General features: G+C 35.5%; 8 protein-coding genes and 2 long non-coding RNA genes across 41 annotated transcripts; 7 read left to right on the top strand and 3 right to left on the bottom strand.

The window, feature by feature from the left end:
• The first annotated feature begins 7,564 nt into the window (after window positions 1–7,564).
• On the top strand, window positions 7,565–18,040 carry LOC130986167 (uncharacterized). Of its 2 annotated transcripts, none has more exons than XM_057909478.1 (10): window positions 7,565–7,883; window positions 8,377–10,604; window positions 11,375–11,959; window positions 12,860–14,222; window positions 14,921–15,264; window positions 15,349–15,525; window positions 15,644–15,801; window positions 16,734–16,825; window positions 16,903–17,024; window positions 17,588–18,040. In XM_057909478.1, exons 1-9 carry the CDS (start codon window positions 7,694–7,696, stop codon window positions 16,944–16,946), a joined length of 5,181 nt encoding a protein of 1,726 aa, XP_057765461.1. In that variant the 5' UTR covers window positions 7,565–7,693; the 3' UTR covers window positions 16,947–17,024; window positions 17,588–18,040. The 2 variants fall into 2 exon arrangements, with proteins under 2 accessions (XP_057765461.1, XP_057765462.1); XM_057909479.1 differs by having other exon boundaries at window positions 7,571–7,883; window positions 12,869–14,222.
• Window positions 18,041–25,899: 7,859 nt separating this feature from the next.
• Window positions 25,900–26,789, top strand: LOC130986166 (early nodulin-like protein 5). The gene is made up of 2 exons (XM_057909477.1): window positions 25,900–26,241; window positions 26,306–26,789. The coding sequence occupies exons 1-2, from the start codon at window positions 26,064–26,066 to the stop codon at window positions 26,653–26,655; spliced, it is 528 nt and encodes a 175-aa protein (XP_057765460.1). The 5' UTR covers window positions 25,900–26,063; the 3' UTR covers window positions 26,656–26,789.
• A 47-nt stretch (window positions 26,790–26,836) lies between these two features.
• Window positions 26,837–33,703, bottom strand: LOC130986163 (uncharacterized). Of its 4 annotated transcripts, none has more exons than XM_057909462.1 (19): window positions 33,508–33,703; window positions 33,378–33,413; window positions 33,246–33,290; window positions 32,663–32,817; window positions 32,462–32,575; window positions 32,283–32,348; window positions 31,521–31,604; window positions 31,340–31,426; window positions 30,765–30,856; window positions 30,620–30,680; window positions 30,178–30,237; window positions 29,822–29,882; window positions 29,502–29,609; window positions 29,040–29,155; window positions 28,889–28,960; window positions 28,455–28,540; window positions 27,883–27,979; window positions 27,420–27,559; window positions 26,837–27,332 (listed from the first exon to the last, which is right to left on the bottom strand). In XM_057909462.1, exons 1-18 carry the CDS (start codon window positions 33,701–33,703, stop codon window positions 27,428–27,430), a joined length of 1,668 nt encoding a protein of 555 aa, XP_057765445.1. In that variant the 3' UTR covers window positions 26,837–27,332; window positions 27,420–27,427. The 4 variants fall into 4 exon arrangements, with proteins under 4 accessions (XP_057765445.1, XP_057765449.1, XP_057765448.1 ...); XM_057909466.1 differs by having other exon boundaries at window positions 32,663–33,071; window positions 33,246–33,307; window positions 33,508–33,612; XM_057909465.1 differs by having other exon boundaries at window positions 33,246–33,307; window positions 33,508–33,612.
• A 69-nt stretch (window positions 33,704–33,772) lies between these two features.
• On the top strand, window positions 33,773–36,448 carry LOC130986164 (uncharacterized). Of its 16 annotated transcripts, none has more exons than XM_057909475.1 (5): window positions 33,893–34,019; window positions 34,545–34,605; window positions 35,243–35,310; window positions 35,408–35,457; window positions 35,535–36,448. In XM_057909475.1, exons 1-5 carry the CDS (start codon window positions 33,917–33,919, stop codon window positions 35,541–35,543), a joined length of 291 nt encoding a protein of 96 aa, XP_057765458.1. In that variant the 5' UTR covers window positions 33,893–33,916; the 3' UTR covers window positions 35,544–36,448. The 16 variants fall into 16 exon arrangements, 10 of the variants coding, with proteins under 10 accessions (XP_057765459.1, XP_057765453.1, XP_057765450.1 ...); XM_057909472.1 differs by having other exon boundaries at window positions 35,403–35,457; XM_057909473.1 differs by having other exon boundaries at window positions 35,243–35,312; window positions 35,429–35,457.
• Window positions 36,449–41,385: 4,937 nt separating this feature from the next.
• On the top strand, window positions 41,386–46,269 carry LOC130986160 (uncharacterized). 2 transcript variants are annotated; one of them, XM_057909461.1, is made up of 12 exons: window positions 41,386–42,690; window positions 43,313–43,583; window positions 43,664–43,748; window positions 43,832–43,956; window positions 44,030–44,114; window positions 44,196–44,322; window positions 44,412–44,569; window positions 44,677–45,082; window positions 45,166–45,276; window positions 45,359–45,430; window positions 45,517–45,750; window positions 45,836–46,269. In XM_057909461.1, the coding sequence occupies exons 1-12, from the start codon at window positions 42,541–42,543 to the stop codon at window positions 46,022–46,024; spliced, it is 2,013 nt and encodes a 670-aa protein (XP_057765444.1). In that variant the 5' UTR covers window positions 41,386–42,540; the 3' UTR covers window positions 46,025–46,269. The 2 variants fall into 2 exon arrangements, with proteins under 2 accessions (XP_057765444.1, XP_057765443.1); XM_057909460.1 differs by having other exon boundaries at window positions 44,388–44,569.
• On the bottom strand, window positions 42,886–50,110 carry LOC130986162 (uncharacterized). Its single transcript, XR_009089187.1, has 4 exons — window positions 49,470–50,110; window positions 49,286–49,381; window positions 47,538–49,200; window positions 42,886–43,275 (listed from the first exon to the last, which is right to left on the bottom strand). It is a non-coding gene; the product is annotated as an uncharacterized LOC130986162 (long non-coding RNA).
• LOC130986159 (uncharacterized) lies at window positions 48,538–57,398 on the top strand. Of its 8 annotated transcripts, none has more exons than XM_057909453.1 (7): window positions 48,538–48,668; window positions 48,809–48,882; window positions 50,916–51,104; window positions 51,848–52,286; window positions 52,373–53,298; window positions 53,379–54,602; window positions 55,695–57,398. In XM_057909453.1, the coding sequence occupies exons 2-7, from the start codon at window positions 48,819–48,821 to the stop codon at window positions 57,350–57,352; spliced, it is 4,500 nt and encodes a 1,499-aa protein (XP_057765436.1). In that variant the 5' UTR covers window positions 48,538–48,668; window positions 48,809–48,818; the 3' UTR covers window positions 57,353–57,398. The 8 variants fall into 8 exon arrangements, with proteins under 8 accessions (XP_057765436.1, XP_057765441.1, XP_057765437.1 ...); XM_057909454.1 differs by having other exon boundaries at window positions 48,562–48,673; XM_057909455.1 differs by having other exon boundaries at window positions 48,586–48,712.
• Window positions 57,399–58,649: 1,251 nt separating this feature from the next.
• Window positions 58,650–75,713, top strand: LOC130986158 (E3 ubiquitin-protein ligase UPL1-like). 3 transcript variants are annotated; one of them, XR_009089186.1, is made up of 18 exons: window positions 58,650–59,032; window positions 60,209–60,304; window positions 60,377–60,583; window positions 62,556–69,249; window positions 69,364–69,626; window positions 69,717–70,484; window positions 70,567–70,881; window positions 71,104–71,305; window positions 71,393–71,682; window positions 71,772–72,046; window positions 72,261–73,416; window positions 73,509–73,655; window positions 73,743–73,823; window positions 73,975–74,200; window positions 74,289–74,428; window positions 74,896–75,002; window positions 75,098–75,255; window positions 75,347–75,713. XR_009089186.1 is itself a non-coding variant. In XM_057909451.1 (16 exons), the coding sequence occupies exons 1-16, from the start codon at window positions 59,000–59,002 to the stop codon at window positions 75,198–75,200; spliced, it is 11,217 nt and encodes a 3,738-aa protein (XP_057765434.1). In that variant the 5' UTR covers window positions 58,650–58,999; the 3' UTR covers window positions 75,201–75,713. The 3 variants fall into 3 exon arrangements, 1 of the variants encoding a protein (XP_057765434.1); XR_009089185.1 differs by having other exon boundaries at window positions 62,556–69,626; XM_057909451.1 differs by having other exon boundaries at window positions 62,556–69,626; window positions 75,098–75,713.
• Window positions 75,714–78,940: 3,227 nt separating this feature from the next.
• LOC130986157 (protein NOI4) lies at window positions 78,941–81,512 on the top strand. The gene is made up of 3 exons (XM_057909450.1): window positions 78,941–79,121; window positions 80,748–80,933; window positions 81,182–81,512. The coding sequence occupies exons 1-3, from the start codon at window positions 79,116–79,118 to the stop codon at window positions 81,224–81,226; spliced, it is 237 nt and encodes a 78-aa protein (XP_057765433.1). The 5' UTR covers window positions 78,941–79,115; the 3' UTR covers window positions 81,227–81,512.
• A 3,897-nt stretch (window positions 81,513–85,409) lies between these two features.
• Window positions 85,410–88,196, bottom strand: LOC130986156 (uncharacterized). 3 transcript variants are annotated; one of them, XR_009089184.1, is made up of 6 exons: window positions 87,317–88,196; window positions 86,939–87,069; window positions 86,651–86,719; window positions 86,459–86,512; window positions 86,025–86,105; window positions 85,410–85,682 (listed from the first exon to the last, which is right to left on the bottom strand). It is a non-coding gene; the product is annotated as an uncharacterized LOC130986156 (long non-coding RNA). The 3 variants fall into 3 exon arrangements; XR_009089183.1 differs by having other exon boundaries at window positions 86,035–86,105; XR_009089182.1 differs by lacking the exons at window positions 86,459–86,512; window positions 86,651–86,719; window positions 86,939–87,069; window positions 87,317–88,196 and adding an exon at window positions 86,254–86,452 and having other exon boundaries at window positions 86,035–86,105.
• Between the last annotated feature and the right edge of the window lie 15,307 nt (window positions 88,197–103,503).

Genomic DNA, 103,503 nt, shown 5'->3' with positions numbered 1-103,503 from the left:
CGATATGAATAATTCTGATACGACCCAAGATGTGCTTGGGCTATCATGGCGGTAAACCGTTTCAGCATGACCATGTTCAATGAGGATAACCCAGAGGGATGGATACACACGCATAACTATTTTTTTTATGCTTCACGGTATCCCTGAATCGAGCAAGAGGGATGTGTCATTGATAGTTGTGGAAGAAAATGTTCTTTGTTGGTATCAATTAACTAGGAGAAATTTTCCAAGTTTGACATGTGGTTAGATGAAGTTGGTACTGCTTCGTATGTATGAGAAAGACCCGAAGACAAATTCATTTGAAGCTCTGATGTATACCTATCAGTCGGGCACTGTAAATGACTATGTTAAACTTTTAAGTTCACGACTTATCCATGTCCCTGGACTTATAGAGAGTTACTGCTTGGGAATAGTTGTTCATGGTCTAACAGAGAGTCAATTGAAGATTTGGTTCGTGAGGCGACAGATTTAATTAAAACCATCCACCTAAGTACAGAAGTGCAACGAGAATTGTTGAGGTTGTGAGGGTATGAAAGTGTGGTGACTTCCAGCACCAAATTAAATCATAGTGAGTGCAACCAACTTCTATACAATGGAATTATCAAAAAAATCGTAAGATACATAAATTTTTTTCTAGTTATTCGAGTGGCAGTGTCAAATTCGAAAATGAAAATTCATCTAGCTATTGAGCTCATAACTCGAATAGCACCAGTTTGAACCAGACATGTATACGATCAAATCGACAATTTAAGCACAAAGAGTGCTTGGCTAGGCAAGTAGTATATGCGATGAAAATATTTTTCGGGGCTTCACTGTTTAGACAAGTTTGCGCATATGAAAATTTTGGCAGAACATGGAGACAATGCGCCTATTGAGGTATCACATGATGACCAAGTTAATGAAGCGAACCAATACAAGGAAACCCTAATCCAAATGATGAAATTGTCGCAAATGATTAGATGGGGATTTGACGGACCGCAAACGGTGGAATTACAGGGCCACATGCATAAAGAAGAATTGTGGATTATGGTGGACAATGGAGCTAGTCATTGTTTCTTATCATGTGGGAAAACAGAATGTTTAAGAGTGGAAGAGATTTCAGTAACTCCGAACTCGACAGTCTACCTAGGTGATAATCGCACCTCATCAATCTTGGGCATTTGCCCAAATCTTTCTCTTATACTAGGAGGTGCCGAGTTTGATATTAAGTTTATGTGTTCGATTTAGAAAATATTGGATCTTATCTTAGGGGTTTCATGGTTAGCCACACTTAGAGAAGTTCGTGCTAATTGGAATGAAATGACTATACTAATGGCCAAACAATCATGATTACAAACGAATCCGGTCTTATGTGATGAGCCGCTTCCATGTCTAGGATCACAAAAATAAGTAATGTTGAGATATGTTGGTTGGTATGGGTGAGAACTCGGGCAAATAAAGTGGAGTCATCTATATTGGAGTTAAAAATAAATAGTCATGTCCTTTCAACTAGTGATAAATTGAGGTCTCAAATGAAGAAGGAGTTCCCCAAGCTTATGCGACCACCAGTCAACCTTCCACCGCATAGAGTCCTAGACCAACATATTCCACTTAAACTGGGCATCGTATCAATGATTGCGCGGTCTATCATTACAGTCACGTGCACCAAGGATGAGATAGAGATATTAGCACAAGAAATGTTAGAGGCAAGTATTATCCAACCTAGTTTGAGCCCCTATTCGAGTTTGGTTCTCCTGGTTCATAAGAAATATGGTAATTGGAGGTTTTGCATGGACTATAAAGAACTTAAAAGTGGATTGTTCTAGATAAGTACTTGAAATCTGTGATTCAGGATATGTTGGATGAATTACATGGAGTGCATTGGTTCATCAAGTTGGACCTGCGTTCGGGGTACCATCATATACGAATTGCTCCAGATGATATTGCTAAAACTATAATCCAGATGCACTCAGGTCATTATGAGTTTTTGGTTATGCCTTTCGGTTTGACTAATGCTCAGACAACCTTTTAGTCTGTTATGAACGACTTACTCCGACCATATTTGCATAAATTTGTTCTTGTATTTTTTGATGATATTTTAGTTTATAGTTGTGATTGGCAGGAACAAATACTCCAATCGCGCATAGTGATAGTTATGTTGAAGAAAAAGTCTTATGTGGTTAACCTTACAAAAATATGTGTGGGGTCAAGAAGAGGTGGGGTATTTGGGTTATTTAATGTTTGCCTAGGGAGTTAAAATGGATCCAGAAAAGGTATCTGCTATTTTATGTTGGTCAATTTCCAAATATGTAAAAGATGTTTGCGGTTTCTAGGATTAATCGGATATTATCGTCGTTTCATTAAGGGGGTACGACTAATTAGCACTTTATCTTACAGAGCTATTAAAAAAATCCACACTCCAAGTTTGAGTGGGACTTAAAGGCACAAATGGTTTTTATGAACTTGCAAAAAGCAGTTACCTCGACTCTAGTGCTAGCCACGCCAAACTTTGGACAACCATTTGTTGTAGAGTGTGATATCTTTGGGCGAGTGGAAACTTGTAAAAATTCGTCTCACCGCTTAGTTCAGTAAGGAGCTAACTGATCGTTCCTTAGCTAAATTCGTGTATGAGGTGGATGGTGAGTTCATAAAACGTAAATTTTCACAAACCTTATAAAAATAACGAGTTAATTAAAAACCTGGTGTGGATATAGCATGAACTATCAAATGAATGAGGTACAAGCTCTTTTAAATTCCCTTTGATGATACTACCAATGACATGCTCTGGTGAATCAACGAACACGACAGCGATTAAAGGATTATTTTGATGAAGATAGAAGATATTGAATTAGATGAAGTGCAATGTAAAGAAGGCTCTAAAAAACTCGAAAACTGTATTGCTTTAGTGATGAGAATGATATATGAACGTTACAATGAATCTTGGTCTCCTATTTATCTATTTTACATGAAAATGGTAATTTCGTCCTTCTAAAGATTCACGTACACAACATGCATTAAGGAGGTTACAACTAAAATCTAGATAAATTATTTTTACACGTAAATTGTTATACCACTACTTCTCCTTTGTTAGCAGGGCTGTGAAAAAACAGTATTGCAAGGAGATATGACACAACAACAAGAATAATAACAAGTGATGATTAATAGGCTCCATTTGTTTTAACAATGATACACATTTACTCACAGTGTTTGGGCCGATGGGGCTCTCATATTTACTTTTCATCAGTAGAGTTCATTTAACATTTGTGGCCATATTGTGTAAGCCAAAACTTTATTGTTTAGACTTACCAGTGCAACCTTCATATCTTGCTTCAACAATCAGTGCCAACTCTGATACAACATTTCTAGGTAGCTAAGTTCTTGGGTTACGAATTTGAGATTGAATACAATCCTAGAGTCACCAATAAAGCGGTTGATTCATTATCTCGCAGCTATGATAAGTAGTTTTTAGCAACAATATCCATGCCTACTTGGTTAGGGTGGCGAGTCAATTCTGCGGAGGTTTGGTCAATTTCGAAGTTATCTAATACTTGGAAGGGATTAAACGTTGGATTAGCAACTTCGCTGGTGTATTCATTGGTTAATGGTGTTTGTATTATCGATGACGTCTAGTCCTCACTAAGACATCATGTTTTATTCCTCGCCTATTGGAGGATTACATTCACCATGCATAAGGAGGGCATGCAAGGGAATAGCCTTTCACACTTATCTTCGTTTAGTAGCGAATATTTATCGGCAATGAATTATGGCTAATATGACTTCTTTTGTCCATAAGTGTTCGATTTGTCAAAAATAGAAGTATGAGGCGAGAGCACTAGTTGGATTACTGCAACCTCTACCGGTACCAACACGAGTTTGGGAATATATATGTATGGACTTTATTGAGGGTTTGCCACGTTCAAGATCCTTTGATTGATAACTAGCTGTTATGGACATACTATCCAAATATGGAGATTTTTTGGTTCTCCATCATCCCTTCTCGGCACGTGATATGACTGAAGTCTTTATGCGTGAGTTGGTGCGCTTACATGATGTTTCTTCTTCGACAATCGAATCATGATAAAGTTTCCCTGAGTAGGTTTTGGACCCAACTATTTAAATCCATAGGAACTTATGCATATCACCCTGAGAAATATGGGTAGACAAAGGTGGTGAATCGAGAAGTGAAAACGTATCTGAGTTATTTTTCTTCAGAGAGTCCTAAGCAATGGAGTCGTTGGCTAGCTTGGGCAGAATTATGTTATAACACGAGTTTCCATTCAACAGTCGGTACGACACCCTTTGAGGTAGTTTATGGTAGGCCACCACCTAAGCTTAACATGTTTTTGCCCGTTGAAGTACAAGTAAAAGTTGTCACCTATGAATTAGTGGCTCGAGATAACGTCATACGCTACCTGCACGCCCATCTTAGCTGATGTAGGACCGTATGGTTCGTCGAGTTAATCGACATTGCTGAAATGTCGAGTTCTACTTAGGAAACATGTGTTTCTCAAGCTTTGTCCTTACCGCCAATATTCACTATTTCGACATGTGTTTCTCAAGCTTTGTTCCTCTTATGTGGGGAATATTTATGATCTTTGTTCTCTTTTACTCTAACATACTTATAGTCAATCAACATTCTTACATTTGCCTAAAACACATTAATTGTCTATTCTTCAACATCCATATGATTAACATGATAAAATGAAGTATTTTTAGATAACCGTTGTTGAAAATATTTCACAAGACAACCGAGTTCACCATATACCATGCTTCTTTTCTTTTGGACCGTATACAATTTTTAGCATCCAACACGGTGTAACCAAGGACATTTCTTCCTCTCCCCGCCTATCTAATCACAGAGCCGACCTTTCAAGTAGGTCCAAGGGCTCCAAAATAAAAAAAAAATCCATCAATATTAGTGTTATAAAAAAATTATTTTTGCTAATTATGATGTAATGCAGACGCAATAACTTCTGATGACACTCTCTCTCTCTCACAATTTTTTTTCATTATTTTCGTCTCATTCTCTCAATTCTCGAACGCAATTATCTCTCAACTTCTCTTTCTTACCGCCTTGATTCTCTTCATCTGACTGTTATGTCAGCTCTTTCCCTCTTGCGTTCTTGCTCTGCTCTCTCTGGTTTCTCCATTATATTTTTTGCTCTCTTGCTATATGAAATTAAAGGGTCAAGGATTGCAATTTTTGCTCTTGCATTGTTGTTGATGTGAGCTATTTCAACATTCTTCTCGTGAAATTAGTGCATCAACTAAAATATACAATAAATAAAACAAGGTTATGAAACTCATAAATAATAGTATAATTTTTTACTTTAAAAAAATCTTTCAACAATGATGAGAGGTGATTAAAATTGGACTTGAAAGGGGCGTTCCTTTTGCATGATTCATTATATACATAATTGAGTATTTTTATCCCCAAGAATATGATTTTTCCAATCTCATATTTTCAGTGAAATATGAATAAAGAAAAACTAGCTTAAATGATATAAATAATAAAAAATCTTGAAATATCTCAAAATTATAATTTATCAAAGTAAACAAGGAATTAATCTTACGATGTTTATCTATCAAGACTAATCCTTCAAAGTAAATGCTCCAAAAGGTCACTATGGAACTCACAAATGAGGACTTGCTTAATGATATTATGGAGAGAATGAAAAAGATGATGTTTTTATTTAGGGTAAATTTGATTTAAAACCATAATAAATGTCCAAATTTTTGTTTTTCCCACAAAATTTCGTTCTTGTTTCAAAATACATAATAAATCACTTTTTTTGGAATATCCCATAGTGTGACTTTCCAGCGAATTTTTTAAATGACGTGGCGTCGAACTTGAATGATGTGGCATATTTAAGGGTTAAGTACCACTTTCCCTCTCAACGTTGACACCCCTATCGCCTTTAACATCCTAACGTCAGGGTTAGCGCTGTTTACTACCTCAACGTTTCAAAACTGAAGCAAAACGCCCCCACGTTTTAACGGCCGCCCCAAGCGCAGCTCTAACGGGATGAAGCATAGTTAAAACGCAATGGGCAATTAGATTGTCATGTCACATAATTTTCATGTAATTACATTGTATTGACACATTATTTAAATTTTTTATTGAAATCTGTCATCGTGGAAAATTCTAAAAAAAATAATTTATTATGAATTTTGAAACAAAAATGAAAGATTGTGGGAAAAACTAAAATTTAAATATTTATTATGGTTTTACACCAAATTTACCCTTTTATTTATTGAATTTGAGAGAAAAGAAAAGAAGGGTGAAAAAAGCATTGTTTAGAAGCAAAATTGTGTTATTGAATTTGTTGCAAGTTGCAACGATATTGTTTCGTTTACTGTTAATAATTTTTTCGGTGGAAAATTTACTGACTGAAGAATCACGCTATGGTATTGCATTGCACAAATAGTTTCAGGTATGTTTCCCCACCCCCATCACAGGATTCGCACTCGACGTTCATCCATATATTGATTGCTTCCATTTGTTTAAAAATTCAAAAACCCCAAAAATATACTACAAATAATTTTGGTGCACTGCACCATGGGGTTTGATACCGTGGGCCTTTGTAGAGACTAGAGAGAGATACGACCCATTAAATCCGGATTGGATTGGATCAGATCCGACCCGCACCATTAATGATGTTTGAACGTTAGTAGCGCCACGAATCGGCCAATTTTTTTTGAAAATTTCCCATCCGCGTTCAACTAGATGTGATTAGGGATGTCAATCGGGCCAGCCCACCGGGTTTTCGGGCTAGCCCTATCGGGTTCCGGGTTAGTCGGGTGCGGGCTAATCGGGTTGGAGATTTTTTCGGGTTGTAAATCTTCAACCCTAACCCTAAACTTTCGGGTTTCGGGCTAGCCCATCGGGCTAATAAGGTTAAAGGCATAAAAATAAAATTATCATTTGTATTTTATTATTCCTAATGATCTAATGTATAATGTATAAAATATACATAGATATTAAAGATATAAATTATATAGCAAAGCATGAAATGCAAAAATATAAGATATTCAAGATTACATAAACAAAATTATATTAAAATGAGATAGTAAAATTTAACATGTATCAATGCACTAGAATCAATCAGGATTATTACAGAATAATTAGTGGATTTGCCATGCACGTCTCATTGACAGAAAAAAAAAATTGTATCACTTTAAAATGAGATACTAATAATTAATTTCTAACTAATGAGATACTAATAATCAATTTCTACAAAAAATCCGTAATTAATTTCATTTTTTTTAATGAGATTACACACACACACATATATTCTAACTAATTAATTTCACTTTTTTTAATGAGGCTACATATATATATATTTAAGCAAATACCATAGATCTAAACATAGCAGAAGTTGTAACTGGATGCATCAGTCACAATTACGTCAGCCCACCGGGCCAGCCCATCGGGTTTTCGGGCTAGCCCTATCGGGTTCCGGGTTAGTCGGGTGCGGGCTAATCGGGTTGGAGGTTTTTTCGGGTTGCAAGTTTTCAACCCTAACCCTCTAATTTTGTCGGGTTATTCGGGTCGGCCCACGGGTTTCGGGCTGCATTGACATCCCTAGATGTGATCCTCATCGTTCACTCAACGATCACACATACTCTGACGAACGATCTCAAATCGCAGCTTCAGGTTGGTTTTTACCATCGATGAATTATCTATAAACGCACAGCGTTGTGGCGGAAGAAGATGTCGACGGCGGAGAAGATGAAGGCGGCGGAGAAGCTGTTGTCGCTACTCTCCGAGCGGAAGAAATCGATAATCGAACACGTGAAGCAACAAACGGAGTCGTACAGCCAGCACCTCGCTTCCAAACTCCTCATTGAAGGAATTGACCCTCCCTCTTGGCTTCGGGACCCTAGTAACTCGGCCTCGAAAGGTACTGTTGGAAAGTGTTTCGCCTATTTTTTGTTCAAGGGCTTCGTTAGATTTATAACTTCGAGTTAAGTGTACAATTGAGTAATCCTAAGGTTTGAGCCTTGAAAAAACAGACAAATTTTTGGTCCGATTTGCTGGAATTTTTTCAAATTTCTGGTTACTTGCAAATCTGGATAGCGCCAATTTGCTTACATTGGGTACTACCGATCTTTTCTGTCAAATGATTTGGGCTAACTGGTAAAGATGAAGCTTTGGGCACAAATTATTGTAGGGCTTAATCTTTATATTCACCATTGTTGCGACTATTGATTATTCCGTCAAACTGTACATCTTTCTAGGTTAAATAACCTAGGAAAATTGAGTTTTTGCAGTTTCTTTAGGTAACTTGCATTTTGATTACACACAATTTATTCTGTGAGATAAGTATTACGTTTAGTTTTCTTCATTTGAGGACTGGCATATCATTGTTTGTTGTTATTACGTTGTCGTTGCAGAGCTAAATGAAGAAGACCTTATCTCCAGACTTCTAAGTCAGTATCCCCAACCATCAGCCCGTTGCTCTATTGCATGCTACCCAGGACATAAGAACTTAATGATTACTGGAGCTCATGAAAAATTTAGTGATGGAGATGTAGAACTTCCAGCTGCTAATGAAGATCTTGATCGAAAAAATGACCCAGCAGCACCTGGATTTAGCGGTGAGGATCATGGTGAGTGTGCGCTCAAACTAGATGCTAGTGCTGCATCACGTGAGGATCAGACAGATGAAAGGATCTTAAATAACCACGCTGTAGATCATGAAAAGTTTAGTCATGGAGATGTTGTGGAAATTCCAGCTGCTAATGAAGATCTTGATCAAAAAAATGATCCATCAGCACCTGGATTTAACAGTGAGGATCATGGTGAGTGTGTGCTCAAACTAGATGCTAGTGCTGCATCACCTGAGGATCAGACAGATGAAAGAATCTTAAATAATTACACTGGAATCCAGAGGTCCAAGTCCAGACAAAAAGCTCTCGAGCTCCGCAGCAGTGCAAAAGCACCAGCGAAGAGTGGTGTAAGACATAGCAGTATCAATGATGTTGTTTCTAGCCAGATTAGGTTTTCTCTCTCTAGCACAAACCAGCCTTGCCAAAATGATGAGGTGTCCCAATTGGGAGAACCCTGTATAATTGATAGTCAAAGTAGTGAGAACAGGAATGTGGTCGAAGCTCATTGCTTAAGTAGAGAAGTGGGACTGGCTGCACACTCTGAGAGTAGGTCTGAAACTTATGCAGAAGCCCCAATTTCTGTTGTAGGTTCTTTTCCATTGGGTTGCTCATCTAAGGACTACAACGAAAATGCCGCATCTCAAGACGCTAGAGTAAAGAGAAAAGAATCCATCCCTATCTCTGACACTGAGCATGCTGATAATCATGTTAGGTCTCCAAAATCAGCTGGGCCATCTGCTATCTGTAGTCAAAGCTTTAGAGACAGGGCAGAAGAAAATGCAGATTTTCTGTGCGAGGATGAAGAAAAAAATGTTTGTTCTGGTGAAATCATTAGGTCGGAAATTTCTAGCAGAAGGCAAAGTTGTGGTTGTGACTCACCCGAGGCTGGTAGTTCTTTTGATGATTATCAGGGAATAGATATTACTATGAAGGATGCTGGGGATGATCTACCCCCAGATTGTGTTGATGGATCTTTAATGAAGATTAATTTTTTTAACCTTCATAATGAAGGTTGTGATGCCCAAGAATCAGTTCTAGAAGATTTTCCATCTCTGAGTTCTATTCAATGCAATGCCTGTATAGTTAAGATTTCTGATTTGAAAGTACCCTCTGCATCTGCTAAGGTGTATGGAGGCATTCTTGCTTCATCAAGTGCAGGATCAGCAAGACGAGTTAATGATTTGCTAGAGCTATCGGGGTTAGTTAAACCATCTGATGAATGTTATAGGGTGACAAGGTCGCAAACTCATTCTTATGGCAAAGAAACCTATCGACCTGTAACTTATAATGAGGGTATAGAATCCACCATCTCAGACTGTGAAGGAAAGTCTGCTGAACAACTCCAGAATTCAAGTGGTCAATATATTCCTCCCTATCTTGGTACCCATACGGCGCTTCATGATGATGAAAATGGCAAGCTTGTTATGGCCAGTGAGCTTTGTTTGCCTGATCATGTTGATAAGTCTTGTCTTTCCAGTTCTAACTATTCTAAGCAGAGAAGAGGGTTGGAGTCTGAAGTTGCACTTACTCCATCAGATTCTTTTGCATCTGTGGAACCAAAACAGTTTGAGTTGAAAGAAATGGAAGAGTACTACTTGAAAGCCTTCACTTCTACATCTGGAAAGAAGTTGAGTTGTTCCTTGCATGATCCTGATGTATCACTAGATAAAGGAATTTGTGGTGGAAATAATCAGCCATCTTCAAGTAAGGAGTTACCAGGGATGTCATCAGATATCTCAAGTAAAGGACAGAGAGCCCATAGGGATTCCTTTCAACCTGATGTTCAGGAGAGTCCAGACACCCAAATTGGGAACTTTGGACCAGTTATAGGCAGTGAGAAATTAAATGCTTCCAAAGATAGTTCAGAAGCTGAGCTAAATTGTAGAAGTTCTGAAGTTCAGCATGAGAATCTGCTATCTAAAATGGTCGACATAACTGATATTCAAATTCCTCCAATGAAGTTACAAGTTAAACATGGGCTTGAGTCCTCTCCTGTACACTGCATGGAACAGGTATTTTCTTATGAATATGCTTCCCCATATGATCCAGTTTCTTGTGTTTCTATCCTCACTTTCCATAATACAATGCACATTTTCTTTCATAGTGGGAATTCTGTATATAAGTATTTAGCTTTATCAAAAATCACTGAAGATGCTCCCACTATGTTTACTATTGCAATCATACAGCTCCTTTTTGAGGAGCAATGTTGGCGCTCAAAATCTGACATTCTTAAAAGCCTCTGCTCTTCTGATAATCCTGAGCTACTCTTAGAAAGTGACACCATGGATGTGATATTTATCAGTGCAGCGAGACCTTTTTTGCAAATGCCATTAAATTTTTCCCATCTTATTTTAGACTATTTCTCTGAGGAATGAAGAGAGAGAGAAACTGAAGTGTCTGGATAGCTGGAGCACCTTTTTGAATTTTGAAATAGATTCTATGACCAATCTTTTCCTCTATGAATTCTGTAATGGCCTAGTTAATTTTTATTTTAGGTTGTGAGTGACCACACTGTAGTAGAAAATGGTATCATTCTCTTGATCATTTGAGACTATTCTTTGTCTGACAACTGTTTGCAAAAATGTATCGAACTATCACTGTTCTAGTCTACTAAAATTCATTAGTACACACGACTCCACTGTCTTAAAGGAGCATGTTCCTAAATATCCTGTGTACAGAGATGCATAGCCTTCAGTACCATTCAGTCATTGTCTGTTAATCCAGTAGCCTTTCCTCTTTTGAGGTTAACTTTTCTTCGTCTCTGTTCTGCCTGGTTTGACAGGGGAATTTAAATGATGAAGCAAGTAATAAGGGTGAATTGGTCTCAAGTGCTCCAGAAAGCAAAAACTCAAGGCTTTCATATGCCCAGCACTCAGCCAAAGACCCAGCAGCGAAGTCCGATGATTGCTCAATTAAGAAAGCAAGGACAAATTCAATTGCAGTTAAAGAGATAAAGCAATATCCTGCTCAGCAATCTCAAATATTGTCATGGCCTGAGAGTGAAGTTTGTAGCAATCATGGAGATTCATCACTGGGGAAAACTTCATTGGGAAAATCTAGTATGATCAGGTTAGATGATAAAAATTCATCACTCGAGAGAAGACTCAGACATGCGAAAATTGAATCATGGCCGCAGGTCAAAAGAAGGAAAGTTGAACACCAGCAAGCTCATGGCTTTGCAACTTCCAAGTGCTTTCGGGTGACAAAGCCTCGTGCCTTTCAAAGGGATCAGGAAACCATGGAAATTGATATAGACAGTGGTCTTGTGGTACATGTAGAAAAGAGCACGAATGATGGAATATGCTCAGAGGTGCACACTAATCTGATGGAAGAAATTCAATCTGCTATATCATCTCAACATGGAGAGGTATAATCTTCTTCTTGACTTAAATTCCAATCATTTAGGTAGATATTATGAAACCTGACTTTTTGTGAATGTCCAACCTGATGTTTTTCTTCTTCATGTTGAATTATGTCCAATTGTTTCATTTATTTTCTTAAAAGAATTTACTGCACGAATGATCCGAAATCAGATAATCCTGTTCATATGATTATCAAGTCACTGTGTCGGTACCATATTTGCTGAGTATTCATTAGTTACCGACTTTTGTTCAAATTTGGCTTCTTTCTTCCCTCCCGGTGTTTATTAGTTTCAAGGGGTTGGGGTTGGATGAGGGAGACTTTTATGATTTTTATCAAAAGAATCTTGGACAGTTGGCTTTTTAAGATCAATGTAACCTATGCGGAAATGAGGAAAATTTACTGCAGCTATTCTATTTGCTCCACTTCAATGTAATGATAGCGATGTCAAATACTAATTGATAGTAGATCAGACCTGCAATCGAGAATGTTGCTTGACCTGAAGATGCACGATAAGGCGAGTATGTCGATGATGCTAAATCATTTTCGTCGTTAATATCTACAACTAGAAGTTAATATGGGTACCTTGGAAATTAATTCTTCATCTTAAAAGGAAATTGTGGAGTATAAGTATAATTAACTGCAGAATTTGCATGTTTTGATTCATAGGTTGAGTTGTAAATTTAGAGTATGTTACAGATTGACTAGAGTCACTAAACATACATGGAATCAGCAATGATGATTTTCTGAGGCATAAAACCTTTGAAATATCATGTAGGTCGTAACACCAACCTTTTATCTGTCATGTAAACAGAAGCTCGTTTCCAGTTTTAGAATAGAATCAATTATCACTGTTTCACCTTGAGTGGTGTTTTCCATTTTCTGATTGGGCTATCTTATGCCAAAGATTATGCAGGTTGAATCTTGCTACATCGAAAAGAATGAAACATCTCCTGTTATCAATGACGAGCAGTTAGTTGCGACCATCTCAAGCGTGGCCATGAAAGAATCCCGAAACTCACAAGGATGCTTTATTGAGGGAACCAGAACTTCATCTTTAAGTTGCAACTACCATGATCCAAGAATGTCTGGGGATAAACAATGTAGACAGAACTTATGTAATCTCGAAAACAATACTGATAATCTAAGTTCTGAAATTTTGAACCTCAGCAGTACACTGCTTGAAGAAATACAACAATCTCCCAACTCGGAGGATGGTTTACAAGTACAGCATTCTGTTCTTTGCTCAAGCAATGAAGACCTGCAACTTACTGATTTTGATCATATGCCTGTATATGAGGGGTTCATTGTTAATGCACAAACAGACACTGGAGAACTGGATTTTGCAGCAGATGAATTTGACCTTGGTGAACTGGAACTTCCTAGGACGGCACTGGAACGTGCTAGCATTCTAGCTGAAATTTGCAGATCTGCTAGCTTGGATACACCCTCATCCCATTTCAAATTTCAGGACACCAGAAATTTGTGTAAATCTTTATCTGATGATGGTCATCTTGAGCACATGGAATTTGGAAATGATCATCCTTTAGATGCTGATGTTGGGATATTTCAATCTTGTAGCAGTTCATCAGATGATTACAAGGATGCCGTTGATGGGATGCCTTATTCTGCTTCTCTTGCTTATTCTGGTGAAAGATATGGTTGGGATTCAAGAAATCAACCGCCATCTCCAGTTGGAAAGCTTTGGAACCAACTCTCATTCCATACGGGGAGTTCAGGAAAATGTTCGAGTTCAAATCCAGAACTTACTTGCTTCCCGATAGAGGAAGATCCCAGTAGTAGTGGAGAGAATAAAACTACAGAAGAGAATACTGGTGATACACAAGATGAAACTGATTCACCATTGTCAAACCACTGTGATAAAAGGCAACCACTTACAGATTTGACAAATGTGTGTACAAATCCTCCCATGTCAAAATTTAGTGTCACCGGGACACCAGAGAAGGCACTCTTTGGTCATAAGTATCAGGGTAAGAAAGATAGTGAGACCAGAAAAAAGCAGACTTCATCTACTCGTGCTGCTGATGGTAGGAAACACCAACTTTCATCCATTGGCCCAAATGCAATCAAAAGGGCCAAAGAATCAGTGAACAATAGCATCAGCAAGCCAATTGTGTCAACTAAAACCAGTTTGCAAGGTCAGGATCAAAAGCTTTCTTTGAGAGAGTCTAGAAGGAATAACATTGTCTCAAATGTTAGTTCCTTCATACCACAGCTACAAAAAAAACAAGCAGCTACAGCATTTCAAGGTAACTTTAAAAAAAAAAAAATCTGTTCTTTTTCATTGATGTTGACTTGATTGTTTGATTATATTAAAAAGCTATGCCATATCGGGAGGGTTGCATGTCTCACGAACCAGCTAATGATCTATTTAAAGTCAAAAAGTAATTGAAAAGATAGATCCTTACTATCTTCTTTTATTGGTTTTTATTGGTTGTCTATGTATTTACTATTAAATAGTTTAAGAAGATAATTGTCGTCTCACTTGTAGTTCTGGGTAATGAACTTATCTTCTTGTGCAATTAGACCTGTACTTTTTGAAGTTTGCTGGACTTAAATTATTTTCAGTGAATGCATTGTTTGGTTTTATATGATTATTTTTCTCAAACGTAAGCTAAGATCTAGAAATAACAAACTCTTTAGTTTTGCTTGGATTTTGCATGAAGAAACTTTTACCTGAAAGACAGGGATGCCTCATACATTTGTATTTGTTTGGGTTTTTGTGCTATGAAGTTCCTCATAAAAGTACTCCTACATGTAAAGATTTAAAAACTATAGTGTAAGTGGTAGAGACTTGAACTATCCTGGTTAAGGCTGTCATTTCTCTAAATTTTAGAACTTTGGATAGGATGTTGCAAGATTGTTGAGGAGGTGGCAGAATAGATGATTTATCTTTCCTTTGTTCAATTATTCTTTATATTTATGTCTAGAACTCGTTGTCTTGTAGGAAAAAGAGATGTCAAGGTGAAGGCCCTGGAGGCTGCAGAGGCTGCAAAACGTGTAGAAGAGCAAAAAGAAAATGAACGTAAGAGGAGGAAGGAAGCATTAAAACTTGAACGAGCAAAGTTGGAAGAAAAAAATTTGAAACACATGGAATTGGAGAAGAAAAAGAAAGAAGAGGAGCGCAAGAAAAAAGATGCTGATGTTATTGCGAAGAAAAGGCTGAGAGGGGAAGAAGAGAAGAAGGAGAAAGAGAAGAAAAGAATGCGACTAGAATCAAGGCAGAGGCAAAGGGAACAGGAAGAAAAGAAACGTGTAGCCAGACCTGAAAAAGAAAATCAACGGACCAAGGTTGTATTTTTAGATGTGTCAAAAGCTTTGTGGCTACTACTTTTCCTGGGTAAAACAGTCTCACTAATTTCTGTGTTATCATAGGATGAACAAATGAACAGAAAGAAGGAATTTAACAATGAATCTAAAAGGCAGCAGAACAAGGAAACCACTAGAGGAGAATGTGTGGCCTTGCAAAAGACAGACAATAATTTAACTTCCAATGAAGTTGTGGTAAATTATGAAGAATGTGGTACTTCTGGTTTATCTTGTGATGGAGAGGTATGATATTTGGTCATGGTAGATTAGATGGATGTTGTCTTCTGCAATACTATTAAGTAATGCTTTACCTGTACCTGAGTTTTGCACTTTATGTGTTTGTTGCATCATATTCTTCCAGGGGATGCATGCAGTGGATAAATCACCCAGAAATGAGGACTTGATAGTTCAGAACAGTCATGGAAAATCATATGAGATCTCTCCATACCAGTGCTCAGATGATGAAGATGAAGAAGATGATGAGTTGCCCACCAAGAAATATATTCCATCATGGTCCAGGTGCTTGTTAATTCTTATGGAAATGGTTTTGCATACTGTAGGAGGCATGAAATAGTAATGCTTGTTCTCTAAGGACAAAAGAGAAAGTTAAGGATTGGCTATGAGATATCATGAATGGAAGAAATAATTGCCCAGTTTCATAGTAAAAGAAGAAAACAATGGGAAGTAGTTTGATTATTATGTATAAGCAGCATTATCAACTTCAATTCTTGGCCTAGATGAAACTTTGTTGTGTGCCTTTATGCAGAATTGGAACAATGATTCTAAATAGTATGTTACCTGTCTTCGAATCTCTTATCCCTGTCTCCTTTTAGCCCAAGATGATAGTTTTAGATGCTTACATTGTTCTTCTGTACCTACAATTGCGGTATCTGATTGCTTTGATTTTGAAAAAGACAGTAAAAGTGGCATATTATTTAATACAGTCCTTAGGTAAGACAGAGTGCTTCCATATGCAGTCATGCAAATAAAGCTTACAAATTCATTTTCGTTTGATATCTCTTTTCATTTTGCTCAACTGTCTTCAAGAAGGGAATTAAATAATACTAATGTCCTAAATGAAATAGCAGCTTTTGGTTTCTTATTTTGACTTGTCCTTCCACATATTCTGGGCTGCCTTCGATCCAATTAAATGGAGTTCTAGATTTTTATTACTGCTCCAGATTAAAGTATGCGAAGCATAAATTTGGAACATGTTAGTGCCAAAGAATTTATTTATTTAGCTGCTGATTATAATCATTAAATTAGATGATGCACTATATCTAAAGAGGACAAAATCTTGGCTTAGTAACAACTCAGCATATGAGTAATTCATGTCCATAGAGGTCTCTCTTTCTCAGTTAAAAACTCCTTCCATGCTTTTTCAGCCTTAAATTCTTTATTAAACATTTAAACTTAAACTGAGGTGGTTTGCTTCTTTTTTTTTTCTGCAGTAAAAGCTCCATCGCTCTGTTTTTACCATTGCAGCATCAATTGGACCCTGATGTGATTTTCCCCCTTGAAAGTTTTTGCAGTATCGATGAAAGTAAGTTATAAATATAGATGACATATTTTGCATGAAAAACTTGCAGTTTGTAACTCGAACTTATTTGTATTATCCAGTTTTGCTTCCTCGCAAGCTACAACAAAAGCAGGTGGCTGCATGAATGAAATTATTGGCTGTTGATGGTCATCTCTCGAATTTTTGTTGATAGATTCTGACCGAGGCTTCCTATGCTCAAAAGGTTTTTCCTTTTACTTTCAATGTCATATCAGCTCTATTAATTAGGGCATTTGACAATTCTATCAAAAGCAAGAGTAGGAATTAAAGGATGAAGCACTTGCTAAGTACAAAAGTTGGATTGGCATGTTCCTTTAAGGTCATCCGTTTCCTTCTCACTGAGTAGACATGGCATTCTAGTACCATACCATTATGATTGCTGAAATTGTGAATAGTCTTGCTAGCAGCAGAGGCTTTGTGACTTGTGTGTGGTTATGGTGGTATCACTTTGCCGCTTGTAAATTTGACTGTAGTTCAATATTTGATTCAAGATCTAACCAACATGGATCTTGATCTAGTTTTGGCATTCCTTCTTATCTGGTGAATATGTGAAGAAAAAAGAATCTATCTTTTATTTGATGTAGCTAGAATCTTAAAGTATTAGCAATATATTTCATGTGAGGGCAGCATCCTCTGAATTCTAATAATGCTGTCTCCTTCAAGCTGTCTCATGCATCAAGTGAGGATGCAGATTGGAGTGTGAAGAAAGCTTAATCTATCCCTTTTTGTTTTTTGTTTTTGGTGCAGTGTGTTGATACTGCTCGTGTCTGCATGAGATGATATTTGGAATTCCGGGCTTTTGATATTCGTCGTATGCAACTAGGAATGATTTTTTTCACTTGTTAAGATGGGCAGATCAGTTGGTCCATGATTCCGTGGGATATTAATATATTGTGTACATGAGAAAAGAAAAATCAAGCGTCCTTATTTAGTATGTGGGAGATCAGATCAGATCAGATCATACTGGAACTTGAAAAGGAATAAAGAGGACAAACCTAACATGTAAATGTTCTTTCGTCTTTCCGTTGTGATGAATCCATTTTTGTTCTTTCATCTGATGAAACTGTGCTAATTCCAGTGCTGGGAACATAATTAGTATATGCCACAACCATATGAAATCATTGTAGAAGTCGAGTGAATTAAGTTCTTTAACTATTGCAATTTTTTGTGACATTGGCTAGGAATTGCCTTATCCCTCTAGCACAAGATCTCTTGTGAAACACATGCGTGCATATAATGTGATTTATTAGTTTGAGTTTACAAATTTCATAAATATAATGTGTACTAATATCCATTGTTTAGTTTATAGTTTGAGTCAAAAAATTTGGCCAACTAAAGTCATGGATTGCCTGAAAGCTGATTTGACATTATTTAAAAAAAAGAAAAACAAAGAAAATTACACCTCTGCACCTCTCTCCCCCCCTTTGTTCTTTCCCCACCCCACAACCTTCCCGCCGCCGCTGACACTCTTCGTGTTGCCGGAAAATCGATAGGGATGTCAGAACCATGCTTGTGCACCAAAAGCATTTCCTATTTCAAAATTATTTGAAAAATCCCTCAATTTTGGTGCCTGCGAAACCAGCCACCCATTGTTTCCAAGGAGCTAAGAGATTTGATATCAAGAAGAGTGATTTTAGAAAAGCAGAATCTGAATATTAATGGACTAATCAGTTTGAAGAAAGGATGACCTCAATGCCTTAACATTGGGTACCTCACTCTGTAAACCCACAAAATTCATGATTTCAGCTTTAATTTCCCCAGTCTCCAAATTTTTAGAAATTAAATTAACCAAATCCACAAATTTCTTTGAAAAGTATAAATTTTATTGTATTTTAATAGTGTCAAACCAACTTCCAGCAATCCAAGTCAGTTTTAGTGGACAGAAAATCTAACGGGGGCTATAAAGTGAACAACAAAGATAAAATCATGCTATTTTTAAAATTTGTACTAAAAAGTCACTATAATATCAAAGTTGAAACTATAATTTAAGAATGATCCATATACATAAATAGCTCCATACTGAAAATAGTGGTTTTGAGTGGTGATCAATATGCGACAAATGAAGGGGCGCTCAAGAAACATTACATGCTGGAGCACACAATCAATAAATTAGAAACGAAAAGTTTGTTACAAAAAAATAATATGAAAGAAATAAAAAATTGGTAGCTCTCCTACTGAAAAGAAAAAATAAAATGGTACGTAGCTCTCTCTCGCAATGGATATGCCAATCCAAAAATGAATTCATTACGTAAGGAAGTAAATTAATTAGGTAGATGTTGAGACAAATGGATAATGCGTGACGACACTCATAAATAATTCAATTAAGAGAGAGAGAGAGAAATGCAGAAACAAGCGTTTGCCCAGCAGTTAAGTTGCAACTGCTTTCTATGGATGGAAGAGTGTCTACTTAAAACGTTAGAATATATCATTGAACGTTGTCCTTGTTAAGAGTAGGATGATTTTAATATGAATATATATATATATATATATGGGAATGCAATAAATATGTATTTTAGTTTCAAGTAAATGGTGGCATGGCATGCATGTGTTTTGTGTGTGTAGAGGTGATAAACAAATTAAGGTTACGCGAAAGGAGACGAAGTGGTAAGAGGCGGCGGCGGCGGCGATGGCGGTGGGATGGTTGACAGAATAAAGAGAGCACATTTCCACAAAAAGCAAAGACCCTCAACTGTTTGCCAATGGCGGCATGTGCTCTCTCTCTTCTGTCAACAACTTTCCCTATTTGTCATCATCAACGATTCCCACCTACATCGTTTCCAAAACAACCAAATTAATAAATGCACAAGCAAGATGCAGATTATCCAATGGAGAAGAAGAAGATCATCAATTATCACATCCATCTTTCTCTCTATATATAATATGGCCTCATGCATAATCAAACAAGAAAAAACTTGCCTGAAAAATATCAACAGCATTTACATGCCTGCATGTGCCACGCTGAGAACTGCATACATATGGAGAGAGAGAGAGAGAGATGAAAGGAAGATGTGGTGGTTGCATTGCAAGTGCCAAATTTATAGAGGGAAGACGTAGCCATTGAGGAGATTCGCATTCTTATATCATATAATTATAATATGATATATACTTTTTCATCATACTTCGTTTTCTTCAAAACTAATATCCAAATACCTATATAAATATCACACATGTAGCATTAATTATTTGTCAAATCACAACCCTACCTAGCACATTTAGGGTGGAAATTTGCATACTAATATTGTTAAATTGGTTGACTTATAATAAAGAAATACATATAGCTCTACAAGTATTCATCCCATTAGAATTGATACTCAACTTAAAGGACGATCTCGTGACTCTAGATTGAGCTCCTCTCTATAATAAGTACTTATACATATATGGAGCCTATATAAGTCTTTTTTTTTTCTTTTTTTGCTAAAAACTTAAAATATTAATTAATCTTTTGAAGAAAAAAGAAAACCACGTCGTAACTAAAGTTCCCCTCTCATCCCCTGCAGTCAACATAAAATGCTTAACATTACATATGAGACTTAATTTCAATATAATATATATTCCCTCCGTCCCACGAATCTTGACACGTTTTCCTTTTTGGGTCATCCCACGAATCTTGACACATTTCCAAATAAGGTAATAATTATTATATTCTCTCTTCTACTTTATCACTTTTATACTTTATTAATTACACATTTAAAACACTAATCTACAACTCCTTAATTTCCGTGCCGAAACTAAACGTGTCAAGATTCTTTAGACGGATCGGAGGGAGTATACAATGATTGGAAATTAAACGAACATGCCAGTAATTAATTAATCAAAAGAAATATATATTATTGTAAAAAAGTAAGGAATAATAAATTAAAGGAAGTAATTAGTGGAGAGTTGTTGGAAAAGGAGGATAGTTGGGGTAATGAGGGAGTGAGGATAAATGCATATGTTTAGGCAAATAGAGAGAATGAATTGAGTCTTCAAAGGCCCCCTCGTGATTTTTTTTTCCGTTGCATGTGAAACCCTTTCCTCACCAAACCTTGTGTCCTTTTCATGTTTCTCTTTTACTCTTCCACTTCGTGTGAGCGTGAGACCTTTGTCTCTTACATTTTTTTTTTATTTTGTTAATTTTTATGTTTTACTATCAACCCACGCACAATACATATATAGATTGAACAAGTGACGTGCTATTAATTAATTCACTACACAAAGTGAATTATGAGATATAACATGATTAACATAAAAATGTAAAAAGAGGAAATCACTCTCATCTTCATAAGATCTCCTATTAAGTTCGTCACTTAACAAAGTTATGGTGCACTTTCACTACCTATATATGCATGGACAGCTCTTAAATTCTATTTATTCTTCGTATTTTTCTTTATTTATTAATTAACTTGATTTTATTCAGTCGCTGAATGGTTCTTGTAGTGTACTACAAAGTGAGAGAAACTTTGTTTTTTTTCTTTTATATTTTTTCTTCAATTTTAACTTTGTATGCTTTAGTTTAATTTTGTGATTATTAACTAAGGTTTATTCCATCAATTTAGGGTATATAATTATTTTCTATCATTTAATTTCACTTTTGTTAGCTAATAATAGGTTGATAAATTCAAAGTCATGGTATATACTTTTTAAAAAAAATTAATTTTTTGAAATAAAAATTAAATATAATTCATAGTATTATAATAAATTTTATTTTTATAAAAAATATTTTTAAAATAATAGATGTAAGCATGAGACACAGTGTCACACATAAAATTGTGGGACACTGAATCTCAACCCCGTTTTACCATTCATCTCCCAATCAGCTGTCTATAGATCTCAAAACTTACGTACGGCAAGACTTATTTGGTATTCATGTTTGGAACGGATTGATTAATAAAAATACAATAAATAGTACTATCATTAATTAAAATTAATCTATCTCAATTATGAGGTGGTGGTGTTTTTCAAAGAAGAATAGTGAAATAAGAGAGGATCTTATTTTATTCTTGGCCTTCTTGATTAATAATGTAAGTTAATTAACGAATGATTATATAACACTAATTATTTTACTATTCAGGGTTACAAGGCCTACCAAGCATACACTAGTTGTGACAAGACAAACTTAAATATATCATATCAGTTGCAATTCAACAAAAAAAGAAAAAGAAAAAAAGAACAAGTTTAATTAAATACTATCTTTTGCAATTGATAAAACTAACACGACTCAAAATCAAGCTAGTTAGATTAAATTACTCAAGATTATATTTTGCTCACCCCAATTAGAACGATATGAATAAATATATTTCAAACACAGTTTTTGATCACACGATGTGTCAAATTAGGATATATAAGGTTGAAAGCCATACATACTATGCACTCTTACATGAAAGAAAAGAGAAAAAGAAGAAGCTAAATATGATAAAATTTTGATCTTGTAAACAACTAGGATGATTCACACAAAACAGAAGCAATCAATTGAAAAGGATCGGTGCAAAATCTTGAGAATCTTGATTGAGAGGAGGATACGCAATAAATTTCTAAGTTAGGGTTGTTGTTTGTATTAATGGAAAATGATAATTTCAAAGCAAAATCTTTATATTTAAGGAAAAGATTATGCTAAAAAGGCAGTGGTATACTCGGGCAAGCAAGTTATTTCGATTCTTTTTTCACGTCAAATCTATTTCACCAATTATAACAAACACTTTATTATCAACCCAGATTTTCTCTTATAGCTCTGCATAAAACTATATATGTAAGAAAAAATTGACAGCCACTCTAGACCTCTTATATATAGCTAGCTGCGTGTACATCTAATGTAGAAAAAAATTGACAAGCACTAAATATTGATGTAATAATGTTCCTGTAGCAACTTCTTGATTAGTGGCTCTCGTCATATATAAAGAAGTAGTCGTAAGAATTATGAATCGATGGTGGAAACGATCATATGATGATGATTTGTACTTAATTATGATTATGATGAATTAATTAATGAGTGTATTTTTTCAATCTTTATAAAATTTTCAAATAATGCGTCAAAATCTGAAGCGCACGCAAGATTTTGATTTCGTGGTTACCTGATTGCACATAGTTGTACATGTGACATTGTTATATCAATAGAGGAAGCATTTATGTGCCTACTATTGCGGCGTTGGTGAAGCATCACCCATAAATCCATGCGCCCAACCTTAAGAATTTAAAGCAATCCATTCAAATTCTTCAATCATAATAGTGATAGACTAAAATCACAAGAGGTACAATTATAGGAATTGAGGGGCACTTGGTTGGAATTTCTCAACAAATTAACTGGTCATGAGTATGAGTTTTATGTATGTCACAATAATTAATAAATGGAGAATCATAATTAACAAATGAGCTTATTAATTATTGAGAAATTTCACCATTCTGACATTCACAAATGAGCTTATAAATAGGAGCCTAATATTATGTTTTATGCAATTAGGGACACATACGGCTGTATACAAATTGAGTCGAGCCGAATACCTCCAGACTCGGGTTCGGTTCATGAAAATTTAGCTCGGCTCGAGCTTTAAAATAAGCTCGAGCTCGGCTCGCCTATATAATACTAAGCTAGAGTTTGGTTCGAATTCGGCTCGTTAACTATTCGTTTATCTCGAGCTCGAGCTCGGCTCGAATTTCGAGCTCGATTTCAAATTCAGACTCGAATTCGAGCTCGGTTCGAATTATTTATATATTAAGATTTCATTAAAATAAAATTATAATTGTTCATATATTTCTAAACTATTTATGGGTCATAATTTATAATTTATTTTTAATAAATAGATAATTTGTCAAGTTAGTTGTAAATTGTTTTTTAAATTATGAGAATTATTTTTATTATTCAAAAAATATTTAACAAATGAAATATATAAAATTATTATTTAATGAACATATTCGCGAACCTATTTGCGAATATATTCGAGAGACTATTCGTGAGCCTATTCGCGAATAGACTCAAGAAGGTACGAGCCGAACATGTACAAGTTCGAGTTTGGCTCGATAATTTTATCGAGCTCGGATTCGGGTTCGAACTCGGCTCGTTTAAAAAATGAATGAATTTCCAACGAGCTTTTTTCAAGTCGAGTCCCGAATAGTCTCGGACACATTGACAAATTGAGCAAATAAATCTCTCCGCCTAGCAACTATTAACTCCCTGTTAGACGAAGAGACTTATTTCACTACACCAATTTGACGGACACCAACTGAAAAATTTACTGGTAAAGCTCAAAATTCCATCGGTAATAAGGGACACTGATAGACTTAAGACGGACTTCATTCGACGTCAAAACAAATGTCAATAAATTATTTACCGACGAATTCTTTAAGTCTTTTCTCATAGACTTAGATTTCAGCATACTACATGCTAGTTGAGAACTTCCTGATCTATCAACTAGTTTGGCTATCATCGAGGTTTTTTTATCATTAGGTTTTGAAATATTTTAAACCAATGATTGTCCCAAGAAATTGTATTTTTTTTCTAAAGATCGGACATGTTTAAACATCTCTTAAAGTTTATTTTCTTCTTTCCTCTTTTTCTTTTCTTTTTTTATTTATGATATTTTGATTTGTTATATTATGCATTTCTATTTATACTATGGAGTATAAATAGAACAAAACGGTATTACTATCAAAAGACATCAAATTATATCTTATAATTTATCTTATGAAGGGAATTACAAAATAGTCACATTACAAAAGAATGTTTGTAAACGTCTTTAAATAATAATAATAGTGTATCTATTTTTGTTAAATTCATTAATTATTTATTTATATTAAATAATTATAAATTAAAATCTAACAACAAATAAATTACATGGAGTTAACTAACAAAAATAGAGAAGTTAGTGATTAATTATTATATTGTTCTATTTTTTAATATATTGAAAGTTGATGATATTAAAACTCAAATAAAAAAGATTATGCATAAGTTAAAGCACAAAATTTTGAAAATTCAAATTAGAATCAATTGTTCTAAAAAGAAAAAATTACAAAATAAATTAAAATTTAGATCTCACATTCAAACCTTTTTAAATATATATTGAATCTTTTTAGCTTTTGCAATTGAGATTTCTCATATTTTTTCGACGATCGAAAAGATGACGCGAACACCACCACTAACTAAGGTCCGATCGAGAAGGAGTAAGCAACGTCGTTTAGTGTGCAATTAAGCACAAAACTGATAATTAGAGCATTGTAAATTTTACTGTTAATGAGGTTAGGCTCATAACCTGTGCTTTTGTCCTGTCCTTTCAAGGATTTTTTTGTTGGTTCTAATTCTTTCTTTTATAAAATTTTAATTCATCGAGTATTATATATTTCAATTTTGTACTAGGAAATCCAACTGCAAAAATTATAAGGAATTTATTTTTATTTCCTAAGGTTTAAGAGGTCGAATTCGCAAAATAAGTACAAATTCACAATTTATTTTACAATTAATAATTCTAATGCACCATTAAATTTGTTGAGAATTATTTTTGTTAAATATTTTTTTTTCTAATGTATGTTTTTTTATATCAAAACAATTATCTTGACGAGTATTAAAATAAATTTATATTCCAAAAACTATCTAGGTTTATTTCATTAATTTATCTGAATCTATATATGTTTGTATTTTCTTTTATATTTTACCTAATTGGCTGGGATGAGAAGGAGAAAAAGGGGGAAGGAGGACCGGGCAGGCCGATCTCAGCATGGGACACAAGTTTGACCCAACTTCGTCGTTTTCATTAACGCGAAAGTTTGTTAAGATGAAATATAAAACTCCATAAATAAAATATACAAAATGCGTGTGTATTTTATTTTTTTTCATATTTTATTATTAACTAATAAAAATAATAAATTTAAAAATCTTAGTATTTATTAATAATTTAATATAACACTATTAAATTTACAAGACATGATGTTTCCTGTGAATTGGACGTGAGGCCTACTAGTTTGAAGAAAATGGGACATATATCCCTGTTCAAAAAAATGGGCCGAATTTGGAATATTTTGTAAGGGCCCATTTTGCTATTTAGTTATAACTAAAAATAAATGAGAAAGTGGAAGCGTTTAAAGGGGTGATTTGGTTTAGCGCCAACTCCAATTTTTGACTATTTCCTTCCACGCATCCCACTCACCTCGTAACCGTCGCACATAACTGCCAATTCAAACACTTTTTCCCTCCTTTATTAATCATCACTCTCATTTTCCCATCTCATCAACTCTGCTGCTTTACAATTTCAGTCAATCAATGGCTTCCTCTGCTTTGAAAAGCTGCTTCCTCTTCATCTTCTTCTCCGCCTCCGTGGTCGCCGGCTTCCAGTTCGACGTTGGCGGCAAAACCGGGTGGATGAAACCCACCGGCAAGGAACCGGAGAGCTACAATCAATGGGCCGCCGTCAACAGATTCCACATCGGAGATACACTTTGTAAGTCACTATCCTAAATATTTTCATCTCATCCAAACTCAAATTCATCTAACTCTGCCTGCAGACTTCAAGTACCAAAACGACTCGGTTCTGGTCGTCACCGCCGCCGATTACTTGAACTGCAACACCTCCAATCCCATCTCCAATTTCCGAGACGGCCCCACGGTTTTTGAGTTCGACCGCTCCGGCTTCTTCTACTTCATCAGCGGCCGCCTCGACCACTGCAGATCGGGCCAGAAGCTCATCATCCGCGTCATGCATCCGTCTGAGGCGCCCTCGCCCTCCCCTGCGGCCGGAGACGGAGGCTCCGACTGGGCGCCGCCGGCCGTCAATTCCACCACCAAAATCGCCCTCGTTTCCTACTACATGACTGCCTTCGCAGGGCTTCTTGCCATCTTCTACTTCTTCGCGTAGTCATCGCTTAGGTTTCATTCATTTGTTGCTAGATTATGTTTATTGATAGGATTGTTACTTTTTTCAAACAAATTATTACTATTATCGTTTTACGGTTGCTGGTTGATTCAAATTAAATGATAGACTTGATTTCAGATTATTGCTCTAATATATGGTGAGTTTCGATTTCATTACATGCTGCTGATTCTTTGATAGATTGATTATAGCTATTTTTTTGAAGATGTGAATTCAAATGCTGCCACAACTGTGGGACAGTGTTACAAACTGGAAAATACATACCTAACATTGAATCCTAAATTAAACATTAGTTACTGTCTATATTTGAGCTAGAGCCCAAAGTTCCAATTTTTAGCATCTTCTGAGCTCTAAAAGTGAGCAGCTTTCCATTGTTATGTCGAATAATCCAACCCGACCCGAAGAGTGGGTTTTAGTTACTGTTTAAGCTCTTCCCTTCCCTTCCCTTCTCCACAAGTAGGGAGTTTGGTGGGATCTCTTGTGATTTCTCTCTGGTTTAAGCGCTTCGTTCAACTAATGCAATCCTCCATACCAACTTTGTGTATAATGGATCAGAGGGGCTTAGAATTGCTTAACCAGGAAATATCAGATCTTGAGCTTTCAACTTTACTTCCAGAGAAGTTGCATCCTGAGAGTAATTCTTCTCGAATGATTGTCTAAAACTGCATTAGAAAAAGAGTGTTCAAAACGATAATTGATTCATTTTGGGATAAAAGAAACCAGTAGCTAAGTAGTATGTCTCCACTTACCCGTAAAGTCAGGTAGATCTTAAGAGGCGAGCTGCAAAGGCTCCATCGAGCGAGTGTTTGACAGGATTGGAGCTGTAGAATCCGCCTTCACTGACAAATTGGGGAGACACGTATTTGTCTACCGGATCTACATAGAATTCCTGTAAACATAAAAACGTAGATTTTTTGTTTCGCTTAGCACGGTAAAAGTATCTTCTTGAATGGTTTTATGATGATCAAGGTCTCAGGTGGCTGGCTATTTTATGTTGCTGGAACAATGCGATATTGACTATTTTTTAATTGCAAGCATACATGATTCTTTTCTATATGAGCATTCATATCTGAAACGTGAAGACGCGATGAATTTAAAGTTATGGCACACTTATCCTCCACAATTCATATGAAATTGCAAATTGATCTAGATGGATGCAACATACTAGTGTGCCCGATGAGAAGAGCTAAGTAACGTCTTTCAGGCACTTACCGGATGTCTCAGAAGAAAAGCAGCAATTCTTTCTTCGTTCTCATCAGGATCGACTGAACAGGTGCTGTATATTAATACTCCACCAGGGTTTACCAAGCTGTAGATGCAAAGCAAGTTATCATAAAACTGTACAATAAGATAGAATTCTTCAAATAACATAATACAAACTGAAGTTTGAGATTTTATTTTTAAAAAGAAAAAGATAATTCACATAATTTCTGAAGATCAAATGCCCAGTGCTCCCTATGACGGAAAATAGATGCGAGTAAGAGGGTCTTTGGCTAAACTTATTTTAAAGAGCTTATAAGTTACAACAGCTTATAAGTTGTTTAGGAGCTTATTTTGCCAAACACTTTAAAGGAGCATATAAACTCAGCCAAACACCCTCTGAGTAGGTAGCTGCACGTTTAGCGTGCATGTATCACATCAATCGTTCACTGCACTACCACTATCATTGCAGAAATGAACCGAGCATATCTATTTTGTTTCAAATCGAGCAAATTCATTGTCGTACCAGATTTAACATACAATCCTTAGCCAATCAAAGAAGTGCAAGCAACTGCTAGACTTACTTTGAAGCTGAATCAAGAAGTGCATCTTGCAAATTGATAAGTTCTTCCATGTCTTCCAGTCTCCTATTCCAGCGTAAATCTGCTCTCTGTATTAAAGAAAATGAATAAATAACAGCCAAGTAGTGCATTGAGAAAATAAGCAGAGATGAGACTAGGAAAAGAAAGAATAAAGTAAGTAATTAAACAGTACAAAAGGCACACACTAAAATTTAGTTTGGGATAATGGTTATCATAATTGAATAAAGCAATACAACTGAGTGAGATGACAGAGAATTATTTAAAGTTATTTAAGTCCTATCTTATTTAATCCAGTTTCTAGGTTTGCTTTTATATAATTAAGGGTCATTAGGATATTAGTTTTAGAGGTTAGCGGCAGAGTAAAGGAACTACTGAAATAGGAGTAAAAGATTTAGTGATACATTTACATAATATACCTTAGATAGTACACCCAACCCAGAACAAGGAGCATCCAGCAGAACTTTATCACCTTTCAAGCAATTACTATCCTGAAAATTTGAACACAAAAATAAAAATGATTAACATTTACTTTGAAAATAATTTTACTGAAGTAAGAATTTCCCTTACAAGTGCACGAAGATCAGCATGAATGGTAGTGATAACTTGATCAAGTTCATGCAATTTGGCTGTCTCTTTGAGGATTCTCAATCGGCCTTTGTTTACATCAACTGCGCTTATGCTACCTGATAAGAATGTCACGATAACATCATTACTGAAAGATGTAATTTTTACCATGATTGAACTTGTATTATATTTTGCAATGATAATATGATCATTAGTTTTGCCAAAAAAATGTTCGTAGCATTAGTCCTAAGATCTAGACAAATTGGTATAATTAAATGATTCTCATAAATTATAACAAGGCGGTGGTTTCAGGCGACCAAAATAAGAATATAGATTACAGGGCTTCATCCAGGAATTAATAAATAGACATAGTAAGCAGTCATGTTAATAAAATCCACAAATTTCTTTTATGTTCTGAAACCATACTCTTCAACAAATCAGTTACCACATTCTGCAGCATTATACCTTGGCCCTTCAGACATGAGGCCATGAAAAGAGTCTTTCCGCCTGGGGCTGCACAACAGTCAATAATGCTATCACCAGGTTTTGGATCCACAACTGTAACCACCAATCCTGCGCCAAAAGTTTGTGTTCAGCAATCCATAAGAATTATGAGTGCGCCGTGTGGCCAGCAGACAAGAAGGTTTTGCAGGGGAACAAAGAGTATTTTGGTATAGTGTTTATCCGCCAAGAAGAAACAAGAAACAATAAGAAGACTGGATAATTCTATGGCAGAGGAAGTTCATCATAGGTAAATATGTTGGCTTCAAATGAAGTTTTGTTACCTGCACTCTCATCCTGGACTGAACAGAAACCCTTTTTCAGTAATCCAGCTTGTATGATAACCTGGAAGAAGTAAATCTGGATATTCAGGACTTGGAGAGAATCTTTGACAACAGGTTATGAGCCAAACAATCAATGAATAGGATATAACAGTTTTGGCAATAACAGAAAGAAACACGTTGCAACATAGCAACGTAAATGCCACATTCATCTTAAACAAATAGTACCACACACAATGACATGAAGATTGCTTAGATATCACTCTTCATTAAATCACTATTATGTAACGGTAATGGATAACTAAGACAAAGAAAATACTATATGGAATATGTTGTGGAGAATATAAAAAATTAGTTACCTGCATCCCCGTTCTTATGCGAACGAAATCATCCAAGTGCTGAGAAAGTTCATACGGAACCTAAAGTTGATGAGAAAGGGGAAAAACTTAATAATATTCAAGATTCATAATATGCATATCAGTAAGGGGGCTGGGTGTTTACTATTCAAGATTCATAATATACATGATTTAGTAGTTTTTTCTTCACCACTATGATTTCTCCAATCCCACCCCTACCAATAGGATATGAATCCCACCCCTATCAAGTTAGCTCAAACTGTAGAAAATATCAAGGGCCATAGTATATCCAAAATTTCCAATCCATCTTGGTAAACAATGGATTAGCCTATACTATTTTTATCTATCTAAGCTAACCCTCAATAGTAAATGCTCCCTAAGTATTTTAACCCTTTTTCATGCCTATTGAGCATTATGTGTCTATGCGAAAAGATTAAGTACCAACCTTTAACTTTTCAAGTTCTCCAACAAGATCTGCCCTTGTGAAGCCTTTACCTGTGTTTGCTCTGAATTCGTCATCACAGGACATGGTGAGAAAAAGCAGACACACTTTTGAAATAAAAAGGTTTTCAAAGGGGTAAAAAGGAAACCTGATGCTGAAACCAGGATCAGTGTTATTCCATGTCATAAACTTGATAGCTTCATCAAGACCAAGGTGATTAATCCATCGTCTCACCATCCACTAGAGAACATGTAAATGAAAGTTGGGTCCAAGTAAGTTTTCAAGGTATGGGAGAATCCTAGAAATAAGACTAATATCAAAGGGACCCCAAATTCTTAGAATGTACATATCTTGAATCAGCCAGAAAGTTCAACATGCATTCCTTATACCAAGCTGGGTTTATTTTCATATAGCAGAGGAGGTTTTAACCCTCGATAAGAACTCACCCACTTGTAAGACTAAAAATCATAATATTGGTCAAAGGCATCCAGAAAAGTTTTTCTTAAGCATTGTCATGTATATGTTTCTAAATCATAATGACTCATTATTGCATTCAAAGAGACTCAAAATTTTGAAACTTTCAAAGAGTAAAGAAAAGGTAGTACAGCATTGTATACAAATAGAATATTGTGGTCTTTACCGCTGCGGGAGAGGAGGCTAAGTCAAGCAAGACTTATGTTTATCAAAATCACTGTGAAACTTAAAGCTGAAAGACAAACTCACAACAGGATGAGAATGAATGGTGGCCAAGGCACGTGCTCGCTGCCTGTCATCACCATCTACTTTTGGTTCGGGGAGCAAGCTTTTCTCCTGTAGACATTCAAAAGAAAGAAAAGAAATTAAAATATCATGGTCTCATAGATAACGCTGTAAGGCATATTTGAATAGCAGAAGGCTGGCTGACCTTAAGCAACACTAGCTTCCTTAATAGCGCATTAACCATATTACCAGCACCAACTCTTAGTGCAGCTTTTGCAAGCTTCACATTCTGTCAGACCCAAGTAAGAGAATCATAAATAAGAAAGATAAAAGGAAAGTCAAGCAAAACTATCATGTGTATAAGCTCATTAAATATTTTACCTATAAGGGTGTGTACTCTTTGGTTGTAAATTTATCATGAGAAAAGGTGGGAAAATTTATCGCACCATTTTTTCTTATCTCATGTTCTCTAGAGAGAAAAGCATGGGAAAATATTATCACACCACTAGCTCATGATAATATTATCATGAATTGGAGTGAAAATGAGGGTAAAGGGCTGCCCCCAGGTAAAATTATCCACCATACAGGACATGTGAAAAGAGTGGAGAAAGGGTGAAAACATATGACTTCCACCCTTTTCCATCAAAGAAAACGCACCCTAATAAACCAAATTTAGAAAAGGAAAAGTATATTAAGAATATCATCTTTCATCTGAAAAAGTGGAAAAAGAATTAAGAAAAGCGATTTTGGGGAGATCATTCACCAGATAAAAATATAAAGAAATTTTGAAATGTCACTTTATTGAGGTATAGAACACACACAGTTAGCCAGTAAACTTCTTATATGCAGCGAATAAAAAATCATCATATCAGGCTTATAGATAATCATAGTTATTGGTGGAAATATAACTGTCACAAACAAGAAAACTCTAACTAGTTGAGAATTGAGATTTTATGCATCGACATACCTCATCAACAACCGCATATGGAGGCATTTCAAGCTTTAGGATCTCATAAAAACCAATTCGAAGAATCTGAAAGAATGTGTACAAGCTAACAGCACTCAGAAAAACTGTACCAGTCCTTGGACAGGTCAACTATGGCACTGCATCATCCAAAATAAACAAACAACTCTCTTTGTACCTACCTGAAGTAGAAGAGGTTCCATATTTCTGATGGTGTTTTCATCATGACAAAGGGAAAGAATCAAATGATCAAGGTATCTTTTCCAACGGGTGGTACCCCCAACAATTTCTGTAACCTACAAACCCATTCTTTAAATTGCCAATGCCACCCTGTCCTGATTTGATTTGAATGACAAATGTAAGAGACAAGTGAGAGGAAAAACCAGCCGAAGATCTCTATCTTCTAGATGACGGGTACGGAAGCCAAGAGTTCTCTCAACATATCCCATCTCATTATCCCCTGAACCCTTGCCTTGCTCATTCAACAGGTCAGCAAATGCACCACCAAGCTCAATCCGCATCAATCTCACAGCAGACACTATTTAAGGATATAAAACAAGGCTGTTTATAATTTTTCACCAGTTTAGCATAATTTCCAAATAATTATTAGAATGCAGAAGTACAGTTAACAAGTTTATGAATCATATAGGGAAGGTGATAAAGTGTAGTAAGTAGCAACTGGGGAGTCCATAATCAACGGCAAACCCCATCACCACATGGTACATAGAGAACTTAAACTTCCCGCGCTCATAGTTTATTGCTATTGCAGTACTGCTACATAGGCAACATGAACTGCATGTTTATAGTCAAAGATATTAAATTAATCAAGCTCTAAAGCAAAATCATTCTTTTCTACACATGGATGAAATATTCATATCAAGAAAAACATTCACCATAATCCAACTCAGGACCACAATGCCTTAAAGATAGCTGAATTGCATGTAAATATAATACGATGTAGCATACCAGCTCTATGAGGCGATATTTCCAAATTCAGCTTCCGAGCATTGCCTGCACCATTGGAATGACTTGAAGCACGAAATTATTATTAATTTTATCTTAGAAAAGTGTTTGTAGAGAGAGAGAGAGATTGCACACCTCCTCTACCTCCAGTAGTTGAAGTTTGTGGACGACCTGCAACACAATAACTCAATGAGAAAGAAAGCAGCAACAACATCATTCTTGTACAGAAACATCAAATAGAAGCAAGCCTAGGAAATGGAATGACCGGTTTTAATTCTAGTGGTCGAAGTTGTAGCCGAGTTGTCTCTGAAAGTCCTCCGCTTGTTATGCTTCACCTCTGCGACACAAGTAGAGCAGACAACCCTTGGCACAGCTGCACTCACAATTCCCGCAGGCGCTGAAATCGAAACTGTATACCTAATCTCAGGGAAGAGTGATAAAGGAGAGCGCACTGCCTCCATTTTTGTGGGTGAGAAAGCCAAAGGGATGAAATGAAATCAAGAAGACAGGTTTATGCTCAACTTTCTTCTGTTTACTAGTTAAACCATAAAACGTGTTCCAATAATTTGAAAAGCGCGCAGCTTGTCTGCGGCAAAATGCAAAATAGAAAGAAAGCAAAAAAAGTGTTTTTTTTCTCCTTCCTTTTCAATCCGCCGTAAAACCTTGGAGAATCAATGGGTTGCTCCGGTGTTCCGACAGCAGTGTTTACTGAGACAAACCTGGGCACCTGCCTCGCCGTTCCGGCTTCTCCGGACATCACGGCCGACGACTTCAAGAGTTAGTTTCTTCTTTTTCATTGTTTGCTGAATTGATTTGTTCTGCTTGTCAGATTCTGTTGCTGTCCTTTTCGTGTCCGATTGTGAGGTTTTATTCATAAAGATCAATTTTTTGTGCTATAAAAGGATTTTCCAGGAATTTCTCTATGGAAACTGGTTTTGATGTCGTGAACTGAGAATGTTGCTGGATAATACATTGGTTTTGCCCCTTGTTTTTATCATTTAGGAATAAAAAGGTAAACTTTTTGTTTGTAAATTCCTATTCTGTCATTATTCTTACGCGGAGCTATAGTGTTTTATGTAACTGCATTGCATTATTTAGAAAATGGGATTTCGGGTAACATTAGCGTGACAGATATGAAGTTAAGTAGATAGATCTTGTATACATATGGTTTGAAAGAGAAACATGGTGCTGAGTATTATTTCAAATGAATATGAATCACATATGGTTTAATGTTCGCATTAAGTTTAGGTGGTCTGAGTTTTGAAGTAGTGTATTGAATCATGTTATTGTTGGGATATGCAGTTGGGTGCACAATTTCCAGATCTCGCTTTACGCACATATATATATGTGAAAGTTTGAACGGGTGGGTTGCATACTTTTTTATTAGTTAAGAGTGTTGAACAGAAGAAAAATTTCTGGTGTGGATCAGGAATTGCTTACAGTTCTCTTTTTGAATCATACAGGTTGCTCTACCTTTAAGAAAGTTCATTTTATGTAAGATTATAATTCTACATGTATATGAGATTACCCAAATTGTGCCATTTTAACTTCTATGAACTGAGATGACAAAATGGTGAATCTCGATGTTTCATGTCATTTTTTCGTGGCTGCAATAGGTTGATGTTTCGGTGTAGCTCTTTATCATAGTACTTTGATGTTGTATGCATGACGGTAGAGATAAGAGGAGTTGGCTAATTTGATGAAGGAGTAGCAATATTAGTTGGATGAGATTGTTTTGAGCAAAATTTATTCTTTTTTTTTTCAATAAGAATTTATGTGATTTTTTGGGTGAGAGAAATTGATCGAGGAAAATGGTGTCAGAAAATGTAAAAAATTCAACCTTCTTTAGGTTCAATATAGTGGAATGATATTGATTTTGCGTACTTACATTCTCGCTCTTTATTGAAGAAGCGCGCACTTCATATAATAATGTGTGCGTGAGAACAGTTAGCTGAGTAGCTATCTATATGCTCGATGATGATATGTTGTACTACTCGCAGGAGAGGTGGAAAGGGCGCATCTCAATTGTTTCCCCGAATTCGGAACTATCAGGGTCAAAGCAGTGATGGTATGTTTTTGCTGTATGTATTGTTTCCTCTTTTTACACTCTTTTAAATCTGACAACTAAATTCAGATCTATCTTATCATTCTTCTTGCAAGACCAGGTGACGCAAAAATTACAACGTTATCACTTATCGGGGTCTTTGCCTCTCAAGTATGCTTTTCTGGGTTCAAATGTTACTTGGTTTCTTCAAACACACGTTATTTTATCAAATGTTCCTACTCATGTAGAGTCACTGAGACACAATGGAGCCGAAGTTTGCAATCTGAATTCTGCTGCTGATGTGATTACTAACTTAGTTGAGCTGGGAAGCGCTTCCCCTGAGAAGAGAACAAAATGCAAAAGAAAGATTAAGGTAGGAAGATTTCTGAAGATTTCTACAGCTTTGTGTTTCCGTAGAAAGTGGAAAAGGAAAAATGCGAAGAAAAGCCTGAAACGAGACACCCAATACTAGGGCGTACACAGCCTTGTCTTGTTGAAAAGGAAATGTTGTGTGAATTTGCTACTGAAGCTGAAGTGAATTCGGAGTCCAATGTGATTGGTGAGGCCACGGGTGAAACGATTTCAGTGTCAGGGATTATCAACAAGTACTTTTCAGATTATGATGAAGTGGCCTCCAATCCAAAATCTCTTTCTACCACAGCACGATATAGATGCTGGAAGCAGCGCAGCAGATGTGAATACCGGTCTAGCATAGTGAAGTCGCCCGTATATCCTCCCAGTTCTGAAAAGCATAAAACACCAAACATTGGAAAGGGTCTTTTGGTTGCATCAGCTAGTCTGGGGCTGGCTCCAAGTAATGGACGTTCCATACTTTCTCTGTACCGTCACAATCATGGAGAGTCGATGTTCCATGAATTCTCAGCTGCAGTGTTTGAGATGGCAGACGAATAACTGTAAAGTACAACTCTTTTGTTTGTTTCAAGGTACATACAACTTCAAGTATCAACAAGCATCTTTCACAAATGAAAAGTTGTGTTTATGCTCACACCTACATTTTTATGTTTGTCTCACACAAGTTGGCATTCACTTTTGAGAATGACTCAACTGAATGAAGAATGTTGTATTCTTGTCATGCTATTGTGACTTGCCCTCTAAGAAAGGCATACATTTTTGCTTTTGGAACGCAAGTCATTTTTATTTTTATTGCATAGTGATTTGTCAATATTACAAAGATTAATAGGAGTTTTATCGATATAGATACGTGGGATATGATATCTTTGATCATCTCCAATGGATACTTCAAATTGGCACTCAGCACTCCAACCGTGCTCTATTCTATCACACCTTTTTTGTGCAATTATTATTAATGGTAGTTGTTTGAGTCAATGTTGGATTGAATGTTAATACTGTTATCAATATTTGGGTTCTAAGTACTAATATTTTGGGAGTCTTCCTTAAAATTTTATGCAAAAAATAGCTTTATTTTTATTTATAAATTTAATTTGATCAATTATTAAGTTAATACTCCATTCGGCCCCCAATTACATGCTCCTTTGAGAATGACACGAGTTTTAATAAAATGGCTGAGTGTGTTATGAGTGAAATAAGAGTCATCTTTATGAGAATATTAAAGTGATTAAATGATTAAAGTGGTGTAAGAGTTTCACCTTTTATGGGGTTATGGAGAAATTTTATAAAAAAAATATAAAGGGGAACGAAATTGGAGAACAAATTAAAATGGCAAATGGGGAGATAAATTATTTCTTTTTTAATAAAAGATAAAAGAATATAATTTTGAGATAAAAATTTATATTCACTCCATCCACGATATCGTTTCCACTTTGTGAATGACATGAGTTTTAAAAGTAGTTGATAATAGTGGTTTTGTTGTGAGTGGAGTTTGAGTCCTACTATAATTGTAAGTAGTTTTGTGGACCCTACTGCTATAAATGAAAGTAGAAATGATATTATAGACGGACTAAAATGACAAAAGTGGAAATGTTATTGTAGACGGAGGGAGTGTGACTTTTTTTTCTTTAGTAAAAGATAAAATAATGTAATTTTGAGACAAACTTTACATAAAAGCATGACAAGAAAAATACATGAAAAATATGTATTATCTCCAATCTCTAAAAATATTTTTATGGAATTTAATCAAATAGAAACTTATGTAAAAATGGTACTTCTATTCTTCCATTTAACAAGAAAACCAGACAGAATCATGTTATAATACCTTAAGGGCTCATTTGGTACGAGTGATTAGGGTCTATAATATACCGATGACATCCTTTATAAATTAAAAGTTCAAAACTATTATACTGATTTTAGGGATTCTGTATACTACCTACGAAGGTGGTATAAGTAATATAATTCTGAATTATAACTATTACTACCTCCGTCTCAAAAAAACATGAACGTTTTTCCATTTTGGGGTGTCTCACAAAAACACGAACCTTTCCATTTTAGTACATCATGGCCCACCACTACTTTTCCTTAATTAATTCATAACTCTCACAACACCTTTTAAAGTGGGACCCATTTTCCACTAACTTTAACTCTCAACTAATATTTCTTAAAACCCGTACATTTCTCTTTGTTCATGTTTTTGTGAGACGGAGGGAGTATTAACTTTATATTATATTAATACATTTTACCAAACAACATATTAAATTTTAAAGATATTTTAATGCATTCTATCAAACATAATATTAATACGATATATAATAAAAGACATTATAGTCAAACATATCACACATTGTCCCATACCGCGTGGCAAACGAGCCTTAAGTGTCCTCTGGATGTAGTCATTTTTGTATACAGATTGAGATAAGAGGGGATAAATAAAACCTAGATAAATAATATAGATTAAGTGAGATTGTATTATTTATAAGCGTTTGATAAATAAGATATAATACTAAAATAATTAATATTGTTGTTTGGTAAAAAAGATACAACTATAAATTAAATTAACAAATTACAATTTAGCCTTTTGATGTTGTTTTCTATGTCCTCTGGATGTAGTCAATTTTGAGCTACGTCTATGTATGGTTCTGATCTGTCTGGTTTCTTTTTTGCCCTATGGTTTATGTTGAGCGTTGTCACTTTTGGGCAACGTCATGTATGATATATTGGTTGATGCTTATTTACAGGTTATGGGTCTGCCTAACCCCTCACCCTTCGGGTGTTATTTTATTTTTTATTTTTAAACTATATAAAATGATACATGTAATATGTATTTTCCAACATGATTTCAATTTCAATCTTTTGTTTCTTTCATTACCAATTGAAGAACTTACATAAAAATGACTAGATATAAATATATTTTTCAATACTATTTTCAATATATTTTTTGAATAATAGGAGATTATATTAGCTAATTTATGAGTAAATGGATTATAGGGATATATTCCTTTAAACATTATGGGGCTTATATGAAATGCCAACAATGCTTTAATAAACACGAAGAAGTTGATCATTGGTTGAAGATCGTTCAAAGTGTAAAGTTAATCAAGTGCAAGTTGAAGAGGACCATGAGTAAAATATTGTTCGCCTTCTCCAAGATCGTTCTTTGATGGTTCCTTGGCGTTTTATGGCCTCTTGGAAAAGGATTATTGCGCTTCTTAATAATTTTCACCTCTATGTTACTCACATTTTTCGTGAAGGTAACAAGGTGGCGGATATCTTGGCTGCTGATAATATGGTTGAGGGTTGGTGGACTTTTGAAATTGATAACATCAAGGAGGCGGTGCGTATGGATATGTCTTCACATAGCCACATCCGCATGGTTCTTCATTGATCCCTTGATGCCTTGGTCGCTTGTTTTTCGGCCTTTGCTCCTTGTTTTACTGAGTCTTTCTTTGGTTTTTATTCAAACGGCTGGTGGGCGTGCCTGGCACCGGCTGCATCGTCCGACGGGGCGGTATGTTTCTCGAACCGACAAGTGCTGGTCGTTGATATGTCGTGTTCGGCTCCATGGTGAGCTTTGGTCCATGTCGTGGAACTGCTTTTATTACTTCAGTTTTTCTTCCTGGTTGTGGTGTAATATTGCTGGTGAATCCGGGCTTTCGGTCGAACAGATGGTGGGGGCTCTTGGCGAGGTGGGTCGGCGGCTTTCCCTGTGCTTGAGTTTTCCCGCGGGGAACAGCCTCGGTTGGTGGCTTCGGGGGCTAAAGATTAGGAGGTTTTTCGGGCACTCTTCCGGTATCAATTTTTGGGTGAGCTCAAAACTGGGTCCGGATGTGTGGTGCCTCTGTGGTAGCTCTGCGGTTAGCTTCTTCGCTTACCGGCATCGAGATTTTCGAACCGACAAGTTCTGGTCGTTGATATGTCGCGTTCGGCTCCGTGGTGAGCTTTTACTTCAGTTTCTTGGCTATCGCTCCTGGCTGCATCTTCCTTCTGGGAACGTTTGTCATCTTATTGGTGGCACTGCTTCGCCGAATCTTTTTGGTTGCTCTTTAGGTTCTTTGATCGAACAGTTGGTTGGTGCCTTTGTTGTTTTTGCTCTTTGCACTTTGAGGGATGTCCTCGTTGGTTCTTGTTCTTTCTCTTTTTACGTTTTTTCTGTTAATGAGCCGGGGTTATTTAGGGACGATGGTTCGGCCGGAGTTTCTGAAATAACTCCAACTCAGCTCGTTGACAGCTTCTCTTAGACGAGTACTCTTTTTCCTAACTGAGGCTTTTCCCTCCCGGGTTTCCTTGGTTAGGTTTTAATGAGGCTCGGCCCTTAGTCTGCTTCTTGTGCTTTCAAGGGTTTTTTGGTTTTTCGTTTTAATAAAATTTCATTTAATAATAGGACCATGAGTAAAATAATATAGTCATCATGGAGGGTAATCAAGGTTGTGAGATGAACCATGATCCCAATAACACACAATGGTCTACAAAGAGTTGGAAAAATGTGTGGGGTTAACATGTAGTGAGCTCAAGCTATACCAAGGCTGAGTTGACCAACAATGACGTTAAAGATAAATGAATCCGTTGGCCTAAAAATCTTGGAGATACGAATTTAGTTGGTATAACTATTCGATGCTCTACATGTGAACCAATAAAAGATGGATTAACCCTCGAAGACAACATATAGTTGATCTAAAAAGATGATAATTTAAGAACCAGGGGGCTTAGCCCACTGGCCACCGGGTCCTCACTTAAGTGAAGTGACCCGGGTTCGATCCCTCTTGGGAACGAATTGGTGATTGGAGATATAAGGTTGGAGTTTGGTGAATGGAGAGATAAGGTGGTTCTTGGAGTGGATGGGGAACTAACTACTAACATCTAACATGACTTTGACCGACCAAAAAAAAAAAAAAAAAAAAAAAAAAAAAAAGATGATAATTTAAGTAGTCTAGAATCACTTGTAAATAGATTGTATTTTCATTGTTCATGCACACACTATTAAAAATACTCGTGTACTCATATTATTTAACAATACATTTTTTGCACCATTCAATCTCTATTCTTTTTTCGCGTTATATGTTAATTTATCAATATCGTTCAATCTCGTCACTATGGTCGCGGTTTTTGCCGATGATTCTCACTTTTGATCAAGAATTCAAGTGGAAAGTTTGCCATTAGAGATTATCTCAAAATTCTTCATATCCCTATGCTGAATCCTCTCTATTCAATAGTTTTTTATAATAATTTCTATATTTATTTTGTTGCAGTTAAACTAAATAAAAATTAGATTAACACAGATCTTTTTTAACGAATAAATTATTTGAGTTATGTTCTTCGAGTAATAATTGAGGGAGTTGTAATTTTTAATTGATAACATATGTAAATGTTCGAATCATCGAATATATTATTAAAATATGTAAATAATCGGCACCATGCAAATATTCACATAAAAGAATTCGCACTTTTATTTTTAACTCTGACAGGATAAAATCGGTTAGCTTATAAAATACTAAGTAGAAAGAAAGCCTGATAATGGATGACTGATTTTTACATTTTTGCCGACTCTGAGAGAGTAAAATATCAAATAAAATTGTCTGCAAAATATGCGGAAAATAGATAAATACATAAATAAAATCAGCCCATTAGATAGAGTATTTTTGGGGGAAAAATTTCTGATAAACTCCATCTCTACCATTTTCTTGTTTATTTTGCATTTATTATTCCCAAATTTCACTCACCCTCGAGAGTTCGCTATATATCTATACTAATATAAAAGCAGAGTTTTCTGCAGCAGCCATTTCCCGCCAATCAGCCCAGCCTTTAGCCCAATGGATTTTGCTTGATTATCGTGCACTGGATTAAGAGAGGGTCTGCATTTTGGCTCCAACATCAGCACGATTTTGAATTTGAAATTTGGAGCCCAAATTTCAGCAGCCATTTCCCGCCAATCAGCCCAATGGATTTTGCTTGATTATCGTGCACTGGATTAAGAGAGGGTCTGCATTTTGGCTCCAACATCAGCACGATTTTGAATTTGAAATTTGGAGCCCAAATTTCTTTTCAGCCAACTGTTTTCGAAATTCTATAAATACCACTTCATTATCTTCTAATTCTTCACACTTAACTTCTGGGATTTAACATTTGTAATATCTCTCATCCTTCTTTTTTCCAAAAAAATTATCTGATTTCGCACTTGCAATATTCTTTTGTCTTCTTCGAAAATTTCTATATGTTTCCTTTTGAATCATTTCTCTAATTGCTGCAGAGAGCCTTTCCATGGAAAGAGTTATTCCACTTATAAGTGGCAATGAGATGATTTATCTGATTTCGTACTTTAAAGATTCTCTTGTCTTCTTCAAAAATCTTCAAAAATTTCTATTTGTTTCATTTTTAATCATTTCTCAATATTGCTGCAGAGAGCCTTTCCATGGAAAGAGCTATTCCACTGATAAGTGGCAGTGAGAATGATGAATATTCTTTATGCTGATTTTTCAAACTTCACTGCATTTCGAAAAATTCTTTTTGTTGTCTATTTGAAAACTTTTTGTTTGATTTTCTATAATGAATATTCTGTATGCTCATTTTTCTATCTTTACTACTTTTCAAAAATTTCTTTTTCTTTGTCTACTTGAAAACTTTTTGTTTGCTTTTTCAAAAAGATGTTTGTTTGGAAATGGCTAAGCTATTCTGCAATGACAAAGTTAAATACATGATCATTTGTACAAAAATAAAGTACTTTGCGTTATTGCAGAAAGAATTTTCATAAAGTGATATGTAATCATTTTTTCCATGTTAGAATGTTTATATGCTAAGATATAATTTTTCGTATCACATTTTTAAGGAACCAAAAAAGGATCTAATATTTGTTTAATTTTTTTAAATGATTTTAGAAAAAAGTTGAAGATGGCTCCCCTGTACACCAATATTGATGCACTGGTGACAAATAAAACAACTCAAGCCATAAAAGTGCGCTGTGTGCGAGTGTACAATAGATACGTTGCTGGCTCAAAGTCCGAAATAATTCGAATTGAGTGTGTTGTGCATGATGAACAGGTTTTTGTAGTGTGTGTGTGTAATTGTATTTGGTATCAGATAATTTATTACAAAATAGTATTATATTAAAAAAAACTATGAAAGATATATGCATGTTAATTTATAAAAATATTGTTCAAACTGTTATATTTGAGTGTGTTGTGCATGATGAACAGGTTTTTGTAGTGTGTGTGTGTAATTGTATTTGGTATCAGATAATTTATTACAAAATAGTATTATATTAAAAAAAACTATGAAAGATATATGCATGTTCATTTATAAAAATATTGTCCAAACTGTTATATTTGAATGTGTTGTGCATGATGAACATGTTTTTGTAGTGTGTGTGTAATTTTGTTAATTTATTACAAAATAGTATTATATTAAAAAAAATTATGTAAGATATATGCCTGTTCATTTTTATGCAAATACCCACCTGCTTACCAATAAATACTAATATGCTTACCAATACTTCCCTGCAAATACTTCCCTTCATTTAAAAAAAAAAACTTTTTTCGTATGTCTATGAAAATACTTCCCTGCTTACCAATAAAATATGCAGTACAGTGTTGTCCTTTACCTGAATCAGTGCAAATCAGTGCATTCCTGTTGCATAACAATTCACATGTTAATATATTTGTAGGGAACACGGATACAATTGAGTGTGCCAAACAAACTAACCAAAATGTTTGGAAACAAACTTAAAGAAGGTTTGGTTTATCAAATAATGAATTTCATGGTCAAGAGAAATGGTACGAAGTGGAAGGTGACAGATCATGTGCATCGTCTTGAACTCACGCCAAAAACCATGATTTCGGAAGTATTTCCAAAGTGTTTTCCAAACTATAAGTTCTCATTCAAATCATTTGAGGATATTTCTTCAATTCAGACTACTGATTCAGTAGGAATGTTTGGTATGTGTTTTATTTTTTTGGTATTTGTGGGTTTATTGGTACTACAATGTGCAGTTTGGTAACCTTGGATTATTTTGTAGATGTTATTGGAGTGATAGCAGGGAAAGGGTTTGTGAAGAATGACTCCGAGTCAAAAATGGTTGAATTAAAGTTGGAGGATCAAAAGTATATGTTAATCTTTATTTAAGTTTTCACAGTATAATCATTATGTAGGTTTTTTGTTATTATAATATGATTTTATTTAACAGCCACAATCAAATCTACTGCACTCTATGGGAGGACTATGTTGATATGTTCCTCAATCAAGCTGATGCTGCAGACACAAGGGTTCAGATTATTATTATTCAGCTTTGTCGCCCTAACTTTTATCGTGGTATGAATTTTGTTTGATTTTTTCAGGTTGTATGTTGTGGATAATATTAATAGCTAACTTTGATTGTATGTAGGTGAGATGCGAGCATGCACATCTTACAATGCTTCTCAGATTTTTCTAAATTCTGATATTCCCGAAATAGAAGATTTTAGGAAGCAGTAAGTGTTTCATGATTGTGTAGTGTTGATATGCATTTTATAATTGTTGTTTTTCTTTAGTAATGTGTTGTTTATGTGTAGGATCATTGGGAATCAGTCATTTTCAGCCAGGCTTGAATTATCATTTGAAAAAAGTGTTGTTCAAACTGATGATTTCTTCAATGGAAACATAGTTGTTAAAACGCTCGATGATATTTTCACAGTTGAGGTAATGCATTTAATAGCTAAGAAGAGTAAATTTAGGAAAGATTATGTGTTTTAACAAAAGAACAGTTTCTTTGTTATGATTTTTGGCAGGATGGGGAGCATTGGATCTGTGCCAAAATAGACAATGTTGACTGTTATGCACAATGGTGTTATAACGCTTGCAGAAAATGCACAAGAAAAGTGGAAAAGAAAACTGGAAGATTTTATTGTGGTAACTGTGACAAATATGATGGAGTAGTTAATAAGAGGTTAAGTATATTAAATGCCATTAGTATTTAATTTATTCAATATGATTTAATAGGATGTATTGTACAAGTTTATTAAATTTTTCATATGTGATTTATATCTATTATAGGTATCAACTGATTTTGAATGTGGTTGATTGTACCAATAATGCTTCTTTATTGGTGTGGGATAAGGAGGCTGTGGCCTTGGTTGGGAAAAAAGCTGTGCAAATATCAATGAATGACAAAGAGGCAGCTGATGCCAAGATTGTTCCAAAGGAGATTGATGTAGCTTTGAATGAACGAGTTGTTATGTTTAAGATACAGATGAGATCAGAAGCATCTTTTGTGGAGGATAAGCCATACACAGTTACTAAAGTTTGCACTGACCAACTGGTCATTAATCATTTCTGGAAAGAGAACGATGTTTGTGGGCTTTCTGCGACCCTGGAGGATTTGTCTGACAAAGGTTATTTAGAGCAGTGTGAGTCTTTATCTCAAATTTCAGATATAACAATGGCTGGAGACCTTGGAAAGGTATTGTGTACTTGTGTATTTAAATTGTTGTGTTTCTTACAATTGGTTTAGTCACTGAAACCTAATTTCATTTACTTAAATAGGATTATGGAGATGGGAAAAGCACCCCCATGACTGTTTCACTTGCAGAGTCGCATGTTTTATCAAAGATTTCCCAAATTACAGATATATCAGCTGCTGAAGAGCTTGGGAAGGTATTGTATACTTGTGTATATTAATTGTTGTGTTTTTTACAATTGGTTTAGACATTGAAATGTATTTCATTTCCTTAAATAGGATTATGGAGATGGGTTGAGCACCCCCATGAATGTTTCACTTGCTGAGGTTTCAATGTCAGCTTTCGGGAAGGTATTGCATGATTTATGCATATCAGTATTTGTACTTTTTAATTAGTGTTTAGTTACTTTAAAATTATTTATTGTTTACTGAAATAGGATGGTGATGGGATGATCACCCCAAAGGGTGAAACATTAACCCAGAGTGCTGCATCATTGAAGATTATTAAGGAACCTAATTGCCATGAATTAGTGAAGAGGAAGCTGCTAACTAAGGCTGATATTTGTGGGATGTCTGCATCTGCAGAGAATTTGTTTGACAAAGGTTACTTGGAAGATTGTGAGTCCTTATCACATAACACTGATGTTTCAATGGCTACAGTTTTTGGGAAGGTATTGTATGATTTATGAATATTAATATTTGTACTTTAAATTAGTGTTTAGTTACTTTAACATTTTTTATTGTTTACTGAAATAGGATTGTGAAGATGGGATGATCACCCCAAAGAAGGTTACACAGACTGGGAGTGATGCATCATCGAAGATTATTAAGGAACCTAAGTGCCATGAATCTGTGAAGAGGAAGCTGTTGGATGATTTCACAAATGAAGAAAATGATAGGAAGAAGAAGGCGAGAGCTGTGAAAGTGAAGATTGAAAAGAATTGACGAAGCAAATCCTTTTGTTTTTTGAACTGATCTGTCTAAGGTTCTAAGTAGGAATGGTCATCTTAACTGTTATTTCTATTACAAACTCTATGTTGCAGTACTTTTGTTATGTTAGTTTTGGTTTGATTGCAAATATTGATGCTTACTTGAGTAAGCATCATATAATTTGCAGTCAATAGATTTAGATGACCTTATGTATGAATCTAGCAGTTTGTGTTGGTAGTAATTATTTTGTTTAATCTGCATGACCTTATGTATGAATTTGCCAGTTTGTGTTGGTAGTAACTATTTAGTTTTATCTGGTAAATGTGATTTAGTTTTAAATGTTATTTCTATACATTTATAATCATGTTTAACCAGCATCATTAACTAAAGTACATAATTTGCTAAGAATTATAATATTGTATATATGCTATAATTATTTCAGTTTTATGTTACAGGCCTATGAACTTAACTAAATATTAACTTATACTAATTTACTTTACTGGTGTAAGTCAAAGTTAATAATTTGTACTATATCTATTTACTGTGGTTTAATAGATAGAAAGTACAATCCTATATGAGTTACATATTCAATTTACATCAAATTTCTCTTGACCATGAATCTTATTTTCCAAAGTATTAATTACAGCTTTTATATATTTGAAAGTTTGATATTTAATGCACCTATAGATTTATTTTTTAATTATGAGATTTGAAGTTTGGATTGTATTCGATTTTTTTTATTATTACAAGTTTCATATTTAATGTACATATTTTTTTAACAGAGACAATATTTTACATGCAGAGATACTATAATTAATGCAGATATTGTATTTTAAATATTTATGTTATCAAACTGATGTTATAATGTATTAACGTTGAGTTGCTGAATTGAAATTTTATTGAGAAAAAGAAAAACGAAAGTAACAAAGAAAATAATGTATTAACGTTGAGTTATTACATAAATAGATAGTAACAGGGAATTAAAAACATCTATTCAGTAATTTCTTAACTCATTTCAAGTTTTTGAAAATAAATATATCATTAAAAATATTTTCAATTCAAGTTATTAAGAAGTCTTATATCTAATATAGGATATCATATAAAAAATATGATCTTTTTTTTTCAAATACAGAAATTATAATCTTATATGAATTACCTCTTCAGTTTATATTAATTTAATGTAAACTGAATTTGTTTTTTTGAAGTGTGAATTTAATTACTATTTCTTGTGTATTTGAAGCTGATATCATATGATTTAATGCAGATGTAGTTTTATTTTTTCGTTAAATGTCATTCAGTGTCTATGTTTAATATTTATGTTATCAAACATAAACAAATGACCACCGGGCAGGTCTACTCCATTAAATTTGAAAAAAAAATCACATAATTGACCACCAGGCAGGGCTACTCCATTAAATTTGAAAAAAATAATCACATAATTGACCACCAGGCAGGCCATCTCCGTGATCACCAGGCAGATCACACTCCATTCAAAGTCTAACATAATTTACAAGTAAGGTGATGTTACCTTATGCATAGTAGCCACAATATTTCATAAGGATTTTGTATGGTGTTTTGATCTTGGAGCCACAACATCAGTATATGACCTGTATTTTTAAGCATATAAATCAGTAAAATAGGAGATAGAGATATTTATGGGTAGATCATAAGTATATGGGCTGTACTTTCAACACAGTAAACTTTTCATAAATTTAAAGATATCTATGGTTTAAGATACTAATGAACTCAAAATTGAGAAATATGAAAGTGAGGATTCAATGAACTCAATACTAATGAAACTTTACATAAAGTTAAAATTTCTGTATTATGAAAGTGAGAATTCAATGAACTCAATATTGAAAAATATAAAAAGGAACCCAAAATTCCCAAAATGTCACATAAGATATATAAATTTAGTTTTATGAATATAATATTAAAATTTATAAAATTCTATTATGTATATATATATGTGAGTATAAGTCTGATCTGGGTTTTAAAAAGCCCGAGGCGCATGAGGCGCAAACATGCCTCGGAGCCTAGGCGCAGGGCTTTAAGCGCAGGCGCGGGCTTTTCGTAGGCGAGGCGCAGTAAAGCCTAAAAAATTCTAATATATTTACCTAAGGTAAGTGACGAACTGACTTCTAGAATTTAGATAATGGGTAATTCACTAATTTGTATATAAATTAATATTTAATAGATTAGTTCATATAGTACTAGAATATCCTAATATTTTAGAATAAATGAGCTGTATACCTCCTGCACACCACACTAATTTGCCTCACTCTTAATTAATAATATTTTATTAGAATAGTGGAATATCCTAATATTTTAGAATAAATGATATACAGCTGTATACCTCCTGCACACCACACTAATTTGCCTCACACTTAATTAATAATATTTTATTAATTAAGCCCACACTCCATGCGCCTCGCTTAGGAAAAAAGTTAGCATGTGTTGTTATTTCCTAGGAACTGTGAGGAGGTATTATCTGTACTGTCTTGACATTTGAATACTTGCAGGTTAATAACCACTGGATATTAGCTAATTAACTTTTATATAAATAAGTTTTGTAATAAAGGCTCATTTTTTCTCATCTGCAGATTCACTTACAGTGCTCATATTAGCAAATCTCAGAAGCTTATATTACTCAAGAACAGTAAAGTTGAAGTTTCTTTACTTTTAACCATTTTTGTTGTGAAAGTGATTATATTATTCTTCACCTTTTTTTTATACGAGTTTTTTTATTGAGGAATTTTTTTTTATAAATTTTTACTAATTTTTTCACATATTTTACAGGTGATTCTAAATGAGAAAGCTAACAAAATCGTTGAAGATTACTGGCGTCAGATCAAATGCAGAAAATTCTACTGGTATTTATTATATTTCTATCTTTGTGAATAATGTATGAAAATGAGTTCTTATCTTGATATTGGTTCTTCATTTTTGCTGTAGATCTTGAGTAGACAGTGAAGTTTTTATCTGCATAATAAACTTCAGTAGATCTTCACGTTTCTGTTTTTTGCTCTCCATTATTTTTTACATTTCTGTAAGAAAATCACATAAGTTTGAGTATTAGTAAGGAATGTCTTAGATAAAGTGAAAAATATACAACAAAGAAATTAAGTACACAGGAGGTAAGATACTTATCTTTTTTTGGCGGATTTTTGTACATGAAAATTGTGCTTAAACTGTTTGGAAGGACATTTAGTTAGTAAGTATCGAATTTCTGGTAATACAATTTATTGATGAATATATTGAGCTATAAATTACTACCTCTTTGGCCTTCTTATAAAGCCATTCCATAGGTAATTGTTCCTTCCTGTAGATCGAACTGGGGGCTCTGAAATTTTTAAATCAGCGTCTTCAAATCTGAAAAGGATTCGTGTTTTGGTGTTAGTTAATTTTGAAACTTTAGTGTAAGTCTAAAGTAAGGGTTAAGAAATCTCGGTATTTGTACCTTTTTGCTCATACTCTTCGGATCTGAAAGGATTCGGCGTTTCTGGTTCTTGGCTTCACCAATTGTGCATGTAGTGTCGGTAGGCGTGGCTGCACTTGCGAGAGACTTTCAGATGTTGTGAGTTTTAGGCTCTGTATTTGTACACACTGAATAAGCGAGATTTCTAAGTTTTCGAAGGGATTTGGATCAAAAAATTGGTAGTTGTGTAGCTGTAATTGAAGTTTGTGGATGGTATTGTGGAATAGTTTTCAGATTTGGATGTGGAGAAGGATGGGATATGCGGGGTATGGAATTAGGGTAAGAATTTAGAGAGAAGACTCTAGAATTCTAGAGTGAAGCGGCGCCTCCTAACCTTTAGAATGAAGGTGGACTTGAAACCCTAGAAATGAAGTTCTCTCTATTTATATTATTGTATCTTTATGGCATAATAAATTTAGTTGTTGTGGTAGTTGGCAGCCATATAAGATAATTATAATTTATAGTTTTTTGTGGTAATAAGAATGATAGGATATTAGATTGTAGTGGGTTCGAGAATAATAAGCCTGATGGGCTTCATATATGAAAAATCATGGCGTTAATTTATTTAATTCATGTCCAAAATTATTATTTTTAGTTTGGGTCATTTGTTTGGATTATCATCTTTTTTCTATTATATTGCTTCTATTTTTTGTTTGTTAAATAAGAAGGCCCGCATTAAGCGAGAGGCCTGCTCTTATATCATTGTTCCACTAAAAAATTTAATATCTCCTCCCCTGATATTATTTAGCTAGGTATTATTTATCTTAGTTTTATTTATCACCATTTATCTCAATTTATATATCAAACACTGTGTTCAAAATTATCATATTAATGTGAGTTGTTGATTCGTATGAAAATACGTGGATTATTGAATATTTTGCATTATTTGTTCAATTCCAATATACGTAACTATCTATTATGAACAACAACTTAATCAAAAATAGCAGAAGTATTATCATTTAAAAAATAATTAGAAACAACATAAGTATTGATACACATATATGAAACTATGTAATTTATATACAACAAAGTTAAACTGATAATTCAAATGTGACATTAAATTGAGTGTGTGTATATATATATATATATATATATATATATATATATATATATATATATATATATACGCATATCAAACTATTATACTATAATTTTTTATACAGTATACTTATATGTATATTGTCCAATCACTATGAAAAACAAGTTTTAGTTAATTAGGGTTTATTATATTATTTTGTGTTTGTGTGTGTCTGTGAAAATGAATAACAGACTTTTTAATTTTAATAAATTTATGTCGAAAATTCTTGATATATTCAACTATTCTATATTATATTTTTATGCCAGATTTGCTAAAATATGTATACTTCAGTGTTAAATTTAAAGCGATTAACTTATAAAATTCTTATTTTGTGTTGTCATTATTTGTAGATGTTGAAAGGTCTATCTCTTCAAATGTTGTGGAGAATGTAGATAGTGTTGTTGATTTTGAAGACAATGGTTCGAAATTTATCATTATTGATAAATTTAAAAAGCAAAAGAGATCTTTTTGTGTATCTTCATCTCCAAGTGATAATTCCATTATTGATCGTCGCAAGAAGAAGAAAGTTGAAAGTCAAGGTGATTAGTTATTGTTTAGTAGTATAAATTTATAATGATGTTATCTATATATACATGTCAATTAATATTTAATTTTATAAGTGTTGTGTTGTTTACAAATGAATATATATATATATATATATATATATATATATATATATAAAGAACATATGTTTCCTATAATTTGTGAGTTTATATATATTTATCGATTAATTTTTTATATATGTTATGTTTCTATCATGTTTTATATATAGTTTACATTGTTTAGTAGTAATTCTTTAATGCCTCAAAAGTAATTTATATATATATATATATATATATATATATATATATATATGTGTGTGTGTGTGTGTGTGTGTGTGTGTGTTAAAATTTTAATTTATATTTATATTATGTTAGTTATTTTTGTGTAATACTATTGCAAGTCTTTGAAAGGATTCCAATTTTGCTTACTGTGAACATATTAAGCAAGTGTATTATATTTTTAGGTAATTCTTTATATTAAGGAGTACAACTTATGAAATTCAAATATGTTTACAATAAGTAAGTACATAGTTTTTTTAAAATATATGAATGATAGCATACATTGTATGAATAATTTAGTGAATGCTATTTGAGTAGAAGTTTTTTTACCGATTGGGTACTTATATTTTAGTTGCTTTTTGAAAATAAGTATGATAGTGCTTTGCATTTTCTTTTAACTTATTTTTGTACTTTCGAGTTATTTATATTGACAAATATATTTTGATTTTTTTTTTCTTCAGAATATTGGGATATTGGAGATGTTGTTCATGAATGTGAACATTGTTTTGCATTTTTTTGGTATGAAGAAAGATTGGCGAAGACTGTTAATTCTACAAAACCCAAATATTCATTGTGTTGCATGCATGGAAAAATTGAACTTCCAAAAGCTATGTGTCCGCCAAAAGTATTATATGATCTTATTTTTGGAAATAATGCCAAAAGTAAGCATTATCTCCAAAATATTAGATCTTATAATAATATGTTTGGATTCACATCAATGGGTGGTAAAATTGATCACTCGATAAATCAAGGCAATACCCCTCCGATTTTTCGATTGCATGGGCAAAACTATCATCTCATTGGTAGTTTGATGCCTATGGAAGGTTGTCCTCCAAAGTTTGCGCAGTTGTATATCTATGACACAGATAATGAAGTTCACAATAGAATACTTTCAGTGAGGTAATTTATTTCATTTGTGGTTTTTTTTTTACAATATTTTATACATGTAATTACTTTATATTTATAGTATTTTAATATTGTTTCAGGGATGTTGGAAATTTTAATGAATTACATACTGAAATTGTGCGTGATTTGCAAGCAATGCTTGATGAACAAAATGTGTTGGCGAAGTCATTTAGGATGGCTAAGGATCGATTAAGGGATGCAATCCAGCCAGATGTGAAATTGAGATTGATTAGTGAAAGAGGGAAAGATGCTCGAACTTATAATTTGCCGTCTACGTCCGAAGTAGCTGCACTTATTGTTGGAGACATAGATGATTCAATGGGCAATAGAGATATTGTTATTGAGTTCAAGAGTGGAAAATTGAAACGAATTAATGAGCTTCATCCATCGTATCTTGCATTACAATATCCATTGTTGTTTCCATATGGAGAAGATGGGTATAAATGTGACATTCCATTTGCAAAGGGTGTTGAAGAAAGCAAATTTTCGCGGAAGAAAATAAGTGTGAAGGAATTTTTGGCCTATCGATTGCATGAAAGACGTGGAGAATTTTCTATATTGTTCTATTGTCGACGTTTGTTTCAGCAGTTTATTGTTGATAGTTACACTATGGTGGAAGCTGGTAGATTGAACTTTTTTCGTTATAATCAAAATAAATTGCGATGTGATATGTATAAAGGTTTAGCAGATGCTTTGATACGAGGTGAGAGGGATCCAGCTATGCAGGGAAAACGAGTGATTTTGCCGTCTTCTTTCATTGGTGGTGCACGATATATGATTCAAAATTACCAAGATGCTATGACTATTTGTAGTTGGGCTGGATATCCGGATTTGTTTATCACTTTTACTTGCAATCCAAAGTGGCCAGAGTTAGTTAGATATCTTGATGCTAAAGGTCTAAAGTCAGAGGATCGGCCCGATATAGTTTCCAGAGTTTTCAAAATAAAGTTAGACAATCTAATTCATAGTGTTCGCAATGATCGAGTATTCGGTGTGGTCCGAGCAGGTATTTATATAGATTATTTTCTTTATACATATATTTTCATGAATTCAATATATATTCTAAATTAAACTTTCTTTTCTTAGTTGTTTACACAATTGAATTCCAAAAACGAGGATTGCCACATGCGCATATTTTGCTATTTATGGCAAAAGAGGATAAACATCCTGATGCTGAAGATATAGATAAGATCATTTCAGCGGAAATTCCAGATCCAATAGATGATGCTCAATATTATGAAGCTGTTAAAGAATTCATGGTTCATGGTCCATGTGGTGCCCTCAGAATTTCATCGCCGTGTATGATGAATGGTCGTTGTACGAAGTATTTTCCAAAGAAATATGTTGATGCAACAACTGTTGATGATGACGGATATCCTGTATATAGAAGGCGGAATAATGGGCGCGTTATATTGAAGAATGGTATATCTTTGGACAATAGATATGTTGTGCCTCACAATCGTGGTTTGCTTTTGAAGTATGGTGCTCATATTAATGTAGAATGGTGTAATCAATCACGATCGATCAAGTATTTATTCAAGTATATTAATAAAGGCAATGATCGTGTTACTGCATCATTTTATAATTCAAGCGAAGAAGATGATGAAGGGAGGGGCATAGATGAGGTGAATCAGTATTATGATTGTAGATACATCTCACCATGTGAAGCTGCTTGGAGAGTATTTGGATTTGAAATCCAATACAAAAAACCTTCTGTGGAGAGATTGAGTTACCATTTACCTGGTGAGCATGCGGTTATATTTTCAGAGGCAGATCGGCTTGAAAATATTTTGAATAGGGAAACTATTCATGAAAGTATGTTCTTAGGTTGGTTTGAAGCAAACAAAATGTATGCAGAAGCTAAGGAGTTTACATATCCTGAATTTCCTACAAAATTTGTTTGGAAAATTACGGAAAATCATCGGAGATGGGAACCAAGGAAACAAGGAGTTTCTATAGGTAGATTGTATTATGTTCCACCAGGTTCGGGTGAATCATTTTACTTAAGATGTTTGTTGAATATTGTTCGAGGTGCGACTTCTTATGAGGATATTAGATGTGTAAATGGTGTACAATATTCAACATTTCGTGAGGCTTGCTATGCTTTGGGTTTGTTAGAAGATGATAAAGAATATATTGATGGGATTGTTGAAGCAAGTAATTGGGCTTCTGCTTCATCTTTGAGAAGGTTATTTGTGACGTTGCTTACTTCAAGTTCCATGAGTCGGCCTGAAAATGTGTGGAGCAGTACTTGGAATTTATTAGGCGATGATATCTTATATCAACAGAGATTGGTATTACGATATCCAGGTATGTTTTTATGATGCTTTGTTATTAGTTAAAGCACTCCTTTTGTGATAATAATGAGTAAATTTATATGAATATGTGAATGTATATACATTGAAAATATATGGTATGTTTTTATATTATATATTGAAAAATGACTTATAAAAGTGGAATAATTAAACTATTGATATATAATTTGATAGCATAAATAGAATTCCATATTTTAAAAATATTGAAACATAATTCAATCATTTAAAATTGATCTATAAGTGAACGCATTAATTAAAAATAGGGATATATATGGTGATTGTAAAAAATATATATTATAATATTTTATTATTTAGTAAGCTAAATAATATTTGTTGGTATCAAGTTTAGTATCATATGCAATTCATTTTTCATCAAGTATGTCTGCCTGTAATACTTCTATTTAAATATATGTATATATATTTGTTTGTATATATATATATATATATATATATATATATATATATATGGGCGCGCTCCAGTGAGATCCCCTATTTTTCGTGAAACACTAAGGATAATGAATAAGACATATAATATTAATGAACAAGACGTATATCTAACGAACAAAATGTATATACTGATGAAAAATAAAATTTAAATAATTGGTAATGAATAAGACATATATACTGATCAACAAGGCAGTATATACTGATGAACAATGCAGTATAAACTGTTGAATAACAAAATTTAAAATTTTTTGGTTCCTCTAGGATTCGAAACCTGTGAAAAAAATTCTCCCTCCAGATACAATATCAGCCATAGGATTGATAAAATAAACGCACCAGATCGTGCTCTAGATCTCATTAAAATTAGGGGGTCTCATTGGCGCGACCCCCTATATATATATATATATATATATATATATATATATATATATATATATATATATTATTGGCAAGTGTGTAAAAATGTAGCGTAATTAAAGATATTTTTTGTGCAAATGTAGTGTACCGTCTGTTTAGGATAGGTTTCAAAAGTGTACTTTGATGAAAAATATTAAAATAATATGAATTATAAGTATATCTATTAAATGTAATTCTATATTATTTTGCAACTAATTCCTTTTATTTTGGAAATATTTTTGTGTAGATTTGAAGCTTACAGATATTGAAATTCAAAATTTTACATTGGTTGAAATTGAGAAGTTATTGGGTGAGCTTGGTAAGAGTTTGCGTGATTTTGAAACAATGCCATTTCCATCTTCGGAATTCTTGGATATGAGCAATGATAGGTTGATCTATGATGAGTTAGCATATGATCGTGAACAATTGGCTAAAGATCATCTTGAATATCTTGAGAAATTTACTGATGAGCAGCATGGAGTTTACAATACAATTATGACTTCAGTGGAATCTGAGTTTGGTGGTATATTTTTTGTGTATGGGTATGGAGGAACTGGAAAAACTTTTATATGGAAGTCATTGTCTGCTGCTATTCGTTCAAAGGGGGAAATTGTTTTGAATGTTGCATCAAGTGGAATTGCTTCATTGTTATTGCCAGGTGGAAGAACAGCGCATTCACGTTTCAAGATTCCTATTAGTATTAATGAGGATTCTATGTGTAATATAAAACCAGGAAGTCCGTTGGCAGAGCTAATTTTGATGGCAAAGCTTATTATATGGGATGAAGCTCCTATGGTGCACAAGTATTGTTTTGAAGCATTAGACAGAAGTATTCGTGATATAATGCGAGTTCGTGATGAATCAAGGTTAGATGTGCCATTTGGTGGTAAAACTGTTGTACTTGGTGGTGATTTTCGGCAAATATTACCTGTTATCCCTAAAGGTAATAGGCATGATATAGTTAATGCAACGATCAATTCATCTTACCTTTGGAACAGTTGCAAAGTGTTGAGGTTGACAAAGAATATGCGTTTACGACAAGTGTCTGAGAATATGGCCACTGAATTGGAAGAATTTTCGAGTTGGATAGCTGATGTTGGAGATGGATTAATTGGGAGTTGTGGTGATGGTGTTTCTGTGATTAGATTACCTGACGATATTGTGCTTAAGAGTAATGATGATCCGTTAAGAACTATCGTATCTAGCACATATCCGTTGTTCCATAGTGATAACTCTGATTTGTCTTACTTGGATAATAGGGCAATACTTGCTCCTACTTTAGATGTAGTTCATTCCATTAATGAATACATGATTAATTTCAGGGGTGGAGATGGTAAAATGTACTTTAGCTCAAACAGTTCTTGCAGATCTGATTCAGGTAGCAGCTTGATCAACGATATTCACACTCCTGAGTTTTTGAATAGTTTGAAGTGTTCTGGTTTACCAAATCATGAATTGTTCTTGAAAGTTGGGACTCCAGTAATGTTGTTGAGAAATATTGATCATCATAATGGGTTGTGTAATGGCACTCGACTTGTGATTACAAGGTTGGGTTCTCATATGTTGGAGGGAAAATTACTAAGTGGTCACAATGTTGGCCAATTAGTTTTGATCCCTAGGCTCAATATGATACCTTCTGATATAAGATTGCCTTTCAAATTTCAAAGACGACAATTTCCATTGGTTGTTTCATATGCAATGACCATTAATAAAAGTCAAGGACAATCATTGGCACATGTGGGCTTGTATTTGAAGAAACCTGTGTTCAGCCATGGTCAACTTTATGTTGCTATCTCAAGGGTCACCAGTCGACAAGGTTTGAAAATATTGGTATGTGGTGATAGTGATGAAGAATGTAATAGTACTGATAATGTAGTTTATAAAGAAGTTTTTCGAAATTTGTAATTTATATTTGACTACTTTGTTTAATGGAAGAGACCACGACTAGATTATGTTGTTTGTTGTAGTTTTTAAGATAATTTTATCATAATTATGCACCTAAATAAAAAAGTTCAATGGTATTATATATTTTGAAATAATTTTTATTCCAACTTAAGTATAGGTTACATTAATCTGCATCTCCTTATTTCATTGTCAAATTAGTATATTTATTAGCTTCATTATCGAAAGTATAATGGGCTGTTATTAGTTACTACATCATTAAATGTACCAAAAATTCATTAATCTTATTAATTGTTAGTATATGAAATTAGTATATCCCTTTGTATTGCGCATATGGCATCTCTTTATGAGGTGCATATTTATGTATTATTACTGTAAACATAATTTAAAAATATTTAAAAACATTATGGTATTGAATGTTTTTACTTAGCCATATTGTGGAAAGTTATAGTAATGATGTTTTGTAAAAAAGTGACAAAAACCATGGAGAATAGTACGTCTAATTGCAAAATGGTAATACAAATACAAGATTAATTTATATTTTGCCATAATAAAAATAGATGATAAACACGTGTACTTGCAAATTTAATATATGTACAACATAAAGATTTGTTAATTGCAAATTAACAAATTTTTAATTACTTTATTTAGTATAATGTAGAATTATTGATGTTATAAGTCTGTGCGTGTTTTATTTTTTCTATATTTTAAATTTTGTTTTAAGAAAAAATTTATTATTTTATTTTTTTGACTTAGGGGAGTTGGAGAGGGAGAGCAATGAGATTTGAACCCGAGACCTCACAGTTCACAACCAGGAGGTCGCACCGCTTGGAGTCCCCTTGGGGACTTAAGAAAAAATGTTGTTGATCTTAAGGAAACATGTTATTTTATTCTATATTTTAATATTGAAATTGGACTTAATTTTTACTATTTTAATTCGTAAAAATTAATAATTTTAAGAAATATATGAAAATAACAAATTGTCTCTTATTTATTTTTTAAAGAGATATAGTCACTATCACTAATTTAATATTCTATGTATATCATTATATTTGTGTCGTGCTGTCGTCTTTTAATATGAATTGTATGATATGAAAGTCTTTTATTATTTTAATTCCTATTTTTTGTATTATGTAATATAAATTATTAATTTTCTTTAATTTCTTTCTATTATGTTTTGTATATATCACTTAATATATATTTTTACAATTCTATAGTACTACTACTATACTTCGCAAATACGTATGAATATTCGTACCGTGCGAAGCACGGGTATAACACTAGTAGAGCATAAATCTATCACCAGCGTAATTTTTCCCCTTTTTTTCCTTTGTCTACAATTCTATGCGATCACCAATTGCCCAGAAAAACCCTCTCTTCGAAAACCCTAGGAATTCACGATCTTTATTCTCCGTAGATACACAATTTCCTCTATCTATCCTGTTCAAATTTTGTGTCTTTTTTCCCAAATCCATCGAATTTCAGCCCTCCGATCCTCGGGTTATCCCATTATTCACTTGAGTTCTCACATACCCCTCCGTCGCTCTATTCAATTTCTCGACTATCGGAGTTGTTGAATCGGTCGATTAATTATTTGAGCGGCTTTCTTGTCGAATCGGGCAATGATCGCATTTGGTTGATCTTAAAAATATGAAGTTGAAGCGAAGGAGGGCGCTTGAAGTGGTTAGTGGAAATTATCTAATGTGCTCCGATCATATCTTTTGTATTTTATTTGAAATTCTTAATAATGGATGATTATTAGGGTTAGTTTTTATTTGAATGTATGACCGGGGAGTGATATCCAATGATTTGGAAGCAAATTTGGATTTAGAACCCACAATCTGAGTTATAATTTTATTAATTTCAACTTCAGTTGACGCAGTTTTACCTTTTCACGAACACTAACTGTAAAGTACACAACTTTGTTGCTTGCATTGGGTCAACCTTAGGTTTAGGTGTTTCCTTTCTTTCATTTGCTGAAAAACTCACATGTACTGGTTGTTTTTTGGTCGTGTAATTTAATGTTTATTAGTCATTCTGTTTCCTCTACCGTAACCGGGAGCTCTTGCTTAGATAGTATTTCACGCGATGAATGATGTATCATACTTCATTTTTTCTTTATCAAATTGATTTAGCCTTTACTAAATGAAATGATAATTACTCTAGTTTGGAGACCATCAAAAGGGAAAAAAATCCCTTTTCCTCATGTTGGTTATATATTAATGCTACATGATGGAGCTTTCTTTCTTTCTTTTCTTTTGTTTAATTGGGCTCAATTTTTTTCCAAAGACATGAAAAAGCTGTACATTCCTCCATAGACACGAATGGGTGTTAAGTAGTCTGCATGAGCTCTCAGTCTTGTTAAAAGAATAATCTGTTGTTTAAAATTCTGAATTGAGATCTTTTATTTGAAGTGACAAGTCCATCTACTTTTGATATTTGACAAACTTTATAATTTATATCCGACTCCCTGTCCAGTTTGCGTGTGTTCAATATTTTGTTTATTGATACATCATCAATTGTCACAAAGTAGAATATTCTATCTTGAGCTTTGAGTTCTTTGATTTATATTCACAACATGGCAGCATTTGAGTTGCATGGTATAATTTGGTAATTGACATCAGCATTACTGTAGCTGTAGAGAGAGAAATGGTTAAGCTGCAAATTTTCTCCAACTTCTTAGTTCGGGATTATAGACTTTACTCTTGTTTATATATTTCATTCCTGATGTTTTCTTAATGTTTTTTTGTAATTTTTGCTATTCTTATATTTATTTGATTTATTTCACTCATGTTGTGACATCAACCCTAAAAATATTTGATAACTGGGAATGATGTATCTTCCTTCTTTCATTTGTAGCCTTTGAAGATTAAATCCTTCATCAACAATGTTACTGCTACACCCCTGGAGAAAATAGAGGAACCGCTTAAAAATTTTTCTTGGGAGTTTGATAAGGTGCATTATCCTCCACAAAGTACAGTGGTTTTACTCTACTTGTTTTTTGCATACTGATTTGCCTTAATGCAGGGCGATTTCCATCATTGGGTCGACTTATTTAATCACTTCGACACCTTTTTTGAGAAATTTATTAAACCAAGGAAGGATTTGCAACTTGAGGACAACTTTTTAGAATCAGATCCGCCGTTTCCACGGGATGCCGTTCTACAGATTCTCCGTGTCATAAGAGTGATATTAGAAAACTGCACTAATAAGCATTTCTACAGCTCTTATGAGGTATATGTCTTTACCTTACATGTTTTGGTTTGGACATTATTGACGTTTAGAGTCCTAATTTTGGTACTAGTCGGTACTAGCTGGTGCAAACGGTTTATCATTTTGTTTTCTTAGGAAAGCTGATTAGATTATGCAGCAAGACAATTATGTTTCCTTTCAATTAAGATCACCTGATTGGCTATTATGATTTGACCACTAACTTGTATAGTTGTCTGTCAGTATTGTCTTAAGTGTATGGAATATGGTTCTGAGAACTTCCATACCATGTACTTTCGACTCCACAATCATTATTTTCTTTCAGCCCCACTACTTTGCAAGTTAATTTGGTAGGAAATGCAACCGGTAGATTTGGCTGGTTGGCACATGAAACTTGGTGATAGCCATTGGACATGACAAAGTGTTGTCCTAACCTAAGCCAACTCCAAAACATCACATCAAAATGTCATTGGTAAAATTTGGGGTACATGGTTGATTGTTATCTCCGGAGAAAATGACCGTTGGCTTGTATTTGTCACATTTTGTTTTTGTGGTTTGAACGCAGTTAACCAGGATTGAATAGCCCAGGAAGGGGGGGGGGGAATTTGATGGGAAGTGAAATTTCATGTTGGGGCAATCAATTGTGAATAGTGAGGTTGAGAATCACCTGTGATGCTCTTATCATCTGTAGAGGATTAGCTGTCCAAGCCATCCATACCTCCTGTGCATCAGCCAGGAAAAAGAGAGGAAGAAAAGAGAAGCTTACATATTTGTCTTCACCCCAGGTGCTAGCAGCTAATAAACAGTTGGCATTTGTGCATCAAAGAAACCTTTTTGCTGTATTAATATATTATCCAAATATAATGGACTAGAAAAGTAGAAGCACATTGTTAATGAAGGAGCTTGTGCATTTATGGAGGAGGAATAGTCTGGTGGGCCTCGAATCACAAAGATTTTATGGTGTTCCCTGTGTTGGACACATTAGAGATTGAAGTTGTATGTTTAGTTAGGAATATTTTTGCCTTCAGGGATTTCTCATCTCTTTGTAACCTCTACTTCTCGTCTTCTTAGGAAAAGCTGTTTTTCTACATAATAGTAATTTTTTGAACTTATATTTTTGATCTATTGCTGTCCTGTGTGCATTTTTTGCTTTCTGTATAGTGTTCTTCAGCCCATGAAATACAACTCTACAGTTAGGGGGTATTTGGTATTTGCAAAATCTTTACTTTCGAAGTGTTGAGTGTTAAGTAACATTGTTGGATAGTATTGCTTAATGTTAATGTCTTAAAATGTTAGCTGCTGCATGTGTACAATCACATGGACTCCTTTTTCCGGAAGTGTGCTGTTGTGTTATCCTTATATTATTAAGTGTTTTGTCTCTTATCATAAAATAGCGTGATGGTCTTTGTGAGTAGAATTATACCATGTTGGGTAAATTGGGTTGGCCTGACTTTTATTATGCTCTAATTATGGATAACTAGGAAGTTGTTAAAAAAATTGTGTTGATGTACATCACATTTTCCGCAGTCCAAACTGGACTGAAGGTAGGAGGAATTGTTGACTCCGATCTTCCTGGGGATTCCTCACTGGCTAGGGTTTTCGAATAAAAGCAGTGGCATTGCGATGAGCTCCTCTAAAAGTCTGGGTTTTGTTTGTCTATTATGTGCTTCTGAGGTGGAAAGACTTGGTCTAATGTGTTCTAAAAGTGGTTGATTTTTTCTGAGACTAGGAATGCTCTGTTGCGTTGTTGCTTACAGATCGGTTGAACGATCGGAAGGTTATTCGTATATTTTGTAGTATGATAGAACAACCTGAAACCCAGTCTCTGCTTTAACCAAGTGTGTATAGGTTTCATATTAGTTTATTGTGTTCACTCTCCCAATGTTTCCGTGGAGTCTCTTCAGAAAAATTTAGTGGTTTCTTGGTGTTCTTTCATGATTGGATGTTTATATGTCCATTTGTTGTCTTACTTATCCCACTATATTTGTTGGTGCAGCATCACTTGTCATCTCTACTTGCTTCCACCGATGCAGATGTTGTGGAGGCTTGCCTGCAGACTTTGGCTGCATTTTTGAAGAAATCCATTGGAAAGTATATAATAAGGGATGTTTCCCTAAATTCAAGATTATTTTCTTTTGCCCAGGGCTGGGGGGGTAAAGAAGAAGGTCTTGGATTGATTCCATGTGCTTTGCAGAATATATCTGACCCAATTGCTCTTGAGTTGGGTAGCACTCTGCATTTTGAATTTTATTCTGTGAATGAAGCTTCAGTTGAACCCACTTCTACAGAACAGACAACAAGGGGTTTACAAGTTATACACATGCCTGATGTGAATGCAAGAAAAGAATCTGATCTTGAACTTCTGAATAAATTAGTTGTAGAGTATAAAGTTCCCCATAACTTGAGATTTTCTCTTTTGACAAGGTTGCGGTTTGCTAGGGCTTTCAGCTCCTTAGAAGCAAGGCAGCAATATACTTGTATCCGCCTCTATGCCTTTGTGGTTCTTGTTCAAGCATGTAGTGATACTGATGACCTTGTTTCTTTCTTCAATGCTGAACCAGAGTTCATCAATGAATTGGTTACTATGTTAAGCTATGAAGATGCAGTTCCAGAAAAGATTCGAATTTTAAGTCTTCTTTCCCTGGTTGCTCTTTGTCAAGATAGGTCACGTCAGCCTACAGTATTGACAGCTGTGACATCTGGTGGACATCGTGGCATTCTCTCTAGCCTTATGCAAAAGGCAATTGGCTCAGTTGTAAATAATTCATCAAAGTGGTCTGTTGTTTTCGCCGAGGCTCTGTTGTCTCTAGTTACAGTTTTGGTCTCATCATCATCAGGTTGCTCAGCCATGCGTGAAGCAGGATTTATCCCCACTCTTCTACCTCTACTGAAAGATACCGACCCTCAGCACTTGCATTTGGTTAGCACTGCTGTACATGTTTTGGAAGCCTTTATGGATTACAGCAATCCAGCTGCTGCTCTTTTTCGAGACTTGGGAGGTCTAGATGATACCATTTCACGCCTAATGGTAGAAGTCTCTCATGTTGAAAATGGTACAAAGCAGCTAAGTACTTCTGGAGACCTTGAAAGTTCGGAATATGGTGGTTCTGAGATAGGTACAAGTACTTCTGCTGAGCTTGATAGTCTGCAGCCTCTTTACTCTGAGGCACTGGTTTCCTATCACCGCCGGCTGTTGATGAAAGCCTTATTGCGTGCTATATCACTAGGAACTTATGCTCCTGGAACAACTGCTCGTATGTATGGTACAGAAGAGAGCTTGTTGCCGCACTGCTTGTGTATAATATTCAAACGTGCTAAAGATTTTGGTGGGGGTGTCTTTTCACTTGCAGCTACAGTGATGAGTGATGTAATTCATAAAGATCCTACCTGCTTTTCTATCCTAGAAGCAGCAGGTCTTCCTTCTGCCTTTATGGACGCCATAATGGATGGTGTTCTTTGCTCGGCCGAGGCTATTACCTGCATACCACAGTGTCTTGATGCATTGTGTTTGAATAACAATGGTCTTCAGGCTGTGAAAGAACGTAATGCTTTGAGGTGCTTTGTAAGAGTCTTCACTTCCAAACAGTACCTGCGAGCTCTTGCAGCTGATACATCAGGTTCCTTATCAAGCGGCCTGGATGAACTCATGCGCCATGCTTCCTCTTTACGGGGACCGGGTGTAGACATGCTGATTGAGATATTGACAAAAATTGCTAAAATAGGATCTGGACTTGACACTGCATCTCCAACTACAGATTATCCAAGCAGCTCTCAACCTGTTCCAATGGAAACCGAACCCGATGACAGAGATGTGGTTTCAGCTGATGATAGAGATCTGTGCAAGCCTGGTAGTTCTGAGCAATCATCAGACTTGGTCCCTGATGCATCATTATCAAATGTTGAATCGTTTTTGCCTGATTGTATAAGCAATGCTGCTCGTCTTCTAGAAACAATTCTTCAAAATTCTGATACATGCCGTATTTTCGTTGAGAAGAAGGGAATTGAGTGTGTCCTGCAATTGCTTTCTTTGCCTCTGTTGCCTGCTTCAGTATCTCTTGGTCAAAGCATAGCTGTTGCTTTTAAAAATTTCTCTGCTCATCATTCTGCTGCACTTGCTCGTGCAGTATGTTCTTTGCTAAGGGAACATTTGAAATCAACAGATGAACTTTTGAGTTCAATTAAGGGATCCCAACTTGCTGAGGTGGAAGTTTCTCAGAGAGTAAAGATCTTGAAGAGCCTCTCTACTTTGGAAGGATACTTATCTCTTTCTAATTCTTTGTTAAAAGGAGCAACTACCATTGTTTCTGAACTGGGTTCTGCAGATGCAGATGTATTGAAAGACCTTGGGAAAGCTTACAGGGAAGTGCTGTGGCAAGTATCTTTGTGCTGTGAGTTGAAGGTGGAGGACAAACGCAATGTTGATGTGGAGCCTGAAAGTGCAGATACTGGTCCGTCTAATGTGGCGGGAAGGGAGAGTGACGACGATGCTAATATTCCATCTATTAGATACATGAATCCTGTGTCAATCAGAAATAGTTCTCACCCACAGTGGGGAGTCGAACGTGACTTCATATCTGTGGTCCGCTCAAGTGAGGTTTTCAGTCGCCGCAGTCGACATAGTTTGGCTCGTCTTCGCGGTGGCAGGACTGGGAGGCATTTGGAAGCCTTACAAATTGATTCTGAAGCTGGAGTAAGTAGTACCGAGGCTCAGCCACATGGAACGAAGAAGAAGAGTCCAGAAGTACTGGTTTTAGACAACCTTAATAAGCTCGCTTCAACCATGCGATCTTTCTTCACAGCCCTTGTGAAAGGTTTTACTTTACCAAATCGTCGGAGGACTGAAACGGGATCCTTAAGTTCAGCTTCAAAGAGTATTGGAACTGCCCTAGCGAAAGTTTTTCTTGAGGCTCTGGGTTTTCCGGATCCCAACTCCGGGGTTGATATCTCATTGTCTGTCAAGTGTCGCTATCTTGGAAAGGTTGTCGATGACATGGTCGCTCTCACATTTGATAGTAGGCGACGGACTTGTTACACTGCAATGATTAACAAATTTTACGTCCATGGAACCTTCAAGGAGCTTCTCACAACATTTGACGCCACAAGTCAGTTGTTGTGGAATGTTCCTTATGCTATTTCCACATCAGGTGCTGAGCATGAGAAGAGTGGTGATGGGAGCAAACTGTCTCAGAGTTCGTGGCTCCTTGATACCTTGCAGAGTTATTGTCAAGAGCTTGAGTATTTTGTGAATTCTGGGCTGCTATTGTCATCAACCTCAGCATCCCAGGCTCAGCTGCTTGTTCAGCCTGTTGCGGTTGGTCTATCCATTGGGTTGTTCCCTGTTCCTAGAGACCCAGAAGCATTTATTCGCATGTTGCAGTCTCAAGTTCTGGATGTGATACTTCCTGTCTGGAACCACCCAATGTTTCCCAATTGTAGTCTTGGTTTCATCACTTCCATTATTTCCCTAATTACTCATGTATACAATGGCGTTAGCGATGCAAAACAAAATCGCAATGGATTACCTGGAACAGCGAGCCAACGTTTCATTCCGCCTCCACCAGATGAGGCTACAATTGCTACTATTGTTGAGATGGGTTTTTCCAGAGCAAGGGCCGAGGAAGCGCTGAGACGAGTGGAGACAAATAGTGTTGAGATGGCAATGGAATGGTTGTTTAGTCATGCCGAAGATCCTGTTCAGGAGGATGATGAGCTAGCTCGTGCCCTGGCCTTATCCCTAGGAAATTCAACAGAAACACCTAAAGTTGATGGGGCTGATAAGTCTGCTGATGCCTCTGCTGAAGAGGGACAGGCGAAACCACCTCCAGTGGATTATATCCTTGCTGTGGCAGTGAAATTGTTTCAGGGTTGTGATTCAATGGCATTGGCATTCCCGTTGACAGATTTACTTGGGACTCTTTGTAGCAGGAGCAAGGGGGAAGATCGCTCAAAAGTAATTTCTTATATTGTCCAGCAGCTAAAGCTTTGCCCACTTGACTTCTCGAAAGATAGCTGTGCATTGGGTATGATTTCACATACTTTAGCATTACTTCTTTCAGAAGATGGAACTACCCGGGAAATTGCTGCACAAAATGGGATTGTCTCTATTGCAGTTGATATCTTGATTAATTTTATGGAGAGGACAGAGGTGTCCCAAGAGCTCCTTGTCCCTAAATGCATCAGCGCGCTACTTCTTATATTGGATGATTTGGTGCAATCTAGGCCTAAGATATCCAGTGATGCTGATGAGGGAACAGTTCCTGGAGCTTTATCTGGCTTGTCAGGAAATCAAGCACCATCCGAAGCAATAAAGGAAAAATCCTTGCCTGCTGATGAATGCAAAGATGAATCGGCTAAGGATAGCTCTGTGTTTGAAAAACTTCTTGGAAAACCAACAGGTTACTTGACAATGGAGGAGAGTCATAAAGTACTTGGAATTGCTTGTGACCTGATAAAAAGACATGTTCCCCCAATTATTATGCAGGCCGTTCTTCAGTTATGTGCTCGCTTGACAAAATCACATGCTCTGGCTGTGCAATTCCTTGAAAGTGGTGGTATGGTTGCCCTCTTTAGCCTTCCAAGAAGTTGCTTTTTTCCTGGGTATGACACCTTAGCATCTGCTATTGTTAGACATCTTCTAGAAGATCCTCAGACACTGCAGACAGCTATGGAATTGGAGATACGCCAAACGCTGAGTGGAAGCAGGCATGGAGGGCGTGTACTGGCTAGAACATTTTTGACATCTATGGCACCTGTTATATCCAGAGATCCAGAGATCTTCATGAGAGCAGTGACTGCTGTCTGTCAGTTGGAGCCATCAGGAGGGAGGAGCATTATCGTGATCTCTAAAGATAAAGATAAAGACAAAGAGAAAAAGGCTTCTGGCTTCGACACTGGAGTATCTACTAATGAATGCATAAGACTAACTGAAAATAAGGCACATGATGGGTCTAGTAAGTTCTCCAAAGCCCACAAAAAGGTATCAGCAAATCTTACTCAAGTCATTGATTACTTACTTGAAATTGTGTCAACTTATCCTCCATACCATGGTGACGATGACTGGGGTGGGCATGCTAGTGCTATGGATATAGATGAACCAGCTAACAAAGTGAAGGGTAAATCGAAGGTTAATGAAACAATAAAGATAGGAACAGACAGTCAGTCGGAGAAATCAGCTGCTCTTGCTAAAGTGACTTTCGTTCTGAAGTTATTAAGCGATATTATGCTTATGTATGTTCACGTTGTTGGAGTAATCCTGAGACGAGATCTAGAAATGTGCCAACAACGTGGTTCTAGTCATTTCGAATATCCTGGACAGGGGGGCATAGTTCATCATGTTCTACATCGTCTTCTTCCCTTGGCGATAGATAAGTCTGCTGGCCCTGATGAATGGAGAGACAAGCTCTCTGAAAAAGCTTCATGGTTTTTGGTTGTATTGGCTGGCCGCTCTAGTGAGGGAAGGAGAAGGGTAGTGAATGAACTGGTGAAAGCTTTGTCTTTATTCACAAATGTTGAGATCAATTCTTCAAGTAGCAGCTTGTTACCTGATAAGAAAGTCTTTGCTTTTGTTGATTTGGTCTACTCCATTCTGTCGAAGAATTCTTCATCTGGCAACCTACCCGGTTCCGGGTGTTCACCTGACATTGCCAAAAGCATGATAGATGGTGGGATTGTTCCTTGCCTCTCGGGCATTTTTCAGGTAATTGACTTGGACCATCCTGATGCACCGAAAGTTGTGAATCTCATACTCAAGTCTCTGGAAAGCTTGACAAGGGCTGCAAACACTAGTGAACAAGTCTCCAGGGCTGATACACTGAACAAGAAAAAAGTAAATGGCCCAATTGGAAGGGCTGATTCACAGGGTGGTGGAGCTGCATCTTCTCAACAATTACAATCTTCTGCTGAAAATAGAAGTTCTGAACATGGTCTCAGTGGGAATGCTGGTTCTGAAGCTGTGCCCCCAGATAATTCTCGGGATGATGGTGATCAAATTGCAAATCCAAACCAGTCGGCGGAACAAGAGTTGAGGATCGAGGATCCAACTACTGATACACCTTTGGATCTTGGGGATGATTATATGCGTGAGGATATGGAGGAAAGTGGTGCTTTACCCAATGGAGAGCAAATTGAGATGTCTTTTCATGTAGAAAATAGAGTAGATGATGATATGAATGAAGAGGAGGATGACATGGGCGATGATGGTGAGGATGATGATGATGGAGAGGATGAGGATGAAGATATAGCTGAGGATGGCACTGGTTTGATGTCCTTGGCTGATACAGATGTGGAGGACCATGATGATACTGGCTTGGGGGACGAATATAATGATGATATGGTTGATGAAGAGGATGATGATTTCCATGAAAACCGTGTCATTGAGGTTAGGTGGAGGGAAGCCCTTGATGGTTTAGATCATTTGCAGGTCCTTGGACAACCTGGAGCTGGGGGAGGGCTAATTGATGTGTCAGCTGAAGCTTTTGAAGGCGTGAATGTTGATGATTTCTTTGGAATTCGTAGATCTTTTGGCTTTGAGCGTCGTCGCCAGGCCAATAGAACTTCCTATGAGCGGTCAGTTACAGAAGGGAATGGTCTTCAACATCCTCTCCTTTCAAGGCCATCAAATTCTGGTGATTTGTTTTCAATGTGGTCATCTGCTGGGAATTCATCCCGGGATTCTGAAGGCCTTTCTGCTGGTAACCTTGATCTAGCCCATTTTTATATGTTTGATGCTCCTGTTCTTCCTTATGACAATGCACCAACTAATCTATTTGGTGATCGGCTGGGTGGTTCCGCACCACCCCAACTAGCTGATTTTTCTGTTGGTTTAGAGTCCTTGCGCGGATCAGGTCGGAGAGGGCCAGGTGATGGCCGCTGGACCGATGATGGCCAACCCCAAGGTGGTGGTCAAGCTTCTGCAATTGCTCAAGCAGTTGAAGAGCAGTTCATATCGCAGCTAAGCAATACTGATCCTGCTGAAAGTGCTTCTGAACGGCCTTCACAGAACCTAGGATTACAAGAAAGGCACGAGGGTGATCCAGTTGTGGCCACTGATAATCAACTGGCTGTAGAGGTCAGTGAAACTGAGACTCGACTTCATATTGATCCCCATATTAATTATGATCACCAAGATAATCAACTAACTGAACTTCAACTGTTACAGGAAGTAAACCCAGAGATTGTTGCTGAACCAGAAAGTGACGGTCATCAAGCAATAGAAGTTCAGCCAAGTGATATTGGTATGGATAGCATGGAAACTGGGGATGGAAGTGCTATTGGCACAGAGCCACTAGAGACATCTTCCAGTTCTGTGGCTCAGGATGGTGTGCTCTTTGATAGGACTTCAAGTGGTCTTGTGCCATCTCAGGCTGAGGGTTCTAATAGATCCCCAGGACCAGATAGTCATTCTAGTTGTCATGCACTTCTGGTGTCGGAGCCTGATATGGCTGGTCCAGGCGGTCATGCTTCATCTGTTCCAGAAAGTGTAGATGTCGAAATGAATGTTACTGATGTGGAAAGAGATCAGGTGGAATCAGGATTGCCTCTGTCTGGGGTTAATCTAGAGGAGCCATCAGTTCAGCAAGATGGTCTAGTAGCTCAAGATGCGGGCCGGACAGATGAAACTAGTTTGAACAGTGAGGCTTCCAATGCTAATGGTATAGATCCGACATTTTTGGAGGCACTTCCAGAAGATCTTCGTGCAGAGGTTCTTGCTTCTCAGCAAGCTCAGTCTGCTCCAGCACCTACATATGCACCTCCAAGAGTTGAAGACATTGATCCGGAGTTTTTAGCTGCGCTTCCTCCAGATATTCAAGCTGAGGTTCTTGCACAACAACGAGCGCAACGGATTGCACAGCAATCAGAAGGACAACCAGTTGACATGGACAATGCTTCGATAATTGCCACTTTTCCAGCTGATCTGCGAGAAGAGGTCTGCTTCTTAAACTCTGAATCTCTTGACTTGGCTTAATTTATTTGTCTGTTAATTTACTTCCTATGCGTGTGTCTGCTAGGTGCTTTTAACATCTTCAGAGGCTCTATTATCTGCATTGCCATCTCCATTACTTGCTGAAGCACAAATGCTTAGAGACAGAGCAATGAGTCACTACCATGCTCGCAGCTTGTTTGGAAGTAACCAGAGACTAAACACTAGGGGAAATAGATTTGGTTTTGATAGGCAAACGGTTATGGATAGGGGTGTTGGAGTCAATATTGGAAGGAGGGCATCTTCAGTTGCTGAGAACTTGAAGTTGAATGAACTTGAGGGAGAACCACTTTTGGATGCTAATGGCTTGAAAGCATTAATTCGTCTATTACGGCTGGCACAGGTAATTATTCTATGGTTTATAGCTTTATGTAATGCAAGATCCATCTTCTGAATGCCTGCTCAATGGCCTGTGACCTGGAAAATATTGATTGTATTTCTTTATTGTTAGGAGTCAACTTCTAAATCATTATTGCAACATGGCATGAAGTATTTTTTCTATTAAGTTAATAAAATCCCCAAGTGTAAAATGGAGCTAAAATATTTCTTACTATTTGCCTTTTAGCCTCTTGGGAAGGGTCTACTGCAGAGACTTTTGTTGAACTTGTGCTCACACAATAACACAAGAGCAATACTTGTTCGACTTCTTCTTGATATGATAAAGCCTGAGACTGTGAGCACCATGGGTGCAGTGACTTCAATGAATACACAGAGGCTCTATGGATGTCAGTCTGATGTTGTTTATGGCCGATCTCAATTATGTGATGGTATTTCATCTTTACCACTCTTTTCCTGATGATGGAGAATTCTCTTTCTCTGGGATCTAACAAGGATGATTCTTCTTCTTTATTCAGGTGTTCCTCCACTTGTGTTGCGAAGGGTACTCGAGATTCTAACATATCTGGCTACGAACCATTCTGGTGTGGCCAGTCTCCTTTTCCACTTTGAGAGCTCAAATATTCCGGATTTTGCATATACAAACCAATCAGAGGGAAAGAATGCAAAAGGTAAGGATAAAATCACTGGTGGACAGCATCATATGTACGTTTCTGAAAGCTCAGAGAACAAGGATGTCCCTTTGATATTGCTTCTGAGACTTCTAAGTGAACCACTGTTCTTACGCAGTATTGCGCACCTTGAGCAGGTCTGTTTTATCATTTCTAATAATATTTTAAAAGCTGCTGTTGGAATCATTTTTTTATAAGTAATGCATCTGTTGTTGTTCACTGAAAGGTCATGGGTCTACTGCAAGTGGTGGTGTATGCTGCAGCGTCCAAAGTAGATATTCAAATTAATACTGAAGAAACTGCACCTCCAGCTGAAATCCCTCCTGGAAATGAAACCATCAGTGATACTCACTCTGATATGGAATCTATTCAACTTAACCAAAGTGCCACTGCTTTGAATTCCAAATCAGACGGCCAGAGAAGTGTTAGGACTAATGATATTTTCCTACTGATGCCTCATTCAGATCTGCGTAATCTCTGTGGTCTTCTTGGGCATGAAGGGTACTGTTTTCATGATCTGATTACTCATATTATTTCTTCTATTTTCAGGCAAAATGGTTGTCCTGGAGTTATATGTGTTACTTTGTTTTTTCATAATTGATTTAATTCTTTTTTTAATTCACCTGTAATCTCGATTTGTTCTTTGTTATTGAGCAATTGACACTTGTAATTGAAAATAATGCCAGAAATTTGATCTGTATTGTTTGTGAATTAGGCTTTCAGACAAAGTTTACACACTGGCTGGTGATGTGCTGAGGAAATTGGCCTCTGTAGCTGCTGCTCATCGCAAATTTTTTGTTGTGGAGCTCTCAGAGTTAGCTCAAAGGTTGAGCAGCTCAGCTGTGAATGAACTTATTACACTCAGGGACACACACATGCTGGGTTTGAGTGCTGGATCCATGGCCGGTGCTGCTGTTCTTCGGGTTCTTCAGATTCTCAGCTCTCTCACTTCTGTTGGCAGTGACAGTGACAAGACCAAAGCAAGGAATGACAATAATAAGGAGAAAGTGAATAATGAGGAACAGGAAGAACATGCTACAATGTGGAAGTTAAATGTGGCATTGGAGCCGCTATGGGAAGAACTAAGTGAGTGCATTAGTTCAATGGAATCTGAGTTGAATCAGAGCTCCCAGTCTTCGGTTGTCTCAAACATTAGCATGGGTGACCATATGCAGGGTTCTTCTTCAGCATCTCCTCCTCTTCCACCTGGAACTCAGAGACTCCTTCCTTTCATCGAGGGGTTTTTTGTTCTGTGTGAAAAGTTGCAGGCAAACAATTCAATATTGCAGCAAGATCAATCCAATGTGACTGCTAGAGAAGTGAAAGAGTCTGGTGGGAGTTCAGTTCCATTATCTATTAAAAGTGTGGATGCTTACAGGATATTTGATGGATCTGTCACATTTGTGAGGTTTGCTGAGAAGCATCGACGCCTTCTTAATGCTTTTGTGAGGCAGAATCCTGGTTTATTGGAAAAATCACTCTCAATGCTGCTTAAAGCTCCTCGGTTGATTGATTTTGACAACAAAAGAGCTTATTTTCGATCCAGGATTCGGCAGCAGCATGACCAACACCTCTCAGGGCCTCTGCGTATTAGTGTTAGACGGGCATACATTTTAGAGGATTCATATAATCAACTTCGAATGCGACCAAATCAAGACCTTAAGGGAAGGTTGAATGTTCATTTTCAAGGTGAAGAGGGTATTGATGCTGGTGGCTTGACTAGGGAATGGTATCAATTATTATCAAGGGTCATCTTTGACAAAGGAGCTCTGCTTTTCACTACAGTCGGAAATAATGCGACTTTTCAGCCAAATCCTAATTCTGTATATCAAACTGAACATCTCTCTTATTTCAGATTTGTCGGCCGCGTGGTAATTGTCTTGGGGACCTTTCTTGAGTTTGGTTTTTGTTTCTCCTATTCATCTTTTCACTAATTAACATTGTTATACCATGTTTTCTATAGGTAGCCAAAGCATTGTTTGATGGACAATTGCTAGATGTATATTTTACTCGGTCCTTCTATAAGCATATCCTTGGCGTGAAGGTGACCTATCATGATATTGAGGCTGTTGATCCTGATTACTATAAAAATTTGAAATGGATGCTGGAGGTGAGCGGGAGTATAAAGTGAATTACTTAATTTAGCATAAACTCATTACTTAGTTCCTAAATTACTTTGGCTCCTCCTTTTCTGCAGAATGATGTTAGTGACATACCTGATCTGACCTTTAGCATGGATGCGGATGAAGAAAAGCACATTCTTTATGAGAAAACAGAGGTAAGAGAGATTAATCTTTTAGTTGTTACTCATTTGTGATTTTTCGAATTCCTTATATTCACTAGTTTTTGGAGCTTGGCAAAAATATTAGAGGTCACCTAAAAGAGTTCAGCACTTAACTCTATTTGCCTGATATGCTTGTAATTGGAAGGTTACTGATTATGAGCTCAAACCGGGAGGAAGAAATATTAGAGTGACAGAGGAGACGAAGCATGAATATGTAGACCTTGTTGCCGATCATATCTTGACAAATGCCATCCGCCCCCAAATAAATTCGTTCCTTGATGGTTTCAATGAATTAGTACCACGGGAGCTTATATCTATTTTCAATGATAAGGAGCTTGAATTATTAATTAGTGGTCTTCCAGAGATTGATTGTAAGTTGGCAAACCTTATCTAATTTGTCAAATTATCACTTGTTTGTTTTAATCATTAAACTTTGAAATGATTTCAATGTCTTTGCAGTGGATGATCTGAAGGTCAATACCGAGTATACTGGTTACACATCAGCATCTAATGTTGTTCAGTGGTTCTGGGAGGTTGTTGAGGGATTCAACAAGGAAGATATGGCGAGATTACTCCAATTTGTAACAGGCACTTCAAAGGTGATTCACCTGAAGCTGGAATTGTTTTAATTTATCTATTGCTACAGTTAACTTTAATGGCATTTATTACTGACATTGAATGTGATTTTAACAGATTATAAGCATGATTTTAGTTCTTTTGTTTTCTGAGAAAAGAAGGGTTATTGTATGTTGGGAGAAGCAGGAAGCTTCTGCAGCAAAGTCATCATCTTGAGTTGTTTTAAAACCACATTCACACTTGCAATGTTGCTTTACTTAGTGTCTAGGCTCTTATTGAATCCCCCCCACCAATTTGTTTCCTTAGGCTGTTAGGCATACTCTACAAAGTGTTCAATGTATTGATTTAGGGTTCTGTTATGTTTCTTGGTTTATAAATGTCTGTGCCTGACATTTTCCTCTTCATTCATGTCCATGCTTGCGAGGTTTTATTCATTCCGTTTGACTAGGCATTAATTCAGAAGGACTAATCGGGGTTGTTGGTGTGTTAGGTTCCTTTAGAAGGGTTTAAGGCACTGCAAGGAATATCAGGTCCACAGAAGTTTCAGATCCACAAAGCATATGGAGCTCCTGAGAGACTTCCGTCAGCTCATACCTGGTAAATCTTTCTCTTTAGAGATATGGCTCTCTAACTATGTGCACAGCAACTGTGTTGTGTGTATTTATTTATTGATGTCTTTGCGACATTCCCAGCTTCAACCAACTGGACCTTCCCGAGTATTCCTCAAAGGGACAGCTTCAAGAGCGTTTGTTGTTGGCAATCCACGAGGCTAGTGAAGGGTTTGGGTTTGGTTAAATGATGACGACTTAATGCAGTTCTAGCTGTTTGGGTTCTCCACTGAAATGTACATGTACGCGATTATATGCTCTGCTTCAGTTTCAATTCCTGGAATAATTACAGAAAATAGATGAAAATATGTTGTATTATTATGATTTTTGCAGTCATGAAGTGATGTGAGTACGTAGACGAAGATGAATGTCATTTGCTGGGCTTCACTTTCCATAATGGCGGAGCTGATGCAAGAGAGATAGATGGGGGGAGGAGGGAACACCTTTTTTTGCTCTCTATGTTGGGAGTAAAGCATATTCTTAGATATTATATATTCTTCATCTCTAGTCTACAATAACACAATAGTAATTTCCATTTCGCCATTTATTTAAAATAATTGCTAGATTTTGTCCTGTTTTGTACAGGTTTTGGTGTTTATGATCCAAGCATTTTGGTATATTTATGTATGTATATATGACGCGCACAATTGAATTTATAGCTGGCTCAAGATTCTCTTTACAAATAATCATTCTTGTTTCATACTATTCTCCCAGATTTACGAATAACTGTCCGATATCTCCTTGTGACTTTGTATTGTAGACGAATACTAATCAGAGCAGCAGATTCATTGCCTAATAACAGAATTATGTCATCTCTTCTCGTCATATTTTTATCTCACAAGATTCACAACCAACTCTAATAAATACTTTGAATTAGAATCAACATTCCATCGGGACTAATACCTTACCAATTATAGAATTGAATCAGTTCTCACCTTGCGTACTAGTTTTGCCTTAATGTTTCCTCTATCAATTTAGTAATTTTTTAGATACAAGTAAGTTCTTGGTGTAATAATTGTTCGCATACATCTCCCTTTCTACTATAACCATTTCAAATTAATTTATTTTATTTTTTGCTGCATTAACAAAAAAGAGTCAACTACCATAAGTTTTCATCAATTTGCATTAATCGAACATTCTTTTAGTAAGTTTGCACTTCCTCCATCCACAAAATGAGTATTTATATTTCTTTTTTATTCGTTCATCAAATGAGTACTCATTTTCTTTTTTGGTAAGTGTACTTCACACAAATTACTCATAATAAAAGTGGGACCTTTATTCTACTTACACACACTTAATCAATTTCTTAAAATACATATCACCTCCAAATGGGTGCCTATTTGATAGACAGACAGAGTACATTATATTTGTCTTAAACTATTTATCATCAGCACTAGTAAAAACTTACTTTATATACATTAAATTACTCCCTCTGTCTACTAAATAATTTCTTAGGAGGGAGTGAGTTTCAAAAAAAAGTTGTTGAATGTATTGATAGTGGAGAAAAAGTTGTTAAGTGTATAGGAAATAATGAAAATGTGTTTTAATCAATATTGAGAATTGTAAAAAGGTGAAAAGTAAGGGTAAATGAGATATAATCTAAAAATAGGTATGAAGTTCTTCTATGAATATCCCAAAAAAGGAAAAGTATAAAGTTCTTTTCGTGGACAGATGGAGTATATTTTAATTTGCAATCCAAGACTCTACTTAAAATATCGATTTGATGCTGAAATTCTATCCGAACAATTATAAAATCTTAAATCGGCAACATCAAATTAGGACCTTGAGAAATTAGTTTGGATTCAACAAAAGAAAATTAGAGAATAGGTTCGTCTGAGAGAAAGAGAGCAACTTGGCGGCGCGGGGCAGAATTAGGGATTTAGCGGCATGAGGGTATTGACGGCTTCCTTTCACAGTGGTGGTTGCACGATGAGAGAATTATGGATTGAGAAAGAGAGTGAGAAGTGAGAACAAAGAAAAGAGAAATAACACATGTTCTTTGTACGTATACTACAGAAAATCAGGATAATTATGCTCGAAACAGTTAAAATTGGCTAGAGATTATTGAAATAATGTTTGTAGACAATTATTAATTTTTCGCTATCTTAAATGGATATTTTGCGCCATTAACATTTAAAATAATGTATCTTTATGTGCACACACTATTTTATATTACTCCCTTCTTTTCAATTAAATGTTTGGACCTTTTAATTTTTTCAAAATATATGTTATTACGCAAATATACCTATAAATAGCAATTAAAGTAATGCAAATATACCTATAAATATGTACAAATCAATAGCAATTGGAATATTGTTAATCATGTCTTGGAATTTCAATATATTTTTTTAGTATAATTATTGAATCAGTAGTTGACTGCCTAGACAAAACAAAACAAAAAAAAAAAGGTATCATAATGTGAACACTAATATGGTCGAATTCAAAATGTAGTTACAACTAAAAGAATGAATTTAGTGTTGGAATTGGAATATAATGGAATGGTGATGGCGTGCCGTTACGTTACAACTATTCCCATCCTCGAATCTTTTGTCCGTTCACATACCTTTCCTCAAGTGGGTCTGCCATTCAGGCTGTGTTTGGATATTCCATAAAATTAGTTTTATATCTCATCCTTTATAATAAGATACGAATCAAGTAAAACTAGCTTAAATGATAAAAATAATCAACGATCTTGAGATATTCCAAAATTTCAATCCAACAAAGTAAATAAGGGATCAACCTTATTATTTTTATCTATCAAAACTAATCCTTTAAAATAATCGCTCTATAAGGAATTGTTTAACTGGAAAATGGATCTCACAAATTAAAAAAAAATATACTCCCTCCATCTTATCTATTATGGTAAGAATTTCATAGAATGATAAAATTAAATACACATACATATTAATTTTTGATAACTATCACAAATAAATCTAAATCCAGGTAAAGCGGAATAATACAGATATCAAAACCTGAATTTACCTTGTTGTAGTTTACTGGCCTTTGAATACTTTAGCAGCTATTGCACAGTCTAATTTTTGTCAGCCCGCTTCAGACCTTGTTTGGCCCTTCAAAACGGCCTCCTTTGGGTTTGACGTCTTTAATACAACTTCTTCTACTTCGAGAGAAAACGATCTCTTTTGGATCTAACACTTTTAATACGACTTCTTCTACTTCGAAAGAGCTTCTTGTGATCGTTGGATTCGCCTCAATCGGAGTTATGCATAGAAAGTTATAACAATCCAAACGAAAATTGCCAATGATTGATTCCAACGAAAATCTGCTTTATTCTACATGAAAATCTTCTAATTTATTCATTCCGATAGATTGAACGTTGGATGGACAACGATTTAACAAGCCTAATAGTTATTCGAATCTTGTTAGAAATCTAATTTTGTATGTGTTGGTCAAGTGGTAGAGTGGTTAATGCCTAAGGTCTAAGGTTTTAAATTCGAATCACGGACTGTGACACGATTTTTAAATTTATTTATTTAATATTGTGAATCTATATAAACAAAAAAGACTCTTACTTTATTAATAATTCATTCATATTTGATTAAAATTCATGTCCATAATGTGATACTCCCTCCGTCCCTTAAAAGTTTGCCCTAAGAGAAGCGGCACGGGTTTTAATAAAAGCTAGTAAAAATTATTTGATGATGAGACCATGTACAAAAATAGTGTTTAAATGATTGTAATTGTAAAGTAGATGATGAGGTCATGTACAAAAATAGAAAATAAGAAGTTTGAGGCAAACTTTTGAGGAACACCCAAAAAGAAAATTAGGATAAATTTTTTAGGGACGAAAGGAGTATTTTTTTTGGGGACGGAATGAGTAGTTTTTTGAGATACGACTATATTTGATTGATATTATTATATTAATTGTGTTGTGTAAAATAAAGTGTATTTTATAGTAATTTCAGTAAACTGCATTGTAAAGTGGCTTATATGCGGAATACGTTTTATGTATACATTTATTTATATATATACACATCAGTCTACACTGACGACTAAACCCATCTATCTCTGTCCAACCTTTCTCTCTCTACAATTCACTGCTCAACTCATTTTTCTGCTTTGGAATATCTCTCGCTGAGGAGTCATGTCGGTATGCAATCGAAATTCTTATATGGGATTTTCTCATCATTCGATTCTCTATTGATTGGATTTGAGTCGATTATGGTCATTTGCCCCGTAATTTGCGTCTGCAAAATTTTCATTTTTGTTGTATTTTAATTTGTTTGATCGATCGCTTTGCTTGTTTTGGGCTATACTTTCAGAGGGTTGACCGTATTCGACTGTTTATCTCTTTGATTGTTTGTTTTAACTGTTGCGATTGTATGCTAGCTTTTCTATTATTGAATTTTGATGTACCCATAAATTCTTTCCTTGTGGAGATCTTCGAGTAAATCAAAGGACTCTTCTCTATTAATCGACGCGCCCTTTTCCTTATGCCCTATCTCAATAGGAAACATAATTAAAATTGGATTTTGAGTATTAAATTTTTTGGAATATAACTTTTTAGAACTACTTTCTTGAAAATATTGCTATGTTTATCTCATTAGTTTTGAAATGAGAACTTAAATAGTGTCACTTTGATCAATGAACATTCGGTATGACTATCTCTTTTCGTAATCCTATGCCATTTGAACTAAAAGAGCTAAACTTCTTCTATTGTCGGATATCATATGAATTTTTCTTTTGCAGCAGGTCAGTTTCCTCCTAACTATTGGATTTGTATTCTTTTCTATGTAGTTGTGATCAGCCAGTCTACCTCCTTATTTGAGTTGTATTCTCTTAATAGTCAATAGTGTATGCAAGACAAATGGTGCAGTGAAATGGATGTACTATGTCTTTTGCTTTCTCTCGTTGTTTGTGTCAGCTATGCAGATTTAAATATTGCTACCAGTTGCAATTCACAGCGTTTTCTTATGTCCTTTTCTATATGAGTGTAATTGGTTATTCCATTTGGAATTATTTTAATTATTGATCACATTATTATCCTTTGCCATTAAGTATCTCCCTGCTTGCTCATAAGTCTTTCGATGACGTTGCTGATGGTGGGGTGATTATTTTGTGGTGACTAGTTATTTGAGGAATGGGTATGGGTTTCGTACTTTGGCTGCCCCCCTATTGGTTGGGGGGTGGTCCATTCCCCACTTTTTGGTAATGGAAGTGCTTGTGCATGAATTATTGGCTTACAAATATCTAATGGGATTCTCTGTTCCGTTTGCGATATGCTTTCAAATTCTTGCTCAGCTCTTTTTATCTCAGAGTAACTTTTTCCCCTCCAAAGTTAGTATCTGAATGGCAGGATCATGACAAGAAGGGAAGCTTTGGTGCTTGTAAAGTTCACCTTAGCATTCCAGCGCACCTTTTCAAGTTGAAATGGCTTTGATTGTGTACTGTTGTCTATAAACTGACTGATTTTTCAGTTCTTTGAATGGAAGCTTATCATTTTGCACTGACATGCTTACGTCTTCCACAATATTGTCCCTCATCTAAGTGGTGTTCTATTGTAATGTCCTTGTATCCTCATTTCCATCACCTTAGCCAAATTGCTGTCATCATACTGGTCTTAATTTCTATTCTTCAACTTTGTCGCGTACCTCTGAAAATGGTGTTCTGCATCAAATTAGTTATCTTGTTACTAACTGTTCTTGGGATCTTAGCTAGCAATTTAATTTTGCATATTTTCTAACTGTGTGTTTTCTTTTACCTTTTGTTTCTGCAGGAGAAGGGTCGGCCATTGCCAAAGTTTGGTGAATGGGATGTTAATGATCCTACTTCAGCTGAGGGATTTACTGTAATATTTAATAAGGCCCGTGATGAGAAAAAGACGGGTGGGAAACCAGATTCTCCTTCAAAGGTGGATACAAATACAAATTATGGAGGAGCAGAACCTATAAAACCTCAGGGTGTAAGTTGTTCTTCAATTTAATTTTGCTCATATCAGGATTGGTTTGATATATAACTAAAGCTAGCACGATTTCTACCAACCACTTATGACATATACGTGTTTTGTGGCTGTAGCAGTTAGTGTTGCTTTCGACTCAATTTGTTCATGCTTATGCTGTATCTTTGACTAGTGTAACTTTCCTTATAATCATGTTAAGTTTGATGGGCGTCTGTCCACTAAAACTGATGGTAAAACACGGTTGTTTGCAGAAAAAATGGTTTTGCTGCATGCAGAGCCCAAGTGCAGAATCTTGACCATGTGTATGTGTAGAAGAAAAATGTAGAGTGCATATTTTATAAAGAACGCAGAAGAATGGGAGGTGCAGGTGCAGGTGGCATTAGGCACTCGCACTCCATTCCGTGTGTTGTAAAACTGCGTTCGTGTTGTGCCCAATCATTTCCCAAACTTCCTTAAACCCTATACTGCTATGTGTTTTGTTGCGGATCATCTTCATCATATGCTTGTTGTTTTTGCTATTTCTGACGTGTAAATTATTTGCGAGTCTCTGGTAATTACCATTTCGATGCTTATTCATTTGCAGCCATGTCTCTCTCTCTCTAAATCTTCTAACTATTTGACTGGAATTGTTCGATGCATAATTGTGAACTCAATCTCTAATTTCCAATACGTATTCTCATTCAAGATTATAGGTAAGTAGGTATAGATAAAAGGATAGTATTTGTGACAGATATCATCATATGCATACAGTGCAGCCGTGAGTAGCTTGTCACATGTTGATTCTCAAATTATTAAATTAAAATAAATAAAAAGCTTTTCACACCCCCTCAATTCAATTTTTTTCTTTTTAACCTTGTTATTGAAAATTTTCAATTCTAGTTTTGTTTCAGCATTTTCTTACAGCCATACGCCAAAGGAATTTTTAACAAGGGATCTGAAAAATATCAGGCCCAACCCAATAATTTATTGCTTTCCTTTTTTCTCATTGTTAAAAAAATAATTTTAAATATTGTGTGATGGAAAATTTGAACTTAAAATCTTTGTAATCACTCTACTACTACTAAATTAACTTATGCACACTTTTCCTTTCTTTTCTACTGACAAAAGAGGTAATTAGGCTCTATGCCTGCCAAAAATTTAACTTGAGGAGCGAAGAGGAGAATCTAATGTACTACTCCCTCCGTCCCACCTTCATAGTTCCTTATTTATTTTTTAGATGTTTCACAATATAGTTCACTTTCTAAATTAATTTAGCATTAAATTTCTGTTTTTATCAAAGTAACCTTATTTAAATATAGTCAAACATAGAATAAATAAGGGCAAAATTGAATAATTACATATATTTTGTATTTTCCAAATACTATTTGAATTTTACAAGTACTATTTATTGCATTTTCTTATTATGTGTGAAAAAGTGAAGTGGACTACGGAGGTGGGAAGAGGGAGTAATTCCTAAACTGAGGTCCACCTAAAATTGAAGTCAAAAGCGCTCACCAACATAATACTATAAATGATGTAAATAAGCATGATTGAATGGAGAAATTTAAAATCTCAAGGGATTTTTGAAGAAAGGATTTTAAAACCCCTTGCACATAAAATTTCTTACTTGGATATCCATCTGAAATCCATAAAATTTAAATTAATTGTTTGAAGAAGTTCGTAAAACATGATATTTGGATTGTGTTGATCCCAACATGTAAAAAAAAATGAGAATATAAGTCGAAGAAAAAGGATATAAGATTAAATTTTATATGGTGTCATTTGCACATCTTACCTTATCCATGTCCATGTATAATAAGTTACAAAACGAAATATAACGAGGACAACAATAAATGCATATAACGAATCACAAAAGTAACAGGGAACAAACTCTATTCGTAGGCTTTGTTTGTTTTCTCTATATATAGGTCCCATATATTTTATTAGTATAAAAATATGATTAGGAATGATATTATTATGTCTTCTAGTTCCCACTATCTTACATCTTAAATCCCCAGCACGAACAAAGCATCTGGTACTTAAACCTACAGTTTGCTTTTTCTTATTTTTTTTTTTAAGAAAAGAAAAGAATATAAATTAAAAAAAAAAAAAACGCTAGCTTTTCTTTCATGTCAAACCTTGCGGGCCGGCCCGGCCCGGCCCAACCCAGCGGGCCTAGGCAATTTTTTGGGCCGGGTCGGGCCGGCCCAAAATTTCAGCGAGCCTCGAACAATGAAGCCCAGCCCGGCCCTATACGGGCCGCCGGGCGGGCCGGGCCAAAACGGGCCAAAAATTAATAAATTAATATATATATATAGTTCCAAAAATTAATAAATTAAATCAAATTTAAAGAAAAAAATTGAAGACAAATTCGATGAAATAAAAAGGGCTTTAAACAATCTACATCTAAATTACGTAATTGACTAAAATTAAATGTAAACAAATATGACTAAAACTAAATGTAAACAATATGAATACAAGTAAAAAACAAAAACTAATTGCAAAAACAACAAAAATTGAAAACGATTTATTCACAAATGAATTAATACAGTAATCAAATCAATTGGAATCAAATAACAACCACAAAAAATAATCAAAAATAAATAAATCTTTCAAATAAAAATAATTTAATATTGATTGTTGATTGCTAATTTAAATCTTAAGTTAGACTTTGACTCGTCATTGTCGTCAATTGAAGAAATGGACTTAGATTGGGTTGGGTCCATTGGGATTTGGGAGGAGATATAAATTTTTGAAATTTTCACCTACTATACTAACGGGCCGATTTGGGCCCGAAAGCCCAGCGGGCTTTTTGGCCCGCGGGCCGCATGGGCCGGGCCAGGGAGGCCAGGATTTTTTTGGGCCTTGAAAATCCTAGCCCAGCCCGGCCAAAACTACGGGCGGGCCGGGCGGGCCCATCGGGCCGGGCCATTCTCGGCCCATTTTGACACCCCTACATGAGTGTTTCAATCACTCTCACTCATTAAACTACGATTTTATTTATAAAAAAACAAAACAAAAAAAAAAAACCTATTAACCCTTACAAATAACATCATGATGTTTACAATGACCGAGCCTTATTAAAACTTCTACTGAGAAAACTACTCTGTAAGAGAAAAAAGTACTCATCTATTACAAAAAAAAAAAAAAAAAACCGACATCGTGAGAAAAAGAAAAAAAAACACGAGCAGGCTTGAGACAAAAAAGATCACACCAACGAGACCGGACCTTTCAGGACCCAAACCCCAGCTCACCGAAAATTTGTTAAAAAATTCGAAGGCCATCCCAACCTAAACACCAAAACAACCACGAAGCCAACCAAAGCCGCAAGAGGGCAATCACTCTCACTCATAAATTAATTATATACTATGTTTTTACTAGATAATTGGATGCTTAGGATATATATATAGTTTAATTGCAGCTGGCGAAAGACAACTTCATTCAACTGCTGTTTTTCGCTCAATATAATTTATATAGTTTGATTGTTGTTGGCCAAAGACAACTTTCCCGGCATTGCGCTTATCCATCTTATATTGCTTATAACTCACCTTCACTGACCTATTATTTGTGGTGTTGAATCACATACGACTTTCACATTTTGTTTTTTTATTAAACAGGAGTATATGGTATTAGGGGCTTTTCTTCTTTAATTATGTGAGGATTTAGATTTAAACAGTGATAGTAACACACAAACCCATAAATTTTATTCATGAAAACCCAACTTATAATGATACAAATATTTAAAACAATCTAAACTAACCCTAAAAGTAAAACTACAAGTTGATATAATAGTCTCATGACTCTCATCTTGATTGCATCTCATAGCACTGTAAATTTACAATTTGTTACGTTTAAAAAAAAAATCATCTGCATTAAATTGGTTGCATGACATAATAACATAATTGTCGAGACCAGCCAGAGTAATTACGGCATACAACCAAATATAAGACAAAGAACAATATTATTATTATTATTATTATTATTATTATTATTATTATTATTATTATTATTATTATTATTATTATTATTATTATTATTACATCCGTCCTATACAAGTGTGCATCACTTTTGGTGAGTGGAGGAAGGAACTTATTTTTATTGTAGTATTATAGTGAGATTAAAAAAAAAAGAAGGTGTTTGTGCACTACAACAAAAATGCTGATAGAAACCGGTTTTAAACCGGTTTCTATCTATTAAAATGACCGATTTCGTAACTAGCGGTTTCGTAGGGGTTCCCAAAAAAATGCTAATAGAAACCGGTTAAAAACCGATTTCGTAGGTATCTACGAAACCGGTTTTTAACCGGTTTCTATTAGCATGACTTTTTAGCGATTTCGTTTGTGTAAATAGACACCACTAAAAGTGGCGCTAATAGAAACCGGTTTTTAACCGGTTTCGTAGGTTATGTGGGGAATAAAAAAAATATTTTATTTATTTATTTTGTATCCCCTATAAAATTAATTTTTTAATAAAATAAAATCTAATTAATAATAAAAATAATAAACTTCAAATATGGAATTACACATCTAATTATCATTTACATTCATTACAATTATCTAAAATGTTTCAACTATGAGTACAATTTTTCAAAATCTAACAATCATCTAGAATGATTTGCATCAATTTCCAACTATGAATCTAATAACTTATCAAAAATCTAATAGCAAGTTTCAAAATCAAAATTCCAAAGATGCAATGTTCTTCAAGCCTCAACTTTTCAACAATTATTTTTTTTTTCCCCTTTGCTTCCCAAGCTACCATTCATCATATTGCCTGCAAAAATCAAGCCAATAACATTCTCATACCAACAAAGAACATAAGCAACCTAAACTAGAAATTTCAGATAACACACTAGACTTTTTCTTCCTCCTGTGACAATCATATTCATTGCAAGATTCTCACATGACAAACGACGATAGTCTACACCCAAAATTAGTTGTACTTTTCAAGAGTATGGAAAACAACTGAACAGTATAAAGTGCATATAAATCTTCTAGCATTACCATTTCATAAGATTGTGCAAAAATGGTGGAGGCTCATTTCCACAAAAAAAGTAATAAGCACAAGTGATTGTGATAAAAAAATTCAGTGATTGCAATAGATTAAGTGAAATACCTGGAAATACCTGGTGCACGCATGCTCGTGCACGGTCTGCCAAAAGCTCTTGCTCATGAATATGCCGACCTCCTAATACGACTTTCCCACCAAGCAATAAACACCAAGAAAAAGATTTAGGCAACACATCCAATACACCAATATTAATTAGCTTTTCATTTATTTGTCGCATCTATTGCATATGCAGCTTAAAAAATGAAACTAAAATTACTAATGTGTCCACACTTACCTCGAATGAAGACATCATCGCTATACTTTGAATTAATATGGCATTGTATAGAATAGTCGAACTGCTAGAGGGTACCGATGGAGTATGTAGAACTCAGTACCATACATGAAATTCATATGTAGTCAATAATTAATATTACAAAAATATATTCTTGGAAATTTCTAATTACTATGCATCTCTATGAAATCATTTCACATAATCTTACCTTAAGCATTTGAACCCCCTCTTCAAATGTAAATCGTAAGGTCTTCCGTAGGTACTGTAAATAACAAAAATCATATTTAATAATGAGCATTCACAAAACAAATTGAGTGTAGATACTAAATAAAACAAGATCAATTGACCAAGAGCCAACCTTGAGATTTTCAAACAGATACTTCACCAAAAAATAACGTACCTCTGAATAGTGCTCCTCAATCTTCTCAATTGCTGCATTATAGTATTTGCTATATTGGTCATATCTATTCTGGAAACGAGATACAAAGTGTATCATAGATTCAATTAATACTTGAAAAAATAAAAAATAAATAGATTCTGCTGATATACATAAACAAAGAAGATTCAAAATCAGAACTAATGGAGATTAAACCATATAAGAAGCAGAATATAATTAGAGTTCCAATTTTAGTTATGCAATAGTTTCAGTCGGCAAGCAGATGTTCAATTTCAAACATTAAGAGCTTACGCATCAAGAAAAACCCTGCATCACTTAGGCACTTGGCACTTGGCACTTGCATTTTGTGGCAAATAACTAGTGAAGTTGTCAAAATGTAGAAAGGTGGCCAAACCCCCAACAAAGCAACCAGAAAGCAAATCCTGCCATAATAAAACAGTATGGTTCCAAATAATCCTGCATTTGAAATAAATCTTAAAATTAACATCAATCTAGAAGAAGCTATTTACATCCAACAACACCCAAAATGAGATTCAAGTGCTCAACTACTTAATTCACAGTAAGCCTATTTCTAATTTTCTATCAGCACACTTGACCCCAAAATGACATATTGCTGGAAAATGTAGTCACGACAAGGTAAAGAATTCAACAACATAAACAAAAACTAACCTCTGTTAGGAAAATGTAGTCACGACTGGACGACCGGAGAAAGGCTCAGGGTGGCAACGAAGCACGGCGGACCGGGGTAGAGAAAGGCAGATCAGAAGCTCAATGCGCGCAAAGAATTATACTCGGATGAAACAAGATTGTAGTGCAGCATAAAATTTGAACATCTTAGTTACAAGCAAAGAATTATACTCGGATGAAACAAGATTGTAGTGCAGCATAAAATTGATTTTCTGCTTGTAATTGATAATGAAATTAAGCTACACATAAACTAACCTCAAGGAGCAGCGACCAAAGAAAGCCTCACAGCGGCGGCTAAGTCGAGAGCAGACCGGAAGAGTACTGCCCTCTGATTTCAGCAGCTACTTCTGCTCCTGCCTCGTCTAGTATGTTAGCAATTACAACATTCGCCGTCTGGTGTACAGCAAGGTAAACCAGAGCATGCTAGGGCGACCGAACAAAGGCTCAGAGCAGCGGTGGCGGAGACCGGAGAAAGCTTCAGAGCAACGGCATTTCTGGAGTACAGAAGCTCAAAGCAGCGGCGAAGCACGGCGCTAGGGGGATCGGACAAAGGCTCAGAGCAGCGTCGATTTTCGTTGCTTGCTGACCGGTGGAGATTGGGGCGGCGACGACGGCAGGGACACCTACGGTTTTAAGATTGGAGGGAGGCGGTAGAGAACGTGGTTCGTGGCTTCGTTGATTGTTGAGATAACGACGGCGGCGGAAGGAACGAGTGGCGTTGGTCGGCGTGAATCGGCGCCGGAGAGATCGACGTGTTTAGGGCTGAAACTTGGGAAGAAGATGGTAGGCGGCAGAAAGGGGTTTAGGGCTAATGACGTGTTTGAACTTTGAACTCAGACTTTGGATTTTTTTTTTCTTTTTTTTTTAATTCTGAAAAAGTCTTTAAAATCGGTTTAAAAACGGTTTAATATGTTAAATTAAAACCGGTGTCGTAATATAACTACGACACCACAGAAAAGAAACCGATAGTAAATAACCGGTTTCTATTAGCGCACTTTTTTTTAAAAAGAAACCGGTTATACCTACAAAACCGGTTTTACGAGCTATGAAATCGGTTTTGAGCAAAAACCGGTTTCTATTCACCGGTTTCTATTAAAGTTTTTGTTGTAGTGGTGGTGGATCATATGTGGTTAAAAATTGAATAAGTAGATAAAATGAGGGTAAGAAATAAGGAGTTTGTGGTGAGATATAGTGTTCAAAAATGAAATATGCTCACTCTTATGAGATGTACTAAAATGATTAAAAAAAATACACATTCTTATAAGATAAAGGGAGTATTATTTAAAAGACCCAATACTGTTATATATATGGAATCGAGTATTTACGGGAAACAACAAATTACAACGATATTTAAACTTAAAATGAACATTATGTAAATGTCAATTGAATCTTGATAATAGTTAAATGGGTCAATAAAAAATGACAAAATCTTGTACACTCGAATGTACGGTGCATTCTCAATTAAAATTTAGTTAGAATCATGTATTAATTATAGTTAAGATTTAACTAGAAAGAATGCACCGAAATGTGCCTGAAAAAATTAGGATAAATAAATGAGAAGCAAGAAGACGATATCACTAACATAGATCAACATGTCTAACAATATGAGTATTTGTATAATATCATTTTCATTTGTGCTCCTTCCATTCCACTTATAATACAATTTTTTAAATTAATTTATCTTATTTATAATGATATTTTTTAAAAATATTTTACATTCATTAATTAAATGGTCTTAATACCTTTTTCTTAATCTCGGCCGACTCGGTACTCAGAAAAATTGTGTCACGAAGGAAGTATTAAATTATTAAAATATTTATGTACATTCAAAATTTGAGAGGAACCCATATAGCTCTCCACTGGCTTTTATATGGACAAAATATTCTTCAGTATGGTTAATTGCATTTAGTAACACTAGTTTCACTTCTTCTTTTTTGTCTATGATCTTAGGCGCAAAGAAAAAAAAAACCTTTAACTATATGTAATTTACAAAATTAATTGATAGATAAAATTAAGAGTCAATCTATGAAAATATCCATTTGCTATAGTAAAAATAAAAATATCCAATCACATAATAAACTTAAAAATTAGCCACATTTTGTATAAAAATACATATATACCCATATGCCATGAAAATTGAATTCATGCAGAAGGAGGAATCGCCGTCCGAATTGGAGATTTTCGCCTTGACGATGCATACATAGAGGAACGACATCTGATCGGTGGAGATTTTTGGGAAGAGTTTTGATTCAATTTCCATGTTTTTGGAGTGATCTGTTGGACTGCACGAGTTTCTATTGAGCAATTGGCGGATGCTCTACTTCAGTCGACAGCGGAGGAGTTGGAGGCGGTGGAGCAACATTATCTACCCTCTGTAGGTTTCTCCTCCTCGAGCGCTAGCTGTTTTTTTTTTTTTTTTCTCTTTTTCATTCTTCTCCTCCTTCGCCGGTTTGTGAAGGGTTATATACTTAAAGCAACGCTTTTATGCTTGTATATATTGATACCTTATTCACTACTATTTTCCTATCTGAATTATTGTTATTGCATAATCCTATTATAGTCCAATTTATCTCATACTATAGATTATATGGTGTGTTGTAGATCACAGAAGATCATATAATTAAAAAAATTGAGATATAAATTGAGTTCACAATCGAAGCAACTATGGACGAGTTGCTGGTTTAGATTGTAGCATAAATGGATAAATAGTTTGTCTTGACTATTTATTTATGCTAGTACCTTCGTGTATTGAACAGGATCACAGTGAGATGTATTCTTATATTCTGACTAATTAAGAATCAAGATCTCGGTGACTTAAATAATTTAACCTTAATTGAATTAATCGGTGTAAATAATTAATTGATTATTACTTTGATTTATCAAGGGTGAGAACTCTGTTGAAGTTCAAGATACTCGATACTTTGGGTGATAACAATTATTATTTGATATGCGATTATATTGCAATAAGGATCCGTGTCCTGCTGATAACAGGATGATAATATCCTCTTGAGGAACTTAATAAGTTTATCGTATTAAACCCTGCAGGTGGAATTAGTTCCGATACGATAATAAGTTTAAGTGGTAGCACTCGAGATGTCGTTTATAATTAAACGACTAATTAATTAATTAATTGATCGTCAGAGGAATTAATTAATTAATGGATATTCGATATCTTAAACACGGAGATTAATTAAGTCTAATACTAGCCCCGACTCACCTAAAGAATAAAGAGGTAATTCAGTATTAATTTTCTAGTGGAATAAATTAATACTAGTGTCTCGATTTATATTCTGGGCTGAATAAGAAAAATCGAGCACTGGGAGGCCAAACTTTATTCGAGCTAGTAGATCCCCGATTGGCCCAAATTAAGGCTTAAATCTCAAGTGGACAAACAATTCATTATCTCTAGATTCTTTCTCATTAATAATTGCTAATATTATTATCTTTTGCTATTTTAATCAAAAGTAAAATGGCAAACATAATAATTGCTATTATTATTATCTTTTGCTATTTTAATCAAAAGTAAAATGGCAAACATAATAATTGCTATTATTCTTATCTTTTGCTATTTTAATCAAAAGTAAAAGATAAGAATAATATGTGATATCATTCTTAAGAATGAACAATCACGTAGCAATTAGACATAATTTTGAGAAAGAGAGAAATTGAGAAAGAAAGAGATTGAGAGTGTTTGTTCATTGGAGTTGAGATAGGATTCGAAGATCGTTGCCATCCAACGTCGAATCTTGCCGTGGGAACAATTCGGAAGATCAACTCTGGAGTCGATCACTTCTCGTTTCGCAGGTATACTTCTTTTACTACCTTGTAGGATTATGGTTTTTGTATGTACTTGTTAGATATCCGAAATGGATCGTGGGCACACGAACCGTATATCAAAATATGGTTCCTACAATTGGTATCAGAGCCAAGGTCCGGACATTTCGGCTCTATCGGATTAATGAGTAGTAAAACCATTAGATCTTGGTAGAACTTTGCTATATCAATATGCAGGTTTTGTATATTGTTCGTCGTCTTATCGTGGATCATTTATTTGATTTGTCGATCTTGGCCTGTAATCTTAAAATCACGACAAGCTATGCGTGATTAGATTAGGATTTCCATTTGTATTTTTTTTCTTTGTTGGTTTATCTATTGGAGAACAATAGAAATCAAGAACAGAGGGTGATAGAATGCAAAATGGAGAAGCACAGAAAGTCCGGGCTCCCGCTGGTCGCCCGGTGCCGGAATTCAGCCGGTGCCGCCGTGCCTCTCGCAGGAAATCAAGTTCTGGCAGTCTCCGAAGAACAGCTATAACTTCCTCTACAGAAGTCCGATTGAGGTGAAACAAGTGGCCACGGAAAGCTCTTTCAAAGACGAAGAAGTCGTATTTCTGCATAAAATACGATTAGAGTTCGTTTGAGGGGTCAAACGGAGCGTTGAAGTTGGCTGACCTGTTCAGCGACAGTTTGACGAATTGGGCCTATCTTTTGGACTTCTATGATTTAATTCCATTGGGCTCTCTTTTGGGCCTCTTAAATTAAATATATTGGACCTATTTAATTAAATTAAGTTGGGTCTATTTAATTAAATTAATTTGAGCTTAATAATTTGGGCTCTTTTATTTAATTAATTTGAGACTCTTTGATTTAATTAATTTGGGATCTTTTATTTAATTTGGGCTACTTAATGGATGAAGTGTTTCGCGGACGACGAGACTTGCCAAAAGACGAAGAAATCTATTATGTAATAGATTAGAATTTAATTTCCCTTATTTTATTCATTTGTAATAAAATAGGCAGGGAAGAACAGGTTACAGGTTTCCACGATAAGACGACAATTTTTTTTGTCGGGTTTCTTTTATGTCGTGGAATTTAATCACCGTTAAGGTGTTTTTAGAAGCATGATATTTTTTTTGTGGTTTTAAATGCGCATAGTATATCATGCTAGGTGTTATCACGTTTTCTCTAAGCATGTTTTAGAATTTCAAGCGAGCATGTTTTATTACATGTGTTATAGAAATGCATGCTTAGGTTTTCCGTGTCAACGTGATTTAACCTGTAAACCTTTTGAAGTAAAAGACTAAGCGGATAATTCAATTTTTTAAATAAAATTGATATAGACCTCCACAGTTGGTTTAAGACAAAGTAAATTGATAATTGGTGTAAACGTCCACACGAACGTGGCTTGCACTCGTTATTAATTTGCAGCTTTTGTCGGTTAAACTTCTAGATATCCGAAATGGATCGTGGGCACACGAACCGTATATCAAAATATGGTTCCTACAGTTTGTCCTCGTTCTCCTCCTTCGCTGATTTTTCCTTTTCCGCAGCCGAAGATGGAGCGTCACTCTTCTCCGAAGGCGGTTCCTCGTCGATGTACGAGACCTTCAAACTGATCTCGCCTTTGATATGAGAGAAAACACTTCTCTTCTGCAACGGATAGTAACCAATGGCACGTTGTTGCCAGATTTAGGGCTGAACAAAACCAAACCGGAACCGCCAAACCGAACCGAACCGAACCGAACCAAACCGGGCGGTTTGGTTCGGTTTTTGTAGTGAAAAACCGTGCGGTTTGGTTTGAAAATTTTCAAACCGCCAGTTTTCGGTTCGGGTTCGGTTTGGAAAAAATGGTGCGGTTTATAAACCGAACCGAACCGAAATTTTTAATATATTATTATAATATATTATATATTTTATAAATAATTAATATTAATAATATTAGAATTTTCAAACCCTATTATCATTTTAGCCCTAGCCGCCTCTCACCTTTCCCCCCATTGCAATTCCAATTCAAGTTTTAATTTCTAGGGCTCCCTCCCACACTTCCCGTCGGGCCGCCGCAGCGCCACCGCCACCCCACCCCATTCTGGCAGAAGCCGACTGCCATCCCCACCAACAATCGCCGACCCAAGATCCTTGCCGGCGCCGCCTCTTCGTCCAGTAGAGTTCCCCGCCGCTACGCCCGCCTAGGTCCCAGCAGTCGCGAGACTCACGACGTCGCCCAGCCATCCCGCGACGCCGTCGCCTAGGCCTGACCGAGCCTCGCCGCCCCACGCCGTCGCCCAGCCATTTTGTTGAATTTATGCATTTTAAGGGCTGCCAAAATATTGTTACCAGGTTTTTAAATATAAAAAAATTAGAACGGTTTTAGGCCAAACCGAACCGAACCGAACCGAAAATTTATGGTTCGATTTGGTTCGGTTTTTTCAAGTAAAACGGTTTGGTTCGGTTTGAAATTTTAGTTGGCGGTTTGGGTTCGGGTTGGTCAAAACGGTTCGGTTTCAACCCAACCCGCCCGAATGCTCACCCCTAGCCAGATTTCACGAAAGTACTTCCCGAGATCTTAACTTTTCCCATAAAAGTGCGGTGTTCTTGTCGTTGTAGATGTTGCGCTCGAGCATCTCCACCGCCATGGCATCGAGCTTCTCGTCCCACTAGGGGTTGAGATCGCAGAAAATGGTCTTGGTACGACGCAGGGGCGGAGCTAGGGGTGGGGCAGGGGGGTCACTGGCCCCCCCTGGGATTTTAAAAAATAGTAGGGGTATTTTCGTAATTTTATATTAAAAATAAAAAACATATAATTTTATCTACATTATTATTATGTTGAGCTATTTTAAACTGTAATTAGTATGCAATATTTAGAGTTAAGACGTTTTGAAGAAGTGAACACATAATTAATTTATACATATCATGATTGGATTGGATTCCAGATATTTATTTTTTTAATTTGATATTGAAAGCTACTTTGTCTTACAAAGTTTTATGAGATTTTTGCAAATAAAATCACATTCTATTTCAAATTTGTAATTTTAACGTAACTTTTGACTGTGGTGAATTAAATCACTATTTTTTCAATTTTTTCAATTATGTCCCCTATTTTTTTTTTTCGATCGTCAGAGTGTTGAATTGCAGCTCACGTGGATTAGTAAAGACGACGTCGTTTTTGTGAGGCCTAAACGACGTCGTTTCGTATAATTTCAAATAATTTTTTTTCCAAATGAAAAGAGACAGTATCTTGTATTTGCACCATAATTTTTAATATGTAGTAATTTTATTGCAAAATACATCGTAACACGAATATTACATGGAGAAATAATTCACACAAACTTCAAGTTAATAATTCGACAATCGAAAAAATTGGGGGATGAAATTGCAAAAATTAAAAAAGATGAGTGATTTACTTCGCCACACTTTCAAAGTTACGTTAAAAAAAACTTGGACCCCCCTGAATCGAAAGTCTGGCTCCGCCCCTGGTACGACGGCGCTGGCCGTCGAAATCGATGATGACGTAGGCGTTGGTGGTGCTCTGGCCGGGTTCTTCATGTTGCATATCTTTACTGTTGACTATCGATCGACGATAACTCGATCAAATCCCACACACACAACAAAGAATTAGAGACAAAAGTATTTACGTGGTTAGGCCGTAAATGACCTATGTCCACGGAGGGTCCACTTTAACTTTATTGCAATTCACCGGAGAAGTAACCGAAATTTCAAGATTACAGTGTACAATCAAGAATCTCGACGAGAAAGTATCACTCAATCTAATCCTTACTCCAACGCTCTCTCAAGAAGGAAATTACAAAGAGTGAATAAGAAAAACACACACCTCACTTGAGGAAGACAAAGCTTTTCTCTCTTTGCAGCTGACTCAAAACGACGCCGTGTATATTAGTAATACTGTTATAACGAGCTTTCAACTAATAACATTTAAGTCCTTTGACTTAAGTCAGCTCCGCAGATAAGCCCCAAAACTAATGTGTATTTACTGTCACACCTTTGTTTACAATCTCCACCTTGACAAAATACACAACAAACATCCCAAGCTTTCCCTCAATCTACGCCCCATCACAGGGCTCCCATCACAGCTCATACCTCAGGATGGAACACCATGCCTATCAATCGGCAACAATGTTTAAACTTTGAAGTTGGCAGCACCTTAGTCAGCATATCCGCTGGGTTATCAGCTGTACCAATCTTCAATACTTGCACAATACCTTTGTTCACTATATCTTTTACAAAATGGTATCTAACATCGATGTGTTTTGATCTTTCATGAAACACATTGTGTTTCACAAGATGCAACGCGCTTTGACCATCACAAAAGACTTCAAACAGATTTCTGTGATATTCCAAATTCCTTTATCAGACCTCTTAGCCAAATACTTTTTCTTGACTGCTTCGGTGAGAGCCATGTACTCAGCCTCGGTTGTAGATAAAGCAACTACACTTTGTAATGAGCTTTTCCATGAGATAGCTGATCCAAAAAGGGTGAACACAACCAGTTTGAGACCTCCGGTTGTCCATGTTTGTAGCATAATCTGAGTCCACATATCCAACTAAACTTTCTTCCTTTAAATCTCTGTTTCTCTTATACATAATACCATAGTTGGATGTACCCTTTAGATATCTCATAATCCACTTCATTGCATCCCAGTATCTTCCTGGATTGGCCATGTATATGCTCAATACACTTATTGAATGGCCTAAATCAGGTCTGGTACAAACCATATTATATATTATGCTCCCAACTGGGTTGGCATAAGGTACATATCTCATCTCATCATTTTCTGCATCAGAACTTGGTTTTTGCTGTTCTGAAAGTTTGAAATGAATCCCCAGAGGTACTGACACTATCTTTGCTTCATGCATTTTAAACCTCCTTACAACCTTTTCAGCATAACTTCTTTGCATCAACCATAACTTGCCATTCTGCCTATCCTTTTTGATATCCATCCCCAGAATTCTACTTGCATTACCAAGCTGCTTCATTTCAAATCTTGACTCTAGATCTTTCTTCAATATTTGCACTTCTCGTTTACTTCTACTAGCCACCAACATATCATCCACATAGAGTAATAGAAATGAGACAGTTTCCTTTCCAGCATTTTTGATGTAGACATAATTATCATGTAGTGATCTGGAATATCCTATATCTCTCATGTGATGATCAAACTTTAAGTACCAATGTCTGCTACTTTGCTTTAGGCCGTAGAGGGACTTCTTGAGCAAGCACACCTTATCTTCATTTCCCGGTAGAATGAATGCATCCGGTTGTTCCATGTAGATTGTTTCCTTCAAATCACCATGCAAGAAGGCCGTTTTGACATCCAGTTGTTCTAATTCCATGTCATACTGGGCTACAAGTGCTAACAATATTCTGATAGATGCATGCTTAATGACTGGTGAAAAATCCTCATTGTAATCCACTCCTTACCTTTGGTTGTATCCTTTAGCCACTAACCTCGCTTTGAATCTTAGGATCTCCACAATAACCATTTCAATTTTTCTTTTAAATATCCACTTACATCTAGGGTTGTAAACGAATCGAATCGAGTCGAATATCATAATTTCGTATTCGTATTTGAATACTAACCGAATCGAATATTTATATTTCGAATCGAATATTTATCGAATACGAATATCAAAATTCGAATATCGAATCGAATACGAATTATTTGATTAGTTTACAATCGCAATGACGAAGCGCGACTTGTGATGGAAGAATGAATTCAATTTACAATTTTGATTTTATAAATTGTAAAGTTTTACTTTTAAAATTGTGGAGAATTACTTTAATGCATGTATATTATGATTCTTTGCATTTTTCCTTTTTAAAATTGTCAATTATTATATAATATTATAATTCTTTTTATTATATTTCCTTTATAATATTATAATTCTTATATATATAATTAAATATTGATGAATATAAAATTAAATTCATCCAATAAAGTGATGAATCCACCATAAAATTTACAATCTAAGGGTGAAAATTAGTTCATAATTTATTTTAGCCCCTCCACACACACACATATATACATATATATAATATTTAAATATTTAATCATGTAGATATGCGAATATCGAATCGAATATCATAATTTCATATAAGTATTTGAATACTAATCGAATCGAATAGAATATTTGTTATCGAATACGAATCGAATAATTTCGAATACGAATAACACAATTTCGAATCAAATCTCGAATCGAGCAAAAATATTCGATTCATTTACAACCCTACTTGCATCCAATGGTTTTATGATGAGTGGGCCTGTCCACAAGAATCCAAGTTTGATTCTTAAGTATCATAGCTGCCAACCATTTATCTTTATCTGTACTACTCAATACTTCCTTGTATGATTTTGGCTCAGAATATAGAGTGTCAGATGCAACCATAAGAGCATAGGCTATTAAATCATCATCTCTGAATCTGACTATAGGTTGAGTCACTCTTCTTTCTCTATCTTTTGCTAACTGATAGCCTGATAGACCATGGTGATCTTGTTGTTGATTTCCATCAACACCTGCTGCTTCTCCTTCTGAATTATCACCAGAATCATCAGAGTTGTGAGGCTCATTCATTGAGTCTTTAATCTCATGCCCAGACTCCACCTTGATCAATATTCCCTTGTTTCTTCCTTCTCCTTCTTCATTTGATCTGCAACTTTAGTACCAGCAATTTTGTATGGCATATGATCTTCCTTGAAGATCACATCTCTGTTGGTAATTATTCTATTCTCATTTGGCTCAGTACACCACAACCTATAACCCTTGGTTCCCTTTGGATAGCTAATCATTATACACTTTTTGGCTCGGGGCTCCAATTTATCTTGTTTAATGTGTGAGTATGCCCTGCAACCAAAAATTCTCAGATGTTGGTAGCTTACTGCTCTGCCTGTCCACCTTTCCTCAGGAATCTCATGGTTGATGCATGAGGTTGGACTCCTATTGATCAAGTAGGCTGTTATGTTTACTGCTTCCCCCCCAGAAACTTTTGCTTAATCCTGAATGAAGTAACATGCATCTAACTTTGTCAAGGATGGTCCTATTCATCCTCTCTACTACCCCGTTCTGTTGGGGATTACCAGGGACAGTAGTATGTCGTTTTATACCCTTTTCTTCACAGAAAATCTTGAATTCCTTTAATAGAAATTCCATACCATCCATTGTCTGTCCTTAAACACTTTAGTTTCACACATTTTTCTGTTAGTACAGCTTCATACCATGTTTTGAATTTGCTCAGAGCCTCATTTTTGGATTTTAGAATGTAAACCCAAAGCTTCCTTGAGTAGTCATCAATAATGGACATGAAATACTTTCCTCCTCCTAGTGTACTGACTTTGTTTGGCCCCCAGAGATCAGCATGCACATAGTCAAGAGCTTCCTTTGAAATATGTTTTCATGTTGGAAATGGTTGTTTTTTGCTTTTGCCAAGAATACAACATTCACAGCTCTGTATACTTCCATTTCCTTCTAGTTTCAATGCTCATTTCTTTCCCAGATAAGACATTTCATATTCACTGATGGGTCCCATTCTAGTTTCAATGCTGAATCTTGGCCTTGATTTCCTTGTTTCAGCTGCTTTCTTTTCCAAGAAAAACAATTATTCTTGATGTGGCCTGTTTTCTTGCAGTGATAACATTTTTTGGCCTCTTCTCCTTCATTCTCCTTAGGTTTGGGTTGATTTCCCTTTTTGTTCTGTGAGCTTCCTTTCTTGCCTTTGTATATCTTTCATTTCTTAATGTTGAGACTTTCAGCATGACTGCCGCCCTTTGATTCCGAATTCCCCTGCAGCTTCTTTGTTTTCAATACGTTGATAACCTCTTCCAATGTAATCTTCCTGTCTCTCCTATATAGAATTCTATCCTTGAGATGTTCAAAAGACTTAGGCAATGCATTTAGTAATAGTATTGCCTTATCTTTCTCCTCCAATTTACCATCAACATTCTCAAGATCATCTAAGGACTTGTGGAAAACATCCAATTGCTCATTCAAATCTTCTTCTTCACTTATTTTGTATTGATATAAGTATTGTTTCATATAGAGCCGATTTGCCACAGTCTTAGACATATATAGGGAGTTCAGTTTATCTCATACCTTCAATGCAGTATCTTCCTTGCAGACTTCTCGCAAAACTCGATCACTCAAACATAGAATGATAGCGCTATGAGCCCGTTGATCGATTTTCTCTCTGCTTATCTTTGAGCTGCTCTCAGATTCCTCATTCGCCATTAGATCGGTCTTGATCTCCTTCAAGGCGTCGCCTAACCCTTGCTGGATTAGCAGAGCACTCATTTTGATTTTCCACAGATTGAAATCATTTTTCCCATTAAACTTTTCAGCGTCAAATCTTGTCGATGCCATTGACGTGAGATGCTTCCCACAGATGCGGTGCTAATTGTTGACTATCGATCAACGATAACTCGATCAAATCCCACACACACAACAAAGAATTAGAGACAAAAGTATTTACGTGGTTCGGCCGTAAATGACCTACATCCACGGAGGGTCAACTTTAGCTTTATTGCAATTCACCGGAGAAGTAACCGGAATTTCAAGATTACAGTGTACAATCAAGAATCTCGACGAGAAATTATCACTCAATCTAATCCTTACTCCAACGCTCTCTCAAGAGGGAAATTACAAAGAATGAATCAGAAAAACACACACCTCACTTGAGGAAGACAAAGCTTTTCTCTCTCTGCAGCTGACTCAAAACAACGCTGTGTATATTAGTAATACCGTGATGAGGAGTAATATGTGCAGAGCAGAGAAGTGGTCTTAGCCAGAGGAACGGGCTTGTCAGAAGAGCGGGATTCATCAAAGAAATGGGCTTCCGCAGAAAAGTCAGAGGGATGAGCCTTATCAGAGAAACCGTCTACACCAGAGAAGCCATTCTCGCCAGAGAAATGGCCTTCGCCAGAGAAATCGCTGAAAGAGCGGGAAAATCTCCTGCTTGGGGACAGAATTACCATTATGCCCCTGACCATGCGAGAGGCGTGCTCCAGCGATGAATTTACCCTTTTACCCTTAACGTGTAATCTATAAATAGCCCTTAGCATGCGCTTTGTAAACTTACGCTTTCAATACTTTTACTATTGCAACAATCTAGCAATCTCTTCTCACTTTTCCGATCAATCTCTAGGTAAAATCTACAATTCACCGATAATTTACCAAACAAACGATCACCGTTCATTTATGCTTCACCATACCGTTATAACGAGCTTTCAACTAGTAACACTTAAGTCCTTTGAGTTAAGTCAGCTCCGCAGATAACCCCCAAAACTAATGTGTATTTACTGTCACACCTCTGTTTACATTTACCGTTAATTTTTCGGTGCAATTTGTTGCCATTGATAGTGATTTTCTCAGATAATTCATTGTTGAAGTTTCGAGTAGTGGAATGTGAATTGCATTTATGTAGATCGAAGATTTGGAGGGTGTTTGACTAAGCTTATTTTAAAGAGCTTATAAGCTCTTAGATAAGATGTTTCAAAAGCTTATAAGATGTAGTTTTTTAAGAGCTTATAAGTTGTCAAAGTGTTAGAGTAATTGAGTTTATAAGCTAGAGAGAGAATTTTTAGTTAGTAAAAGAGAATCTTTGTTAGAGAGAAAAAATAGAAAAATGAAATTAGAATGATATACGATGAAAATAAAAAATCATAGTTGAAATATTTTTATAAAATGAGTGTTGCTTATAAGATAATGAGAAAATAAGTTGGGGTAGATGAACTTATTTCTTAGGGAGATTATAAGCTCTTAAAGTTTATTTTTTCAGCTTACTCTTTAAGAGCTTATTTTGTCAAACACTTTGAACGAGCTTATAAGCTCAGCCAAACACCCTCTTAATCAAATATTTGAAGATGTGTGCAGTCAAATTGTTGTGAAAGTGAGTTTGTATTATTAATGTTCTTGAATTCACAACCAGCTTGATGAATTCACAACTAAATCGCTAGTATTGAGTTGTGAATTCGAGTTTTAAAGCTCAAATTTGCAACTAGTTGTATTCGTTGTAAATTCAAATTTTAAAACTAGAATTCACAACTCAAATATAAATTGCTTGAACTCGAATTCACAACCAACTTGATGAATTCACAGTTGAATTACTAGTGTTGGTTGTGAATTCAAATTTTAAAGTTTGAATTTACAACCAACACTAGCGATTCCGTTGTAAATTCGAGTTTTAGAATTCACAATCAGGTTGATAACTTCACAACTGAATTGCTACTGCTGGTTGTGAATTTGGGTTCAAAAATTCAAATTCACCACTAAAAAATTAGTGGATAATTTTTAAGTTTTTATGTGAAGACTAAAATGGTAAGTATAATTAATTTTTAAGTCTCTCTTATCTTAATAGATAATTTTTATTTTTATTATTTTAAAGTAGATATTTTTAAAATCCACTCAAAATTAAACTTGACCTCATTATCGAAAAATTTCATGTAGACTGTATTCAATTAGGATTCTACAGGATTTTTTTGGATTTTTGAAATCTAGAGGTATTCAATCTAAATTCTTAAAAATCCTTTAAAATCTTGTGGTATTCAATTAGGACTTTTAAGATTCCATCTAAATCTATTGATATTGAAAATTCCATTGACTTCTAAGGATTCTAATTATTGATAGACTTCTTAGGATTTCAAATGCCCTAGTATAAATCAAAAATCCCTACAGAAATCTCTTCTCTCCCCACAAGATTTTGACGTATTGCATCTCTTGTTCTTCCCTATTTTTTCTGGCTTTTCTTTCTCTCTCTCTCTCTCTCTCTCAGTGCGAAATTGAAGGCGCGACGATCTCATCTGATCACTGTATATGGATTTTCTGAGTTCAATTTGGAGAGAAAAAGGGATTTGAGAAGTTGTTGAGGTTTTCAGTTTTTGTGAGAGCTTTTGTTGTTTTCCAATTTTGCGAAGGCGGTTTTCTTTGCCCCTATTCGATTTATATATAATTGGAAGGAATGATGCAACATAACACATGAATGATTAGTACAACCATTCACTGCAAACATCATTGTTGCAATTTGTGTGATGCTCTTGGTTCTGTTTCAAGTGAAGAAATTTGAACTGATAAATATTTGTTGGGTTGCGAAAAATAGATCGAGATTCCAGTACCCAAAAACAAAAATTAAAATATTATTGAGAGGATAATCCATGATTTATTTTAAAGCTAGCTCTCATATAAATCATGGTTTCGAATATTTGGGATCTCCAATTCTAATCGTGGATAATTTGGAAGAAGTAATAGAAGAAGATATGGAGATGGAACTGCATTTATCATGCCATATATTTTAAAATAGTCATTTTTATTATAAGAATCTAATAAAGTCTATGAAAACAATTTAATAGAATCTGCTAGACTCCTCTACGTAGAATTCATGAAATTAGTAAAATCCACAAGAATCCATAAATTTTAAAAAGTCTGTCAAAATCCTATAGAATACACCCCTTAAAGTGACTAACCAACCCGCCATCTTAAAGGACGTGGTGACAATTTTTTCACACATACATCCACATATATTTTTCTAGCAGCCATGATATCATGACAGTGTTTTCCCATGTACGTATATTTTTCCAACTATCACACCAACTTTAATTTGACTGAAATGAACAAATATAAACAGCAAAAGTAATAAAGATCATATATTTTTTTTGGAGTAAATATTATATTAAATTAAACTTTGAATTAAACTCCTTTTATCAAAAATATTCTAAATTATAAGAAATATCATTTTAAACCCTAAAACTATTAAGTTCGTATCAAAAATATCCCGCGTCCATTTTTCGATCACCAGAACCGAATGCCACAGTGTAATTTATATTTTATTTTTTTAAAATGACATGGCATAAAATGATGATCGATTGTTTCGTACCATGTCATTTAAAACAATTAAAATCCACTCTAGAATTTGAATTAAACTGTGATTGAACAAAATAATACAAGAAGATTAGCCCCAAAAATGTAGACAAAACCGCGATGTCTCCTTCCTCCAGATGCTCTTTCAATCGCTCTACGTCGTTCGCCTTCTTCTCGTCAAACACGTCCACAACAAGAACGACAAGCCGCTCATCTACCTCTTCTTCAAGTATCCTCGACACTAATCTCAAGAAATACATCGGTTCTCACCGTAAGGGGCCCAACCCTAGGCCCCTACCGTCGCAGCTGATCCAGTCGCAGAAACTGTTGCCCGATAAGGAGAAGGGGATACTTAAGATCGTTGATCTTGACGTCGGGAGGGCCTTTACCGTCCCTCTCAAGAGCTACACGCATGAGGTATTGTCGTCAATTTACGGTAATTTTACATTTGGCGTTGAAGATGATGCGGTGTGATTTTTAAACTGATTTCGTCTGTGTTTTTGGAGTTGTTCTTCTTTCATTTTTTTTGTT

Source organism: Salvia miltiorrhiza, chromosome 5 (assembly GCF_028751815.1).
Source record: "Salvia miltiorrhiza cultivar Shanhuang (shh) chromosome 5, IMPLAD_Smil_shh, whole genome shotgun sequence".
NCBI lineage: Eukaryota > Viridiplantae > Streptophyta > Magnoliopsida > Lamiales > Lamiaceae > Salvia > Salvia miltiorrhiza.
This window is presented reverse-complemented; position numbering and strand designations above follow the sequence as displayed.

Bases quoted from the DNA above. Each gene is read 5' to 3' on its own strand.
- LOC130986166 (XM_057909477.1), top strand. From the start codon at position 26,064: ATGGCTTCCTCTGCTTTGAAAAGCTGCTTCCTCTTCATCTTCTTCTCC. The intron at 26,242-26,305 runs GTAAGTCACTAT...CTCTGCCTGCAG, and splicing joins CCACATCGGAGATACACTTT to ACTTCAAGTACCAAAACGAC.
- LOC130986158 (XM_057909451.1), top strand. From the start codon at position 59,000: ATGAAGTTGAAGCGAAGGAGGGCGCTTGAAGTG. The intron at 59,033-60,208 runs GTTAGTGGAAAT...TTTCATTTGTAG, and splicing joins GAAGGAGGGCGCTTGAAGTG to CCTTTGAAGATTAAATCCTT. The intron at 71,306-71,392 runs GTATTTCATCTT...TTCTTTATTCAG, and splicing joins CCGATCTCAATTATGTGATG to GTGTTCCTCCACTTGTGTTG.
- LOC130986163 (XM_057909462.1), bottom strand. From the start codon at position 33,703: ATGGAGGCAGTGCGCTCTCCTTTATCACTCTTCCCTGAGATTAGGTAT. The intron at 30,857-31,339 runs GTGAGTTTGTCT...CATGTTCTCTAG, and splicing joins CCATTCATTCTCATCCTGTT to TGGATGGTGAGACGATGGAT. The intron at 29,610-29,821 runs GTAACAAAACTT...CTTTTGGCGCAG, and splicing joins AGTCCAGGATGAGAGTGCAG to GATTGGTGGTTACAGTTGTG.
- LOC130986160 (XM_057909460.1), top strand. From the start codon at position 42,541: ATGGCTCCCCTGTACACCAATATTGATGCACTGGTGACAAATAAAACA. The intron at 44,570-44,676 runs GTTAAGTATATT...TATCTATTATAG, and splicing joins GATGGAGTAGTTAATAAGAG to GTATCAACTGATTTTGAATG. The intron at 45,277-45,358 runs GTATTGTATACT...TTCCTTAAATAG, and splicing joins CTGCTGAAGAGCTTGGGAAG to GATTATGGAGATGGGTTGAG.
- LOC130986164 (XM_057909467.1), top strand. From the start codon at position 33,917: ATGGGTTGCTCCGGTGTTCCGACAGCAGTGTTTACTGAGACAAACCTG. The intron at 34,020-34,544 runs GTTAGTTTCTTC...TGGGATATGCAG, and splicing joins CACGGCCGACGACTTCAAGA to TTGGGTGCACAATTTCCAGA. The intron at 35,311-35,402 runs GTATGTTTTTGC...TCTTCTTGCAAG, and splicing joins TCAGGGTCAAAGCAGTGATG to ACCAGGTGACGCAAAAATTA.
- LOC130986167 (XM_057909478.1), top strand. From the start codon at position 7,694: ATGTCGACGGCGGAGAAGATGAAGGCGGCGGAGAAGCTGTTGTCGCTA. The intron at 7,884-8,376 runs GTACTGTTGGAA...TTGTCGTTGCAG, and splicing joins TAGTAACTCGGCCTCGAAAG to AGCTAAATGAAGAAGACCTT. The intron at 14,223-14,920 runs GTAACTTTAAAA...GTTGTCTTGTAG, and splicing joins AGCAGCTACAGCATTTCAAG to GAAAAAGAGATGTCAAGGTG.
- LOC130986159 (XM_057909453.1), top strand. From the start codon at position 48,819: ATGAGAAAGCTAACAAAATCGTTGAAGATTACTGGCGTCAGATCAAAT. The intron at 48,883-50,915 runs GTATTTATTATA...CATTATTTGTAG, and splicing joins AAATGCAGAAAATTCTACTG to ATGTTGAAAGGTCTATCTCT. The intron at 54,603-55,694 runs GTATGTTTTTAT...ATTTTTGTGTAG, and splicing joins ATTGGTATTACGATATCCAG to ATTTGAAGCTTACAGATATT.
- LOC130986157 (XM_057909450.1), top strand. The intron at 80,934-81,181 runs GTAAGTTGTTCT...GGTTGTTTGCAG, and splicing joins AACCTATAAAACCTCAGGGT to AAAAAATGGTTTTGCTGCAT.